We start from the raw sequence: 143,315 nt of genomic DNA on the forward strand, positions 1-143,315 counted from the left end.
CTCTGAGCTGTCAGCACAGAACCCGATGCGGGGCTTGAACTCATGAGCGGTTAGATCATGACCTGAGCTGAAATCGGACGTTTAACCCACTGAGCCACCCAGGTGCCCCCCAAAAGGACATTTAAATTAAGGAAGCCAAGCAAGCAGCTCCTGGCTGCCTGCCAGTGGTTGGGGCAGTGGGGAGCCAACAGAGGCAAGTAGCTGCCCGGGTGGTAAGACCCAGAGGCACTGGGGAGGCTCCCGTGGGTCCCCCTACCTATCCCTGGGGCCCTGAAATATCTCCTGCACTCAGAGGTCTCAGTGCCTAAAATTCCACCACTGGAGAATCATCTGCTGTGGATCTGGTGGATCTTCTCTTTCCAGAATTTCCTGTTAAAGCACACCACAGACGGCAGCCCAAGAATGAGATAGGCAGGTGGGGATACAGGTATGGTTATCAGGCTACAAGAAGGCAAAAAGGAAATTAAAGGGGGAGGTAGGAGGCCAGGCATGAAGGAGGACCTCAGCACTCTGCATGAGGGTGAGGTCACTACCAGCTCTTCCCCTCCCTGGGCCAGTTGCCTCTTGCCCTGTTCTCTCCTTATCTGTTTCCCTCCTTCCTACTCAGGCTTGGGAAAAGCAAGTCAGCACCTCCCGCACATTACTAAACCTGTAAAAACCACTGGCATTTATCTGTCCCTTCTCCTTTAAAAAAAAAATTTTTTTTTAACGTTTATTTATTTTTGAGACAGAGAGAGACAGAGCATGAATGGGGGAGGGTCAGAGAGAGGGAGACACAGAATCTGAAACAGGCTCCAGGCTCTGAGCTGTCAGCACAGAGCCCGACGCAGGGCTCAAACTCACGGACCGTGAGATCATGACCTGAGCCGAAGTCGGCCGCTCAACCGACTGAGCCACCCAGGCGCCCCTGTCCCTTCTCCTTTTAGATCTCAAGGTGTTCAAGGCCCATATTTGAAACTAGGCAGGAAAGGAAATTCGCACTCTGTCTCCTTTGATCCATCTTTCTCAACCTTGGTGTCTTTTTTGTTTTTCCCTAAAGACTATTTTTAACTAATCTCTACACCCAGTGTGGGGCTCAAACTCACAACCCGGAGATCAAGAGTCACATGTTCCACGTACTGAGCCAGCCAGGTGCCCCTGGATCTCAGTGTCTTTATGGAGAGACATGAAGTCTCAAGGACTTTCAGGACTGGAGAAATGTTCAAATCTAATTCACAATGGAGCTGGTTGCTATTTTTTAGGAGTCATTTTTTTATCAAAAAATTTAATTTTTTTAATGTTTATTTTTGAGAGAGACAGACAGAGTGTGAGCAGGGGAGAGGCAGAGAGAGATGGAGACCCAGAATCCCAAGCAGGCTCCAGGCTCTGAGTTATCAGCACGGGATTCGACGGGGCTCAAACTCATGAACGGCAAGATCATGACCTGAGCCAAAGTCAGATGTAGGTGATCCTATTGGCCAAAATATTTAAGAACCTCAAGAATTAATGCAGGGTGCCCAAGCTAGTTCTGCGTTAGGACCCAGGCGGCTGCATAAATGCATAATGAAAACCAGAGAACAAGGAAGGGTGTTAAACTACATATGTTAAGTTTAACCTTAACAACTGTCCATTACAATGATATGTTTTCACTTGTCACTGTTCGCTTCTTGGGGCACAACCACTTTCCTCAAGCCCAACAAACACTTCAGATAGGAAACTGCCTAGCAAAGCGTCCCAGCCCCATGGAGCGGAATTCAGGAGTTTATAAATGCTTTTGATGATAATTACAGGTCAGGAGACAAACTGTTACTTACCTTGAGATGTTTGGATTACCTGTGGATTTCCTTTATCATCCTTATTAGTACCATTTAGCAAAAGTTAACTCAAACACGGTGATGATGGCAGAACCTGGAATCCAGTGTCATTTGAGCAGAGTGCACCCCAGCTAGACCTGGCCAAAGCCAATGCAGGAAGAAACCAGGCTGGTGGAAAACCAGGTAGATTTGAGCTCTACCCCACCCCCTTTCTTTCTACCACCACTGCAGTGTAGCCTGAGAGGACTTAACTAGTAATTTCCTGAGGCTTGGGGGTGGCCACAGCCTTCCCCAGGGTTTTACACATTCCAGCAAGTGCCTCTCCACCTTGTAGGCTGGGTGCCGGACCTTTGGGACCCTGTGACTGAGTCTCACACTGGGCTGAGGATCAGAAATCATCTGTGGGGCCTTAACACTTACAGACTGCAACCACATATACGTAGAAGGTTGGAGGTGCTGCCTGGAATCTGGTTTTAACATACATTCTTTCCTGAGAAATTCTGATAAACCAGCAATTCAACCCATCAGTGTCCTAGGAAGCCTCCCAAAGAGCTACTTCAGAGCTAGTGACCTTGACACTGGCATAGGTGTGTCTCCTGCTTGGGGCCACTTCAGTGCTCCTCACTGCAAACGCAGCCTCCTTTCCTCCCCCCTCATTCTCAGGGTATCTGCCTTTCCTGGCGTCCTGTCTCTGGAGAAGAAGGAAGAAGGGGCCCCTCAGGCTCTGGAATGCTTACCGGGGCGGGGGGCCCAGCTGAGCTCCTGGCCTCCCTCCTCCCAGGGAGTGGGATCTTGCTCCAGCCCCGCCCCCTCCCTTTCTAACGGCAGGGATATCCCACCCTCCCCGCTTTTCTTCTCTCTGCTTTCAAGCGTGTCCAGGGCTCCCTTACCGTGAAAACCACATCACTTGACCCCATGCGCCACCCCCCCCCCTCCGCCCCCGCCACACGGTCTGGTCCCTCCCCCACCCTCCTTAGCTAAACTTGCAAGGATTATCCACACCTACTGAGCAAGTGCTCTGCCAGCTCCTCCAGCCTTGACCCTCACACCCGCTCTCCTATTTCCCAGCTCCCTTCACTCAGACCCCATCTCCCACCACCCTGACCTTTAACCCTTCTTCCCGTTCTCTATTTCTTGCTGTCAACACTTGATGGCCCTACTGACACATTTTGCAACACAAAATGTTGCAGTCAAATTCATGATCTTCCACCCACACTTCCATCTTTCTCCATTTCCCCTTTGACTCAACCATAGATTCATTTAGTTCTGGAAGAAATCTTAGGGATTAGTTAGTGAGATCCATGCTCTTTAGCAGTGAGGACACTGAGGCCCAGAGAGAGGAGATGAAGTGTCCAGGGTAAAAGAGCTCTTCAAGGAAGGAGGTGGGGGGACAGCCCAGGCCTCTACCCTTAGTCCTGATGGCCGTAAGCTGCTACGGCTTCAGCACCTAGGGGTATATGGCATGGGCATTGGTCCTTTGTTTTGTTTCTGTTCACTTGTACCCCGGCCCCACCACTAGAGCAAAGCTCCTGGAGGACAGTGCTCTGTCCCCCTTTCCTCAGTGGGTTCCTCAGTACAGAATACACAAGAGGACTTCAGTCAAAGCTGAGAAGGGGAAAACAGGAGGGACGTGGCACTGTTAAACTGTCACAAGGAAAAATATCATTGCCTGATAACAATTCCAATTAGTGCCTCATTTTTGGTCAAGCGTTGGAGCAGCTTATTTTTTAAATTGTTTTTAATGTTTATTTTTGAGAGAGAGAGAGACAGAATGTAAGTGGGGGAGGGACAGAAAGAGAGGGAGACACAGAATCTGAAGCAGACTCCAAGCTCTGAACTGTCAGCACAGAGCCTGACGCTGGGCTAGAACTCACAAACTATAAGATCATCACCTCAGCTGAAGTCGCACGCTTAACCAACTGAGCCACCCAGGCACCCCTGGAGCAGCTTATTAACAGGACCACATTCGTTAGCCCTTCTGGTTGTCCCTTTATTGGACCTTGACAGGTGGTACTGACTTGAAATTCTTGCCGTCCCAGTCAGTGGGGGTCCCTGGGTTTTGCCGATTTTTAGTGACACCTTCACCTCCTTCATTCTAGATATTTGTAAAGCAGGAATTCATTCAAGGGACAATTTAGGACTCTGTCTTCTCTTGGGTGAAAAAAATGGGGATTAAAATCCAAGAGTTCAAGAACCAAGAGCAACATTAGACTATCTAAATGGAAAATCAAGTCATGTCTATTTAACAGTAAAAAGACTATTATTAATATTTATTGAGCATATACCACACAAGGCATGATTCTTGGGGAGGGGTTGTTGTTTTTTCAAAAGTTTCTTTATTTACTTTTGAGAGAGAGACAGACCGACAGAGAGAGAGAATGCGGGAGAGGCAGAGACAAAGGAAGAGAGAGAGAATCCTGAGCAGGCTCCATGCTATCAGCACCGAGTGTGACCTGGGGCTCGAACTCACCAACTGTGAGATCATGACCTGAGCCGAAGTCGAAAGCTCAACCAACTGAACCACTCAGGTGCCCCAAAAGACACTTAAAAAAAAAAAAAAAAAAAGAATCCACCATTTTTTTTTAAGCCCTTGTTCCTAAAAAAACATCCAGATAACAAGCACAAAAGGAGCCCTGAGTAGCTTAGACAGCAGAGGTACAGCACCATGAACCAGCTGTCAGGATATAAGGTCACTAGCTTTGCCTCTATGATTGTTTGGGGCTGCAGACGCTCATCAGGCTGGTTCCTCAAGAAATTTTCGGTGCATCCCAAATAAATCCTTTGAAAGGGGCCAGAGAACAGACTGGGGCAGAATGAAGAACTTTCCAGCAACAGGGACCGCCAAGGAGCCAGAGCAGCAGTGCTACCTGAAGCCCTTCCTGCTGGGGCTGGGGCGGGTAAGGGGGCAATTGCCCTAAGAATGCACAGTCCAAGGGCCAGAGGTCAGCCCTAGCCGTACCCCCATGGGAAAGCCACAGAGAGCTTAGGAGATGGAGTCTGGCTCCTCTCTGACTCTTTCTGACGAGGTTTTGTTAGCCCATCTGGCTTGGAAGAGACCTCTAGGGGTGGTTGGTGGCCTGTGAGGGCATGGCCAGGAAGGGGGGGGCAGTGTCTCCAACAAATGGAGCAGGAATCAGCACACGTTTTCATAGGCCCAAATATTTGTTTTTTCTTTCTTTGTTTAAACCACAAATGCCAAGTCAGGATATGTTTTATTTGGGGGAGAAGGCGAGAGACCCCACCCAGCAATCACAGACAAAACATGGGTGAGATCTGTCCGCATTCCCATCAGCTTGCCTCCAGGGCTGGCTCTAGGCTCCCCAGCAGTTCAGTGACTCAAGCGATGGGGCGCTCACCACTTCCCTTGGGAATCTGGCCCAGGACTCTGCTGGCTCCTCATTCGAATGTTTTCCCAGTTACTGGGCCACAAGCCCCTTTCCTGGGGCCATCGCAGCTTTCCTCTGTGGGCCACAAGTTTTGACTCATCCTGGACAGAGACTACGGTAGGAGGAAAGGGACTACGTAGGTACCGGCATTCAGGTGGGAGTGCTGTCATCTGTCACCTGCTCTTCTCCTGGGTCATCAGCTGGGGACGAAGCAAAGGTGTCCCTTCTTGTGCTCATTCTACGCCCCAGATGAGAAGTTTGGCCCCTAACTCCACCCCACTCCTTTAGATTGAAACTTCCCTGGGCTGGGAACTGGTCTGAGTCATCTTTGTGTGTTAAGGGCTCAATAAACGCATGCATGAAGGGGACCTCCAAATCCCCCCAGGTTGCAGTCCAGAGTGATAGGAGCCTCCTGGACGAGACCTTCCCTTGACCTCCTGCAAAGACCCTACCCCCGGAACTGATGCTTTCTTCTGAGGAGGAGAGGAACTGAGCCTATTTATAATTTGACAAAGTGGATTCAAAGCTTTTATGGCTGCTTTAGACCAGCTCTGCTCCCAGTTCCATCTGTCCCCAAAGATAAAGCCTTGAACTAGCTCCCCTCAGTGAATGCAGGACCATCCCCCCCAATGGCAATTATAGGCTATTCATTTAAAGTTGCTGGACCTGGTCTCATAAACCCCATTCACTGTGAGGTGAGAAAAGTCGTAGAGAACCTCCGGCCCAAGGCAGCACAATTCCAAGGAAGCCTTTCCCTCTAATTAGTCAGGTATTTGCTAAAACAGCTCTTACTTTCCTTATTGTAAAAGCCAGAGGACAATAGGTCCTTATAGCCAGGCCAATGTGGTGGGTTCCTGGTCCCTCATTCCCTCACGTTCCCTGTGGCCCCTTCCCCCACTGAAAGGGGAGGCTGTCACCTTGTTTGGTTACTAATTAAGAAAAGGCAAAGCCTTCGATTATTACTATTGTTCTGTTTTGTTTCCTCACTGTACTGCATTCAAAGGCAATTTCTTTAGCAGGGTGACCTCCTACTCACTCAGGGAAGAGACTGGATCTCAGAATGTAAAAGAAAAGGCATTTGGAGGGCACGCCTCAAACCTTGCTGGCTGCTCTTTGTTGGTGCCCTGTTACTAGGGTCCAGCAGCCGGGGCTGGAACTCCCTCCTCCTGGGAAGCCTTCGCTAACTCCTTGGACAGCTCACCCAGAGGTGCTATGAGCTAATCTACCAACAGGACTTGGGGACCTCAATGAAAGTATTTAAACTTCCGTCTGAGCTCAGGCTAAAAACTGGGTTCTAGTGACTTTTCAGGCTACTAACTCCCTTCAGTGATTATGGACTGGTCGTGCCAATGTTCTGTGCCTCAGTTTCCTCATAAAAAGGCAGGCGAATATTTCAGCCCCAGAGCTGTCGCAGAAGCCATCGGAGAATGCATTTCCCATTTGGAAACATTTTACTTGGTGTACCCCCTCCTCCACCAGATTTCCTAGTCCCAGAGATTTCTGCTGGGTGCTGTAGGAGAAGGGGGGTGGGGGGCGGTCCAAGATCAAGAGGGGATAACTTGAGTTTGTAAAGCTGATATAACAGATCTTCTCTGGGGGTATTCAAAGGAGGACGAACGCGTGCGAGTGGCTGATGTAAATTCAGGAGCTATGGCCGGAACCTTCCCTGCTCTCAGCGCCTCCAGCTCCGCAGCGCCAGCCAGGAGCGCGGGGTGCCCCGAGGGGGCTGCTGGACAGGGTGAGTCCCTCAAGTCCTCGCAGAGGACCAGGTCGAGTTCCGGGAGGAGGCCGCGGTTGTGCTGGGCCGGGGGAAGGGGGAGGGCGGCGGGCCTCTGGGGCGGGCCCCCACCCCCCGGCACCCCCGCGTCCAAGCCCGGGGCCGCTCTGCCGAGGGGCGGAGGGACAAGGCGAGTGCGCCCGTGGGGCGGGAGGCAGGTGCGGAGTTCACGGTCCCCGCGCCTGGGAGGAGCCCTGGGGAGGGGTGTCGCGGGCTCCGCTGGTGGGAAGGAGCGAGCCAGGGGCCGGCGCGGCTGCCGGGGGGCGGGGAGGAGGCGCGGGAGGCGGGGCGGAGGCGGCGGAGCCCCCGGGATCCACTCGCCCAGCGCCGGCCTCTGCACTCCGAGCCGCGGCCGCCACCCGCCCCGCAGCCAACTCGGGGCCGAAACTTCTTCGGGTCCCGCGCTCCGGAGGAGAGCGCGCAGCCCTGCGACGACCGACGGCGGCGGCCCGAGCCAGGCGCCCCGGGCCCAGGGCCTCCCTCTGGCTCGGCCGCAGGCTCCGCTCCCCGACCGCCCCCGACCGCTGAGCTCGGGGGATCCCGGGCGCCGAGCAGGGAGCCCTCCCGGCGGCAGCCCGGTGCGCGGACTCCGAGACCCGGGACCGCCGGGGGAGGGGAGGTTCCGCGGCCCCCGCGGAGTTGGCTCCAGCGTCTGAGGGGCAGAGCAGACGCCCCGGCGGGCCCCCCGGAGCGGAGCGCGCGGGTCCACGCCGCCAGCCCCGTGCCGGGCGGCGGATGAAGAGTCCGGTGCGGGGGCCGGAGCGGCCCGCTCGCTGAGAGGAGCCGGTAGGATCTGCTCCGGGCGTCCCCGGCGGGGCAGAGCCCTCCAGACCGCAAGCCGGCGCGCCCGGCCGACCCAGCGCAGCCGGGCGCTGGAAGACCCGGGCCGAACGGAGCGGCCAGCCAGAGCCCGCGGGCCTGCCAGGCGGCGGGACATGCAGGTAAGCGCCCGGCTGCCAGCTGTGGGAAAGGGAGCCGGCGGGCCTCCGTCGCCGTCCCCGGACCCTGGCCCCCGGCTGTCGCCGCCCGAGAGGCGTCCTCGTCCTGGCTTCGGCGGCCGAAACTTCCCGGAGCGCCCCGACTTAGCGGCCCCCTGGGCGTCCGCCTGCGCTCGGCTCCCGGCAGCGGGAAGGGCCGAGGGGCGGCGCGGAGGCTCTGGGGAGCGGGGCCCTGCGCTCGGCGGGGAACCTCGCGGCGCTTGGCTCGAGCTGGCGGCCCCGGGTCAGGTGGGGGGCAGGGAGCGCCGGGGAAAGCGTAGTGCCCCGGCCGCGAACAAAGCTGGGGCGACGGACTCTCCGCGCGCGACTGCCTCCGGTGAGCGTGCGGGGCTGGGCACCGAGGGCGCGCTCCTGGCGGCGGGCAGGTAGGCTAGGGCTTGCTCGCCCACCCCCTGCAGCCCCGGCGCCCGCCGCAGTCCTTCCCCAGGGTAGGGCGACCGAGGAGGGGGCCGGGGCAGCTGTAGCCCCCGGGCGCGCCCAAGGACCGTCTCTGGTCCCTGCTGAGTGCGAGCCCCTTGGAGCTTCTTGGTCACTTTTCCGGGCTTGGTCGGCCCAGCTGGACTTCTGTGCTTGAGGTCTGCGCCCCGCATCAGCAGACTGGAGCGAGGACTACATCTGGATTTTTTTAACCCCCAGGAGCGGGGTTACTTTGGTGCCCGAATTCCTGCCTAAGCCTCAGAGCAGGTAAAGCGCTGAGTGGAATTGGGAGCTTTCTGTTTTCTTTCATTGCTCCTCCGCTCCTGTGCCTCATCCATCCCAGCCCTGGGAGAAGGCGGGGGGGGGGGGGGGGGCCCTAGTTCTCCATTTTCTCGTGGAGCCTCAGTGGATATTTGGCCATGCACTCTAGTCAGAGCCACATTTCCTAGATATTTCCATCCTGCGAATCACTGTGAGAGATGATTCAATTTGCTTGGAGCATGATTGCTTCTGTTTTGCAAGAGGGAAACTGAGGTGGCTCAGGCCGTGGGTTGGTTACCCAGCTGTGAATGGAGGCATTTGCTCTCCACCCTGTCCCTGCCCGCCTCCCCCCCCCCCCCCCTTCACTGCTTTGCCACCTGATCACATTGGCAATAGCTTTCAGTTACTACCACCCTGGGCAGAGTTTTAACCTGGTACCTGGAGAGAAAGGTTCAGGATCATGTTACCAGTCCCTTGAACTGCTACAGTAGCCCAGGAATGTGCCCACTTGACAGACAGCTGTCATGGGGCATCTGTGCCATGTCATCCATGTTGGTGCAGAAAACCTTGGGCCAGCAGGGCAGGGCCAAACACCAGCACTTAATGCGCACATGTGGGTGGAACCTTAGGGTGACTCCTTCTGTGGCTGGCCCCTAAGGCAACATAGGGCCCTGGGAGCAGCAGGCACACCCTCAGAAAGCGTGAGGACCCTTTCCTGGACCCAGCCACACCTCCTGCTGTCTGATTCAGCTGTGGGCTTTACTTATCAAAGGCAAGACTCCCAATCTCAGCCAGGGATGAGTGGATGCCAGGCCTCAAGCTTGTGCCCACACGCCTGTCCAAGGCTCACACACACAAGTCCTGGCAAACACACCGACCTATGAGTGGTGGTTTTTCTCCATTTCAAAATAGTGTCTGTTCTCTCTTTGACACAGAAGATTTGTGGTTATAAATAGCAAGAGGGAGGTGTGTCTCCTGGGAAGGAAAGGCAATGCCAAGAGACCTCTTTTGCACAGTTGTGAGCCAGGAGCAATGTAGCTGGGCCCTTCATTGTGATGCCAAGTCCATGAGCCCAAGAGAAGAAGCAGACTTAACAGGGGGTCTGTCTCCACACTCAAACATGCAGGTGGAACTCACACCAGGATAGGAGCTGAATGGAATACAAGGACCTAAAGAGACAGTGGTGGATAAATACCTAAGGGCAGCTGTGAGAGACAGCTCCTCTTTCTTTCCTGAAGAAAATCAGACAGAGGGTGTGTGGCACACTGAGGGCATTGGAAGCGGGGGCTTCTGACTGCCAGGGGTGCAGAAGCCAGCCTTGGAGAGTTTGCTGGCCCTCTTCCATCCGCGGATTTCCTACTTTCCCAGGCATTCGCTTCTTATGTATTTGAGTATGAATATATGAGTGAGGGTGAGTGAGGGTGTGTGTGTGTGTGTGTGTGTGTGTGTGTGTGTGTGTGTGTGTTAGGTGTTTGCTCAGGATGTCTGAAACCAGTCCCCTCTTAAGTTCCTTTGGTGGCTGTAATATCTCGAAGGGTATCTCACTGACTTGAAAAAAAAAAGTTTTCTAAGATTTTTTTAAAGCCCAAAAGCATAAGTGAAAGGGATACTGCCAAATTGCTGGGCGCCATATGCTGTGAAAAGCAAAAATCTGGGATTGTTATTCACCTGAATATCCACCCCCCCTTTTAACTCTAGTGGCAGCTGAAAGATTTTTTTGTTTGCTCTTCTTCAAGAAGGGCAGAGGACTAGGCTAGTCTGTTCTAATTTTTACTTCTAAGATAGTTCTGTTGGTTTCTGGATTGCCACATCTGGCATCTCCAGCAGGGGAGGAAATTTTTATATGAGGTGATAGTCCTTGCCTTCTCTGAAATAAAAAAACATGTCCACAAAAGCTTTCCTGTTCCCTCTTCTGGTTTGGTCCTCCCTAGCTCCTTTTCAAACTACCTGCCATTTATCTCTGTAGTCTTCTAAACAGGTCTTCCTTCAGACTCCACCTTTGTTCACCCCCACACCTGAACACAATCCTGAGTGTTTGTAACTCCTTCAGGTCTCTTTAAGACTCACAACAGCACTAAGCTATAAAGATCCTCTAAGGAGGAGAGAATATGGAAGCTCCCCAGCCTCATCTGGGCATCCCTGCCTGGTTTCTACTGAGCATCTTTAAACTGTATGTAGGAATCCAGAAAAATCCAGCAGAGGGGTTGGGAGTAGATACCATGATAGAGATGATAAGGTCTGGTTGTTTCCAAACTGAGCCACCTTTTAAAGTAATAATAACCTTCTATCCAACTCTGAGGGGCATGGTTTCTAGCTTGTTGGTGGAGCCAGGAGCCAACCTGGGAGCCCACCTGCTGTTGGGGGTAGTTCCTGTGCCCTTCCTTCAGCGACAGGTCCCCCAACTGCGCAGAGCAGGTGACTGCTCCGCTCCTACCGGGCCCTCTCCCCCCGGCAGAGGCTCTGTTTACCTGGCTAAATTTAAACCTCCGCCCCCTCCATCCCAGTTTTGACCCTCTGGCTGGCGGTCTGGCCACGGGGCTGGCTGATCCGGCAGCATTTCCTGACTTCTTTGCCCCTGCGGTTGCAGTTGGGTCTTTTTGTGCTGCATGAATCCTCTTCCAGACTTTCTAAAGTTGGTCTCTTTCCTCCCTGCTTCTCCACCCATGTGGCGTTCTTCCCAACTCCTTTCCTCCTGGGTGACTTGGAACCTGGTTTGGTACTCGAGGGAGACCCTCCAAGTGCCGCGCATGGAGGTTTTAGGACACGTAGACACATGTTGTCACCGAAGGTCCCCAGGGCTGCCGGCGCTGACTGACCACTACCCAGCCCCGCCCGCCTGGTCTGGGACCCCCTAAGAGCAAGTACAGTGCTGGCGGCAGTTGCAGTCCTTAAAGGCACAGGAGTGTTTTCTCAATTTCTTTTTGCACCCCTAAACCTCCACCCCCCCCCCGTCCCCCCTCAGATCCCAACCTGTCTGTATGTCCGGTTCTTGGCATCAGCGTCTTTTCCTGTGGTGTTGCAGGGAAGGTTATTTACCCTGGTGGGGATGGGGGGCAGGGGAGAGGGGCGGGAGCGAGGTGCATTGCAGCTTCTCCTTTTGAGGTGTCAGCTCTCTCTTCCATAAAATGAGGGCGCTGGAGGCCCTTTCCCGTGCTAGCGTTCTGTCGTCTTCAACAGCTTTAGCGGATTCCGCTTCGGAAATCCCTCTGCCTTGGCCGGCCCGGGGAGGGGAAGCCGCCAATCAGAGGAGGTGCGTTCCCACCGGAGGGGCGGGCCGGCCGGCTGCTTTCACAGAGTTACTGTTTCACAAACCGTGGTCGCGCAAGCAGGGTTTGTGGTCGCGCCGGAGGCTCTGGTTGTGCTCCTGGCTTTGGGCTCCGGCCTGGCAGGGGCCTCTGTGGTTAGTCGGCCTCCCGAGGAGAGGATTACCGCGAGGCTCCGTCTCCAGCTTCGGGTGACTTGAGGCTGGGTTTCCAGCCCTCTCTCCTCTACAGCCCCCTTGAGCCCCAGAAATGCGAACCCCTCAAAGGTTGCTCTTGTCTGACTAATTGATAAAGGGTCAGGAGAGGATTTCCCCAGGCCTGGGAAAGCTTAGTTAGAAAAGGCAGTGGGTTAGAAGTTTTTGGTTTGCAAACGTTAGTCCCCAAAGGTCACTGTGGAGTTATCTAGAATGTTCAGTGGGTAGATTTGCTGATTCCTGCTGGGAGAGCAAAAGATACGGTAACAGAGCTTTTCTGACACTAGCTGGGGGTGATCAGGTGTGCTGCTGAGGGTCCTTTGCTCTCCTTCCACAGAAGGGGAGCTCGGCTCCCTGCACTTGGGGCATCTCCTGGGTCTAAACCAGGACTCCTGCACCCTCCTGCGTTTCTCTTTCCAGCAAATATCCCATGTGATCCGTCTTCCATTGCTGCAGGGGGCTGCAGTTCAGAGGAGTCTCCTCATAGATCATCTCTAAGATTATGTACTTCACCTATACTCATTGAGAAAGTTCTCCTGGAAAAAACTGAGTAATGAATTACTAAATATTTCACCCAGATCTTGTTTGGGGTGCATGAGTTGCAATCCAGCTAATTAAGCCTCAGAGCGATTTTGTATATAAGGTTAAAACTGGAAACTTCCAGGTCGCACTCTGGAGCAGGAGCTGGTGAATGGGACTCAGGCTGGGAGGAGGGGAGAAGAGAATGGGGAGGAGTTCTAGACTGCACTATCAGATTATGCCCTGAGACCTGAAGCTATAGAAGGCGAAGACAATGAAGACCTGGGCTTTGGAGTCAGGCTGCCTGGGTGTGGAACCCCAGCACAGGTAGAACCTCCGGCCAGGTAGGTTACCTGACTTCTCTGTGCCTCAGTTTCCTCAGTTGTAAAGTAGAAACAGTAACATGATACTTATGTGTTTGCTGTGTGGAGGGGTGTAGTAAGAATTAGTGTATATAAAGCACTAAAACTGTGTCCAGGACTTTGTAGGACTGTAGCAGTGCAATGTTACCATGCTACTGATGAAGGCCTGTTGGCAGGACAGGGAGAACTACTTGGCCCCTGCCCCCTACTTGCTCTGCATTTAAAGATGGAGGCTGTTTTGTGTGGGACATTAGCAGCACACTCATTGCTTAAGTCAGCATGTGCCCTCCAGTTCTCCAGGGAGCCTCATGAAGAACACCGACCCTGTCCAATCAGGCATAGATGTTTTGATCGTCGCATCAGTGGGAATTGAGGGTCCCTGTTTGTGTAATGACCCATAACAGGAGAGCATAGATGTTCAGGGGTGGCTGTCGTGAAGGGAGGGAAAAGTGGGGCACTCTTAGGAGGAGAGTGGATTCTGATGTGGTCCTGTAGAGTTGAGGACTGAACAAGTCTCCAGCTGAGAGGGAAGGGGTCTTGCTGACCCCATCTCAAAAAGTCTGTTGTTTTTACTAAGCAGATGCTGAAACATTCCCTGTATTTGAAACCACTCAAATTCTTGACGTTTGTGTTTTCTTATTCTTAAAAAGGTAACCTCTGTGATACCAAATCTCAAATAAGCTTTAAATATAAAGGGGAAGATCAGATTTGAGACTTTTCCTTTTTCCCCTGGGCTGGATGTGTCTACCACCGTGAGAACAAATAGTACAGTTACTTAGAAAAGAGACACTTTCAGGGTCTCATTCTCCTGTGTCCCCAAAGGCCAAGCAGGTAGCCAGAATGCATGAGGGAGGAGCTGAGAGTTTGTAATACAATAGTGAGTGAAGGAGAGTTCCCTGTGGCAAATTGAGAGGTATTCCCACTTAAAGGCATTCCAGTTGAGACATTTAAAATTCATTTTGTTGGAGGGGGGAGGGCTGGGTGGCTCAGTTGGTTAGGCATCGACCCTTGTTGATCTCGGCTCAGGTCCTGATCTGGTTCATGGGATTGAGCCCAACGTTGGGCTCTGTGCTGATAGTGTGGAGCTTGCTTAGGATTCCTCTCCCTCTCTGCTCCGTCCTTGTGCATGCACCGCTCTCTCAAAATAAATAAACTAAAAAAAATGTTTTTTTTTAAAACTCATGGTCAACCCTCCCAACACCTCTCTCTGTGTTAGGGAGCCTCAGGCTGACAAGCAGGGACCCCCTTGCTTTCCCAGCTAAGATCCCTTCTCCAGAATGGACGTGAGGCTGCCTCTAGAGGGTTGCATTGGGTCCTTTAATTTGGCAAAACCCAGGGATTACCCATCCCTAGTCCTAATCTCCTAACCTAATCTCCCAGTTTCTCAAAGAGAATGGGGCCTCTTTCAGAGGTGTCAGAAACAGAGCCATTACAAATGGGGTTTCTTATAGACTTTGTGTATCATTCGTGATATTCACAGGGAGCTCTCACACCTCCCAGAGAATACCCTCCTTACCTTCACTGCAACTTGAAAGAAATACAACCCAGCCCTGCACAAAGGTCTCCCAAGCTCACCACAGCCTCCAGCAGTTCCCTCTCCACATCCACTTCCTGCCACATGTAGGTGTGCATGATGTTACAGAACCCCCCCCCCACCCCCCCACCTCATTCAGGGCCTTTGCACCTGCTGCTCCCTGATTGGACTGCTCATGATCCCCCCCCCCCCCCCCCATTTGGGTCTCAGCTTCTCAGAGAGATCCTGCCAAGCAGAACTGTCACCTGCCCCCAGGCACTCTGTTTCCTCTGGAGCACTTACCACCATCTGTAACTCTCCTATTTATTCTTTTTTTTTTTTTTTTTCTTAAACATTTATTTATTTTTGAGAGAGACAGAGCTCTCACAGGGGAGGTACAGTACAGAGACAGGGAGCCAGAGGATCCGAAGTGGGCTCTGTGCTAATAGCAGAGAGCCCGATGTGGGGCTCAAACTCATGAACCTCGAGATCATGACCTGAGCCAGTCAGACACTTAACCACCTGAGCCACCCAGGTGCCCCTATTAGTTCTTGTTAAAAGTCTGCCCCTGCCCCATGTTTGTCTTGTTCTGCACTGCATCCTCAGAGTGAAAACAGTGTCTGAACAGTGTCTGAGGTTAAAAGATAGTCAAGCTATATTTGTTACTGTTGATCTGAGGGCAATGAATTGTGTAGCATGTTCATTGCTAGAAATAAGCCCATTTTGCCTAATAAGTATGCCATCCCTTACTGATTTTCTGATGATGGTTGAATTATTCATATAACAAATATTGATGTAGGCATGTCCCAGGTGCTAGAGATATAAGACATAGTTCCTGAACTTCAGTAGCTTTTGTTCTAGAAACTTCTACTGCATGCAGATAGCAAGTGTGCAGTACTTCAGAAGCTCTCAACTCTTTTATTCTCCCACAGCCTATGCGTTAGACCCATCTTTGATCGTGCGCATCACAGGCAGTTTGGGGATGCAGTAGAGGGCGGAAATGCAGAAGGAACAGGAAGCCAGAGGAAGCCGTCGAGGCCCAATGGTAGATCCATGACTTGTAGCACTGACCTGACCTGTTGCTCACGCTGGGTCCTCACTTGCTCTCAAGGGGATCTGGAACATCCCTCCATGCTGCCATTACTGGTGGGATATTTTTCACCCATGTGTGTGACCAGATTGAGAGACAGTGAAGAAACTGATTTAGGAGTTCCCTGGGTATCTTGTATCCCAGGCACTCAGTCATTCCAGATTGGCACCATCTAGAAGTTACTAGATCTCATCTCTTTGGTCCTAGACTGCTGAGCACAAGCATCCAGGAAAGCCACATCGAGTATCTTTCGAAAAGAACTGATAGGAAAAGCTCTCTAGTTTGCCACAGGCAACTGTACCACTACCTCCTGTGATGTGTCATAGCCTAGTTTCCCTTCTCTGTCACTGGCAGCGGCTGTCCTGGTTTCCTTTATCTCCTCAGACCTCTTCTCTCCTCTGCATCCATTCTGATGGCTGTAAGTACTGTCCCCTTCCTTCCCATCTCACGTTTTAATCTCCTGCCTGCTGGTCTCCCCTGACCTTCAGACTGGTGTGCCCAACGGCGTAAGCAGTGTCTCGTCTAGGAAGTCGAAGAGGCATCCCAGCCTACCTTCTGACCTCTTCCCTTAAACCTGCTCTTCGCACAGGCTTCTTCTCCTCACCCTTCCAGTTGCTCCACCATAAACCCTGGAGTCGTTCTTGATTTCTCCCTCTCACTGCCCACATCCAACCCACCAGGGAATCTTGCCAAGTCTACTTTCAGAAGATACTCAGATCCCTGACTGCTTCTCACCTTCCCCACCCCTCTCCTGTCTCATTCCACCAGCAGCTCTCTGTGGGATCACAGTGATGGACGGACTCCTCCCTGGTCTCCCTGTTGAACCACATCAGATTGTGCCACTGAGTCCTCCGCTGGCCTTCCATCTGGTGCAGGAGAAATGCAGAGTCCTTACGACAGCTCACTCGCCTGGCCGATCTGACCCTTGCTTCCCTCCGTGACCTCTGTTCTCTCCCTTTGCTGCATCACGGTGACCTTCTTGCTGGTCTGTGAGCCCAGCAGGCACGCAACTGCCTCGGGGCTCCGCACTTTGCTTTCCCTCTACCTGCACTGCATCCCACTCTCCTGCTCCTTCCTCTGGCCTTCCGTCAAATGTCATGTGCTTGTGATCTTCCTTGACCACTGTATAAACCCCAAACCTCCTACCTATTCCCCACCCCCTTTTCTGCCTTACTTTTCTCCATAACACTTATAACCATTGGACGTGCATATTTATATATATTTTACATATTTGTTCTTTGTCTGATTCCTCTTTCTAGAATATACACATCACAAGGGCAGGGATTTTGTCTGTTTTGTTATGTAGAACAATGCCTGACTCGTAGTGGGTGAAGGAATTGAAAGAACGGTGAGGGTCTCTCACATCACATGGAAGGGCTACAAGTGAAAGAGGTGGTCCTTCCTTGGCTCTGTGGTTTCCCCATTCTTCTTCCCCCTCCCTCACTGGAGGGCAGATGCGGGGCAGCTGGTGAGACTGTGTGGCATACCTCTCTTTGTTCTAACTGACGAAATTAAGACAGGTTCATTGAAAAACAGAATTTTTTTTTCATTTTTTCAATCCATTCATATTTTCAGGGAAAAATATTGGAAAAATAAAAACGTTAATTCCAAGTTAGAGGTAATCATGGATAATATTTTGGAGCATTCCTTTTCAGTCTTCTCTGCACATATGTGTACAGGCACGTGTGTGTTCCTTACGTGCTTGCTCCTTTCCCAATGGTGACACCTTGAGGATGAGGATGGTGCCCGTGCCCCTCCCCTTCAGTACCTCACAGGGCCTGGCCGGAGCAGGTGCACATAGGGCCAAGGAACAAGTGTGTAGTCTGTCACCTGGTAGCAGTTGTAGTCTGTGTGGAGCCAGGCCCTGGGTTTCTTTGCCTTTTCGTCTCATGAGCCGCAGGACCAGCGTAGCATCTTTACCACTTGTGTTTCCTTACAGTTCTAAAACCGTATGTCTAAATCTCACCCCTATTGATTGTTTTTGACCTGATAATTCTTGGTTGAGGAGGGTTGTCCCGTGCATTGCAGAATGTTTAGCCGCATCCCTGCCCCCTGCCCGCTAGATGCCGGTAGTGCTAAGTAAGACTGTTGCTAGACATTGCCAGCTGTCCTGTAGGGGCAAAACCTCCCCCTGGTTAAGCACCACTGTCCTAAAGTGTCTCTGTTGTCTCCCTTGTTTCCACGTCCCCTAAATCCTTTGGAATTGTCACTCGTCTTGCATCCTGTTTCTGTGCCACTGCCTGAATGTGAGTTTTTATGCATCAGATGTGAATTATGGCCCCAGGCTTCTCACCTGCTGTCTGTCCCTGGTCTACCCACACAAGGGCACCCCTCACCCTGCTCGCTCTAGGTCCCTCTCCTGCTCACAATTCTTGGGTGACTCCTCCTTTGCCTACTGAACAGACATCTTTACTCTGCTGTTCAGTGCCCTTCAAAATCTTACCCTAACTTACCACCTTTCCAGAGTTCTCTCCTATTGCTTCCCCTACTTCTCAGGGTCTGCTCATGCCTCTTGCTCCTCTCAGACCCCTTCCCTTCCTTTTTGAAGAACCTACCGGTTCTTCAAGGTATGGCTCAGATGCTACCTCCCTGGCCACCTCTGTCAGAAATGATCTCTCTGTGGCTTGGAGTTGGCTTCCCGAAGAGCTGTTATATCAGGAGACATTCGTTATAATGGCCCTTTTCACACTTTGCCCTATATTGTAATTACTTGTGATGGGGTCTTATTTTCACCACTAGTTATGTGGTTGGCTAAGCTGCCTTCTCAGGTAGAAGAACTTAGGTGAGTTCCCACGTGCAGCTAGGACTATATGTACCCAAATCACCTCAGGTGATTTCCCTCAGCCATCCTACTGATTAAACGGATGCTCAGCCAGAAGAGGCTTTGTTATTTACTATGTACTTGTTTAAACAGAGTATCAGCTGGGGTGCCTGGGTGGCTCAGTTGGTTAAGTGTCTGACTTTGGCTCAGGTCATGATCTCATGGTTCGTGAGTTCGAGCCCCACGTGGGGCTCTGTGCTGACAGCTCAGAGCCTGGAGTCTGCTTCAGATTCTGTGTCTCCCTCTCTCTGCCCCTGTCCTGCTCATGTGTGTGCTTGCTCTCTCTCTCTCTCTCTCTCTCTCTCTCTCTCTCTCAAAAATAAACATTAAAAAAAAAAAACAGAAGAATTGAGTATTGTATAATTTGATTTGTTTCAACATTGAGGAGGCAAAGGAGACCTGAAAATTCACTTATGTGCCAGCAACTTTTTATCAAAGTACTGTTCAAAGCTCTGCAGCTCCTGGCTCTTTGGAATTTTCCATGAGGACCCAATCTGAGAGGTGGGTTCTGAATAGCAGAAATGATACCCTACATATCTTTGCTTCTCTCTTCCCAGTGACAGTCCCAGCATTCAGCACTGTTTTTACTTGCTTAATAATATTGATAAATTAGTGAGCTGGTAGCTTCAATTTTTTTAAAACAATCTTTAAGTTTATTTATTTATTTAAAGAGAGAAAGCACAAGTGGAAGAGGGGCAGAGAGAGAGGGAGAGCAAGAATCCCAAGCAGGCTCCACACTGTCAGTGCAGAGGCCAATGTGGGGCTCAAACCCATGAACCACGAGATCATGACCTGAGCCAAAGTCTGACACTTAAATGACTGAGCCATCCAGGTGCCCTGAGCTGGTGGCTTCTAAAGAGGTTATAATCCCCAGCTTAAGAAAGCTGGTCTTGAATTGTCTTTTTTTTTAAATTTATTTTATTTTATTTTATTTTTTGAATTGTCTTATATCATCAATACTAAGATACATTTTCATATATCTGAGATTACGATGCATCTTAAAAACATTTTTTAATGTTTATTTTTGAGAGAGAGAAAGACAGAGTGTGAGCAGGGGAGGGGCAGAGAGAGAGGGAAACACAGAATCTGAAGCAGGCTCCAGGCTCTGAGCTGTCAGCACAGAACCCAACCGGGGCTCCAACCTATGAACCTCAAGATCATGACCTGAGCCGAAGTTGGATGCTTAACTGACTGAGCCACCCAGGTGCCTGTAAGATGCAACTTTAAATCAGTATGTGTCATAGTTCATTTGGGAGAACTTTGCAATTTAGAATCCGTAGCATCTCATAAATAAGGTAATGTCATTGATCACTATTTACTAAGATGACCTGATGTCATTTCTTGGTACCCGCCTTAGTGCTCCCTTGGAAATGTGCTACTGTTATTTTGCCAAATAGGAGAGTTAGAGAGTCACCTTCATGTTGAGCATCTACCAACTAAGAGTTAAAACTGAGATAGGAAATATTAGGCAAAGACCAGATGTCCCGTGGATCCTGGACGCTGTTGTTCGAGGACTCTCAGTCTCCCAGGCAGTCACTTGGGAATCAGAAGTCTGTGGTTTCTGCCCCTGTTTACCAAGGATCTTGGGCAGAAGATACCTTGGACAAGTCTCCCTGTCCTCATCCGTAAATGGGTTTATAACGTAGCCCTGCCTTGTCTAACTCATAGAGTAGTTATTAGGATTGAGACAGTGTGTGTGAAAGTGGTTTCTAACCAATGTAAGGCACTGTGCCTACCTGTAGGAAGATGTGTGGAGTGGAAATGTGACCCAGACAGAGACTTTTTTAAGTCCACTGACAAAACGCAGCTCCAGGTGACTCAGCAGTGATTCATACCTGGCACTTGTCTTATTTCTTTATTTCTAGGAAAGAGTCTTTGAAACTTTGCAGAAGCTTGTCTGGTGAGGTAAAATAGTATCCCAAAGGATCAAAGAGAAGTAACATCCTACAACTAGAATATGCACTTTTTTGCTTTTTTTCCATTTCGTATTTTCCTGTTTCACTTCCTGGAAATTTAGTCAGATAAAGTATCATTAATATTAACACAAATATCTTTTTCATGAAAGAGTAAGTCTAATCTCTTATGTACAGTGCTTAAGAAATCAAATTCTGAGCCCAAAAGGTACTGGCCCAATCCTGGCCCCAAAACTGACCAGGAGTGGGAATATCGCACAGAGGTGACCTTGAACAAGTTACCCACAAACTTGACCTCAATTTTGTCATCTGCTGAAACCCTTAAAAGGCTGTTGTGAGGATTACACAGAATGCTTGGAAAGCACTTAGCAGGGCCTTGCACATAGAAATCACTCAGTAGATGTTTGCTCTAATTGTGCTCCTGAACAACCATCAGAAATGCTATTGTGCAGTCACAGTAACTAGTTCTGCTGACACTATCCAAAGCTTGGTTGTGTCTGGAAAGAAGGGATGGAGTTGGTGTTATTTTCATAGTTAAGCACGGGCTTTAATAAGCTACACAAGCATGTCAATTCAGCAATTATCTGACCTCAATAACATTGCATTTTCAGATACGGACAGTGTATTATACTGTAGCCAAATCGAGAATCCTGGTCAAAAGCTTACCAGGTAGCTTTTAAATATTTTTCTTTCATATGAGATTCTTGAAGCATCCTGTTAACCATCCATGTGCTGAGGAGTAGCCTTAAGTGGCATTTTTTATCCTTAAAAACTTGCGATGCCTGGCGGTGCCTGAGTGGTTCAGTCAAGGTAAGCATCAAACTTCAGCTCAGGTCATGATCTCACAGTTCACAAGTTCAAGCCCCACATTGAGCTCTGGGCTGACAGCTCAGAGTCTGGAGCCTGCTTCAGATTCTGTGACTCCTTCTCTCTGCTCCTCCCTTGCACTGTGTCTCTCTCTCTTTCAAAAATAAGTAAACATTAAAAAAAAAAAAAACAACTTGCGATGCACAAGAGAGGGACTTGTGGAGAGATGGTGTCCGGCTGAGATGTCTGGCTCAGTAGGGGACACACGCTTCTGAAAAAATACCATGAACTTACTTCCACAGTCTGTTTATAGCTGCAGGTTAGGGAAAGTCTTAGTGCCCCAATTCAGACTTCATACATTCTGCCCTGTTCCTTCACATGCCGCCCTCTGTTGCCACAGCTGAGCAGCAGCGATGCTTACTTTTCCTTTTCAGTCAACTTTATTGAGATATAATATGCATACAATAAAATTCACAGGTTGTGAGTGCACACACTTCAATAAATTTGGGCAGATAGATACAACCATGCAACCACACCCCAATCATATTTTGACTTCCTGAGAAAGTCCGCTAGCAACTTGCAGTCTCCACAGACTCCCCCCCACCCCCGACCTCAGGCAAACACTGATCTATGTGAGTAAGTCACTTTTACCTATTCTAGAATTTCACACAAGTAGAATTATACCAGAATTCTCAGTTTTTTCTTGGTGTCTGGCTTCTTTTGCTTAGCACAGTATCTGTGAAATGTGCCCGTGTTGTTGAGGTATTAGTAGTTCCTTCCTTTTTATTGCTGAGTAGTATTTTATTGAATGAATATGAGACAGTGTATCCCCTTTTGGTAGATATTTGGATCATTCTAGATATTTGGTTAATATAACAACCTTTTTTTTTTTAATGCTTATTTATTTTTGAGAGAGAGGGAGAGCAGGGCAGGGGCAGAGAGAGAGGAGGACAGAAGATCTGAAGCTGGCTTTGTGCTGACAGCAGGGAGGCCAATGTGGGGCTCGAACTCACAACTGTGAGATCATGTTCTGATCCAAAGTTGGATGTTTAACTGACTGAGTCACTGAGGCACCCCAATAATCTGGCTTTTAATTGAGATATTTAGTCTTTGCATTTAGTTCCATCTTTACAATTTTTATTTTGAAATCAATGTAGACTTACAAAAATGCTGCAAAAATAGTTCAGAGAATTCCTGTATATACTTCCCTTAATTTCCCTCATATTAACATTTTACACAACCGGTGTGCCTGGGTGGCTCAGTCAGTTGAGTGTCCAACTCTTGATTTTGGCTCAGGTCATGATCCCAGGGTCATGGGATGGAGCCTTCTGTTGGGCTCCATGCCGAGCGTGAAGCCTGCTTGGGGTATTTTCTCTCTCTCCCTCTGCCTCTCTCCCCCACTCTTGTGCTCTCTCTTAAAAACAAAACATTTACACAAGCACAGAACAATGGTCCACAATAAGAAATTAGTATCGTTTGAGTATTCGTAAGTAATTCACAGATCTTCTTCCAATTTCGCCTATTTTTTTTCCTATTGTCTTTTTCTGCCCCTGGATTCAACCCAGTATCTCACTTCCAGTCAGTGACACTTCCTCAATGTTTCTTTTGTTTTTCATGACCTTCACATTTTTGATGTGCACATTTAAAGAATGTTCCAGCTTGGGCTTGTCTGATGTTTTCTCAGGATTAGATTGTGGTTATGCATTTCTGGCAGGAATACTACAGACGTGATGCTGTGTCCTTCTCAATGCATCATATCACAAGGTACATAAAGTTAGTATTTCTTACTACAGGTGATGTTAACTTTTGATCATTCAATTTTTTTTTAAGTTTATTTGGACAGAGAGAGCAAGCGGGGGAGGGTCAGAGAGAGAGAGAGAGAGAGAGAGAGAGAACCCCAAGGAGGCTCTGTGCTGTCAGCATGGACCCCATGGATCCATGAGATCATGATCTGAGCTGAAATCAAGAGTCAGAGGCTTAGCTGGCTGAGTCACCCAAGCACCCCTAATCATTTAATTTTTGATATGCTTTGATTAAAGTCTACCATATTGCTATTTGTTTTCCACTGATCTCCTCCCATTTTTGTTGTTGTTATTGTTTGGTTTTGGTGGTCCTCTACGGCTGCAAACATCCTTTGCTTCTCAGGGTCTGTTTAGAATCAACATCACACCTCTTCACAGTCCACACTTTACAGAGTTGATATTTTACCTATAGATTTAATCTATAGGGTTACAAACCCCTATTTATAGTTATTGCTTTTGCTTTAAACAGTCAGTTGTCTTTTAGGTAAATTATGAGAAGAAGGAAAACAGTTTTTTCTACTTTACAGTCTTATTTATCATTTCGGTTGCTCTTCATTTTTTCCTGCAGATCCACGTTTCTAGCCTGACATATACTTTAGTATTTTTTTGTAGTGCAGGTCTACTGAAAGTGAATTCTCTCGGCTTTCATTTATCTGAAAATGCCTTTATTTCATTCATCCTTGTTTTTGAAGGCTAGTTTTGCAGGGTAAAATTTTTTTTTCTTTCTGTACCTCGAAGCTGTTGTTTCGTTGTGTTCTGACCTCTGCCGTTTTTGATGAGAAGTTGGCTAGCTTTTTAAACGTTTTTGTTCCTGGACACAATGTGTTTCCACAAGCCCCAGTCCCCACTGCTTTCAAGATTTTATCTTTATCTTGCAGAATTTTGACCATGATATGCCTAGGCGTGGCTCTTTTTACGTTTATCCTTCTTGGAATCTGCTGAACTTCTTAGATCCATCAGTTATAGCAGGATTCATCAACTTTGGGGAATTTTAGTCATTATTTCTTCTGATGGGTTTTTTCTTTTTTTTTTTTAATTTTTTTTTCAACGTTTTTTATTTATTTTTGGGACAGAGAGAGACAGAGCATGAATGGGGGAGGGGCAGAGAGAGAGGGAGACACAGAATCGGAAACAGGCTCCAGGCTCCGAGCCATCAGCCCAGAGCCTGATGCGGGGCTCGAACTCATGGACTGCGAGATCGTGACCTGGCTGAAGTCGGACGCTTAACCGACTGCGCCACCCAGGCCCCCCATGGGTTTTTTCTTTTTTTGGATGCCCCACTATCATCCTTTTATTGTTATCTTTTAATTGCATTTAGTTTCTGTTGCTGTGTCTTAATGCTCATTGACTCTTCTGCCATCTCCAATGTGATGTGAAGATTATCCAGTGAATTTTTCATTGTAGTTACTGTACTCGTTAGATCTTAAATTTTCATTTGGTTCTTTATATAGTTCCCATTTCTCTGCTGAGATTCCCTTATTTCCATATTAAGACCATATTTTTATTATGTTCTTTGAACATACTTTCCTTTGCTTACTTAAATGTAGTTATAATAGCAACATCAAAGTTTTTGTCAGCTAAGTTGAACACCTAGGCCTGTCAAATTTGATTTATTTTGACTCTTTTGTCTCAAATTTTTCCTATTTATTTATTTATTTGTTTATTTTTGTCTGGTGATTTTCTATTGAATATTAGATGGTAATAGGTTTTAAAGACTCTGGATTTTATTAGCATTCTCTGAAGTGTGTTGATTCCTGTTTTGGCAGACAGTTAAATTGCCGGCTAATCACTGTGCCAATGTAGGTTTGGTTTAACACTTTGTTAGTGAGGCTCTGTAGAAAGCACAAATTTTAATGTAGCAGGACTCAAACTGTAACTTCATCTTTCCTGCAGGTCTTGTTAGGGCTCAGCGTTTTTAATTTTTTTAATTTTTTAAAATTTTTAAATTTTTTTAATGTTTATTTTATTTTTGAGAGAAAGACAGAGCACAAGTGGGGGAGGGGCAGAGAGGGAGGGAGACAGAATCTGAAGCATCCTCCAGGCTTCACACTGTCAGCGCAGAGCCAGATGTTGGGGCTTGAACCCATGAACAGTGAGATCATGACCTGAGCTGAAGTCGGACACTTAACTGACTGAGCCACCCAAGTTCCCTAGGGCTCAGTTTTGGATTTTATTAGATTGAGTCTAGAAGAAGTCTTACTGTAGGGCATGGCCCTTACTCGTATGGCATGTGTCAGCTGGATTCCAGGGGTGTTAACTACCACTTACTATATATATATATATATATATATATATATATATGTGTGTGTGTGTGTGTATATATATATATACACACATATATATATGTATGTATATATATACACATATATACATATACATATACATATACATATACATATACATATACATAAAGTTTTTTTGAGATATGACTCATATTCCATACAATTATTTGAAGTGTACCATTCAGTGTTTTTTATTATATTCACAGAGTTGGGCAACCATCACTACAATCTATTTTAGAACATTTTCATCCTCCCCCCTTCAAAGAAACCCCACCCCTATTTGTAGTCACTCCATTTTCCCCAATCTCCCTACCAGTCCCAGGCCACTACCAATCTGCTTTCTGTCTTCAATATTTGTCTATTCTGGACATTTCAAAAAATGGAATCATGCAATATGTGGTGTTTTGTACTGGATTCTTTTGTTTAGCATAATGTTTTTAAAGGTTAATCAATGTTATAGCACCTCATTTCTTTTTCTGGCTGAATAATATTCCATTGTATGGATATATCACATTGTATTCTTTCATCAGTTGATGGACATTAGGGTTTTTACTTTTTGGCTATTATGAACAATGTTGTTACCAATATTTGTATGCAAGTTTTTGAGTCTCTTGGGCAGACACCTAGGAGTTGAATTGTTGGGCCATTTGGTAACTCTGTGTTTAACCTTTTGAGGAACTGGCAGGCTGCTTTTCAAAGTGTCTCTACCATTTTACAGTGCCACCAGCAATGTATGAGGCTTCCCATTTCTCCACATCCTTGTCAGCACTTGTTATTATCTGACTTTCTTATTATAGCCATCCTAGTAGGTATTGGTATGGACTGAATTATGTTCCCCTCAAATTCACATGTTGAAGCCATAACTCTCAATATGATGGGATTTGGATATGGGGCCTTTTGGAAGGTCATAAGGGTGGAGCTCTCATGATGGGATTAGTGTCCTTATAAGAAGAGATACCAGAATGCACATACTCTGTCTTTGCCTTGTTGAGGAGGTGACTGTCTACAAAATAGGAAGGAAGACTTCGCCAGAACTTAACCATGCTTGCACCTTGATCTTGGACTGCCAGCCTCCAGAACTGTGAGAAAATAAATTCTTGTTGTTTAAGCCATCCAGTCTATGGTATTTTGTTATGACAGCCTGAGCAGATTAAGACACATTTGGAATGATATTTCATTATGGGTTTGATTTGATTTGCATTATTGGCCATTTGTATATCTTCTTTGGGGAAATGTCTATTCTGATCCTTTGCCCATTTGAAAAACTGGATTGTCTTTTAATTATTGAGTTGTGAGTGTTCTCTCTCTCTCTCTCTCTCTCTCTCTCTGTCTCTTTTTATGTTTATTTTTGAGAGAGAGAGCACGTGGACCTGTGTTTGGGGAAGGAGCAGAGAGAGAAGAATCCCAAGCAGGCTCCACTCTGTCAGTGCAGGGCCCAACAGGGCTCAAACTCATGAACAGTGAGATCATGACCTGAAACAAAATCAAGAGTCAGATGCTTAACTAACTAAGCCACCCAGGCACCCCGAGTTGTGAGTGTTGTTAATATGTCGTGGCTTTTTAGATCTTATATTTGCACACATTTTCTCCTGTTTTGTGGGTTGCTTCCTCTTGGGAGCATTGTTTGCACCACTAAAGAGGAAAGTTCAAAACATATTGAGCAGCTAATACAGGTCTCTGAGGCATCCTGCATTGTTATCAATAGATGAAGTGACCTGAACGTGTTGAGAGAAGCTGGTTAAGCTGTGATGAATTGCCAAAATACAAATTGCTTATAGAGAGAGAGTATTTAATGTTGTTAATAAGTAGAAAATCCTGTAATTGTCACTAATATTGTTAAGGTTCCAGGAGCTCAGAAGCCTAGGGACTTTCCTTTGGAACAGATGACTTGTGCATCAAAGCCCCATCTGACAGTTGGCTTGTTGAGTAGGAGTGTTGGCTGAATGAGGCACCTCGTGGTTAGAGCTCAGGGATCTTAGGAATGTCCAAATTCCACAGTAACTTGAGCTTTATGTCCATAGTGTCTTTGCATAATTTTAGAAGCTTATAGGTGAATGAAAGTCCCCTGAAAATAAAAGTAAATTTTTTGTAATGGAAGCATGTATCATTATGCGTTGTGAGAATTCTTCCTCTGTTCCCACAAAATACTACATGGTGTGTGTCTGTTAAATGTGAATTGAAATTAATTTAGTTCTGTGTTTCATGACACCTCTCAAGATAATTGGAGCTAATTAGAGATAACACAGGATTCTAACTGAACATTATCATCTTGCTAAATATTTTGGAAAGTATTTCTAGGAGTCATATTTCAATGGCATGTCCATCATTGAGCATGAGTCAAGTCTCCCACGCCAGCCTGTTCTTTCCGTCAACTAGCAAAGCTTGTAGTTCATGGGAATCATTTTCCCAGAGCAGGTGATAATACGATAATGCTTTACATGTGTGTGTGACCTCAGGCAAATCATTTCACTCTGCCATTTGCCCATTTGTATGGTAGTAAGAAGGCTTTGAGGTGTTTGGATTAAAGATGAGATAGACAGGTCCTGACTTGGAGAGGTCTGGATTGGAGAGCTCACCATCTGCCCTCAGGCCGATACTTGCCTTTCCTGAGGAACAGCGTCTTGAGGAGCTCATGTGTGTGCCCCCACTTCCCTGGGGTGTTGTGAGGATCAGTGCAGGGATGTGTGAGGGGACTTTGAAAATGGCCCTCTTGTCCTCAGATGCGAAGGATCACGAGAGGTACTGTTAGGGCTTTTTGTCGGTGGCCACCTTGTTGCACAGATTGCCCACATCAGAATGGGCATTGAGAGAGGCCCGAGAGGCCCGGGACAAGGAATGTGGGAAATTCCCACTTTGGGGCTTTTGTGAGTTCTCCAAACCGATGGACAACGTGGGCCCAGATTGTTTCTGTACAGTCCTGTTTACTAGGCTGTCTCACGTGTCACTTCCCCCAGGTGGTTTCTGTGGTCTCGGGAGATCTGAGAATCCTGTGTTCTGAACTTGCTGTCATTTCAGAGCTGCAGAGGCTTGTCAGCATGGCGGCACGGCAGATCCATTTAATCCTTATGGAGTTCCTTCTTGGCTCTTTCCCTGGGGACACGTTTTCTGTCAGCCACCCCATATCAAACATGCATCCGTGCCTCAGCTTCAGGATTTAGAAGGGTACATGAGGTGAAGTGAAGTAAATGAATTCCTGTGGACAGCCGTTTTCCCTCCAACATACGCTGTGCTTTCTTCAGAGGGGATCTTTCTCTAGAGGGGAAGTAAAAACCCTTTTTAAGACAGATAACTGAGCCATGTGGCTCACACCCATGCATTAAGCTGAGTGTAGACAGTTGGGATTTTACTGTGTCCGGTTGTTCTAGCAGAAGGCAAATCGGGTGTCCTGAAATACGCTGGGGCCCCTCAGGGCACTGTCGTGGAAGACGTCCTACGGTGAAGGTGCACATATGCTTAGAATCATGATGGCAGCTCTGCGTTCCACAGACTGAAGTCAATTCACCAGATGCCCTGCCCTGCCACCGCGGAGGGTCCAGCATCAGACAATGGCTCTGATGCGGTGACAGGGAGCCACTGCCATCCCAGGACCTGCACAGTGATTCTGGCGTTCCACCCTTTGCCCTGTGGTGACAGCATGAAGCCTGGCGTGGGATCCTCTCTCTCCCCCTCTCCCCCTTGCATGAGTATGCTCTCTCTCTCTCAAAATAAATGGACATTAAAAATAATAAATAAATAAACAAATGAATGAATAACTCAGTCATTTCTTCAGTCACATTACTCACATGAAGTGACAACAATATGAAGAACTGTGACCAATTCTGCCATTCAGAGGTGATAACAGTTTTGTGTCACGATGGCATAATTTGCAACATTGAGATTTGTTTGGCAGTGTTGACATTTGCATGCAGATTTCAGAGTTGTTCAACTATGATAAAATGTGTGCTTGAGTGTCAACTTTCATTGACTGATGCTGGCTTCCTTGGATTGTATACTTTGTTAAGAAAGATTGTGAGGCCAGGTGTGGGTTTAGCAGGAAAGATTGCCGTGATCCATTCCTGATGTCTTCTGATTGGCATCTGGGTAAGGTTAGAGGGAGAGGGGCCTATATGTGACGATTTGCCCTCCCAGCGTTTGAGTCTGGAGAACATTTAGAAGACCACTATGATAGGGGTCAGGTGGCACAATGAGATTCCACCAAGTGTGGCACAGGGATAGATTTGATAAGACTGGTCACCTATGTAGTCATGGGCAGTGACTTGGTCTACTTGAAGTCTGCCTGATTGGAACATGGTTGTGGCACTCAAGTGAATGATGATGTTAGGGGCTGGACTGAGGGGAAGTGGGAGGTTTCACTTTTGGACATGTTGAATTGGAGGTGGCTAGTCCATCCAGGAAGTCATAAATATGGCCCTGGAACCCCTTTCAAGTTGAGCTATGGAGGTCAGGAACTGAGGGTAACATGAGGGGTCAGCAGAGGTAAGGATAACTTGGAGGTGGGTCAGAAAGGGGCATAAGATACTTGAGAGACCAGTGTGGGCAGTGGAGCAAGGTCCCAGAGGCCTGGGGAGGGGAAGGGCTGTAGATTACAGGTCACCAGCAGCCTTCAGCCCCAGATATTCAGTAGCTCTTTCACCCCAAAGTTATCTGATTCTTCCCCTCCTACCTGTGATCATGCTATGCTTTCTCACTGGGAGAAAGCATACCCTTACTGGGCTGCCGAGCTTCCCTCTCACAGGAAATTTTTATTTAAAATTTTATTCTCAAATTTTTACTTAAATTCTAGTTAGTTAACATAAAAGTATAATATTGGTTTCAGAAGTAGAATTTAATGATTCATTACTTACATGCAACACCCGGTGCTCATCATAACAAGTGCCCTCCTTGATGCCCATCACCCACTTAGTCCATCCCTCCCCCCCACCCCCCCACCTTCTCCTGATCCCTAGCTCAGCCTTTCTTGGTGCCCAAAGAACCTCTGTGGGATTTCTAAACTTTCCTTAACTTATTGGGTCCTTTTTTCCTTCTGATTGAAGTTTTCCTGGCTTCAGCGTTTAACCAGTTTGTCTTCCCCGTGGGACTTCTTCAGGCTTTCTGTATTATTTCTCTGCTCACTCTGGGCCTCCCGCATGACCCTTCATCGTTAGTATCACACCCTTTCTCAGAGTCACGCCTGCTTCTAGTTCCATTATCTTCTTAGAATAAATGTTAGTGTATAGAAAAACCCAATTGTATTTCGATTACTCTAGTTCCAGCCCGACTACTTATTCTCAATCCATTCAGCAGTGGGTTTTAATGGCTGAAAGGCAGGCTGGAAACCATCTCATCCAGCACTTTCCCACATGTGTTTCTCCCTAGAGGTTAATAGATATTTGGTCTGGGGGGAGAGGGGTGGTGGAGAATTGCATGATTACATAAGTTTGAGAAATGCTGGTTTCAACCAAATTAAACACTTTTGTTTCCCCCTACCACAGAACTTTAATGTGTTCATATGCAATGTGAATCCCTCAGGAGGGGGAGCGTTTCCCATGCTTACTTGACTATGAAACCCTCTTTTGTCTGAGCAAGTCCCTGCCCTCGTCCATCACCATATTTAGTAGATGAGCCAACTCGTAAGTTCTGAGAATCTGACATCACTGAGGTTATTTGCCTCCAGTAGACTCCAGTGACTCTATCATGCCCACTCCTTGATGTTTATGAACCTCTGACAATGCATGTGGCAATGGTTTTAACTCTGTTGTGATGTCTGGGGAAAACTGTTCTGAACTTTCCCAACTGAAAATAAGAATTAGCCACAGATTCTGAAGAGCTCACAGCCAGTTTAAGCCCTTTTATTAGGGACCCAGGAGCAACAGTGAGGCCCCACGAGGAGCTGGACCCTCACTCCTGAGTGTGGAGTTCCAAGCCCTTCCTGCCTGAGTTAGCCTGCCCATGGGCCTTTGTACATGCCCTCCCCACTGTTGGCAATGCCCCTTTGCACCTTGCAAACCCGTGAAATGATGACCTTTACCACTAGATTCACTCAGAGGGGTGCTCTTTTCATGCCTCCCTGACCTCCATGGGCAAGGTTGCTTTCTTCTCAAAGCTCCCAAAATCTAACAAAATTGTCCCCCCAAACTCTAACACACATCTAGCACATCCCTTTAACTATTTGTATTCATCTTGTAGCACATCTGTGGGTGTGCCCACAGAAGCACACCGTGCTTGACCCAGAATAGATCTTGGTGAATTTGGTTAAATGCATGATCCCTCTCTGGTGAGGCTAACCAGTCAGAGGAAGTGGCATAAAAGCCACCAGTGTGGGAAATCCATGGAAGCCTTTCAGAGACAAATGGCTTGTGAGGAAGCACTTGGAGGAAACCATCAGACTGACAAGCGAGAGGGGGAAAAACTCTTCCAGGTGCAGGGTAGAGTGGAAAAGGAAGTCAATGGAGGCATGACAGGGAAAAGGAACAAAGAAGGCAGAAGAAATTATTCTCCTGGACAGAGTGGGGAAGTGAGGTAGGGCAGAGGAGCAAAGGAGAGCTGTGATCTGGCAAAGGAGAAGGTAGAGGGCTTTGAAGGCCCAACGTGCTGTGCAGAGAGGTGAAGGGAGGTGGAGGGAGGTCTTGCCCACTGGGGAGGCTCTGGACCCATATGGCCTCCAGCTGCCGGGTGGTTCTCTGGCCAATCCCTTGCCCAGATGTTCGCTCCGTGCCCAGGGCAGGCTCTGGCTGGCTCTCAAACATTTAAATAATGGAAACCATCTCAGAGGAGGGTGTATTTTTAGCCAGGGGCTCTGGCTGTGGTAAGCAATGACTCTAATCATACTGATAGTTACTGGAGTGTCAGAGAGCCTTGGATGGCCGAGTTCGAATTGAATTCTAATTCTGACCTTCCTCCTGACAGACCGTGAGGTGCTGGGAAAGCCACCTGATCCTTTCTTCTAGATCAGTCTTTGCCATTTGTACATAGGAAGAATTGCAAATTCCCATACAAAGGGTTGAACTTAAAAAAATGAATATAGGACATTTTTCAGCTAAAAGATGCTACACCAAAGTGTTAATAATAGTTCTCTCTAGGGGCGCCTGGGTGGCTCAGTCGGTTAAGTATCTGATTTTGGCTTGGGTCATGGTCTCAGCGTTCATGACTTCAAGCCCCACATCAGGCTCTGCACTGACAGGTGCAGAGTCTGCATGGGATTCTCTCTCTTTCTCATCTCTCTCTCTCTGCTCCTCCCCAACTGTCAATTGTGCACCTGTGCTCTCTCTCTCAAAATAAACTTTAAAAAAAAGATCAAAATTTTTAAAAAGTTCTAAATGGTGGAGTTTTAAGTGTTATTTCTCCCTATTTCTTGTTTTCTAACATTTCTAAAAGTAAAGAGATAATAAAATAAAACCAAAAAGTTACTTTTAAGTATGCAAATGCTAAATAATTGTAATAAAACTTGAAAACATGTAGTATGTATTGGGATAACAGATTTGACCTGCTCTTTACTTGACTTTGACATTGACTTAATATTTGGCAGCCAGCTTCTCCATGCCTTTCCCGTGTATGAAAAGGAAATTTAGGAGAAGCCTGGGTGGCTCAGTCAGTTAAGCGGCCAACTCTTGTTTTTGGCTCAGGTCATGATCTCATGGTTTGTGGGATCGAGCCCCTTGTCAGGCTCTGCGCTGACAGCATGAAGCCTGCTTGGGATTCTCTCTCTCTCCTCTCTCTCTCTCTCTCTCTCTCTCTCCCCTTCCCCTCCCTAAATAAATAAATAAACATAAAAAAAGAAATTTAGAATGCCATCTATTAAGACAAATATTAACAGTTAATGCCAGTGGTAAAGTGCCACTGAAATTCAATGACAGTACCCCTGGTTGCAGTCTGAGTTTGGTTTCTTTCTGAGAGGGCTGTGGTCAAAATCTCACTTCTGTGGCAGTGGGAGAGAGGAGGCCACTTGAGAGAGTTCTTATTTCTCCCTGATGATGGGCAACAATTCCTGAACCCCTGGAACATTATATCAGGTCCATTGGATCCCTGATTGTGAGGTAAGAATGGATTACACATGAGGTCACAGTCAAGAAGGCCTCCATGTGTCTTTTGATCCTTGGGGTGCTGCCACCTATCAACTTGGGCAATAGAAGTGGGACATTCTCCTTTCAACCCAACTTTGTATCTGGTGGCATATGGACTTAGCTATTCACTGAGCTGAAGAAGATGTATGTTCTGATCAGAATCATGGAAAAAGACCTTTAATTTTTCAATTATCGTCTGACAGGGTCACAAACATTACTGTGTTGCTGTTGTTGTTTTAAACACAGTAACAACATTTTTAGTGTATACAACATAAAATTGACCACTGTTAAGTATTGCACTTCTGTGGGGGCGCCTGAGCGTCCGACTTTGGCTCAGGTCATGATCTCATGGTTCATGAGTTCGAGCCCTGAGTCAGGCTCTGTGCTAACAGTACAGAGCCTGCTTGGGATTCTCTCTCTCTTCCCCCCCACCTCTCTCTCTCTCTCTCTGCCCCTTGGTTGTTTTCTCTCTTTCTCAAAAATAAATAAATAAAGATTTAAAAAAAGTATACACTTATGTGGCTTTAAGTACATTCATGTTGCTTTGCAGACATCACACCATCTACCCCTAGAAATTTTTTGTCATCCGCAACTGAAATTCAACCCATTAAACACTAACTCTCCAATCTTCTCCCTTCCCTCTGGCTCCTGGAAAGCACCATTTTGCTTTCTGCCTCTATGAATTTGACGACCGTGGGTACTTAATGTTAGTGGAATTATACAATAATTGTCCTTTAGTGTCTGGCTTATTTCACTTAGCATAATGTCTTCAAAGTTCATTTATGTGTCATTGTATGCACGGACCACATTTTTTTTTAAATGTTTATTTTATTTTTGAGGGAAAGAGAATGAGTGGGGGAGAGGCAGAGTGTGTGTGGGGGGGCGGTCAGAGGATCCGAAGTGGGCTCTATGCTGACAGCAGTGAGCTCGATGTAAGGCTCAAACTCACAAACGGTGAGATCATGCCCTGAGCTGAAGTTGGATGCTCTACGACGGAGCCACCCAGGCACCCTGGACCACATTTTGTTTATCTGGTCATCCATGTTTGAACATTATTGTTTTTTAAAGTTTCTCTAGTTAAATGTTTAACACCTGATAATATGTTTCTCTTGCCCATTGGACTGTAAGTTCCTTGATGATTTTATTCATCTTTGTGCTCCTAGTGCAGTGCAGTGATCAATAATGTGTTGAATGAGTGGATAAATGGATGAACTGGCTGGTGCTTGGATGAACATTTGCCCCTGAATCAGAACCTGCTCTTCACTTGAACCTGATGTTCTGGGCAAATAGAGCTACAAATCTTTACTTTTCTGAGCCTTTGTATCTGTGACATTAGGACATCATACTTGCTATTAGATCATTTGCCTGATGGAATGCTCTTTGAGCTTTTCAGGTTAAAATTGGTATTGAAAACACTCAAGACATCAACACTAACACTCTTTTTCCCCAGAACCTCTACTTGAATTTAAGAAATTCAAACCTGCTCCATTTAAAACCATTCAAGACTTGTCATGGATTTATGTTAAAAAAAAAAGGGGGGGGACCTGATGTAATATGGAAAGAAAATGCCTTGAAATATGCCAAAATCCATGTCTTTTTTTCTGTTTCTGCCATAGCTAGGGCCTCCCCCATGACCAGCTTCTGAGCCACCAGATTCTCCTATTTCCTCTTTTTATCCATACTCTTTGGAGACCCTAACTTATGGTGAGTCTGCCTTTAGCTGTCTTTTCTTTCCCTAGATAATTTTTTCTCACTGCATCTAACCTATTTTCTCGATATGGGTGATTCCCAAAGCTTAATCTCTGCCTGGACTTCTCTCCTGAGCTTCACTTCTGTGTTCCAGCTGCCTCTAGATATTTCTATCTGGAGAAGTTCACATGTCTGACACGACACCTACATTTCTTCCCACCTGCCACCGTCCTTCCCAGGAATCCATCTTTTCTTTTCCTTGACCCCCAACATCTCATTAATTACCCAGCAAATATCTGTTGATACTGGATGATACCAAATGGTGAGTGCCAACATTCTCAGTACATAATTAGTGGGTTAATCCGACCTTTCCAGGAAATGAATTGTCAAGCCTCTAATCCACAGTCTCTCACAGCTCTTTTGCCTCTATTTCTGTTACATCATGTGTCGGTTTCCTAGGGCTGCAGTAACAAAATCCCACAAACTAGGTGGCTTAAAACAGCAGAAATGTATTAATCTCACAGTTCTGGAGGCCACAAGCCTGAAATCAAGGCATCAGCAGCATTGGTCCCTTCTGAGGCCTGTGAGGCAGAATGTACTATGCCTCTGTCCCAGCTGCTGGTGGGTTAGCGGCAATCTTTGGCATCCCTTGGCCTCTGCACACACACTCCAGTCCCCCTTCTTCACATGACAGTCTCCCTGTGTCTCTGCACATAGTCTTCTCTCCATGAATGTCTCTCTGTCTGAATTTCCCCTTTTTATAAACATACTGGTCATAATGGATTAGGGCCCACCCTAATGACCTCACTTTTAACTTGATTACCTTGTAAAGACCCTATTTCTGAATGAGGTCACATTATAAATGAATGAATGAATGAAGTTGGTCTTAATCCAACTTGGCAACCTCTGTCCCATCATTCCCATTCAAGCGCATTGTCCTCTGGCCCAATTTTGGCTTCTGTTCTCCATGCTATTATTCCCTTTCCCAGGTTCTGATTCTAGCCCTCAGCCAAGGCCCATCTCAAGTTCACTCCGTGCTGCCAGTGGCCCAGCCATTGTCTACCTTCTCCTCACCCTTGCTCATAATGCTGTGCTGGTGCCTCTTCTGTGGCTCTGTTAGCTTCAGCTTCGTGTGGCAGTGAGGTATCACAGAACTTTACTCCTGTTAAAAGGGATCTTACAAATGGACCAAAACCAAGATGTCTGCATTTGATCACTTGGGAACTTTTAAAAAATCATGATAGATCCCTGAGCCCCACATTCTGACCAGCAGGTGTGGGTGGGGGTCTGGAATCTATACTTCCAAAGCTCCTCCAGGAGATTCTGATACCCAGTCAAGTTTGAGAATGAGTCATCCAATCCAAGCTCCTTATTTTACTTACAGGGAAACTGAAATCCAAAAATTTTTTTTTTTTAAGATTTTTTAAAGTTTATTTATTTATTTTGAGAGAGAGAAAGAATGCATGAGTTGGGGAGGGACAGAGAGAGAGGAAGAGAGAGAGCCCCAAGCAGGCTCTACACTGCCAGCACAGAGCCCAACATGAGGCTCAAACTCATGGGATCATGACCTGAGCTGAAATCAGGAGTCAGATGCCTAACTGACTGAGCCACCCAGGCGCCCTGCTCCAAAATTGTTAAATGACTTGCCCAAGGTCACATAATTAGTAGCAGAGCCATCCGGTTATATGGTTCTCTTACCTTCTCAGTCAAGTGGAATAGTTGAGGAACAAAGCCTGGACCTCTCTTATTTCTGTAGCCTACATACTACCATCCACATACATCAGTCAAGACGAGCAATTCACAGTAAGTGCTACTATTAGGTGACTAGACTAGTGGCCATGCCGAAAGCTTTCAGAGGACAGGTGCCAAGGCTGTCTTTGCTACTTTGTATTTGCAGCGTCTGGCATAGTGCCTGGAAAATAGTAAGGTGCCCAGTTAATATTGGTTGAATGAACGAAGCATCTACCAGGCACTATAGTAGATGCTTTGCATATATCATCTCATTTCATTTATCTCAACTATGACCCTCTGAAGTAGGTTTTAATACTCCCATTTTACAGATAAGGAAACTGAGGGCCGGAGGTTAGGTAACTTGCTCAGAGTCATGCAGCCAATAATTGACATAACTGAATTTTAAACCCCAGTTCTGTATTCAGTGTTGCAGAATTTACACTCACTCAGGGCTCAGCTCTCTGCCGAAGCTGTATGTCACCCCAAACCAATATCTAGTGCAAGGGTGTTTAAAAGCCCCAGATGTTTAGAAACTTCAGTGTAGCTCTCAGCTGTAGCTCAGCCTTGCTGCCCCATGAGGTAATATGAAAGGTTGATACACTGAGAGTTTTACTGTGTCTGTTACAGAACAGACAGTACCCTGACCACTTGATTGCTTCTGTGTGTGTGACTCAGTACTATCAAAAGCTTTTACAAGTGTTTCATCCTCTTCCTTGCTTTTTTTTAAAAATGCTTTTAAGATTCCCCTCCCTTTGTAGGGCAGAAGTGCCAGGACCAGGGCAAGCAGAGTTCAGAGAGTGTCCCAGCATGAACTATTCTAATGCCAGGTTTCAAATACAAACTAATGGTTGGGAAACCCGAGTCGGGGGTGCAAGTTGGCTCCACACACCCCGTCCCCTGCCCAGATCACTTGCGTGGTGAGTGGGTTCCATCTGTACCAGAGGCATCACATGTCAAGGACTCAGTGCTAGAAATGGCAGCACTCTGATCCTAGCTGTCAGGCATGAGAGGGAAACCTAAGTAGCCACATCCCAGAGACAGTTTCAGCTCTGTCATCTGAAATGTTTCTGTTTTTTTCTTTCTTTCCAATTTGATGTTTTACTTGGATCTTGGCCTTGAGTCTATTCTCCATGTCAACAGTTTCCTCGTTCCTTGTGGCCTCCTCTTTGTTACTTCCGTGACCATCCTTTCTGAGGCTGCAACATCTTCCCTCCCCCACCCAACCTCAGAGGTGTGGGAATGAGTAAGCGGGAAGCCCATTTGCAGGTTCTTTCCCAGAGGAGCCAGCCTCCCACTCTGATACCCTACCTCCTCCTACTTCTAAGCCCACTTCCCCTCTGTCCCTGAATTTTTGAAATATGTACATACATTTCTTTCAAATTCCTACTTATTTTTCATTTAAATTTTTCACTTAATTTCATTCAAATTCCTACTTATTTTTCATTTAAAAAATTTTTTAATGTTTTTATTATTTATTTTTGAGACAGAGAGAGACAGAGCATGAATGGGGGAGGGTCGGAGAGAGAGGGAGACACAGAATCCGAAGCAGGCTCCAGGCTCTGAGCTGTCAGCACAGAGCCTGATGTGGGGCTCGAACTCACGGACCGTGAGATCATGACCTGAGCCGAAGTCAGATGCTTAACCGACTGAGCCATGCAGGCGCCCCTCCTCTTTTCATTTTAATGGACTTGAACATAATTACTTTAAGGACTCTGGTCTTATAAATAACCTAAGGCTCCTTACTGACGAAGCTGGGATCAAGAGCGCACTCCTGGAGGGGTCCCACTGAGGCCATGGGTGGGCCTTGGGAGTGCTGACGGTTCCTTTCCTCTCCTCTGTGCCAGGATAGCAAATTGCATATCATGTCTGACTACCTGGAGAAGCTGAATGAAGTCAGGGATCCCAGGGAGTGGTGTTTCAGTGTTGGGTTGTGGAATACATGGCCCTTTTATGGTGAGGGACTTGGAAGCCATCTGCTATCTGAGTTATCAGATCTACCACCACAAGGCCAATATTTACACTATAGGCAAAGTCTTTTTACAGTAAAATCCAAAACACTATCCCCATTTCTTTGTAGAACAGTACTAAGCTCTTGCTCATTAAATCTTACTGGAGTTTGTAGACCATGAGCTGGATTCTAATTTTTTTTTATTGTAGTGATATGTGTTAAATGGAATCTGACCTATATTACTTCCACCACAAGGGAATTCAGAATTAACCACTGAAGTTAATGTGGTACAGAGAACCCCAAGCTTCTCATTCTCAGGATATGAACAGGAGTGAGTAATGAAAGCATCAAGTCAGTAATTTTTGTGGCTCAGTATTGCCGCATGTAGATTTGTAGGCTCAGAATGGATTCTCCGAGACAGGATGCTATAGTAGAAAGAGCAAGAGATGAAGCACCCAGAAAGTGGATTGGTCCCTAGCTCTGCAATGCTGGGTAGTCTACCTGACTTCTCTGTGTTCCCATTTAGTCACCTATAATGTAGATGGACCGGGCTGCACAAGTGGTTTTTGAGAGTTCTTACTAAGGAACTCGTATGGAGATCCTTTCCCTCTCCAAGGTTCAACTGCATAAATGCTTTTCGTTCTTTCTTTTTTTAATGTTTATTTATTTTTGAGAGAGAGAGCATGAGCAGGGGAGAGGCAGAGAGAGAGGGGGACAAAGAATCCAAAGCCAGCTTTACACTGACAGCAGCGAGCTTAACGTGAGGCTCAAACCCATGAACTGTGAGCTCATGACCTGAGCTAAAGTTGGACATTTAAGTGTCCAACTGAGCCACCCAGGCACCCCTGCTTTTATTTCTTTTGCTTCAACATACAATTTTTGGTGGAAAAGCAGAGTTCTATTTCTTAGGGGAAAAAAGTTTAAAGCCACTAGAGTAGATAATCACCATCTCTCTCTTTGTGATGCACTATAAATAGATCTACCCATCAAATTGTCTACACCACTGGATAGTACTCTCATTTTTTTAAAATATTTTTTAATGTTTATTTATATTTGAGAGAGACAGAGGCAAGTGGGGGAAGGGCAGAGAGAGAGGGAGACAGAATCTGAAGCAGGATCCAGGCTCTGAGCTGTCAGCACAGAGCCCCATGCAGGGTTCAAACTCACAAGCCGTGAGATCGTGACCTGAGCCAAAGCTGGACGCTTAACCAACTGAGCCACCCAGGTGCCCCTCTCATGTTTTTTTTTTTTTTTAAGTTTATTTATGTATTTATTTTGAGAGAGAGAGAGAGAACAAGGAGGGGAGGGGCAGAGAGTGCGTGAGAGAATCCCAAGCAGGCTCTGTGCTGTCAGAGCCCGATGTAGGGCTCCACCTCAACAAAGAGTGAGATCATGACCTGAGCCAAAATCAAGAGTCAGACACTTAACCGACTGAGCCCCCCAGGTGTCCCTACTTTCATGTTTTGGGGAAGGGTCTCTATACCAAAAGCACAAGTCAGCCACGTTCACCATGTATTCAAACTCATACCTTGGGGTCCTTATACTAGAGTCCAAGCCAGGAAGTCCTTTTGGGCAGCAGGGAGAGGATTCTCGTCAGTGTCCTTATACTGGGCATAGACAGCAGTTTCTAGAACAATCATAAGAGACAATGTTCTCCAACACCTTGGCCATCCTGGCTCGACTAAAGCAGAACTTGGAAGAGAACTTGAGATTCCACCTCTCTGGACTTCCTAAGCTGTGTAGTATGTAAATCAGTCTCTTTGGCTCTGAGATGGGGACCAGGAGAATTTGGTCCCATCAAATTGACAAGGTAATTTGAGAAAAGGCAATGTGAGATGTGACAATGGGACCATTCTTTCTTGTTATCAGCCTGGCCTCCCCTTGGTGTATGCATATTCTGTCCCCAGTGATTCTTCCTTGATCCCTGCTTACAATGACCTGCCACCAGGAACCTTCTTCTGTACTGAGAACGTGCAGCCATCACTGCTCAGCTGCCTCGTTTGCCTCTACTCCACTTCCTTCCACCCCTTGTCCCCAGTCCTCTTAAATGTTTATTCTTTCATGAAGTATTCCCTGACTCATGGAAGTGAAATGATCCAATTTAGATTGTAAACCGGGAAATTATTCCTCTGGACCAGAGAGAGAGAAGAGAGAAAAACAAGAAACAACAAACCCAAACAGAATCCGTGAAAGGAAGACGTACGTATTCTGTAGTTTCCATTAAAACGAAAGCTCCATGGGGAAGACCATTGCAACTGTGAAATATATGGTGAATTTCTTTCACATATAGACACTCAGGAAACATTATTAATGAATGATAATGATTTGTCACATGACTGAAAGTGTTTTCAGGGAAGGAACAGGGATAGAAAAATGGAGACATTCTTATACTCCATGGGGAATTGCTAGGCAGACCATCCAGATGCTGTTGGGGGTGGGGGTGGGGGTTGTGAATTCCTTGTGTGTCAGCTGTCACTGTGTAATCTCAGTTTTCTCTCTCAGAAATATATGTCATCATTGTATGTATCATAATTTTATGTATATATGTGCATATATACATATACACATATACATATGTACATATATAAACATATACATATATATAATTAAAGTGTGCTTCTTTGAGGTCATTTTGGGCTGGGCAGTACAAAGTGTAGTCCTGAAACATTAAGAATAACCTAGAATAGGGGCGCCTGGGTGGCGCAGTCGGTTGAGCATCCGACTTCAGCCAGGTCACGATCTCGCGGTCCGTGAGTTCGAGCCCCGCCGTCAGGCTCTGGGCTGATGGCTCAGAGCCTGGAGCCTGTTTCCGATTCTGTGTCTCCCTCTCTCTCTGACCCTCCCCCGTTCATTCTCTGTCTCTCTCTGTCCCAAAAATAAATAAACGTTGAAAAAAAAAATTAAAAAAAAAAAAAAAAGAATAACCTAGAATAGGGGTGCTTGGGTGGCTCAGTTGGTTGAGCGTCCTATTCTTGGTTTTGGCTCAGGTCATGGTCTCGCAGTTTCATGGGCTCGAGTCCCGTGTCGGGTTCTGCACTGGTGGTGCAGAGCTTGCTTGGGATTCTCTGTCTCCCTCTCTTTCTGCCCCTCCCCACTAGCGCTGTCTCTCTCTCAAAATAAATAAATAAACTTTAAAAAAATTAAAAAAAAGAATAACCTAGAATTACCTTTTGTAATGTAATCATAATAATCTTAAAAGCATCTTCATGAGGATGAGGTGTAAAGAACTACAGAACAGAAAAGGATGCATCTTTATCTCTATACTTGCTAATATAATCAGTATTACCCTTATGTGCAAATGTATATGTATTTATGGAGCCTGTGTGTAAGTCAAAGAATGCGATAGCCTGAGCTCATCCCATCTCTTTGTCTTGCCTTAGCATGTCTCTCCGTTTTATTTTTCTTCTCTTTCTAAGTTGAGGAAACGTAGTGGTGGTTTGTGCAGATCGTCTGTGTGGTGAGGGAGCCACTGGTCAGGGAGTGGAAGACTAAGCGGGGGAAGGAAGGCAGCCAGGAGCAGGTGAGCTGCTAAGCTGGTTACTGCTGGGGGCCTTTGAGGTTAAATCCTCTGGAGAACGTAGCCAGAATGGAACACACGGCCCAGGGACTCCTGTTAGTGGCCGAGGGCCATCCCAGGGAGCCCTTAATTCCCCGTGCCTAATTCCTACCAGTATGGGCAAAGAGAGCTTTGCTAAGAAATGTGGTATCTGGGGGCGCCTGGGTGGCGCAGTCGGTTGAGCGTCCGACTTCAGCCAGGTCACGATCTCGCGGTCCGTGAGTTCGAGCCCCGCGTCGGGCTCTGGGCTGATGGCTTGGAGCCTGTTTCCGATTCTGTGTCTCCCTCTCTCTCTGCCCCTCCCCCGTTCATGCTCTGTCTCTCTCTGTCCCAAAAATAAATAAACGTTGAAAAAAAAATTAAAAAAAAAAAAAAAAAGAAATGTGGTATCTGGCAGTTAAAAGGTGGGCTTCTGTGTCCTGAAGTGTGGAGGGGAGGGGCCTGGGTGGGCACCAGCTGCGTGCTCTACACCTGCAATGTGTATTTGCTGAATTGTTCTGTATTTCACTCTTTGTGATTCCCTACAGTCTTTCCTGGATCTAATGGCAAAGATTATGTATTGTACTTTGTGTGGTTTTACAAGTGAAAAAAAATGAGGCAAGGGAAGGCCAGTCAAGCTAAGCCAAGGACTAAGTGAGCAAAGCAGAATAGAACCCAAGTTTCTTAACAATTTCACTTATTTTAGTCTGAGCATACACTAAATATTCAATAAATCTTTGACGATAGGATCATGGAGACCAAATGGTATTAATTCTCCTCTGTCTCTCTTGATGTTTACCCCTTCAGTGGTCTCCCGAGTGATTGTGGTAATGCTGGGGGGAGTCGTGGCGCCAGCCTTGTCACAGCTCAGCTCCTCTGCCCCTGTCTGCTGAATCGAGTGAGAGATCCCTGCAAGACAGTGGCACATTAAATATGACATTATTGTCAACAGTCCTCGTACCGTGTGGCATTTGTTACTAATGATCAGTCATTGCCATGACCGTTTGACTGGACAGTCCTTCAATCACAGTTTTTGAATCTTGTGTATATCTTAGATTTTAGATATACTTGTGTATGTCTCCCAAAGCATGTTTTGTATAGCCGTAGTCGTGAAACACTTGCTTTTTTTTTCTTGCCTTTTTTGAGAGAGCGAGTAAGCCAGAGCATGAGCAGGGGAGAGGGGCAGAGGGAGAGGAAGAGAGAAGATCTTAAGCAGGCCCCATATCCAGCAAAGAGCCCAGTGCGGGCCTAGCTCAAACCCACAACCCTGGGATCATGGCCTGAGCCGAAATCAAGAGTCAGATGCTTGGGGTGCCTGGGTGGCTCAGTCGGTTAAGCATCTGACTCTTGATTTCGGCTCAGGTCATGATCTCATGGTTCATGAGTTCAAGCCCCGCATAGGGCTCCTCACTGACAGAACAGAGCCTGCTTGGGCTTCTCTCTCTCCCTCTCTTTCTGCCCCTCCCCTGCTTATGCACTCCCTCTCTCCCTTTCTCTCTCTCTCTCTCAAAATAAATGAATAAACTTAAAAAAAAAAATCCTTGAAACATTCTAATCATCTTATGTTGTTGCTTTGACTTTGAAGTGGTTACCTTGGGATAGGGACACAGCAGTTATCAAAGAGTGACTTATTAATAAATCTGGGCTTTTAATAGATATCTCACTATTTAGGTTAGTGCAAGTTTGTAGTCATTACTAAAGGCTTCATCTGCCTCCTTCAAGTCAAAATCATTTGAACCTAGTGTGCAAAGTATGTGTCTTCTACTCCACTTGTTCCTCAGATATTTACCGAACACCTGCAACATAGCAGGCACTTCCCTGAGTATAGGGGCCACTAGGGTGAAGACAGTTCCTGCGCTTTGGTCCCATAGACCTCACCGCCCTGAGCCTGGTGGTTCTATGAAGTCTTAAGCTCCATGACTGGAAATGCTTTTACCAAGGGGGTTTCAGAGACCTCACCATCAAGGATGGGGAGGGATGATCCAAACTGTAGGGAACAAGAGAAATGACAGCCAAGTTTGCCTGGAGGAGTCAGGAAAGGCTTCATGGAGGTAGCAAAGAGGAAAGGAAGATTTACAGGCAGGTAGGCAGGGATGGAGCAGTGTAGGTGGTGGTATGACAATGCATGCAATGGTTTTGATGGAGGAAACATTTTTTTAATGTTTATTTATTCTTGGGAGAGAGAAAGAGCATGAGTGGGGGAGAGGCAGAGAGAGAGAGGGAGCCAGAGGATCCATAGTGCAGAGCCCGATTCAGGGCTCAAACCCATAAACCGCGAGATCATGACCTGAGCCAAAGTTGGATGCCTAACTGACTGAGCCACCCAGGCACCCCTGGAGGGAACATTATTTATAACAACTTTACTGAGATCTAATTAATGTACAACAAAGTGCACTCATTTAAAGTATACAATATGGTGAGTGTTGACAGGTGTATGCCCCATGAAATCACCACCACAATCAACATACAGAACTTTGCTTCATCCCAAAGTTTCCTCCTGCACCTTTGCAAACATTTTAATGCAAATAACGTGCCTTTTAAAACTCAGGGTGCCTGGGTGGCTCAGTAGGCTGTCTGACTCTTGTCTCAATGTGTAAGCAACAGAAAAGCAAAGCAAAGGTAAGTCCTGGCATTGTCTGCGAGGCATTCTCTGATTCCTAGGTCAGGTTAGGGCCTTTTGATTTGAGTCTCTCACCCCCAACCTATACAAGGTACTTCTCCTGTCAAAACATTCATCCTGGGACGCCTGGGTGGTTCCATCGGTTGAGTGTCCTGCTCTTGATTTTGGCTCAAGTCATGATCCCACAATTGTGAGATCGAGCCTCACATGAGGCTCGATGCTGAGAGTAGAGCCTACTTGAGATTCTCTTTCTCTCTCCCTCTGCCCCTCTCCCCTGCTTATGCTCTCTTTCTGTCTCTCTCTTTAAAATAAAAAATAAAATGTTTTTAAAAAAAACATTCACTCCCCATTTTGGTAATTACTTACTAATTGTTTCCTTTCTCCACAAGGCTATAGGCTTTTGACCCTGGTGCTAAGGTTGGTTCACTGCTATATCCTCAGCCCCTCTCACAGAGCACCTAGTAGAAACTCAACACATATTTGCATGCCTGTCAGCTGAATGTCTCCTGAACCACCATGACTAGGAGATCCTTCTAGGGAGAGGGAGTGATGCAGAGAGGACACTACCAGACAGGCCAGAAGCACTAAGACCAGAGCCTCATACAAGGTGTTGTAAAGATGCATAGCAGAAAGTAATGGAAGGTTCTACAAAGTTCATTTGAGCCAGGCCTTGAGGACTGAGGACAAGTTCTTCAAGCTGGGAGGGAAGAACATTCTAGGCCTGGGCTACAAAATACACAAGGCCACAAAAGCGTGAAAAGGTTGCATGTGACCAGCAGAAGAGGCTGGAATTTGGAAGGATGAAGACTTGCAGGCAATGCAGCTTGAGGAGTAACTGGGACCCCTGCAGGCTTATGGCAGCTGATAGCGAGGAGTTAGGACTTGACTCTTAATGTAACAGGAAGTTAGTGGAGGTTTCTAAGCAGGATAGCCATATGATCAGATTACAGTTTTAGGAAGAAATCTCTGGGATAGAGTAGAGAGGTTGTGAACCCCTCCCCCTGCAGAATGCATTTTGGGCAAGCACCAAGCACCCAGGTGGTTCTTCCACAAGTCAACACAAGACTACACCTGGAGAAGCAGTGGGATGAATGAGAAGGCGGGAGGGGAGAGGTGCCTTGGGAGGCAGGCAGGAATCTGCTGGGAGCTGAGGGCCAGCTAGTCATCCAGAGGAGCCTTTAGAACCCTCTTCTGAGGCATCTAAAACTCAGGGCCTCCTAGGGCCTAGAGCATCAGTGATGCTTATGTCACATGACACTTTGTGGTCCTGCCACGGGCATGCCTTAGTGGTCGGATGTGGGCAGAAAACCTTGGTGACACGGCCAGAAGGATCCTACCTTACTTCAGACGTAATCTGGTCACAGCTCCTGGTGTTCTGATGACTGTTTTAGTCTAATGTGAGCATGATTATTCCTGTCAGAAAAGTTTTGGTAGGAGTTCATTGGAAAAGGCAGGGGTCTTCTTTATAAGTCATGTTTGACGAGCTTAACAGTGTATTTCAAAGGTACTTTTTTGCCAGCAATGACCAACAAATTGCTCCTGAACTAGATGGGAAAGATCTAAGGACATCATCTAAGCACAACAGTATCAAAAGCATCTCCACTTGCCTTTATTTGCCCTTAAAAATCTGTACAAACAAACATGAACAGACTCTGGACTCTAAGAATAATATTTTCTGTGGACATATATGGACAGCTAAGCAAAACCCCAAGGGAGAAAAAACTTCTATTAAAATAAAAATAAAGATTCCCCACAGCTTTATCCTTTGCTCACTGGGGTCCCTTTATTCCACTTTGAGATAAAAGTACTTCAGTTTCTCAGGGGATGCTGATTAAGAGTTGAACAAAAAGAAAGTATTTTTATGTATTTATCTACCTACCTACCTACCTACCTACCTACCTTCCTGCCTACCTATCTCTGGCCCTGAATCTTCCAGCCATAAGCATAGAACTTCGTGCGTGGCTGGGATAATGGCACTTTGAGTAAATACTAACACTGCCACTCAGGAAAAAAGCCATCCTCCTCATTGGTCAGTGAGAATACTGTGCTCACTGCTTCTACCCCCATCCAAAAGCCCATATCTGTCCACAGAAATATTTAGTAAAAGGCGAAAGATTTATACGATCTGAAGAGTAACCAGAGTATCAAAAGCCCATATCTGAAGCTCGTGGAGGGCTCTGCGATCCGAATCACACCCCTCGCACCTCGCCACCCCCACTGCCTGGCACACTGTGATCCTTGCCCCTGGAGTTGCTTTTGGCTCCTGTCCACGCTGTGTCAGCATCTAGAGCTGACAGTCGTGGGAGCTTATGGAGGCACCTGGTGGTTGGTCGGGAGGAAAACAGTGAGTGGAGAGTGTGTGGTCAGTTTTCACATGTGCACTGGAGGAAGCGCACAGAGGGTTACCATCTCTGTGGGCCTGTCTTTGGGGAACTGTCTGTACTTGGGTCCTGGGGAATTATTACAAAGTGGTATGAACCTGGCTGGCTCAGTCGGTAGGTAGACCAAGCAAGCCTTGATCTTGGGGTTGTGAGTTCGAGCCCCAGGTTGGGTTAGATTACTTAAAAAAATTCTTTTAATAAAAAATAATAACAAATAAACAAGGTGGTTTGCAGGTTGGGCACAAACTCTGAACTTCCTCCCTTCACAGGGTCTTCAGTGGAGAAGGTCCCATCCTAAGAAGGCAACTCAGGGAAACTTCCCCTTGCTTGTGAAGCCTGCGGGCATGTGTGTTTGTGTCCACACTGAGATGCACATGACAAAGTGTACACAGTGCCTCAACACAGACCAACAGGTTTTTTCTGTTTACATTTAACTAGCTTTGAACAGCAAGAGGAAACCTTAAATGTCTCTTTTCTTCTCACAAACCCTTTCTCTAATAAAATTACTGGAGGGGGTGCCTGGGTGGCTTGGTCGGTTAAGCGTCCGACTTCGGCTCAGGTCATGATCTCACGGTCCGTGAGTTCGAGTCCCGCGTCTGGCTCTGTGCTGACAGCTCAGAGCCTGGACCCTGTTTCAGATTCTGTGTCTCCCTCTCTCTCTGCCCCTCCCCTGTCTCTGTCTCTCTCTGTCTCAAAAATAAATGAACGTTAAAAAAAAAAATTAAAAAAATAAAATAAAATAAAATTACTGGAGATAAAGCAGGGAATAATTAAAACAGTCATTTAAATCAAGGACCTGGTTTAGCTCAGCCTCCCTTGGAGACGTTTTAGCTTGTGCTGTGCTAATAAAGGCCAGGCAGGCTAAGCTGACCTGAGTGAAAGGCAGAGTGGCCGTTCCAGAGACTGGGGGGAGGGGGTCTTGTAGGCCACTGTGGCTCATTTAGCCCCTCAGTCAATATTTTTGTCCCATTGAAATCAAGTTGAAGCTGACATGGAGGGCAGCCTCCAGGAGGTGGAGGAGAGACCAGGAGGTCAGGAGAGATGAGGAAGAGAGTAGTTCCGGTGTGGAGTCGGACTAGGCTGTCACTCTCTGGGGAAGCTGGAAAGAATTTAGTGTTGTATGTCTACAAACCTCAGTTCTGCCTCCTTATCTGTCACTGGCTGGTTCCTCCTGCGCAGAGAACTCTGTAAAGCAGCAACCCCCAACTTTCTTTTTTTCCCCCTAAAACACACATGAGGCACACTCCCATGGGCATATCCAGATTACAGGCTGCGGCACAGATAAATCAGGCTGTGGGTTGGGAGCAGTTCCCAGTGAAACTCCACTTCTTTCTCTCCCACTCAGACCTCCATACAAGTAAGTGTAAGACGTTACTCTGTATCCCAAGCCCTGGGTGCAGGATTCTGGCCAATAGTGGCTGCCAAATAAATATTTACTAAGTGAAAGATAGCCTGAATCCACACTAATTTGTATTTTTGAACAGTCATTCATAAATTCTAGCATTTTAACTATTAGTTGGCAATTAATCCCAATAAGCCAACAGGATCTTGTGATTGCGAAGGGCCGTTATTGTAGGTTGGGCAGAAGGAATATTTGTTAGCATTTTTATGGGCTCTCAAAGTAGTTTTAGCTCTAAAACTGATAAAGCCAAGCACAAGCTTTATCAGTCCTGCCACTTGACTGTCAGCACTATGTAGATAAACTCATAATAGTTCCCAGAGAGGAACTTTTTAAGAGATTCTTAAGCAGGAAACCAAGGGAGAGAGATTCTTAATGTTGCCTCATTACCATAGACCCTTTGGGGGCTTAACGTATTCTGACAAAAGGTTAATTTCAAGATCTTATACAAATGAAGGATAAGATTCTGCATCGGATCCAAATTTGGGGCATTTTGTCACGTCACTGCTGTTGGCAACTCTGAAAGCTGGAGTTGGTCCAAAAGGACACAGACCACTCCATCTCTTAGGGCATCTTGGGGCAGGGAGATGGTATTAGATGGGGACTGAAGGGCAATTTTACCTTGTCATCCAGATTTTTCTATTCTGGATGATTTTTTAAGATAAGGATTTATGTATCACTTTTAAGAACAGCAGGCATATTTTAAGTAGGCATATTTTAGTAAAAATAATAAACTGTGGTGTCAAGATTGCCAATCAAATATAGTCATGGCAGTTGTCACTCATCTGGCCACCAACAATCTGGATGATTCTGGAAAGTTCCATAGCTGTTGGGAGGTGCTGGGGCAGAGCAGGGGAAGCAGGGAACCAGAGTCAGGTGCACAGCAATCCCAAGCAGGGTCTGTGGTTGCTGAAACCAGATTGTTAGGCATGGAAGCAGTGGTTTAGGGAGTTAGGTGGACCAGATGATAAGTGTGCCCATAATAATGGAAAATGAGTGCACAGGGAGAATTTCAGAAATAAGAAGCAATACAGCACAGGTGATTTGAGCAGGAGTTCGGTACAGACCTTGGTTATTAAGAGCATGAGAGAAGGATCTAGAGAAAAACACTGTAGAGAAACGAGGCTCCATTTCTCCCCGTTGGCTACCCTGCCTGGTGCAATCTGAAGAATACTTCATATTTTCTCCATGGATTCAAGGGCACTTCCCAACTATTTTAGGTATGCCAGCTAGACACAGTGAACTCTGGACCGATAACATTTCAGCCTCAAGATATAATTTCCTTCTCTCAGGAGGCCTTGAACAAAATTTTCTGTTAGTTAATTTGAAAGCCCACACTTTGTACTTCTTAGTTCTAATTGTGGTCATCTTCTTTTCTGAATGGTCTTAGGTTGGTTTTTACATACTTTTGTGATCTAATAAGAGTCTGAAAGATGTTTACATCCCAATATTCAACCGCCCTGAAAAATCGGAGATGCATTGTCATCACTGTTTTAACAAATTACTGTTTTCAAATTGCTATTTTACCCTTTCCCAGACTGATTTTGGTAGGAAGAGTGACTTCTGAAACAACCCATACTTTGTTCCATATAGTATGTTAAAAGGGTGGAGAAGCATAGGAATAGTAATGAGTATTAAGATAATACTGATAAGCCAGGAAAGAAGCAAACAGGCATTCTGAGTAATGAATCGGGAAGCATATCCGGGAGAGGAAGATTTTGAACAACTCTACCTGTAAGGCAGACTTACCTCACGATTTGCTCCTTCTTTAAGGAGCCAGGCCCACTTAGACTCTTCTTTAGAGATAGTCCACTATCCTCTCTGATGCCCTTGAATGTATCACTTCACCTTGCTGAACAAGTTCATCCTCATGTAAAGCAGGGTGAAGATTATTTGCTCCTGGAGAAAGCTGTCACAACATTTTGATAACCAGCAGAAGTGATTCAGCAAGCCTGTCTGTCATTATCTGGTGAGAGGACTCCAGAGGGTGGAGTTTCTTTAGGGAAACTATATGGCCCCCTCCTCCTGCAACACCCACCAAAAGAAGTATGAAGGCCAACATAATGTACTGGTATGGTGTTAGTATTAACTGTAATAAATTAAATATAATAATTGTGCTTTTATCCATCTGGTTCTCTATTGCTTAGGGTTTTAGGGAAAACTGAAAAATCAATAAGGCAAAATATATCAATAAGGCATTTATACTGATGAAAACAGACAGGAGTTGTTTTTTTTGGTTTTTTGGTTTTTGTTTATTGGTTTGGTTTGGGATTTTTTGGTTTTTGCTTTTGACTAGAGATATTTTAGGGACTTTGAAGAAAGGACCTGAAAATTATCACTCAGCCTGGTATTTATTTTGCAACATATGCTGACTTCTAACTTTCAGAGCTGACCAACCTAATCCTTGATCATCCCAGAATGAGTTTAGGAATTGTGATCATTTCCTTTTTACTGGGTATTTGCATACATCACTCACCAGCTAGGTTTAGAAGGATGAGCAGCAGTCTCTCTGTGCTGAAATAGAATGATGTGAATTTAGGAACAACCTGAAATGTTCATTTCTCAGTTAGCCCTTAATGAGCATTTATGTAGCATGAAAATATAGAGAGAAGAAAACTGTCTTCCATAGTGTCCTTTTTAAATAGGCTAATAAGAATGGTTGGGGTTTTATATTTTCATCTATGTTTTGCATTAGGACTTTCATGGATATTTGCTCTGTGTTGAGGGGAAGGGTCAATGTATATAAATAAGAAGAAGGATATCTGGCAAGATTGGAAACATGACCTCTTGCCCTCCAAAGCCTGGGAAGCCCTAGTGAATGCTCCCAATCTTAGCAGTGTATGGACACGGTGTGAACTCTCCCCTCTGCATACAGAGTGGGGGTTAGAGGTTAATGAATGAGTGCTCTCCTCACCCACGAGATCCTGTTCTATGGTGGTTTTATAAATAAGGGCTTAAATGGGGTCAGAATAGGACCTGCATATTGCTTCCAAACCCTCTAAATCTTTTTGAAGTGATGGCGTTCAGAGATGACACCCTTCCACCAGGGAAGGGAGGCGTGGGGCTCTTGGGCTTGGGGAACTGGACGGCTGTACTGGTTCAGTATGTCTAAGAGAAGGACCAAATGGAAAACAAAGTGGGGGGGGGGGTCCTTTGCTGCCCCCTATTCTTCTCTAGTAATCCCTTAAAAAATAATTGCAGACCCAAACCTCTGGCCTCTAGCACATTTTCCACTTGATTAGAGGCCTTTGTGAGGTCGGGAAAGGGACCCGCGGCCTTGTACATTGTGCTGAGGCCTGAAATGTCCAGCTGGGATTTTTTTCCATCAAAAGGGGATTTTAGTAAAACCATTATCAGGGGCTTAAAGGAGAAAAGCTGTTGAGCTGCAAGTGAGGGGGTAGATTAGCATTAGCAGGCTTGTTCTGGGCACTGGTGGAGGGGTGGGAAGGTGTCTGCAGCCCTGCGCACAAGTGCTTTGGTTTCTCTGCAATTCCCTGGCAGGTGTAGAGGCAGGAGTGGGCCACAGGAGTGGGAGCTGCCAGGCTCGGGAATGGTCCATGGGGCTTTACCTCCAAGGCATCAAGTGCGAGGCAACCCAAATGAAGGAGGATTGCAAGAAAATGCAGGGTACCTGCTGGGTGGTATATGGGAGGCCCCAGACGTGCTTCATTGTAGGTTATGTGCCTCTATGTCACCTGGAACCCTCCCCCCACAACACACACACATACACCACTCTCTGGGCCCCTCTTTACACTCTCTGTAGATGGGGCAACCAGAACTCAAGGAGCCTGGAAGGGGCTGTGCTGGATCACTTTAAATTTTTTTTTTAAATGTTTATTTATTTTTGAGACAGAGAGAGAGCATGAACGGGGGAGGGGCAGAGAGAGAGGGAGACACAGAATCGGAAGCAGCTCCAGGCTCTGAGCCGTCAGCCCAGAGCCCGATGCGGGGCTTGAACTCACAGAGGGCAAGATCATGACCTGAGCTGAAGTCGGACGCTTAACCGACTGAGCCCCTGGATCACTTTAAATTAAGGACGTGGATGTGTGTGTAGACACCTTTATTTCTGTGGGGCAGCAACAGAGGGGACAGAAGAAGGTTAGGAGAGCAGCGGCAGTGGCTGCCCTGTGTGCAAATAAGTAGTCTGGCTGCGTGGACTGGCAGCCCTCTTGGGTCAGGGCTTGCGGAGTTACCTGAAATTGTCTTCTTGGGTTACTAGAGTTGTCGCAATACCTTCTTTGCTGAAACCGAGCATGCAAAGCTGAGCCGTGTGGAGCTGGTAGGCAGCTGGTAGGCAGCGTTCAGGCCACTGGAGCCAACCGCTGCCTGCAGGGCCCGTGTGAGGGATGTCACTCGCCAGCGGCCCTGGAAACGCCTGTTTTCTGTTTCTCCCCGTGTACACTGTCGCCCTAGCTTGCTTTCCCTGTACAACCAGGATGCGGGATAGAACATACCGCTCTCCTGACCGCAGACGCTGACGGCTGTGGGGGGTGGGGTGGCCCCTGTGTCGGAGCAGGATGCTGGCAGGTGCACAGGGCCGTCACCTTCCATGCACGTCCTCAGCCTCGGGCTCACCTCAGGCGAGCCTGGTGGCCTGGTAGCTGGAATGTTTGTCTCAAGTTGGATTCACACAAAGCAAGAGAGCCTGTCTTCTTGAAGATGTGGCTAGCCCAGGAGAGCTGTTCCTTGGAGGCTGTGAATCAAAGAGCAACCCTGCTAGTTCCTTCCAACGACCGTCCTGAGAAACTGCGAGTCTTTAAATAGTCTGTGCTTTCCCTCACTTAATTTCATTGCAATCGCTCTTGGTTATTCTGGCTCCTCAGCCTGCCCTGTGTTGTCTTGTCCTCAGCCTCACATGGAGGGATGCAGGCTCCCCGGCCTTGCTACCACCTCTTTTCTTTATTTGGGTTGCTGTCCCTCAGGCTGTGCTTGGCATGGTCACTAACAATGGCATATTTCAGCTACAATGTCCGTAGAGCTGTCTGGGGAGATTTTCTGCTTTTGTAAAACATTCATGGATGATGCCGGGATTGCTAATTTGCTTCGTGGCTGGGCCCTGAGTTCCAGAAGTTTTTCCTTTTCTCTCATTCTCCAACCCAAACTATCCTCTGTATTAGCTAATAAAGCTGTGCCCTCCACAGTGAATGCAGCCAGGTAGAAGTAGCCACGGGGGATATCCACCTTCCACCTTCCACATTTTCATTCCATGTTTGCACCAACTGCTCTTCAGATCCACGCTTTGATTCCCTGAGGCCAGACTACGGAGCACCTGGACAGCAAGAGCCCTCAGGCCTCTCCAGCCCTCAGCCTGCCCCTTATTGTGTGGCTTATGGAATCTGGCCAACTTGGCTCAGAAGTTCTTTTCTTTTTGTTTTAATTTCTCCTACCTTTTCCTAATGTCTGTTTTCCATAGGAAGAATTTAGATATGTGAGCAACCTCACACCTTTATCAGGCTCTTAAACATTTTCAATGTCATAGACTCCTTTACATTTTATGAAAACGTCTTCATCTGTAATAAAGATGCTCATTTTGTAATAAAAATAGACACTCCTAAAATTTTAAAAATACTTTTGTTTTTCCTCAAAGTCTCTCTAGAATTTTTCATTACAGATGATATGCACTTTTTTTTTTTTGCCATAAAAAAAAAGCCAGAACTTCTACTCTTGCTGTTAAAACTCTCTCCACGGGGGCACCTCTCTCAGTCGGTTGGGCGTTCGACTTCAGCTCAGGTCATGATCTCACAGTCCGTGAGTTCGAGCCCTGCGTCGGGGTCTGTGCTGACAGCTCGGAGCCTGGAGCCTGCTTCGGAATCTGTGTCTCCCTCTCTCTCTGCCCCTCCCCTGCTCATGCTCTGTCTCTCTCTGTCTCAAAAATAAAAATAAAAACATTAAAAAAAAAAAAAAAAAAAACCTCTCTCCACGTATGACTAAAATTTCAGCCCATTTGTTCTCCCAAACTTCCCAAATATGACAATCTAACCAGATTTGTACAAGATGGTCTTTAAGAAAAATTAGAAATTGATGTTTGATTCCCACAGCCTCCAAAAGCAGAGCACTGTGAGCTAAATCAGGGAACCTTTCTGAGGTCACATCTGTTACCTTGCTCAGAGAACAAAGTGCTGTACACCTGGGCTCCTTTGAAGAGCTTCACTGATGTTTTAAAATTTAATTTCATCTTTTTGGTAATAATCCCTCCTTTGTCAGCTCTTAGACCCTGGGGAAATTCTTTGGGTTGGGGGGAAGATGGGGCGGGGGTGGTGACTGGAGGGCATTTGTCTGAGGGGAAGGTTTGGGCGCCCCACTGGAAATAACCTCCAATTCGCAGACAATGCTGCCGCCTGCTGACAAAACATAGGGCTTGCAGGCTTCGTGGATAAATACGTTTCCTCTTTCTACTTTCCATCTTCCACATTGGAAAACAAATTTCCATTCATTTGTAGTAACTATGCTCTATTTTTCTGCCTTATAGTGGATCTTAAAATCATCTTAGTAGACTAGCGGGAAAGAAAAATACAAGGTTGGACTCCCAGCTACCTCTGATACTGGTGTAAACCTGATTCATAGCTGCGTCACAGTGGGGAGGATCAGTCTTGGGTGAGTGGGAAAGGTTTCTTGTTTTTTGCGGGGAGGGGGAAGGTCAAGGAGCAATGTAGAAGAAGTCAACATTTATTTTCCACCCCTGCCTTTCAGTAAAATGTAGTGCTTGACTTCTGTCTCCTAACTCGCATATATGCATTTTTTTCAATTTTTTAAAAAGATTTTATTTTTAAGTAATCTCTATACTCAACGTGGGGCTTGAACTTAAAACCCCAAGATCAAGAGTTGCATGCTCTACCGACTCCATTTTTGTTTCTAAACTAAGCAGTAATGAGGCTGTTTGCTGCTAAATCCTATGTCGTACTTACTCAAGTGAATTTCTGCGGCTCCTCTTGTGAGTCCACTGAAATTTAGACCTTCATGTGTGGGAAGAAGATAGGGCAGCTGTCTTCCTTTGGGCCATGCTGCTCTAATTGTCGCCAGTTGACTCTGAGTAAGTACAATGGCAGGGCATCTGGCTAAAGTGCACAGACGTCAGCTAGGGTTGGAAGAGCCAGTCATCTATTCCAGATTCACAGAATGAGGAGACCTTGTCTGCTTCCTGCAGCAGCAAGCTGTGAGCCTGATAAAGCTTACATCAGAGAATCTGGTCAGACCATTTTTACAGAGTATTCCTGAAACTCTCGAAATTGTGTGCATTTGGAATGAACTAGAAGAGCTAGAAATTATCACTTTAATTTTTTCATTTCCATGTTGTTTCCTTTGGACACACCTACTGGTCTGGTCCTCTTTTTTGTTGTTGTTTTTTTGGTTCACAGTAGTGAGCTTTTGAGCTATGAAGCTAAGGTTTAAAACACTGAAGTATAATGGAAGGTGCAAATTAGTTGCCTTCCATCTAAGAACATTAAGAATTTGAGAGGCATAACTGTTGTTAATTCCTCCCTTATTTCATCCATCTGTCCACTTTTAGCCTCAGTGATTTTACTAAAGATTCTAGGAATATTATGACTAATTCTTTTGGTTCCTCCCTATTTAGAGACCATTTCTCAAAAAGCAAATGGTAGCACACAAATGTGTGCATTAAAATGCCAGTTTAGGGTAAGGATTTCCTAAGGAGAAATATTATTATGGACGTTTGCAAATATTTTCATATTCTTTTCAGATGAGGAAAACAGTACTTGCAAGCCATGCCAAGTTATCCCTTGCTATTTATAACAAGTTAATCTGGTCTCAAAGAATGATTTTCCCACAGACCAGTCCAGTGACTCGAATCCATGATATGAGTAGTAATTGCTGACAGACAGCTGTGTGCGAGGGCCCGTCCTTCTGGAGTGTGGATTACATAAACTGAGGAGCAATAAACATAACAGAGTGCCTGATATTAACAAATTAGACCCTTGTACTCTTTCTGGACAAGAGGGATTTGTAACTAAAACATCTGGTAAGTCAAGCCTTTTTACCTTTGAATGAAGAGGAAATAGCTGGTGATCCTGCAACTTGATTCTACTTTATAAGGATTGTGTGACAGGCATTGTAGTGTGCTGAACATGTGCGAACTCTTAACACCAGCACAGATTTACAGCATTCGTACTTCGCATCACTATTTGTGACAAAGCAGTGTTCTGGAAACTGGTTCAATTCCTCTGAGGACAACAGGGGACAGATTTAACACTACTAGCTACTTCAGTACCCTAGAACCCATTTACCAACTTGCACTAGTTTTCCAGCTTCTCAAATAACTCTATATATGATGCTGACAAGACATATCTAAGTTTGCACAACATAATAATACATATTAAATAGTAGTAACTTTCAGCAGTTGGTGGGGTTTGTTTTTGTTTTTTTCCCTACTCCCAATGAAAACAGGCCCTGGTTTAGCACCTTTCTGAAGCCAGGGGTTAGGGTGGCCCTTTACAATACCTCAGGGAAAGATCAAAGAGCTACCGGCATGCTTATCACCCTCTGAGGTGGTCAGTCAAGTCTGCAGCAGTGGGTTCTGATAAGTACTCCTCATATCACCGTGGCAAAACCTTACCTTTGTCAAGCCTCTCTCCCCATTTATAAAATTAAGTGTGCAGTATCAACCAGATTTGTGAAAACAAACATTTGAGACAGAAAGTGAACACTGTGTCTTGACTAAATTCTTCCAGCAGGTTGCATTCACATCCCTAACACTGTCCCCCCCCTTAAGTTTCTTTGCTGCTGCAGAAGACCTCATTCTTTTCTTTGCAACCGACACTATTTTCCACCATCACAAATAAAAGTGAACTTACAAGGATATGTGGCATTTGTGTTTTACACAATTATAGTCTAAGCACAATGAGATAATAAAAACAGAAGTCTTTTTTTAAGAAAAGAATGTGCAGTTTTCTGGGTTAACAAACAGCAAGCAGAGGAATTCCACTTCTGTTTTGTTTTATTTGTGGGGATGCTCAACATACCCCCACACTAGTGCTGCACAGTTAAGATCTCAAGCTTACTTTCTCTTCCACCTTAACAGGAAGACTTGACTTTACATAGTACCAAATGTTCTGGGTTGGTACAGGCAACTCCACCAGGCAAAATCAGAGCAATCCCTGGAAAAGAGGAAAAGACTGAAACTGATCATTTGTGGACATTTAAATTTATCATTGTCTAGAAATACTTGTTTTCTATGCAAGACCTGAAAGTACATGCACTTTCCAGCTGTGCACTCACCTTTGCTAAGTTCTAAACTAGTAGTTGCCAGTGACCCAAATATGAATGTCTTATCTGTTTGATACCACTTTTCAAAATATTTTAACTTGCTACATCATATTGGAACAAAAACAAGATATGTGACCCAAGCATAGGCCTGTGTTTGACCATAGCTTTCCAGTTTCTAATCCTGTGCTCCACATTATCTCAACAGAAAGCCTCACCCCTGCCTCCATAGGAGTTCAGAGGCATACAGAGTTTAGGCCTTGCCCTCTACTAAGTGGATAGAATGAACTTAAAAGGGACTGATGTGAGATGCAGGGAAGAGAAGGGCACCAGAGAGGGTGACTGATACATGACTTACTGTAGCCTCCCTTTCTCCAGCAGGGCAGCTGAGAGCAGAGGCCAGGGGCTCCCCCTTTCAGGGGACTGGCAAAAGACGGTTGTCAGAGGCTGCATGAGGTCTTGGTTTTGTTTTACAAATCCGATCTTTTAATCAAGAGGTTCTTATTCCTTGAAAACACAGTGGTCTCTGGGGGCCATACCTTTCCCCTTTGAAAACTTGAGTTCACATTTTCTAAGTCAAAAGTAAAAAAGGTTTTACTAATTCTGAGACCAGCGTCTATCTAGTAACTGCTGCAGGAAAGCACCAGGATTTAGGGAACAGGCCATACTTCAGTTTCCATATCAAGTGTCCTTTTTAAAGAGAAAAGTCCTTACCTTTAAAAGGAAACTCCAATAAAAGAAACATTTGCTTTTTCAGATCTTTGTTGATTTGAATCAGGAAAGAATATGATCAGTTTGAATTTTCTAAACTATTTAAAGACAGGCTGTAAGTTAGGCAAGCATCCCTGTCTCTGTTGCCAAATGTGGGGTAAATCAGGTGTGGGGCAGGGGGGGCTCCCCCACTTTAGGACTGAGGAATCCCACAGGAGGGAGTCCACAGCAGGGAGCATCATGCAACAATGCCCAGCACTTCTAGCTAGAGGCCTAGCATGGTCCTCATGGGGCTGCAGAAACTGTCTGGACCCCAGTGAGGTTGCACTGATAATCTTTTCCAGGCAGACTTCAAGGGCTATTGCCCAATGAGGCTCAGAAAAGAAAGGTATGTGGAGCCCTGTCCTCACCACTACCCAGTTTCTATGAGGTTTATTACTTCTAGATGATAAAGTTTACACTAAGGTCCTGTTTTGGTTTTTCACTTCTGAAGTTTCAGCAAATACCTGAACCAGGTTTTCCTGTTATTCTAAAAGTTGCCCTGAAGTGCTCTTTAACTTTTGTAGCGCCCACAAAACATCTTATTTTCTTTAGTGCTTCTAATTCCTGTAGGTATGGCGGAGATCAGATCCACCCATATTCCCTTTAAATAGTGCCCTGTGGCATGAGCTTGTCCACACTGTGATCAATCAGTTGCCACTCATTTCTGTGAGGTCACCTTACTGGAAACCAAGGTACGATTAGTAACTAAACCTTCTTAGGTACGGAAGGGAGCTGGATTTTGGAACTGGACTTGGTTTGAGTCCTGGTTCCCCTCAATTAGTGGCTGGGTGACTTAAGGCAAGTAGTATGCCTTATCTGGAAATAAGGATACCTGTTTCAACAGGTTGCTTTGAAGACTAAAAGGAGAAATATTCAGGTACCATGCAAAGCATACCATAGGTTCTCAACACATATTCATTTCTTTCTACCCATGAAGGTTGAGAGATAAACAGTTAACCTTGACTGATGAAAGTAAATGGTTTATTCATCGTTTCCAGAGACACTCCAGATATATTAAGCATACCCAGTTCAGCATGAGGACAGTAGGCCCATGATCTTAACTTTCAAACATTCATTCACCAACCTTTAATCAGGCTTATATTTATTTAGCCTTGCAAGTAAAAAACAAAACCAAACAGAAAAGTGGAAAACTTCCTGTTAGTTGGTAGGACTGTGTATTAAAATGAAGAATGTGAGCACAGAGTCTAAGACTTAGGAGGTGCTCAAATTTTGATGGACTGAATCTGTACAGTCATGCAGTCTGGGAGAAAGAAAGATCCTCTAAGAACTTAGAGCTTATGCAACCTTCATGCATTATAGTGCCAAATCAGAAAGCTGACCATAATTCCAAGTCCAGACTTCTTATTAGGGTTCACACATCACCCCCCCCCCCCCCCCCCCCCCCAGGCCATAAGCACTTGCAACCTAAGAGGGAAGAAAGAGATCCACACCTTCCCCAAAGAAAAGGAAGATGGATCTAGTGTCAGGCTCAATTAGACCCAATTGTGATAGCTCTCCAAAAAGGAACAATGCAGCTTTTGTGATAGGCTCCAGCAGAAAGCTTGGAAATTTTACAAAACAACCTTACCCCAAGAGAAACTTGGGTTCTAGCTCTCTTCCTGGAAAGAGGTGTCTTTGCAGGAAAGTTTTATACCACTCTTACTAGCTCTTGCTGGGATCAGTATTTTTGGTTTAAAAAAAATCTCAGAAACAACGAGAAAGACCTATGTGAAACCAGGAATATGCACTGCTCTACTGTTTGAGCGATTATACCCTTCCACTTCCACAGGGTGTCGATTATTTAGTTAATGTCTACCAAAGGGAACTCTTTGCTAGAATTGTTGGTATTCATTTATCTGCCCTGAAGAATTCTAAGAACCCTCACCACAGCGGATCGAGTGGCCAGCTTCAGAGCTGGAAGTGCTTAAAATGCAAATGTGCAAGAACTCCTGGCCAACCTCCCCATCCCCCAGGAAAGTGCTTAAATACAGCCAGGCCTGGAGGAGAATGTTAAAAAGAGGGGCTGAACTGCCTTCCTCCTCTCCACTAGGACCCTCACTCACACTGTGAGATTCAGCATGCATGAGTGAGCAAGAGAGAGAGCGAGCAAGGACAGCGCTCTTTTAACTTTCTGAACAATGGCTTCAGTTCCCTCCACCCTTCACCATTTCACATCCTCCCCACACCCACTCAGAGTGGAAAGAAACCCCTCTTTCTCCCCCACTTCCACATCCCATGAGCCATTTTTCAACAGGACCCCTCGATCTCATTTCCACCCTGGGGAAACCGTGACTCTTACAGATCACGTTTTTAAAAAGTTCCATTTTGTTCAGCTTTTTAAAATTTCCATGTTGTTGACAGTTTAAAACCAAGAATTATACCAATCTCCAGTCCAGTCACATTTCTAGAAACAAAACATTTAGGTGTCAGTGGTAAACCTTATACAGAATAAATGTTTAACCGTGAGCTTACTCACACCACATAGGATGCACCAAACCCTATACCTTATTTCCTCTTAGAGTACACAAACAGCACCTCCTACTTTGGCGTGGGCCCAAACACACACTGCCTTCAAAATAATTCACAGATACAAGGTTTTTTGTTTTTGTTTTTTTTTTTTCAAAAACATACTTCATATTTCCTCTTTTATTATATAAATATCAGTTTAACCTTTTACTGTAAGAATATAAACGTTTTAAGAGGATCTTTGTTATTATTTATACAAATTCACAAACAGTACAATTAATTGATAAAGGTCTCTGGGTTTCTTTAACTCCATGGTCTCGCAGGTTGCTGTGGAGGATTCTAAAAAAATAAACAAACAAACAAAAACTCCAACAGAAATATACATCCTACTCAAAAGCAATTTTTTTTTAAAGCCACGAGTCCCAACCCCCACCAAAATAAAGAAAGCCATCTATTCCTCCATTTAGAAACAGATTTTTGTAAAACCCACAAACTCCCATTTTATTAACAGAACAGAGATGAGACAGGAGTTTCAGTCTCCTCCCCTTCACGTTACAGCCCCAGGGGCTCTGTAGGCCAACTCTGCCCCTCTGCTTCCAACAGGAAGCCTCACTGTGTGACCTTTTTGTGGGGAAACTTGGAAGAGGGTGAGGGTAGGGCAGAATTTGCATATATAATAATCATTTTCAAGACACAATCTGTGTCTCAAGCAAACAAACAAAAGTTCAACTCTCATTTCTTCCACACATTTGTGCTATAAATTAAGTCAAGATTTATGGACACCATTGGGCCCTCAAATCCCAATGGACGGGGAGAAAAAATTCTAGCCAGAATGTGGAAGCGGACACACTGGATGGATGGGGTTTGGGAAGAAGCCAGAACAAAATGGACGTACAAACCCAATGGGCATCTTTCCAGTCTAGGCACAAAAATGTTTCAGTCTCAAAATATCTCTCTTGTAGAATTCCAGGGCTTCAGAGAAAAAAGTAAACTAAAACGAGGTAGCCAGACATATATATATGTATATATATATAATTTATATATATATAATATATAGACTATATTCAGCAGAAAAAAAAAGGACCGTGATTTCGAATTTCTCTAAAAAATGAAAATAAGAAAAAGAAAGACAATAAAAAGGAAATGAACGTGAATAGCAGAGCACTGTAGGAGAAGGGAGAAGAGCCTGGGATTAGTTACAAAGTGGAAGGAAGAAGGGTGAAAAGGCCGTGGTAGTTGGGTTTGCTCTTTATACATTTCAAAATAAAAACCAGATCACAGTATTCAAATGAAAGCTTAAGTGAAGGCAGACATTTTCCTCAACTCCCCAGGGTTTTAAGGACTAGTCAGTCACTCCCCACCCCCTCCTCCATTTCCAAATGCAAAGCAGTGGGGGATACAGTAGCTCAAACAGTCCTCCATTCCCCTGCCGAGAGGAGTGGGTGGGTAAGTAGCTGATTCAATCTCTCTATCCTCAGGGAAAAAGAGAGGGGAGTTAAGGTAGGGGTAGCAGAGGAGCCCCAGATGCAATGAGAATGGGTGCATAGTGGGCCGAGGTGCTGGAGGAGGGAGAAAATGAGCCTGAGGCTTCGTGTCACTGCCCCCATCTCATCCACTACAATGATCTATGTGTAAGTGTGCATGTCAAGTGTTGGGGGGGGGGGGGAGGGAGGTGTGGTGGTGACCGGAGGATGAACAGGGTGGGACAAGGGGAGCAGGTGCTGCTGCCCTCACCTGACCTTCTCACTGTCCGTCATCTGCCAGAGTCCTAGGTTGAGTACCTTGAGGCAGGGCAGCTGCGTGATGCGCTCCAGGCCACGCTTGGTGATTCGGGTGCAGCCATACAGGTCTATGCCAGTGAGCTGGCTCAGGTGCTCCGCGATCAGCTCCAGGCCCTTGTCTGTGATACGCACACACTGTCCGATGTTGAGCGTGCGCAGCCCATGCATCTGCCGCACCATGCGGTTGATGCCATCGTCGCTGATGTGGCAGGAGCAGAGGGACAGGGACTTGAGGCCGTCCAGGCCCTGAGCTATGTAAGCCAGACTCTGGTCCCCCACCTTGTCACAGAACGACACATCCAGCCCCGAGAGGCGAAGGCTGCCCATGGCCAGATGCATGATGCCAGTGTCACTGATGTTGTCGCAGGAGCGCAGGTTAAGGCTGCGTAGGCTGCCCATGTGCGACAGGTGCAGGAGGCCCGCGTCCGAGATGCCCCCGCAGAAACTGAGGTTGAGGAGCCTCAGGCCCGTCAGCCCCCGGGAGATGTGCTTTAGAGAAAGGTCAGTCAGCTTCTGGCAGTCCTGCAGCGTAAGCTGCTCCAGGCCCAGGCAGCCCTCGGCGGCGCTGCGCGTCATGCCGGCCAGGTGCCCTATGCCCACGTCCGAGAGGTGGCGGCAGCTGCGGAGATTAAGGCTCTTGAGGCGCTGCAGGCCCCAGGCGATGAGCAGGAGGCCGGTATTGGTGATGTTGCTGCAACCCCCCAGCTCCAGCACCTCCAGGCCCTTGAGGTACTGGGCTATGCGGCCCAGGCTGCTGTCGGTGATCTGCTTGCAGAGACTCAGGTTCAGGGCACGCAGGGAGCCGATCTCCTGCACAAACGCGTGGCCCAGCCCGTTGTCAGTGAGGTTGTAGCAGCCGCTTAGGTTGAGGCTCTCGATGTTGGCCATGCCCTGGATCACGTAGCTGAGGCTGCGGCGGAGGCTCAGGATCTGCACACGGCGGATACCCCGGGCCTGCAGGCTGGGGAACAGCGACGGGTTGGCCCGGCGCAGGTGCAGCTTGGCCTCCACCCCCCGCCACACCGACTTGTGGTAGGCGGCGTCCCGCCAGGCCGTGCACACCTGCGCCGCGCGCCCCTTATCCCGGACGTCCAGGTAGCCGAAGATCATGGCCAGCAGCTCGGGGAACAAGCACGAGATGTGGGTCTCCATCTTCCTCCTCCCCCCTCCGCGGCGCCGGGGGGAGGAGGCGCGGGCCCCGCCGCTCCTGCCCCGAGAGGCGACAAGAGCGGTTCGCCCCGGCCGCTGCCGCCGCCGCCTCGGGCCCAACGGACGGCTCCTCCCCGCCTTCCGGCTCCGGCCGCCGCCGCCGCTCCTCCTCCTGGTCCGTCCGTCCTTCCTTCCTTCCTGCCGGCTTCGCCTCCCTTCCCTTCCCTCCCCCCGCCCCGGGCTCCGCTCGGTCCTCACATCCCGGGCGGGGAAGGCGCCCTCTCACTCACTCCCGAGCCCGGCCGGGCCGCCGCCTCCGCCGCCTCCGCCGCCTCGGGTCTAACCACGCCGCGCTCGGGCCGCGCCGCTCCGCCCGCTCCGCCGCCGCTCCCACGCCCCCTGCCGCATCCTCTGCCTCCTGCCACTGCCGCCGCCGGCCGCCGCCGCTGCTGCTCCGGGCCGGGGGGCCCCGGGGGCTGCGAGCACGGGCTCCGGGCGCCGAGTAGGCTTCCTGCTGCCTTTGTCTCTCGCCCGCTTTTCAAACCTCCCAGCCCGGGCCGCCCGCACTCCGCCGCCCAGGCGGGGGGACCTGGGGGGCAATCCGGGCCCCCGGGGCGCCGTTCCTTCTCCCCCCCGCCGTCCGCGGCCAGTTGGGAGCTGCCGGCCCGGGCACGGAGGACGCCGCGGCCGGCGCGGCCGGAGCGCGGCTCGGCGCCGGGCCCGGAGCGAGCAGGCGGGCCGCGCGTTTGGTAGAGTCCGGGCCGGACCCCTCTGCCCGACTGCTCCTTCGCGCGTCCCCTCCCTCACTCCCGCCGCGCTCCCCCCGCGCGCTCTCGCTCAATGGTACGAGCCTGCGCTGCCGGAACTGTCGGAGCCGTTACCCTGGAAACCGAGTTCTTCCTAGTCTGGCCGCCCAGATTTTTAACCCTGTAGGCGCCATTTGAGAGCAGCTGTCAGCCAGGCTCTTCCCCACCCTTCTCCTTTTCACCCCGTAGCCCGCTATTGAGCCATTCCCTTTCTGGGCCACGCCCCAACCCCATTCCTTCTCTTTTTCTTTGCTGCTGACGTCTGCGCAGTCTTTTCCCATAGTTTACCCCTGCAATTCCTGACCCCTACTTTACACCCTTCTCCCTTTATTATCCTTGCAAGACCCTCTTCCAGTGGTAGTACTCAATAATCATCACTCCGACTCTCCTTCCTTCTTTTACTGTCCTAAATGCCCCTTAACATGTCTCTGCTATCACACCCCCAATTCTTCCAACGGGGCTGTTTCCTACGATTCCTTTCTCTCCAGTCTTGTGCCTCAAATTATGAAGAAACTCGACTTTATTCATCTCTGCCCTAGCTTATCACTGACCCTCTCCGGCTCTCATGCTAGAGGTATCCATTACTGCTTCCATCTAGCATCTTCTGGTTGTGTCCCATACGCCTCTGTGAGTACTTTATACATCAAAACTTCCCTCCACTTCCGCACTTGGCTGCTGAACTGTGAACTGAACTGTCGGGAGCGCCACAGATGTCCTCCCATCTCCTCAGCCTGCTTTACACTTAGAAGGGAGCAGCCGTCCCTAAGCCTTGTTTTGTGATCTTTTCCTTTCTCCCCAGCCTTTTAGACTACATACAGTTTTACGGACAGTTGTATGATAGTATATTTGTATGTACAAACACAAAGATACTATTTAAATAAAATACAATGACTATTGGGCTTGGTTTAAAATGCTCCAAGCAAATGTCTGTTGGTCTGTCAACTGTTTATTGAACCAGGGCAGTGCTCTCTTCTACAATGTGGCTCCGAGTCTTAAATGCCACACTGAATATAGGATTTCAGAGTTTCCTTTTAACTATCCCCAAACCATGAATCTTTGCATCAGAGAAAATGACCCTATTTTTAATGAACTTATGGGTCCGTACAACTTGATACAGGACAACCTGATCTGTTTATCGGAAAAGGAAAATGGTTTCATTGATTGTTTGAGGACCTGAACAAAATTTTGAATGGGCTCCATTTTCAGTATATGAGATTAGCTTTTGGCCACTTCTCTTTGCTCAAGAGACCAATACAAGTGCATACAGATTCACTAATAGGCATAATATATATTACACACACCCCATCCACCTCTCCTATTTCTTAAAATTTTTTAAAGTTTTCTTTATTTTGAGACAGAGCGACCTTGTGCACACAAGTGGGGGAGGGGCAGAGAGAGGGAGAGAGAATCCTAAGCAGGCTCAGCACCCTCAGTGCAGAGCCCTAACCCACAAACTGTGAGATCACGACCTGAGCCAAAGTCAGAGGCTCAACACTCAACTGACTAAGCCACCCAGGTGCCCCTACCTTTCCTGTCTGTAAATCAGGAAATGCAGAAGCAAAAACTCTTACACATTTGCCACCTCACCCACATTACACATGATGTGAGGCCCATAGATTTTTATAACCTCTCTGAAATAATGGACTGTACTGTTAGTCACCTAGATGATCCAGATGTGCTGAGGCAATAATTTCAGGCCATACCTGAGCCAACACTCTTCTCCTAGAGTGTATCTGGCCTTATGTTTGTCTCAGTCACTTATGACTAAATTTTTACCTTAAACTCTACATGAAAGTCACTTTTTTGTCATTCTGTAGATGTAGATGTATTTGTATTCATGTCAAAGTATCAGTCCAAAACAACTTAATCCTACTTAACACAAAACAAAGTGCTAGACCACACATGGGGTAGGGGGAGCGGATTTGTAAACTGGGAGCATGACCTGAAGAAAAGGAGCTTACTGGTTTTCCTCCTCTAGACAGGGTATTGTTCTCAATTCTGAAGAGTCATTCAGTGATGCCCAGAAACACTTTCTCTAGAAGTTGGCCACTCGATCCTAGTTCTACCAAAACTTTTTCCTGACTTTTATTAATACAGAGCCTTTTGTTGAAGACGTTCAAACATATTTCAAGGATTTGCAGTAATATGATTATTTTCATGTTCAACAAATAGGAAAATAAACATCAAGAAGCATCTCAGAAAATGAACATTAGTGGAGAAAAGGAAGTGTGGCATCAAATGAGCCCTATGCTGTCTGGAGATATGGTGACTTTTTATAGCATTGAGAAAATGTCTCCCCTTTCTGGGTGTCAGTTTCCTTATGTAACAGTAGGGTGATTTGACTGGATAATCTTCAGGGACCTTTCCAGTATTAACACCCTGGGAGACCATGAGCCTAGATTAGTCCTACTGGCTTCTCAACTCTGGAGCTTGCGCATTGTTTTTTTTTTTTTTTTTAATTTTTTTTTCAACGTTTATTTATTTTTGGGACAGAGAGAGACAGAGCATGAACGGGGGAGGGGCAGAGAGAGAGGGAGACACAGAATCGGAAACAGGCTCCAGGCTCTGAGCCATCAGCCCAGAGCCCGACGCGGGGCTCGAACTCACGGACCGCGAGATCGTGACCTGGCTGAAGTCGGATGCCCAACCACTGCGCCACCCAGGCGCCCCAAGCTTGCGCAATGTTCTTAAGACACGACAGAGTTTAAACTATTTTCACATGCAATGGCTCCTTGGGGATTTTGGTTTAGGCTCAGATTTGGGACACAAAAATGGACGGAGCATATTAGAGAGCAGAGACCTTGATTATCTGAGAAAGATGGATACCAATGTAGAAAATCCTGTGGATAGCTGTTCATTCCCCCCCCCCCCCCCGCCGCCACTTTGCTGAACTTTATTAAAGCAAAAGCAAAGGTAAATCTCTAGAACATAGTCAATTTTCTGGGATTGTTCCCTCAAAAATATGACAGTTGATTTCCAAACACATGCTAGAGTGTACATGGTTCCCAACTATACTTGTCAGTGAGAAGCTGAAATCCTAAGATGTACATCTTCCAACTGTCTGTGGTCTGTCTTTGGATCGACGGTAATTGCCTGAACAGCTACTATGGCTTCATTAATTTTTGCTGTAGGTCTCTGAGCTCTTCTATGTGCAGCAATTACAGATTTTGAGCACTTCATTAACAACTGCATCTCCAGTGTCAAAACCAAGAATATATTTATCTAAAGTAACAGGCAAACTCTCTTTTGTTTGATTTGCTTTAGCAACTGCATCCTGCTCAGGTGCTCCTGGACCAAAATGCGAGTTGCCTTAAGCATTACCAGGTAACCATTAAGATGCTGAATCTGAAGAAAGTTAGCCAAAGCCATTACACCAGCCTTAAGATCAGGATTATTTACATCCAAATTGATCAGTGCCTCTACACTGTCAGCATTTTTTGTATTATCAGGTAGCAAGCCCTTGTATTTTTCAGCATTGTCTCCATACTCAAGTCTAACGGCTAAACCAAGAAGCCAGTCAATTACTTCTTGTTGATCTTGAATCTTGAAAGGACAGTTAACATGTCTGAGATACTTTTCAAAGTACTTGGACCAGTCACTGCTGTGGATGTTTCTTAAACTACCTCTGCCTTCAATCTTGTGGTGTTTGATTTTCTGGTCTTCAAGTCAAACAATAACGTTTCTAAATTGTTTCAGTTTTTCAGTTGAAGCCAGCAGGGTTGTGGTAGTTGAGGGCCATCAGCTTGCCTTGGAACGTGGTCCCTGCTTCTTGCTTTGGTTCCCTGGGCGTGGGTTGGGAGAGGGGAGGCAAGGAGGGGCAGGCAGCACAGGCACTGTTCGTGTTCTAAGGACTTGTTCAGATTTTTGTATATGGTTCAATAAGTTGCAACCAGAAAGGAGTTTTTTTCTGAATGAGCTATTCTGTATAGAAACAAAAATGAGAGCCCTGTATAAGAAGTCTCTCCAAAACTTTATCAAGAATTTTAAAGGAACTAGATTTTCAGATGGGTGTGTTTTTCATCTGGGTGAGGCCTGGGAAAATTGAGAGGCCCAACCCGGATATCAAGCTTACTTAAGGGTGTGTGTACTTCCTCGTTCAGAGAAGGAAGATCTGGCAGGAAAGATCGGAAGAGATCTGCAGCTTTTTAAAGTCATTCAAAAAAATATAGATCCAAAACTAGTGACCCTGAGTCTAGCTGGTAAGTGTTGGATCAAAGGAGTTAAAATATGTTGTGTGCGTTTTGTATTAACTCTAAAGTATCCATGGCACTACTGTGTAGTAGACACTCTGTAAAGGTTTTTGAACTGAAATGAATGAGAACAGTAATAACATAATATCTTTATGAAAGACTTCATGCATATCAAAACGTCTCCAAGAATCTGGACAACCAATAGCAACGGACATCTGAGGTTTATAATATGGTACCTTTCCAACTACTTTCCAACTTCAAGATTTCTTGATGGAAACATTCTTTCTATTCCTTCCTAGTCCAGTAAAACCTTGGATTGCGAGTAACTTGTTCTGCAAGTGTTCCGCAAGATAAGCAAACATTTCTAATAAATTTTAACTTGATAAAAAGAGCTATGTCTTGCAATACAAGTAGTATGTGAGGTCGAATGTCACATGATCATAACTGAGCCAATGGTTCTTCAAATTTGCTTTGATATATAAGTGCTTTGGATCACAAGCATGTTTCTGGAACGAATTATGCTCGCAAACCAAGGTTTTACTGTATACTAAATGAGAGTTTCTTGGGGCATCTCTCAGACATTTCTCCAAAGAAGATATACAAATGGATAATGAGCATATGAAAAGATGCTAAACATCAGTGATTGTTAGGGAAATGTAAATCAAAAGCACAATAAGATACCACTCACATCTATTAGGATTGATACTATTAATAAAATAGAAGATAACAAGAGTTGGTGAAAATGTAGAGAGACTGGAACCCTGGCATACTGTTAGTGGGAATGTAGATGGTTCAGCCCCTGTGGAAACTAGTATCGTGGGTCCTCAAAAACTTAAAAATAGAATTACCATAGGGGTGCCTGGGTGGTTCAGTCGGTTGAGGGTCTGACTCTTAATCTCAGCTCATGTCTTGATCTCAAGATGGTGAGTTCGAGCTCATTGGGCTCCACACTGGGCATGAAACCTACTTAAAAAAAAAAAAATTAAACAGAACGAACATTTTGAAATAAAGATGTGAATAAAAGGAAAAAATCGGTGAAAATTGTTCTCATATCAACAAATTGCCAGGAATACCCTGAAATATTTGTTTACTCTTCCTAGGTTATTAATTTGCTATATCCTATAAACATGGGCTTTATCCACCACAATAAAAATAAGGACTTGGGGTCTGGGTAGCTAGAGCCCTCTCATTAGGATAGCTGTGCACTTTATTATTATTATTATTATTATTACTATTATTATTATTATTTGAGGGGGGCAGAGGGAGGTTTCCCAAGGAATTTATTTGGGCCAACTTGGGGACAGGGAAGCTTTGCATCTGGAAGAAAATGTTGGGCCTTTTGGTGGTGAAGTGTGGCTCTCCCTGGGGCCAAAGGACCAGATGGGACAGTGGGAACTTGATCTTGGAGTCCTGGAACTGCTTGGCTGCCAGTGGGCTGCCCTTGCTGGCTGCAGTCCTCACCTTCATGATCTGGATCAAGTGAGCGCTGTGCCAGTGCCTATGTCAGGACAGCACCGGGTGCCAGAGCCTGCACTGGTCGGTCCCCATACTTCGGGTACGTGCCGTGGGTGCCGTTGCTGGAGTCATAGCGCAGCCAGGCTCTGAAGCTCTTCCCCCACAAGGGGCATTTCTTGCACCCCTGTCTGCAGCAGACAGTTGCGCCTGAAGACTTTTTCGTCTTCCTCAGCTGAGACACAAAGTACCAGAAGGGGGGGCTTGGTCCCAATATGATTAGGTGCAAAAGATTCCCTGGCCGTAGAGGGGCTGAGTGCTGCATTGGAGGTGGGCAGGCCGACCCCCACCACCTTGGACCGTTGCAGGGTGCCCGAGGACTTCGTGGGGCACTCTCGGCCTGTCGCCACCACCATGAAAGGTGACTGTGCACTCTATTGTCTGAACTAGAAAAATTCATGAGAGTGAAAGGGATTGCCAATAATGATCACCCCCAGATGAATGGTCACTCTCTCCTTCTACCCTGGAAGTGGGGTTGCCAGTTGTAAGTTGTAATTTGCAACTTTTGAGTATTAACTTTAATGTATGTTTTCATATTTTCAGGCACCTAACCAAAGGATTAGAAGTACTCTGATAGTGGGGTGCCTCGGTTAAGCATCCCACTCTTTTTGGGGGCACCTGGGTGCTCAGTTAAGCGTCCGACCTCAGCTCAGGTCATGATCTCACGGTTCGTGAGTTCGAGCCCCATGTCGGGCTCTGTGCTGACAGCTCAGAGCCTGGAGCCTACTTTGGATTCCATCTCTCTCTCTCTCTCTCTCTCTCTCTCTCTGCCCCTCCCTTGCTCATGCTCTGTTTCTCTCTCTCAGAAATGAATAAGCTTAAAAAAATTTTTTTTTAAAAAGCACCCCACTCTTTTTTTTTAAATACGAAATTTATTGTCAAATTGGTTTCCATACAACACCCAGTGCTCATCCCAACAGGTACCCTCCTCAATGCCCATCACCCACTTTCCCCTACCTCCCATCCCCCATCAACCGTCAGTTTATTCTCAGTTTTTAGGAGCCTCTTATGGTCTGGCTTCCTCCCTCTCTAACTTTTTGTTTTTCCTTCCCCTCCCTCATGGTCTTCTGTTAAGTTTGTCAGGATCCATATATGAGTGAAAACATATGGTATCTGTCTTTCTCTGCCTGACTTATTTCACTTAGCATCACACTCCAGTTCCATCCATGTTGATACAAAAGGCCATATTTCATTCTTTCTCATTGCCAAGTAGTATTCCATTGTGTATATAAACCATAATTTCTTTATCCATTCATCAGTTGATGGACATTTAGGCTCTTTCCATAATTTGGCTATTGTTGAAAGTGCTGCTATAAACATTGGGGTACAAGTGCCCCTATGCATCAGCACTCCTGTATCCCTTGGGTAAATTCCTAGCAGTGCTATTGCTGGGTCATAGGGTAGATCTATTTTTAATTTTTTGAGGAACCTCCACACTGTTTTCCAGAGTGGCTGCACCAGTTTGCATTCCCACCAACAGTGCAAGAGGGTTCCCGTTTCTCCACATCCTCTCCAGCATCTATAGTCTCCGATTTGTTCATTTTAGCCACTCTGACTGGCTGGTATGAGGTGATATCTCAGTGTGGTTTTTATTTGTATTTCCCTGATAAGGAGTGACATTGAGCATCTTTTCATGAAGCATCCCACTCTTGATTTGCGCTCAGGTCATGATCTCACGGGTTCATGGGATCAAGCCCTGAGTTGGGTTCTGTGCTGACAGTGTGGGGCCCGCTGGGGATTCTCTCTCTCCCATTCTCTCTGCCTCTCCCCTGCTCGTGCACTCTGTCTCTCTCTCAGAATGAATAAATAAACTTAAAAAAAAAAAGAAATACTTTGATAGAATACCAGCTATTATTTGTTAATATTAACAAAAACCTTAGATACTTGTTACAAAGCAGATAGCATCTTCGAAAAAAAAAAAAAACAAAACAAACCTGTGTTGTAAATATAGCTATTTCCAGGGCAATGAACACCTAAAAAGATGGATTTTCACTCATTCAGTAGTTCAGGAAATGTTGAAACAATTTTTGTGCACTGCTCGGTGCTTTGAAGCAGACAAAGATGTTGAAGTGATGTTTCTGTCTTCAACGATTTAGACCAAGCAATGAGCTAGAAAACGCCTACTCATAGTGATGTGTCTGTTGGTGTTACAGTGCCGACAGAGTGATAGAAATAAAATGTTTCCATTGAGAGGGTAACCATAGGGAAGCCTAGAATTTATGAATCGTTTTGATGGAAGGAAGGTCATTACATCAAGTAGAAACTTGTTTAGACAACAGGCTGAAAGTTTTCCTTACTTGTTTGGAAAGAAATAAGAACACTGTAACAGCAGCCATACATTGTCATACTTTGTTATGGTTCTTCCCCTTTGAGACACCAGGTTAATTTTAAAAATCATCTTTTCAGGGGCGCCTGGGTGGCGCAGTCGGTTAAGCGTCCGACTTCAGCCAGGTCACGATCTCGCGGTCCGGGAGTTCGAGCCCCGCGTCAGGCTCTGGGCTGATGGCTCAGAGCCTGGAGCCTGCTTCCGATTCTGTGTCTCCCTCTCTCTCTGCCCCTCCCCCGTTCATGCTCTGTCTCTCTCTGTCCCAAAAATAAATAAACGTTGAAAAAAAAATTTAAAAAATCATCTTTTCAAAGAATTTTTGGCTTTTTTCCCCTTCAAGAATAAAGAAACTTTAATTCTTTTTTTTCTAATTTTTTTTATGTTTATTTATTTTTCAGAGAGAGAGAGACAGAGACAGAGACAGAGAGAGCACGAGCAGGGGAGGGGCAGAGAGAGAGGGAGACACAGAATCCGAAGCAAGCTCCAGGCTCCGGCTGTCAGCACAGAGGCCAACACAGGGCTCGAACTCATGAATGGTGAGATCATGACCTGAGCCGAAGTTGGATGCTCAACCGACTAAGCCACCCAGGAGCCCCAGGAAACTTTAATTCTTATTCATCTGGAATTAGAATTCAGTATCTGAAGTCAGAAAATTTTAGTTCATGGTTTGGATTTTCTGCTGTGTTTACAAACCCGATTGCCCTGAAAAAATTTTTCTTGATTGGCAGTCTTTCTCCTCATTTGCCCAATTCACTGCTCTCTGACAATAGAGCTTGATAGTACACATCCAGGCAGGGATGGAGAAGAGGAGCCATTCAGTGTTCTGCCTGGCCCCTTAAAAGGCCCCTTAAAAGGTGCAAAGGTGGTTCCCACGTGTGTCTCCCGTAAGTGCTTGCGACATGGCAGCCCCTGAGGTCACCTCTGTTCCCAAGATAGCATCATGAGCTAAATCTACACCAGATTTGGAGTCTGAAGTTGTGCATTAGAATCCTAGCTCTCCTGTTATAATAGACACATGGCCTCAGGCAAAGTGACTGAAATTCTTTGAGCTTCAATTTCCTCATTTATAAAGTGAAAGTAATTCCTTTCACAGAACTGTTGTCCAAATTCCCTGAGGAAAAAACAATCCACAGGAAAGGAAGGGCCTAGTGTAGGACCTGGCACATAGTAGAGATCAAATAAATGCTGTGTTTTGGGTTTTCTTTTATAAATGCACTGTGGGGGAAAAGAAAAACCCACACAGGTGTGCCCTCAATTTGTACAGATATACATTTGCTGACAGTTGAACATTTTTTTAAACGTTATTTCCTGTTTTTAAGAAATGTGCAGGTTAAAGGGGTGGAAACACAGCAAAAGTGCAAGAACATAATAAAATGATCTTTCAGTTAGAGCAAGCCATCTATCTCTCTCCATCTCATTTTCTCCTCCAAAAGTCAGGAAGAGCAGCAGATTCCATTCAGTCACCAAGAAATGGTCCCAGACCACTTCTGCTAGAACAGCATCCATCCTGTTGCCTTCCATGTATGATCTCACTACCAACTCTCACACTCTTGCTTGGAGCCACGATTCTCAAACTTGAGCAGAATGACTTTGAACACTTCTGAGTCAGAAGGTCTGGGGTGGGGCCGAGAATTGGCATTTCTAACATTATCCCATGTGATGCTGATGCTGTTGACTGGGATCACAGCACTGACAACCCTGGTGAACTTCCTACTACCCAGTTTTCTTTCTCCTGCTTTAAGACTTCTATTAAGGAGCGCCTGGGTGGTTAAGCATCCGACTTAATCTCGCAATTTGTGGGTTCGAGCCCTGCGTTGGGGTCTGGGCTGACAGCTCGGAGCCTGGAGCCTGCTTTGGTTTCTGTTGTCTCCCTCTCTTGGCCCCTCCCCCACTCACACTGTTTCTCTGTCTCTCAAAAATAAATAAACATTAAAAAAAATTAAAGACTTCCATTAAATGATACTTCCTAAAGTCTCTCCCTTTTTAGCAAAATAAAAATAATTCACAGAAGAAAAAAAACGATGTTTCCCACCACTCATCTTTCATCTTTTAGATCATAAGCTCATGATGACTGAATTTTTCCCCCCAGTGATAGAGTGAAAAGAATATAGGTTTTGTAGTCAGATTCTGGTTTAAAATCTTGATTCTATCACTTATTACTTCTGTGACATTGGACAAATTATTTTAATCAGTTGGAGCCTTGGTTTTGTTACTATGAAATGGGACTAGTGATTTTTGTATCTTGGGAGTTTTGTGAGAGTACAGTTCCTGACCATAACGAAAATAGCTAATATTTATTGAGCATTTATTGTGTATTAATCATTCTTTTAAGGTCTTTACATATATGGACTTATCTATTCTTCACAACAGCTAAATAGTACAGGCTAGCAACAGCTAATCAGTTAATAAGTGGAATCTGAACTAAGAAGAAAAGTCCATTTTACAGATGAGGAAACTATGGCACAGAGAAGTAACTTGCTCAAGACAAAACAGGTAGCGGAACTGGAATCTGAACTTTCATTATACTGAACATCATTATACCTTGCTAGGATGTGGTTTCTGTATGACATCAAAGAAGAAGGGGTCCAGGAAAAAATTTGTTAACAGTGAATGAGATAGTGACTGTACTGTAAGCAATATTGGGCCAGGGCAAGGTGTGGCTTTCACACAAAACGCTTGAAGACACTGTTTGATTTGCTAGCCAAGGTAGGTTGGTATTTGTGTGCCTGTATGTGTGTGTGTGTGTGTGTGTGTGTGTGTGTGTGTGTGAGAGAGAGAGAGAGCGGGAGAGAGGGAGAGAGAACATGTGCAAGCCTGTGTGATGTGCACACTGTGGGTAGATATGTTGATAATCCATTTTACATCTCCAGACCTACAGCTGGATGCCTGGCTGGCTCTGGCCTTGTAGTGTCCCCAAGGAATGCACTTGTGTGTAATTATGTCACCCTCTAGTGGTTACTTCTCCATTAGCCCTTCCTCCATGAAACCGCCACTCCGTGTCAGTGCTTCTTCCAAATGAGACTCAGTGAGCAGAACCTGAGGGAGACTGCACGGAGGGGCTGAGAGAAGGGGAGCATGGCCCAGGGCAAGAAGAGAGAGGAAGAGTGTGAAGGAAGGGAACGCACCACTGGAAATAACCAGTAGTTCACTTCTGGCAGGGGAAGAAGGGGAGGCAGGAAAGGCAGAACATTTTGGAGCAAGGGGGGGAAGGAAGGAAGATGGGCTCAAGTGAGAGTCCTGATATCACTTTTCACCCAGTACCATTTGTATTTATGGGATGGGACAGTTAGTGCATCTAGAGCTCTTTCCAGAGCTTCAGTACTGAGGGCTGAAGTGGGATTACACAAGGAATATTCTTAGCCAGTTTCAATTCTCTTTTCCAAGGGAAGTAAGCACAGACTGTGGGGCTAACAAAGGCTGGCTACTTTCCAGGTTTTCACCACCCTGGAATGGACAGCTAACTTTCCTCCTTCTCCGTAGCCTGAGGCTGTGTTCTCTCTGCCAGTGAAGGTCATCCTCATAGATCTGTCATATCTTGATAAATATTTCAAAAGGCAAGGATGGAATCACGATCAATCTTCCTCAGAACTGGTTTGTAACTCTACATTGGGTCTGGAACTTTGCTGTCTAAAACCTTACTGAGCCAGAGTTTGAAGGTTATTCCTATTTTGAAAAGGTACTGGGGCTGAGCCAGGTTTTTCTGGAAAGTTCTATGTGGATGAACCAAAGCATTTACATTTCTTACATAATGCCAGACCCAGGGGAGTCTGAGGCACCAGCTCTGTTGCAGAGCTCACAGCCAGCTTCCCTTTTCTGCCAAGAGGGTAGGGTTAAAGGTTTAGAAAATAGCCAGAATTAACTCTTCACACCCCAGAAAAAAGATAGTTACAAAAAATTTTTTAAAAAAAGAGAATTAAAAGAAAAAAAAAAGAGATAAAAAGCAAATCTTTACTGATACTGTTGTTTTCCTGGATACCAGTCATTCCCCAAACTGCCAATACACCAAGCACTGGCTTTCCCCTCTTCAAAGAGGGATGTGAAAACAGTACAAAAACTCTGTTCAAATTTTTTCTAAAGTTAAAACAACTTCTCTTAGTTTTGAGACCTAGAATCCAGTGAAGTTTATTTGTTGTTTACTTTTATTTTTATTATTTAAAAAATTTTTAAATGTTTTTATTTATTTTTATTTTTAAAAAAATTTTTAAATGTTTCATTTATTTTTAAGACAGAGAGAGACAGAGCATGAGTGGGGATGGGGCAGAGAGAGAGGGAGACACAGAATCTGAAACAGGCTCCAGGCTTCAAGCTGTCGGCACAGAGCCTGATGCAGGGCTCAAACTCACTAACTGTGAGATCATGACTCGAGCCAAAGTCGGACGCTCAGGACGCTCAACCGACTGAGCCCCCCGGGCGCCCCTGTTTTTATTTATTTTTGAAGGAGAGAGAGAGAGACAGAGCATGAGCGGGGGAGGAGCAGAGAGAGAGAGGGAGACACAGAATCCGAAGCAGGCTCCAGGTTCTAAGCTGTCAGGACAGAGCCTGATGCGGGGCTCGAACTCACCTGTGAGATCATGACCTGCCTGAGCCGAAGTCGGACGCTTAACCAACTGAGCCACCAGGCGCCCTTACTTTTTATTTTTAAACTTCACTTACCATTTAAGGCCAAAGTGTTCAAGTAACTTACTCAAAAGATCTGTTGTAACCATCAAGAATTCTTTGATTTAGCTGGGTGAGGGCATGACCCGAAATTGGAGTTGTCAACATTCTGACATAATAACAAAACTTAGTAATTAGGTGACACCTTCCCTTTAAAGCTTTGAGAGCACTGTGTAGACATTTGATGACAGCACTTATTTGTTTGTTTTGCAAATGGAGAAAATAAGGCATAGAATAAAGAAGGGATTTTCTCAGGGTCCTGGGAACCATTGAGGTTGAGTGCATCGTTCCTCTGACCTGCGAGCATCTTTGAATTCCTCACTCAGGTGCGCACTCAGGATCACCTCTGTACGCGATGTTTCAAGAAAACTCATATGCCGTGGGAAGCATAATCAGTTATTGGCAGAAGTACATAGAATTAAATTTGATCACTTATGCTACTAAGTGGTTAGGATTGCCAGTTGATTTAACTACAATAAAGGAGGACAAGTGAACATTTTATTTTAGAAAGAGTGATTATGCGTGTCGCCCAACCATGTTACTGACAAAGTGCTTTGGGAAAATAGAAAACAATCTTTGGAATCGTTTTTCAGCCTAGTCCTCCATTTTTCTGATTTTAACGCTATAAATTTTAAAAGTTTGGCATAGTTTGAAAAACAATATGAAGACTAAGAGATTTGCTCGCAAGTGAATTAGCTTGCATTGTGTTTTCATCAGCAACATGCCTTAGTCTGTAATGCTTCACTATACAGATGGCATATCAGCTGTCATATGCTACCCTTAATATCCTAATTATCATAATTTTCAATATAAACATAGCATTTATTAAAAACTTTCTGGGGGCTCCTGACTGGCTCAGTCGGAAGAGTGTGTGATGCTAGATCTTGGGGTCATGAGTTTGAGCCCTTGTGCAATGGGTATAGAGATTATTAAAATAAATAAATACACTTAAAAAAAATTCTGTAAGGTGGCCTAAACTGGTAGATAGTTGCAGCTACTACATGAATTAATATGTGAACTAAAGTTTTTCTGTGTTCTGTAGCATGAAGATAGTAAGTGCTTAAAATTTGAGTATTTCTTAATCCTTGACCAACGTAAAGAATCGCATGCTTAACATTAGATCATCTTAAATTCTCCATGGCTCTGGGAGCGAACTGGTTTTTCATTCTAATGCATAGATCATATTCCAAACTGAGGGGTTTGTTTGTTTTGTTTTGTTTTGTTTTTTAACAATATCAAGTTTAAATTCTACTCCTGAAACCATTACTCCAGTATTTGTTAACTAGCTTGGATTTAAATAAAATTAAAAAAATCAAGTTTTAAAATTCTGTTTATTTAAATTCTAAGACAAAGCTGGAAACAGGAGAATTGAAGACCTGAAAACAACATTGTCTGCCATTGCTGTTCTGCCATGGAAAAGAAATGGCGTGCAAAAAAAAAAAAAAAAAAAAAAAAAAAGGAGGTTGGCAGGAATTAAATTTGTGGTGTTATGCAAGAGAAGGCATCCAGATTACATATAAAAGTTAAACTGTTTCACACCCTGTTCCTAAACATAAGGGAATATGTGGCAGCAGTAGGTTGAAGCCTGAATGTTTTCTTAAACATTTCTTAAATGTTAAGGATCCTGAAAGATTCCCAAACAAATAGAAAATTCTACTTTGAATGAGTGTCTGTGGTCCTAGATCCTGCTGAGTGGACCTCCTTTTAATGTCCCTCCTGCTCACAAAAAAAGAGTAAACTATCTCTAACATCCAAATAAAATCCACAACAATAAAACAATTTTTGAAAGGCATGTTAGAGATCCAACTGGATTCTCTTCCTGCATTTTTCTGTAGCATATCAATTTGATTTGCTTCATGGTTAAATGGTTCTTGGTCTGAGTGATGGTTTCATGGGTGTATACAAATGTAAAAAATTCATCAGGCTGTATATTTAAAATTTGTGCATTTTTCTGTTTTGTCTCAATAGTAATAATAATTTAAAAAAGCTGTTTGTGTGTTTAAGTCAGAAGGGGGTTTAATGGGTCAAGGAAAGTTTACTTCTGTGCATACAAATTATCACAAGTTCTGTTTGTTCAACAGGCTAACCAAACAGGTAGAGATTCTGCAGCAGCTGCTGCCTAGAATTTAACTGTGATGGGAACTCGGCCCTACCCCTCAACCCCACAACCCTGTCTTGCTTGTAACTGTCACTCCCACCCTGGACCTTCCTGACCTGGCTGCTCTCACTCCAGAACTAGGGCGAGAGTTGTATCTCTTTTGTTATTCTTCACCTGCAAGCCTCATCCCCATCCCTCAGCCCCTGGTACAGTGTGTGCAGTCTGCACTCAACAAATATTGCCTCTAATTCTGATCATTTTCTTTGGTTAATATGTGTTGGGGGTGGGGACCAGAGTGGGAGGGGAAGAGGAAGCTGGGTTTTTTTTTTAATGTTTTAAGTATTTTAATTTTTAAAGTTTATTTATTTATCTTTGAAAGGGAGAGAGAGCACGAGCTGGGGAGGGGCAGAGAGAGAGGGAGACACAGAATCCGAAGGAGGCTCAGGCTCCGAGCTGTCAGCACAGAGTCCAATGCGCCCGCAAACTGTCTGTGAGATCATGACCTGAGCCGAAGTTGGAGGCTTAACCAACTGAGCCACCCAGGTGCCCCAAGCTGTTTTTTTAAAGAATAGATCAGTGAATGAATCTGTATTGTGGGAAGCAATCTGGGGTGGGGGCAGGAGCTGGAATAGAGAACACACAGACATTTCTGGTTTTGCCTCAGTCTTTGAGAATGTTTTCTTAATGTTGAAAAAATGCAATAGTTTTATCATTTGCTGCACACCATTCCATGCTGTTCCCTACGAACCAAATCAGGCCACATTATACTTGCTATGTTATCCCGTGCTGTTTTTCATTGACTTTTTGGTTGTTGATATTGGCTTTTAGGGTTTGGTGTGTGGTTTCTCTCAACACAAACATGAACACATTTACCACTGAAATTTTCCTAGGGGTCTGGTCATTTGAAGCTGGAAATTGTCTTCGGGATACGTTTTCACATTCCTGTTCTTGCTTTCATCTGTGTGCCACCCATGGCATTAGGCTTTCTGTGGTGTGGTGGATGTGCTACATGTAAGTAGAAAAATGCAGCTTCTCTGATGCAGCCAAGAAGACAAGGAAACCATGGTAATATTGTGTGCTATTAACGCACATTTGTTTGTGGTCTATCAGAGCTTCAGGTCCAGCTGTCTTTGCCTATTACCGCCATCCCAGACAGTGACATCCACAAGGACAAGGCCCTTTTGCAGAATATCAAGGACACGCCTCCCTTATTCGTGCTCCAGTGGCTGAGATCCGACAGCACTCCTGCTAATGTTTTCTTGATTTGAGCTCGGTGGCACTGGCTACTGGGCATTTTTTTGCAGAGGATCCTCATTAGAATTCCCCTCTGTGTCAGTGTTTTAAATCTGTTTTTTAAACAAAATCTCTAAATGCTTTTGAAACCCACAGTGTTGTTTTATTTTGCTGATAGAACCCAGATGGCAGGAGAGAGTTGTTTTTTTCCATCATTTGAATCGCTGCACATGTACTGTATCACCTGGACACAGAAGGGTGATGTCAGGACAGTGCTGTGGCCACAGAGCCTGGTTACGCTCAGGAAAGCAGCGGAGCCAAAAAATGCCTTCTGATTCAACACTTCCGTTCTCTGTGTGACTTCAGCACATATCTAGTTACAGGGTTTCTTTTGGCAAAAACAAATTTTTGTGTGAGAGTTAGCCGGGCAAAGCCAGTGTCTCCTTGGCCAGTTGAGTTTGAGGACCCATCTGCCTCATACATCATTAGCAGCATTGTTGGTTTAGGGCCTCTCCATAGAATCTTTATTCATGGAGAAGTAGAAAGAAGCTCTAACAGCCCAGCTGGATTTCCAGGTCCTGAGTGGAATTTGTAACCCCTTTGACTTCTCAACTGAGAAAATTGGATGCGGCTGTCACAGAAAGAGAATAAATATGGAACCCCACAATGCTATGCTTGCAGCTACTTTTATTCCATTGAATTGGACACATAATAAAAGGCAGGCATACTCTGGGAGGCATAGGGCTGAACCAATGCGAGGAGCCCTACAGTTCTGTCGGTTGAGCTGGTGACAGTCGTGGGCAAGACACTTTATGCCCCTTTAGTTGGCCACTGGCTGAAAGATGCCGGCAATAATATCCTCTTCTGTGATCCTACTGCCAGTGTTCTAGTCTTAAAACTAAATGACCTATGAAAGAGGAAATACAAATGTCTATAACCATCTAACAGTGTATATACCCTCACTAATAATCAAAGAAATACAGTTTAAAATCAGATAGGCATTTTCACCTGTTATGAGAAAAGATTTTTTTAAATGACACTATCTAAATATCTTAATTACCTTTTGTCATTTAAAACTATAACTTAGTCTAGTATTTTATTAGGCTTTATTTTCATTAAAGGTTGGAAATCTTAAAAATAGTTTATTTTGAAAGAGCAATAAATTGCCCAATGTACTTAATGAGCCAATTTAGCTGGATTGGTGGACTGGCCAATAGATGCCAGAGATGTTAGGGGCTGCAAAAGATGTTAGGAATCGTACAGTTCAACCTTTTATTCTGTAATTGAGAAATCGGGGACCTAGAGTAGCTGTGTGACTTCTCTAGGGTCGCACAGTTATGAAGAGCTGGAACTGCATTCGTAAAATATCATGGGCTGTTATTTAGACCTTCCTGTAGATAAAGAGCTTAATACAGGATTCAACTTTTTTTGTCTTTTTTAATACCTCAAGGATGTTGTGCTTTACTATCTTTCTAGGCAGACAAAATGTCATAGACCTCAAAGAACAGGAATTCAGGCATTGTTACCTTCACTCAATCTGTCCTTTATGTGACTGAGTGGCTGGATACCTCTATATATTTTTAATGAGGATAGCAATCTATCTGTAATTGAAGTCCCTTTGATAGTCTTAGTTAGAAACCACTTGAGCAATTATAAATAAAAATAGGGTGTTTACAGTCCAAAAGGGGGATATTTTAAAAGTATATAGATGATTCTAACATCAGGCAGAGTTTCTGTTAAGGTAAATGTTAGCTTCTGTAATGAACAAACACCCCAATGTAAGTTGGCTCTAAAACCATCAAAGTTTGTTTCTAGCCCAAGAAAAAGGCAAAATGCATGTTCCTTATTGGCAGGCAGTTCTCCAAGGGGTAATTTTGGGGCCTGTCTTGTGACTCTATCCTTAGCTCTCACTTTGAAAGCCACTATGCTTGGGGCGCCTGGGTGGCTCAGTCGGTTGAGTGTCTGACTTCGGCTCAGGTCATGATCTCACAGCTCGTGGGTTCAAGCCCCGCATCGGGCTCTGTGCTGACAGCTCGGAGCCTGGAGCCTGCTTTGGATTCTGTGTCTTCATCTCTCTCTGCCCCTAAGCCACTCGCATTCTGTTTCTGTCTCTCTCAAAAATAAACATTAAAAAAAAAAAAAAATAGAAAGCCACTATGCTTATCTGCATCAAGGTGAAAGAAGGAAAGCGAGCATGGATGACTATTTGTGGGTGGATTTTGTGGGCCAGGCATGGAAGTGGTAGACATCATTTCTTCTAACATTCCATTAGAAAGAACCCAATCACTTGATGGCATCTTAGTGCGTTGGAGGCTGGAGGATGTAGTCAAGCCGTGTGCGGTTTCAGTGACTGTTAAGTGAGCTCTGCCATGGATAAATTTGAGGGTCCAAAGTAGGAAGACAGCATATGGGGTAAAGTATCTTCTTAGGCAAATATACATATATGTGTATATACACACAAACCCAAGAGTGTAGAAGTTATTGATAATTATTTCTACTATTTTTTGTAAAGATTGTTTTTAAGGGGTGCCTGGGTGGCTCAGTCGGTTAAGTGTCTGACTCTTGGTTTTGGCTCAGGTCGGATCTCACAGTGTATGAGTTGGAGCCCCAAATCAGACTCTGCACTGACAGCATGGAGCCTGCTTGGGATTCTCTCTCTCCCTCTCTCTCTGCCCCTCCCCCGCTCTCTTGCGCTCTCTCTCTCTCTCTCAAAATAAATAAATGAACTTTAAAAAAATTATTTTTAAGGAATCTCTTAATCTAATGTGGGTCTCAAACTTACAACTCTGAGATAAAGAGTCACATGCTCCACCGACTGAGCCAGCCAGGCACCCCTATTTCTACTATTAACTATAATTTTTTGTTAATTTTGATATAGGTATTTCTGCGGACTCATTCGAGGTGTTATACATACCTCAAGCTGTTTATTTCTTTAGTAGTGGTGACTTTTTGATCAATGACATGTATTTGCAAGATGGCCAGATTTCATGGATATCAAAACTGTTCTGGGGCACCTGGGTGGCTCAGTCAGTTGGGCATCTGACTTCAACTCAGGTCATGATCTCACACTCTGTGAGTTTGAGCCCATGTTGGGCTCTGTGCTGACAGCTCAGAGCCTGGAGCCTGCCTCAGATTCTGTGTGTGTCTCTCTCTCTTTACCCCTCCTCCACTCACGCTCTATCTCTCTCTGTCTCTCAAAATAAATATTGAAAAACAATTTTTTTAAATAGTGGGATCTCCCCAAAGCCACATGCACATATACTATCATCAGTATTTTTTATTTCAATTCAATAGTGACCAAAGGCAAGTGGTCTGAGGGCCTGTACTGGTGGTTGATTCCACCACTAACATTCATTATTCTCATGGCTGCATAATGCACAGACCACACCTCCTCCCCTTCTTTCCACTCAGGCTGACAGTGTTCTCCTTCTGCCCCTTATCATGTTTCTGCTGGATTAGTCCTCCCAGCTGGGCTCTCAACCCTTAGACTCTCATCCTCTATACTCCATCAATCATTATTGCTGGCAAACTATAAGCAGTTTTCCTAAATACAGATCTGATGATGCCTCTCTTCTGTTTAAATGCCTTTGATGGTTCCTAGGATTACAGAATAAAGCCCAAACTCCCAGGTGGGACCTCAAAGTCTTCCATGGGCAAGTCCCAGTATGAAGGTCCTGCTTCACCAAGAATTAATGATTTGTTTTTCTTTGCATTTTGGCTTTGTTTTCCCTCTCTCTCTTTCTCTCTCTCCCACTCCTCTCCCTCCCTCTCTCTCTCCCTTTCTATGTGGACATGAAATTGTTGTGTGATGTTCTTCTCATTCTTAGAATGTGTTATGTGTTTTCAGGCCTCTGCACCTTTGCCCAATGGGAGGGTCTCCCTCTTCCATCTCCACTTGTGGGAATTCTGCCTGTCCTCTTAGGGACAAGTTCAAATACCACTTCTATCATGAAGAATGCCCTCCTTTGTAATTAATAAGTTGATTGTAGAACTAATACTTGGATACAAATATTAGCATAACAATTGGATAGCAGTTGGTATCTCCATTGTAACATGTTACTCGGCTAAATATTGTAACTCGTACATGTCTTGTCTCAAGTCTACAAGATTATAACAATTTCTCTTACTCTTTGAGTAAGATCTGGTAGGTGCTCAATAATATTTATTGATTTGGGGGCGCCTAGGTGGCTCGATTGGTTAAGCATCTGACTTCAGCTCAGGTCATGATCTCATGGGTTCGAGATCTTTGTGGGTTCGAGCCCCGTGTCAGGCTCTGTGCTGACAACATGGAGCCTGCTTCGGATTCTGTGTCTCTCTCTCTTTACCCCTCCCCTGTTCGCACTCTCTCTCTCAAATATAAATAAACATTAAAAAATATATATTATTGATTTGAATTGGAGTCACAGAAAGAATTCCATTTACATTACTTTCTGGCATTTTCACTGGGCCTGAACTTTTTCCTTTTTTCTTGAGTAGCAAATGTAAAATAGCTACTCATTTAGTTCTGATCATGAAAAATTGCTTCCTGCTTCATTACATTGTCTCCTTTTCCTAATGACAACTCTAAAGATGATGAGTGGAGGTTGTCATTGAAGTAGAAAATGTCTATATCCCTAGCTGGTAGGTGGGATGTTGGTCCTGGGCCATGGGTTCCAGAGTTAGTTGCCCTGACTCAAGTGCCCATAGTTTACATGTTCCCTCTATTACAGCCCTTGTTATGCCAACCTTAAATAGTAGACTTCAAATGGAGCTTTTGGTTTCATATGAGTAATAATTTGTTTATTTGCTTAGCTTCCACTCTAGACCAGCACCATCCATAAATTTTTTGTGATGATGGAAATGTCCTATTGAAAAGCCACATGTGGCCAGTGGCTACCATACTGGACAAGACAGTGATATCGAGCTCCTGGGAGAGTAACATCTTAATAATTTATTATAATCTCCTATATAGTGCTAGGTGCTCAGCAGGTGCACAATAAATATGTGTGAAATGATGAACATTTAACATTCATCGAATGGCTGCTGAATTCAGGGTGCTTGCCGGGGGCCATTTGTGCATTGCCTCCATTTTCTGCGGAGCCCCGAGCTGAGGTGGCCCAGACCCTGAGGCTTGGCGTCCATCACTGCAACCTTCACCAGGGAAGCAGGCAGCAATTGGGAGCCATTTAGCAAGAGGGTTGGAGCTCTGTGAAAGAGGCCTGGCAGAGCCATAAAAGAAATGAAAGAATCTCAGCGGTAAACCAAAAGCCTCTTTAACGTGCCCAGGCCTGAATTTGGTGATCATGCTTTTTCCTGAAGAAGCCTCAGAATTGGATTTTATTGAATTCCCCAAATCAGAACCTGTGAGGCCCACAAACCTGGCCTGAAGACGGCTGGCAGAGACTCCAGCGGTGGTGAAGGAGATGGGCATGTGTTCAGCATGAGCGGAGGTGAGAAAGGTGGCTGGCGTGGCTTCTCACCTGGTGAGGAAGGAAGTGAGGTTGCATCTGAGAGGGACTGAAGGATTTCTGTCTATGGTTTTCATTAGAAAGCTGCCTGGCACTTCTTCCCTTTGAGCCACAGCACCACCTAAGGGTCAGTTTGAAACGCAGGAATAACAGCTAGGGTGAGTAATAGGTAGACCCGCATAACTTAGTTATTGGTTTCCCCCCATTTAAAAACGAAGTGTAGGGGTGCCCGGTGGCTCAGTCGGTTGAGCGTCAGACTCGATTTCGCTGGGGTCATGATCGGGTCATGATCTCATGGTTCGTGAGTTTGAGCCCCGTGTCAGGCTCCTCACTGACAGTACAGAGCCTGCTTGGGATTCTCTCTCTCTCTTTCTCTCTCTCTCTCTCTCCCCCGTCTCTTCACTCTGTCTCTCTCTCAAAATAAATAAATAAACTTAAAAAAAAAGCGTCGAAGTGTCATTTCTGCATGAGCAGTAAGCTCTGGGGGGGGAATTAGCTTGAAGTCTGTCTGTTCCCACACTGCCATTGGAGCCCTGCCAGCCAGTCCTTCCTCCTTCCGGGCACACCTGACCCGGGACAGCTGGAAGACAGGCCCTGGCACTCACCACTCAAGGCCTCTGGATCTAGGGCGGCTGCTTCTGCTGTTCTTTCCACTGTAATAGTCACCTCCCACTTGTTTATAAAAAACGAAGTAACTATCCTATTTTCCATTTGGAAATTGCCAATTTTTGAAGCCTAAGGTTGGCAGCTTCAATAAGATTCCAAGAGAGCAAGAAGACTAGAATGAGGTGAGGCAATAAATTCTCATCCAAACTTAGTTCCTGGGATGAAATTACAGAACTGTTCAGAAGAAAAGAAGAACTAGAATAACTGTGTTCCTAAAACTCCATGTGTGCAAATCCAGATTTATAAATAGTTCAGAATGACTACTCAATTAGTAAAATGACTGTTGTATATGTAATATATATAATTATAATATATAATACACATATTACAGTTCCTTTAACTAACAGTGGCATACTTAAAAGCCTTTGGGCACCTGACAAGCAGGATGAGTTTGTGAAGCAGCCAGGAGAGACGCAATAGAAAACAGCAGGGATTTGGGGAGATGACGAGGGCTGTGTACCTCTCACCCACTCACCGAGGCAGTCATATTCCCCAAATTTAAAAATATTGTGTTGGCCAAAGAGATTTTGTTGTCTGCCAGTTGGCGATCCTGCTTTTTTAAACAGTAAGATTGCCCCAGGTCTTTTTATTTATTTATTTATTTATGTATTTATTTATTTTTTTAATTTTTTTTTCAACGTTTATTTATTTTTGGGACAGAGAGAGACAGAGCATGAACGGGGGAGGGGCAGAGAGAGAGGGAGACACAGAATCGGAAACAGGCTCCAGGCTCTGAGCCATCAGCCCAGAGCCTGACGCGGGGCTCGAACTCCCGGACCGCGAGATTGTGACCTGGCTGAAGTCGGAGGCTCAACCGACTGTGCCACCCAGGCGCCCCACCCCAGGTCTTTTTACAATACACTTCAGTTTGCAAAAACAGGAACACGTTTACTTAACAGCACAAGATACATTTTTATTCTCATTAGCCTGTGGCAAAGAGAGGTCATCACCCCGTCCAGGATGGGGATCCAGAATTCTATTTCTTTGCTTCTTTCACTATCCAAGCCAGGAATTTGCAATTTCCCAGGAAATTTTTTTTCCCCATAGGACCAGACCCAGTGAAAATAGGTTACTTTGAAGAAAGATGAGTGCATCCAGACAGCTTTCGCCTCAACTCCCTAAGTCTCTTGAAACAAAGTCCACACCCATGGCTGCCATGCTTCTTGAACAATTTCCTGTACCACACCGATCTGTGGCTATACCTTTTCTGCCTTCTTTGCTAGAGCATCTTTTGAAATTATTCAGGATTTAGGAGAAGGAAAAATTCCTTTCTTATCTTCTGTGCAGAATAAGACTTCTGATGAGGTTCTGCTTGGTCCCCAGGGAAATGACTGATTTCCTCTGCCCACCCCCACCCCCCCAACTGTAACAGATGAGGAAGAGTCAGCTGGGATGGGCCACATCTGGGAACCACGCAGGGCCTGAAGTCTCTGGGATTTGCTCTGCCTGGGGTGTGGGGTTATTCTCGCCCAGTAGGAGAGGCCACTTTCACACTTCTCCAGACACTAGGAACTGGAGACTCAGGAATCATTTTTCTCTGAAACATCGAGAACTAGATTTTAGTGTGGAGGCCTCAGGATCTATTTCTGTGTCCTTGTCATCCTGTGCTGTGATTGCATCCATTTTGCTCCATATTTCCCACATTGTGGGAAATTTCTCATCGGGAATGGCAAACACACTTTTGAGGACGGGCAGTTTTGCATTTTTCTTGAGGGCTAGAATTAAAATCTCATCGAGCTCCTGCCCCCTTCTAATCCCCTTCATCCCCTGTCCCCAGGGCATTATTTCTCCTGCAAATGAGAGAAACAAAACACACACACTATTTGGGAGATGAGCAATATGTTGGTAGCTGGGATACCTGCTCCAAAAAAATATATATTTTTAAATGCTTTATTTATTTTTGAGACAGAGAGAGACAGAGCATGAGCAGACAAGGTGCAGAGAGAGAGGGAGACACAGAATCCGAAGCAGGCTCCAAGCTCTGAGCTGTCAGCACAGGGCCCGACGCGGGACTGGAACTCACAAACTGTGAGATCATGACCTGAGCCGAAGTCTGACGCTTAACTGACTGAGCCACCCAGGCGCCCCCCAAAAAATATTTTTTTTAAAAAAAAAAATTTTTTTTTAACGTTTATTTATTTTTGAAACAGAGAGAGACAGAGCATGAATGGGGGAGGGTCAGAGAGAGAGAGGGAGACACAGAATCTGAAACAGGCTCCAGGCTCTGAGCTGTCAGCACAGAGCCCGACGCGGGGCTTGAACTCACGAACCGCGAGATCATGACCTGAGCCGAAGTCGGACGCTCAACCGACTGAGCCACCCAGGCGCCCCCCAAAAAATATTTTTTAATTTTCATCTCTACCAAGCCTCAGGAAAGTAGATCACACAAAAGAATGCTCTGACTTCGGGCTGAGAGGATTCATTGAGAAAAGCCTGGAAGGAAGAACTAGAGACACCTAGAGAGAGAGAGAGAGAGAGACCCTTGGGAGAAATAATTAAGGCTGGCGGGGAAAGGCTATGTTAATTGAGCTGAGAAGAAAGATGAGCACCTGGGGATTCTTTTGAGAGGTTGCAGGATTGTCTGATCAAGTCTTGGGTACATAATTGCATTCATCTTTCATCACTACTTTAAAAATATATTTTTGGGGGGCACCTGGTGGCTCAGTCAGTTAAGAATCTGACTTCGGCTCAGGTCACGATCTCGCAGTTTGTGAGTTTGAACGTGCGCGTCGGGCTCTGTGCTGACAGCGTACCTGCTTGAGACTCTCTTTCTCTCTCTCTGCCCCTCCCCCGATCACTTGTGCTCTCTCTGTCTCTCTCAAAATAAATTAAAAAAATCCATATAAGAGAAACAGCTAGCTATAGGACTAAATGGTAAATATTGGAAGAAAAAATAAAAGGGGAGGAGATAGTGCTGGTTTTGCCAGAAGGTGATTTTGCCAGATCTGCATTTCCTGGAGTGAGAAGAGAAGAAACAAAATGCTGAGCCAGCCCCTGGCATGGTCATGGCAGCTGCTGTTACATGTATAGTTAATCCAGGCCTTGTACTCCGTGTACAGTACCCATGTGGTTTGCACTGAACCTGCCCTCAAATAGTTATCCCAGGTGCTTGTCTCTGTGCCTAAATTGTTGAACATGCATTTAAGGCAGGGGTTTCTCTTTGAGTATGAGGACCCTCTTTTAAGCTCCCCACCAAAAGGTCATGTGCCCCATGAGACTATAGTTGTACTTTCCACTAAGAAAATACATAAAGATCCCCTCATTATGTATTGAGATTTTTTTCTCATTTTATTTTATTTTTTTAAAAACTACCCTTTAGGTCCAACATGGGGCTTGAACTCCTGACCTCCAGATCAAGGGTCACATGCTCTGCCAACTGAGCCAGCAAGGCACCCGATTTTTTGTTATCTTAAAATATTTTTTGTTGTATAACATAACCTATACAGAACAGTGCATGGAGCGTATACCCACAACTTAATAAGTTGTTATAAAGGGAACTGCCATGTATCCATTACCCAGGTTGAGAAATAGAACATTGCTGGTGCTCCAGAAATTAATTCTTTTATGTCCTCTTCTCCTCACAATTCCCTTTCCACCCTTAAGGAAACCATTCTCTTGATGACAGTTACCATAATTGTTTCCCTGCTTTTCTCTCTGGCTTAGCCACCCATGTATGGGTCCCTAAACAATATAGTTTCACTGTAAATGGAATCATAGTTTATATATCCTTTTGTTATATATCCTTTTGCTTCTTCTCAACATGATGTTTGTAAGATTCATGCATGCTGTTGCATGGAACTGTAGTTCATTCATTTTCATCACTGCCTAATATTTCATCGTGTTAATATATCACAATTAATTGTTCCATCCATTGTTGATGGATATGTGTGTTGCTTCCAGTATGAAACTGCTAATAGCACAGCTATTCTTGACATGTGTCCTGGTGTGCACGTGGGCAGATGTCTCCAGGAAAATGGAATTGCTGCCTCATCAGGAACACTTTTTTTGGTTTGTTTTTTTTAGAAGGTTTATTTATTTTCGAGAGAGAGAGAGAAAAAGAGTGTGAGTGGGGAAGGGGCAGAGAGAGAGGGAGACACAGAATCCGAACCAGGCTCCAGGCTCTCTGAACTGTCAGCACAGAGCCTGACACGGGGATTGAACCCATGAACCATGAGATCATAACCTGAGCTGAAGTTGGACACTTAACTAACTGAGCCACCTAGGAGCCCCAGGAACACTTTTTTTAAATGGTAACTGAGGAGCCTGGGTGGCTCAGTTGGTTAAGTGTCCAACTCTTGATTTCGGCTCAGGTCATGATCTCACAGTTTGTGAGTTCGAGCCCCACATTGGGCTGTCTCCTGTCAGTATGGAGCCACTTTGGATCCTCTGTCCCCCTCTCTCTCTGCCCCTCCTTCCCTTTTTCTCTCTCTCCCAAAAATAAATGGATGTTTTTTAAAAAATGTAACAGTTGGGGCGCCTGGGTGGCGCAGTCGGTTAAGCCTCCGACTTCAGCCAGGTCATGATCTCGCAGTCCGTGAGTTCGAGCCCCGCGTCAGGCTCTGGGCTGATGGCTCAGAGCCTGGAACCTGCTTCCGATTCTGTGTCTCCCTCTCTCTCTGCCCCTCCCCCATTCATGCTCTGTCTCTCTCTGTCCCAAAAATAAATAAACGTTGAAAAAAAAAATGTAACAGTTTTATTGACCATACAGCTCACTTGTATAAAGTATACAATTGAGTGTTTTAAAATATATTCCTGGAGTTGTGCAACCATTACCACAATCATCAGTAACACTTAAAAATTTTTTTTGTTTATTTATTTATTTTGAGAGAGCACGAGCAGGGGAGGGGCAAAGAGGGAGGGAGGGAGGGAGAGAGACGCTCTATGTGGCCAGTGCAGAGCCTGACATGGGGCTGGAACTCATGAAACTGTGAGATCATGACCTTAGAAAAAAATCAAGAGTCGGATGGATGCTCAACAGACTGAGCCACCCAGGATCCTCCATTGGTAACACTTTTAAATGAATTAGTATTTGATTAATTACAAGGGTCTACATACATGTAGACCATTGCAGTAAAAGTAGGTGGACATATTTATTCATTCCAGAGGTAATGCTTGGTTTGCGTATGTTCTGTGGTTCTGTGGCCCCCCAGGTAAGGAACCACTGCTTTAAGGAACTGACAGGTAGAAATTTGTCATTAAAATAGATACATGTTCCTTGAAAGATTTGCTGCGTTAATTCCATAGTACTACACACTGCTTTAGGGCAGTGGTTCTCAAATTTTATTGTCCATCAGAATCACCTGGAGGTGCCTGGATGGCTCAGTTAAGACTCTTGATCTGGGGTGCCTGGGTGGCGCAGTCGGTTGAGCATCCGACTTCAGCCGGGTCACGATCTTGCGGTCCGTGAGTTCGAGCCCCGCGTCAGGCTCTGGGCTGATGGCTCAGAGCCTGGAGCCTGTTTCCGATTCTCTGTCTCCCTCTCTCTCTGACCCTCCCCCGTTCATGCTCTGTCTCTCCCTGTCCCAAAAATAAATAAACGTTGAAAAAAAAAATTAAAAAAAAAAAAAAAAAAAGACTCTTGATCTCAGCTCAGGTCTTGATCTCAGGATGGAGAGTTTTCAAGCCCTGCACTGGACTCCACGCTGAGTGTGAAGCCTACTTAAAAAAATTGCTTGGAGGGCCTGTTTAAACAGATTGCTAGGCACCACCCTCAGAGTTTCAGATTCAATAGGTCTGGGTGGGGCTTGAGAATTTGTGTATCTAATCAGTTTCCAACTGATTAGTCTGGGGACCGCACTTCTGGTAGCTGGCTATTACCTTGGAAATTAGAGGACTGGGGGCAGAAGGAATTCATTCCATTATTAAATAGATAAGAATTAGGAAAAAGACACTTACAAATTGTTGAAGGGAAAGGAGGCAATTCACAGGTCCTTGTAGTAGCTCAGAGTCTGACAGCAGGAAAGACTGTGCTGTAAATACTATGGAGACACAGTCAAGAGAACTTGACAATTGGTTTGGCCTGGAGGGTAAAGGACAGGGAGGAGTCAAAACGGGCAGCAAGATTCTAGGCCTGGATCCAGGGAGAGAATTGGTAGAGAACTAGCAAGATGGAGCGAGATCATGAAAGAAGAGAAGAGGGTGGTCTATCAGTATCTCAACTTCTGCGCTTCTTGACTCTCTGGGAGGATTTCCCCAACCATCAATTCACTGTCAAAAGGTGACTGATTATTGCCTTCAGGTCCCATTCTTGCAGGGTGAAACCAGAAGCCAGAGATCAGGAGAGTTTTCCTGGGCCATTGATAATGAATGCCTAGTGGGAATTCAGTAACAGTGTTCAGAGGGACTACATAAATTTAATGAATAAGAATGATTCTGAGAACACTGGAAATCATTGAAGCCCTTCTTTCTTTTTTTAGAAAATGGTTTTGTTTTTTTTTTTATTGTGAGAGAGAGAGCACCAGCAGGGGAGGGCAGAGAGAAAGAGAGAATCCCAAGCAGGCTCCGTGCTGTCAGCAAAGAGCCCGACACAGAGCTCAAACCCATGAACCATGAGGTCGTGACCTGAGCCTAGATCAAAGTCAGATGCTTAACCAGCTGAGCCACACGGGAGCCTCTGAAGTCCTTATTTATTGCAGTACCTCTCCTACCTTTCTCAAAGCACCTTGAAATTTTCTGTCCCCAATTAAGGGGATAGATACATCAGTAGAAACGGCTTTTTTGTGGGCTGGGCCATATGGAAGCCAAAAGGGCTCCTTTGTCTCCATGAGAGGCTGGCCTTGATGGCCTGCCTTCTATTTTCGTGGGAGCCAAAGAGGGCTTTTCTTGTTTAGTTGGCAAAGACTTACTGAGCACCTTCCAGTTACCCTTGGGGTACGCTCCTAACCACCGGGGAGAAAATGGTGAACAAGACCGTTGGAAAGAAACAAAATACAAATAAACGGGTAGCATGCCAAATTATGCAGCCTTATAGTAAATGCTGTGACAAAAACATGGAAGAAGCTAGGGAGAGGATGATGGAGGTGGAGCCATTCTCTGGATAGGACGGGCAGGGAAAGTTTCTTTGAAGGTGTGACCTCAGGACAAAGGAGCCTGATCTGCACAGAGAGAAGGGAACAATTCCCAGAAGTCAGCAAGGCACAGAGGGGAGAAACAGCATGAGGGGTGGGTAAGGAAGTATACATAGCAGTTTGCAGTTTCTGGAGCACAAAGTGAAAACCAAAATAGGATGGAAAGGTTGACAAGGGTCAGATTTTTGCAAAGCCTTGCATAATGTGGTGAGGAGTTTTGATTTCATCCTTTAGGAGGTGGGGAACCTTTGAAGGGTTGTAGGCAGGGGAGTCACATGGTCAAATATGAGTTTTGAAAGGAGCTTCTAGGTAGCTATAGTCATTGAAAGGTAATGCAATTTTATGCTCTCAAATAGACATAGTCCCTTAGCTTTTCTGCTATGAGGCATCTAAAACTTCTTTCCATGCTTTCTCCGAACTTTACATTTCTTCACATAACCACTCTGCTCCTCACCTCTGCCAGGGTTTCCCATGAGCACCTCACATCATGCTGTCTTTCCTGACGTTTATCTCTTGGTTTGTCTTTTCCCACCCAACATATACATAAACTCCAGCTCTCTAAAAACTATTTTTCTGTTTTATTTTATTTAAAAAATTTTCTTTTAACATTTATTCATTTTTGAGAGAGACAGAGTGTGAGTGGGGGAGGGGCAGAGAGAAACAGAGAGAGAGAGAGAGAGAGAGAGAAAGAGAGACACAGAATCTGAAGCAGGCTCCAGGCTTTGCGCTGTCAGCGCAGAGCCCAACGCCGGGACTCAAGAACCATGAGATCATGAAGCTGAAGTCAGATGCTTAGCTGACTGAGCCACCCAGGCTCCTCTATTTTTCTATTTTAGTATCTCCAACTTTAAACAGCCAGACCTATTCACAATCCAGATATCATTTTGGATGAAGAGAAGTCTGGATTCCCCCCAAACACACTTTGTGTGTGTGTATGTGTGTGTGTGTGTGTGTGTGTGTGTGTGCGCGCGCACTTATACTAGTAACTTTGCAATCAGCCTTTTTTTGATAAACATTGCTTTTTGTGCTACTTCCTATATATCAGGATGTTGTGATCTGACAGTCATACTGTTCACAGCCCCAGTAGCAGGACAATGGTGGAAAGAACAAAAACAAAGCGGAGAGGTGTTATGTTCCAGTGACAGGGGAACTACCAAGCATGGGATATATTTGCCTGTGTTTGGGGAGAAGTAGAAAGATCTGGATTCCAAGCCAGGGTCTAGCCTTCACTTGCTGTATGAGCAAGTTTCTTAACCTCTTTATACCTTAGTTTCCCTATACTCAAAGTGAGGATAATAATGGCATATACCACATAGAATTTTAGTGAAGAATAAATGGGAGAATTGGATGTAAAATGTTTGGCTCAGTGCATGTAGGAAGTGTCATTAAGTGTTCGCTCATATTTAGTATTGTCACCAGCTATCAACCAAGAGCCTTTTTTTTATTGTCTAGTAAAACTATACCAGCCACAATGGGGGCATACAGGAAAGTAGGGGAGGTGAGTTCTGACCTTCAGGGAGCTTTGGATCTACTGGAAGAAATATGCACAGTACCAAGACAGCCTGTGTGGGATGGGGTGCTGCAGACTAGTTCCCTGTCTTCACAGGTGCCGACGAAGTCCCAAATCAATGGAAAGATTTTCATGGCGTGGGATTAATCAAAGACAGCTTTATGGAGGAAGTGAATCTTGAGCACGGATTTGGAAGTATTGCTGTAGATGAGAAAGCATCCTGGGAAGAGGATCAGTAGGAGGGCTTGAGAGAAAAGAGGGCTTATTCTAGGAGCAGAGGGAGACTGGAAAAGATATCCCATAGCAGGAATTTCAGGAGAAGGATGAAATATAAAATGATGCCAGGCTGGGAAGTTTAGAATGATTGAAGACCTGGGAACCACTGTAGGTCCTCAAATGGGAATACTAAGATGCACAATTAGTATTTTAGGATTAGTATTTTAACATGGGTTATGTGGGAGCCATGGGTTAGACCACAGAGAACTGGTCTGTGTAAGGAGGGTGAGCACTTACCTGAAAACAGGGAAAGGAAATATGTGAACCAAGTGCCTTTTAGGAGGTGCTTGTCAAGTGTTTTGAGATCCATAAAGAATCTTTCTCTACAAGGGCACCTGGGTGGCTCAGTTGGTTAATGGTCTGACTCTTGATTTCAGCTCAGGTCATAATCTCACAGTTTGTGGGATAGAGCCCTGCATCAGGCTCTGCGCTTGACAGAGTCTGCTTGTGATCCTCTCTCTTCCTCTCTGTCAAAATAAATAAATAAACATTAAAAAAAAAAAAAAAAAAGAATCTCTCTCTACAGTGGTAAAAGCAGCCACGGGGAGAGGAGAAGGGTCTATCACTCCTGTCCCTTCCCTCCCCCACCCCTGCACCGCCATGGAGATCATCTAATAATTGGCAGATACCTGGACATGAGCGCAGCTAAAAGGTCACAAAAGGAGGCACTCCCTTCCCAAAGACTGTTAAGAGGGTCTCTCTTGTTATGTCAGGAATGTTAACAACATTGGAAATATATTTTTCAATGTTTATTATTAATTTTTTTAGAGAGAGACAGAGAGTGATAGGTAGTGATAAAGAGAGAGATAGAGACAGAGTGCAAGTGGGGGAGGGGCAGAGAGAGAGGGGGACACAGAATCCAAAGCAGGCTCCAGGCTCCGAGCTGTCAGCACAGAGCCCCATGCGAGGCTCAAGCTCACGAACCGAACTGTGAGATCATGACCTGAGCTGACGTCAGATGCTTAACTGACTGAGCCACCCAGGGGCCCTATAAATGTATTTTTTATGTAGAGTCCACACTCTAGCTTGGACTCACAGCCCCAACAATAAGAGTCCCAGGTTCTACCTAGTGACCCCAGCCAGGCACCCTGCAAATGTATTTTGTAATTACACATTCCATAGCTCCTCCTTGGGTCACACAGAAAGAATTAGCCAGTGGCAACCAGGAAAAGGCTCCCATGGAGGCTGTTGGTTATTTCTGGGTACGTTTCTAGGTGTGAGGTGCCTGTCTGGGGCAAGAGGGCAGGTGTGGGATGTGACACCATTTCATGTGCGACTCCTGTATGTCACTTGAGTCCTCAGGCTCTGGGGCAGGTCAGTCCTGAACACCCGGTGGTGGTGGCTTTTGTGAACAGTTCATGACCATGTCAAGCCCTTGCCAACTGGGTGGGGTTCTCATGGTTTCAGCCCTTGCTGACTGCTCTGAGGTGTGTGTGTGGAAGCACGGAGGTATCCCTTTGAGGACAGCCTGGCTGGGGTCAGCCCCACTTGCCCACGTCTCTCTCCTTGGTCTCCTATCTCTGGACTAACTGCATGTGGCCACTTAAAGGAATGCAAATTGGTGACTGAGTCCACCCAGCAAAAGGAAGAGGACCTGGAGCCCTGTATTCAAATATGCACCCCTCTGGTTGGGTAAAGGTGGGCATCACATCTCAGTAAGGGACCTCACACATGGCACAGCAGGGTCTGGGATGTGCAGCGGCGTCTCTCCCACCCCCACCCCCTCGCCACCTGCCTTGTCCCCACAGCAGTTTGAAGAGAGGTGGGCTGGGCAGACATTGCAGAGTAGGGCTTTCCTTAGATTCCATAAAGGACCCTAAATAATGTAAGCCATCACCCCTTACTATTCTTGATCCTTGTCCCCTAACACATCGGGTGTTCACTTGTTCCCTGCCATATCCCTGGCACTTAGAGCTGTAGCTGGCACATACTAGGCCCCCTGTGTGCATCTGATTAATGACTTTAATGAATGAATGAATAACTAACTGAAGAAGTAGGGCAGAGCAGATGTCTGACCAGCTCCTTCTGGCCCTCTGGAAGCATCTCTCCCATCCCCGAACCTCTACTACTGAAGGACAGAGACCCTGGATTCTCTCGTGCTTAACTTTGTTGTTTGACGTGACATTCACCTCTCCTAGGAAGGGGAGCTGCTTTGGTTCTCTGAGGAGATCTGTAGTTATGACAAAAGGCAGCACAAGGAATTCCCTTCCCTGTCTTTTCAGTATTTACTAGCTCTTTCTTCCTATGCAGAGGACAGCATCCCTTGGTTGAGTCCTGCTGTAAAACTCACCAATGACCTACAAACCGAGCTTTCAATGTGTCTCACTCATTAAGACCAAACCATGAGTCCCTGCTCAGCTTCCTTCCACCCCAGTGGGATTGAGGCAGAAGTTTCTATGCTGCCCATGCTGATGAAACCAATCCCCGATCTTCTCTCTTCTCCTCCTAGCTCCGCACAAGGAAAGCAAAGAATGTAAGTAAGGGCAGAGTGGCCCTGGAGTTTTGTGACCATGCAGAGGGCAGCTCACGTCTGCCTGCATCCTGAGTGAGAGCATCCTGGGGGGAGGGCGTTGGGGTTCAGTTTCAGGTGTCATGTATCTGGAAGACAGAGAAAGAAGTCCCCACATGTGCTACCATCTTTTTTCTTTTCTTTTTCAAGTTTTTAACATATATATTTTTTTAATGAGCTGAGAGTTTGATGGAGAGCGCAGGGTGGTAGGAACAGCTGTCAGCAGTGAGTCCTATCTCAGTCCCTGTCTGAGTCCGGTCTCAGCTCTTGTTTGCGAGGGGTGGGATTAGAAGCTATTGGGAAGTTTGGCCTTAGCTGGCCTGTCACTGGGGAGTCAAAGCCACAGTGACCATTAGCAGGCACTGACTCCTGTCCTTGGCTCAGAAACAGTACCCCCCCCCCCACCATGGCCTCAGTTGAACCTAGGATTTGCAGAACCAGAAAGATTTCACAGGAGCTTGAAGAAAAGGTGTGACAGAAGTGAGAGACGCTGGTATGAGGGGGGCATCCCTGGGGATAAGAAGTGTCACCCGTGGGGAGACACAACTGAGCACTCTGGCAGTGGAAATGTATGAGGATGTATGTGGGGCAGGCGGGAGCAGGGGCTTTGCAAGAGGCAGGGCGGTGGGAGGGTGGGGGTGGGGGAGGGAGGAGGACCACAGGGAATGGGGGCAGCTCTGACTCCTCAGTCCCCAAGAAGGACTGGTAGGTGGAGTTGAGGATGTTTGCACAAGGAAACTCTTTGAAGCTCTTCTCTGGTCCTCCCCACTCTGGACCTGGTTCCCTCCCCTCCATAAAGCCATTAGCTTCTGGTGCCAGCCCTATCTCTGCTCCATCTCTCTTGGTTCCAGTCGGTGCATTCACAGACCTCCTGCCCTGAGGGAGGGGGAGGATTTATGGGGGGTAGAGGGGAGAGGGGGAGGGGGCATCCTTTAGAGGAGGAGAGGTCTGTTAGGAAAGTAGGGTGTGGGGAGCGGTTAGTCAGCCGGGCTAGAGGCCGGATCATTTCCGAGCTGGCTCTGCATGACAAAGGGGAAAGGAGCAAGTTTCTTCTTTGATCTGCCCCCTGCCGGCCCCACACACCTGCCTGTTGGTGCTCCCGCCCCAGCTGAGATCTCAAGAAGGAAAACCAAAAGGGGGTGGGGACCAGGCTGTGGCCCAGCTTCCCTGGATCCTGCTCAGGCCACCTTCCTCTCTTGGTGGCCCCAGGACAAAAATATCTCCTAGGCTGATGACCCGAAGCACCTGCCGCCCCCTCCCGGAGAGCCTGGAGACCCAGGGCTGCGGGAGCAGTGCGGTGAGATGAGGCGGGGGCGGCGTGGGGCGTGCGCGCCGATGTGTGTTTGCGCGTGTAGAGTCGGAGGTGTTAAGGGGTCCTGGGAAGAAGACTCATTGGGGATGTGGGGTCACGCCCTGGATGGAAGCTAAGGGAGAAACGAGATGGGGGTGGGGGGTGAATGGGAGGGGGTGTGTTTTTATAGACTTACTCCAAGATCCAGAAGCAACGATTTTTCGCATGTTTCCAAGGGCTGGAGGAAAGGTGTTCTTTCGCGGATACAGGCACAGGCGTCAGTTACAAAAAATATGGCAAAGATGTGGGAAGCTCTTGAGCTACTAGGGAAGGGGTCATTGCTTCTGGAAGATGCGTCCTGGGCACAGACATTTGAGGCAAAAGTTGCAGACCAAAGCCGGCTGTGCCCCACTGTTGCTGTCTGTGCTCCTGGCTGCCCTTCCAGGGCCACAGCGCACAGGAGGGGAAAGAGGCCACCCAGGAAGACACCGCCTCATCCGCAGGGGCTTTAGGGGCACACGGCTGGCTGTGGCTTTCACATTTCTCAGAGAAGTTGTCTTGAGAAGGTGCAAAGTCCTCGCCCTTCTGTCTGCTATATTCCTGGTAATGGGAATGTAGGAATGCTGGAATGTGGAAACTTTCTTGGAGTGAGAAGAGTACAGATTGGGAGGGAAGACACCTATTTGGCTATAGGTAAATCCAACTCACCAATTGTTCTTAGCCCGTGAAGGAGAGCCTCTGACTGCAGTGAGACATAGAAAGAGGAGGCGATGGATACCCTGGTTTCTTTGGATGTTGGGGAACGGCAGGTGTCTGCTGCAGCAACCAAAGCATCCTCCTTCATGGTGCACGGAGCCACCATTCTTGGAATGACTTGTTTTCATTTCTTTTTTCTAGCTTCTCAGCTCATTGTTTCCTTTGGAATTAGGTCCTGAGTAGGGTTCCCACAGTTTGGGGTAAGAGACTTGGAGGCTCCTATGGTGAGCAGAGTAGCAGTAAGAAATGGAGGTTGGAAAGAGGCTGAATTTCTTTGGGGGAGGTGGGGGGGGGGGAGAGCAGAACTTGACATTAGACCCACCCAGAGCTCATCCTTTGTGCTTCCCTCCTCCTCTCCCCTGGTCCTGCCTCATCTGCTCCATTTCCACATTGATTCTCTCTCTGTTCTGCTTTCTCCAGGGAGCCCCATTTCAGAAGCCGACTGCCCCCGGGGTCTTCCCAGGGCACTGGGGAGGGCCGAGGCCGAGGCCGACCATGCCCAGTCTGCTGCTGCTCGCCGCTGCACTGCTGTCCAGCTGGGCTCAGCTTCCGGCCGAAGCCAGCTCCTGGTGGTGAGTGAGAGGGGCTGAAGTCCTTCTCTACAACCTACGCCTCCTTTGGTAATTAAATGTGGAGAAGGGTCACCGTGTGTTGTGATCATTCCTTTATTCGTAGGAATCCTGAGGACTGCTTTTATCCCAGGAAAACTAGGACAGCTTTTTCTCTCACAGGCCCCCAGAGGTAAAGGTTCACCAAGAATAAAGGATGAGTTCATCTGGTGTTTTCCTCTGATCCTGTCTGCATTCCCCTTTTCCTGGACCTTCCTCCGTCCTCATGGGTTGTTAGAAATAGCTCTTGTGTTGCTCTTGGATCAATAAGGATATTGATTTTTTTTTTTCTGGTGGGGGCAAGGAGAATAGAATTCCTATTTTAGAAGTCTGATGACCAGATGAGAAATTGAGAGATATGCAGGACTGTGCGTGGCTTTCTTTTGTGTTTTGAAGACTAATGTCATTGCCAAGTCAACATGGAAATGGCAGGCACACCCCACCTATTTTGCGCGTGGTCCACACCCCCCCCCCCGCCCCGCTCACATTTTTATTCTGATGGCAAATTTAACTGAACACTTTACTATATCTGGTAGAGGATGGAGCCAAAGGGAGAGCCCGTGAACTGATAGAGTGGGTTAGGGGATTTGTGGGTGGGATATGGAAGTGAAAACATTTAGACTATGTTGTGATGTATGAAAATTGGCTTCTGTTTTCGAGGCATAAGGGGAGTTCTATTTCAAGGAGTTTTTCACTTTCCATCACATATCCTGCACTTGGGCTAAAGTGAACAAGTCGCCCCTACCCCTTGAACAAGTCACGTGCTCTCCTGTTGAGGTTTGGCCGTTTCTGTCCTCTGCTTGGAATCAATGTCCTCTGCCCTCTCTGTCACCTTCTCTGCCTGTCCCCCGCCCTCCCCCTTTTAAGACCCGGTTCACACCATCGCCTTGTAAAAGCTTCTCTCCAGCTGTAAGAGCTCTTTCTCTATCTGATCACTGTGGATGCAGAAGTTCAAGTCTGCCTTTGGCATTTGGCATCTCACACGTCATCTGTGGCCGTACCTCAGTTTTCCTCCGTTGCCCTTTGAAGGCAGGTGCTCTGTTTTACCAATTTTTCTTCCCAAGCCCTTAGTACAGGGCCTTGTACACAGAAAGAAAGTGTGTGATAAATGCGTTGAATGAATGACTTAATGCTGCACATGGCATATGCTCACTCCTTGGCCTTTTTTCCGCTTTCTGGATCTCTGCTGTAGGTCATTAGCTGTGAACCCGGTGCAGAGACCCGAGGTGTTTATCATCGGTGCCCAGCCCGTGTGCAGCCAGCTTCCCGGGCTGTCCCCTGGCCAGAGAAAGCTGTGCCAACTGTACCAGGAGCACATGGCCTACATAGGGGAGGGAGCCAAGACAGGCATCAAGGAATGCCAGTACCAGTTCCGGCAGAGGCGTTGGAACTGCAGCATCGTGGACAACACGTCTGTCTTTGGGAGAGTCATGCAGATAGGTAAGAGGCCTCCCAGACACTGCCTGGCTAAAGGAACTGGGCTCACCTGGCCTGGGAGCAAGTACCTCGGGACTGGTGCAGAGAGCCCTCACAAGCGTCCAGTTCTCTCGAGGCTGGGAAGCAGTGTGCAAGTTGACGGGGAAGCACTCAGGAAGCAGAGTCTCGGATGATGTGTGGGTGGCACAGCTCAGTGCTCAGCTGGTGCTCCGCTGCTGGCCTCATCCTGTTTGGGACAACCAAACTTCCTCACTCGAGGAAGGTGGCAGAATAGCCGAGCTGAGTTAGAGTGGATTAGCAAGACTGCCTGCCGCCACTGCCCTTCGCCCCAGCACAGGGCAGCTCCCGTGCTCCTGCTCCTGCTCCGGTGGCAGCATTGGGTAGAAAACCAAAAAAACCTGTATGACTTTTGCCTCTTCCACTTGGACCCTGAGAGAGATAGAAACTTTGAGCCAAATTGCTGATAGCTATCATTAACCTGACCCAGATCCAGTCCTGGCTTTTTCATTCCAAAGGGGATGTGTGTGAAAGTGGGGGAAGGGGACAGACCCAGAAGAAAGAGGAGAGGCCACCTCTTCCTGGATTCCTGTCCCTGCCCCTCTCCCACTTGGACCCTCTGGCTGCCCTATTGCTTGGATGGAGGTGTGATCTGGGGTCTAATTGTTTTAGGTCCTTTTGAAATGCAATCCTCCTCTCCCTGGCAAGAAATTGAGAAATCCGGCCCTATTCTACTGGGTCTGATCCCCAGGGCCATAAAAGGAAGGTGTTAGAGCACTGTATTCTTCTGTCTGCCATTCTCCCAAAAAAGTTTCTCCTCCAAGGATGGCATTCCGGAATTACCTGAGGCTGAGTTTTCCCCAAGGAATGCTTTTAGCAGCAAGCAGGGTGTTTGGAAGACCTCTCCTTCCTGACCCTTTTCCCTACCTCCCCTGCCCTATATTGACAAGCGAGGACCAGGGGAAAGTATGCTCTGAACCTTGCTGCTCTCTTCCTTCCTTCAGCATTCACTCAAGGGCCATACAAGGAATTCTCATGTGTTCCTGCAACAGTCTTATCAGGCAGTTTTCCTAAAAAAGAATGGACTTGGGTTAAGTGAGAATTGTTTGCAGTTTATTGATTCTTCTAAATACACTCGGTATACGGTGAAGTCTTAGCAACACTGCCTGCTCTGGGTTCTGGGGGAGGAAAGTAGGAGACCCAGGTATAGAGAGAGGCATCCACTAATCACTGTAAGGGAACTCCTGTTTCTTTGGGACCTCATGTGTGCCTGACATTGGCTAGATCCTTTTCATGTGTAATTTTGTTTGAGTGAAGGCCAAGAATTGAGCTTTACTTCAGGAAAGAATCCAGATTTGATTGGGGGAATGACCTATGAAAGCAGATCCTACCATTGTCTCTGTATGCTATTCTGTTACAAATGGAACCCTCCGCTTGCCTTCTTTCCACAGTTTCTTTTTGTAGCTTCCCTGCAGACAGACTTATACTACCCAGGAAGTTATCCTCCAGTCATCCCCTTGGGCCCAGGGTGGCTCCTAGTGAGTCTTCTGTCTGCTATCTTGTGTTACAACTTCCCAGAAAGTCCTGCCTTTTTTGAAGCCACTGCAAGACTCCACCAGCAGAGGGCAGCAGAGTAGCTTGGAGGGAGCTACTGACACTGCCCCCAGCCTTGGTCAGGGGAACATGGGGGCACCTTCCTGGCAGTGGGTGTGGAGCAGAGACAGAGAGCATGGAACTGTCCTGCTGTCTCCTTCTAGGGGATAGATGGCAGGTATCTCCAGCAGTTCCATGGCTGCTGGTTTCTTAGACTTTTTACTTGAGATGGTTTGAGTTTCCACTCTGAGTTGTTCCACATATAGAGAAACTCCCCACCTTGCTCGTCCATTCTGAAGCCTTGCATCATGTCTTGCTTTCTGGGAATGGCACTATGGTCTGTACTAACCAGGCCTGTCGGAGGACCCAAATGCTCCCCCTGAATGCAGAGCTACCCACACTCAGTACCTAATGATGCCCCCAACCAAAAGAGGCAGAGTAATTGCAAGGACAGCTAATCCACCTGAGGACAGACTGGGATCTGAAACCATCAGGACAGACCAGGACCATCAGAGCACATAGTGGCTGCAGTATTACGCTCAGTTGCAGGTACGTTATTTTGAAAGGCAGTTCTGGGAGGAGTGATTTGGCTCTGAAAAGCATGTTTCCTAAAAAACTGAGGAAGAAATCAGACGTGTAGCCTGGAAAAGAGAAAACATAAAAGGCGTATCAGTTGTTTTCAAAAGCTGAAAGGCTGTCAAACGGAAAGGGATTAGACAGTGTAGCTCCAGTGGGTGGAAGTAATAGGGAGGCATTTTTCAACTTACTGTAAGAAAGAATATTCTGGTGAGTAGAGTCATTAATAGATGATGGGATGGGGTGGGTTGCCTTGAAAATCCAGCCTGCTCCCCTGAAAAATGCATGAAAGGAAGACTCACGGTGGGTGGGTTGTCATTGGGCTGCAGATCAGAGGCTCCTTCCTGTCCCAGAAGGCCCAGTCAGGGGCTTGAGGCTCCATTTTAGCAAGACTTCTTAGACATGGCTCCCTCAAAGAGGGGCCTAGGCCCTCCTCCCTAAAGGCCTTTTGGTCATCCTAGCATCCTGGTTGCTCATTCTCATAGTCTGACTACCCTAGATTAGATAAAGCTCCAGTGGTTTCAGCACTGACTACATGTCGAGCTTGATGGCTGAATCATGAGAGTGACTTCCTGCATCACCTGGGTTTTTCTTGCGTGGCTCCTAGTCCACATCTGACCAGAAGCTGACCCCTGGTTACTTGAGAAACACTGACTTGCCCAGTCTGGTCTGGTTGCAAGCTTCACCGTGTCCTGCCCAGACAATTGAGAAGTAGGGCAAAGTTGAGAGATCACTCTAGACCTATTGATGAATGCAGGCCACTTCCCTGTCCACCTGCCAAGACAGGATTATGGGATGTCTGCTTCTGACCACAAGACTCAAGAGAGGAGGAAATATGGAGAACAGAAGATTCTGCCTAGTTTAATCCCTGAGATCAAGATTGGATCTCAGATTCCTGCTAAGAACCTAGCCCTTTTCTTCCATACCTGAGTTTTTATGAGTGGTATTTATTATGACAGCCTTACTGAAACAGAATTCACATGCTGTACAATCACCATTTTAAAGAGTACATACAGGTTGGTGTATATTCAGAGGATTGTGCAACCATCGCCACTGTCCAATTCCAGAACATTTTCGTAACCCTATGAAAAAACCTGCATAGGGGCGCCTGGGTGGCGCAGTCGGTTAGGCGTCCGACTTCAGCCAGGTCACGATCTCGCGGTCCGTGAGTTCGAGCCCCGCGTCGGGCTCTGGGCTGATGGCTCAGAGCCTGGAGCCTGTTTCCGATTCTGTGTCTCCCTCTCTCTGCCCCTCGCCCATTCATGCTCTGTCTCTCTCTGTCCCAAAAATAAATAAATGTTGAAAAAAAAAATTAAAAAAAAAACAAAACAAAACAAACAAACAAAAAAAACCTGCATACCCGTTAGTAATCACTCTCCCTCCCTCCCCTTCTGCTGAAACCCTAGGCCATCACAAATCTTCTGCCTCTATGAATTTTCTTATTATGGACATTTCATATAAATGAGATCATACACTATGTGGTCTTTTGTATCTGGTTCAGTACAGATGCCAAATGCTAGGGGCACCTGGCTGGCTCAGTTGGTGGAGCATGTGACTTTTGATCTCGGGGTTGTGGGTTCCAGCCCTCTGTTGGGTGTAGAGATTACTGAAAAATAGAGTCTTTTAAAAAATGTTAAGTGATTCACTCAGTATAATGAGTCAAGGTTCATCCACATTGTAGCTTGTACCAGCACTCGATTACTTTGTATGGCTAAATAATATTCCACCGCTTGGATAATGCCACCTTGAGTTTACCCATTCATCCACTGATGGACAATATGAGCTCTTTCCATTTTTTTGGCTATGATGAATAATGCTTCAGTGAACATGCATGTATAAGTTTTTGTGTGAGTGTATTTTTATTTATCCTGGATATATCTTAAGAGTGGAATTGCTAGGTGATATGGTGATTCTGTGTTTAACCTTGTGAGGAGCTGCCAGACTGTTTTCCAAAGCTTAAGGTTCCCACTAGGACTACATGAGCATTCCAGCTTCCTCATATCCTCACCAACTTGTTACTAGTGCCTTTTTTTTTAAAGCTTTTATTTTTTTTAAGTCATCTCTACACCCACTGTGGGGCTTGAACTTACAATTCTGAGATCAGGAGTCACATGCTGTACTCACTGAGGCAGCCAGGCACCTTACTATTGCTTTTTTGATTATAGCCATCCTCGTGAGTGCACAGTGGTATCTCACTGTGATTTTGATTTGCATTTCCCTAGTGGCTGAATATTATTTTTTCATAACATTTTTTATTGAAGTGGAACATAACAGGAGTTTTTTGTGTTTTTGTTTTGTTTTGTTAATCTCAGTAAGATCTCTTTTTAAGTTTATTTATTTATTTTGGGGGTGGGGAGTGTGCATGCAAGTGAGGGAGGGGCAGAGAGAGAATGAGAGAGGGAGAATCCCAAGCAGGCTCCATGCTCAGTGCACAGCCCATGCTGAGCCTGATGTGGGGCTCGGTCCCACAACCCTGGGATCATGACCTGAGCCAAAATCAAGTTGGACGCTCAACCGACTGAGCCACCCAGGCGCTCCTACATCATATGAGTTTTTAAGTGGTTAGAGGAATACAGTTCAGATTTTCTACTGGGAGTGATTTGGATATTTGGAGAGACCATGCTGAGGGTCCTATAGATGTGGTTTCCCAGTGCTCATGAGTTGGGAGGCAGTGTGGACCCCATAGAAGACAGAGGGAAACAGCTTGGATGATCCTGGACATTGTAATTCGGGTTCACTTCTACTCCTGGTCTTTGCCACTATCTAGCTAGATAATGGCAGCAATAAAAAAGGCAGATGCATGGCCCATAGAGTGGTGAGAACTTGGCATCTGTGAGGGAGAGGTTTGTGTTAGGATACAGTCTTACTATTGGTCCCATGATTGCTACTCTGTCTCATCTTCCTCCCACAGGTTCTATAAACTCCTTAATGCCCACTGTCCCCTCCACTTAGGTCTGCCTCCTAGGAATCTGCTGGCTATGTACCCTTCCCTGGAATGGATGTTAGTGTGGGCCAAGGCTGGAGGGGTTCATTCTACTGTCTGTGTTCACAGGGCCGAGAAGGCAAATTTATGCTCATTATCAGGAGAAGTTTCTGACCATTAGAGCCATGGGAAGTGAAAGGTGCTTCTCCTGACATCATTTCCCCTGGAGTATTAAGGCCCAGGCGATGGTGTTGGGTCCAGGAGAGACAGAAGGAAGGAAGGGGCCTTCCCAGAGAGCTGGCATCCTTCACCACCTCTCTTGCCTTCTCTTGCAGGGAGCCGGGAGACGGCCTTCACCTACGCAGTGAGCGCGGCAGGCGTGGTGAACGCCATCAGCCGAGCTTGCCGCGAGGGTGAGCTCTCCACGTGTGGCTGCAGCCGGACAGCGCGGCCCAAGGACCTTCCCCGGGACTGGCTGTGGGGCGGCTGCGGGGACAATGTGGAATATGGCTACCGCTTTGCTAAGGAGTTCGTGGATGCCCGCGAGCGGGAGAAGAACTTTGCCAAGGGGTCGGAGGAGCAGGGCCGAGTACTCATGAACCTGCAGAACAATGAGGCAGGTCGGAGGGTAAGCTGGAGCTCTCCCACCTCCACACATACCGTGGGGTCCCTGGCTTGTTCCTGGACTGAGCCAGGAACAGTGGCCTGGCTGTGAAAAAGGGGGTAGGTCTGACCATGGTGATTCTTACCTACCGTGGCTGACCTGGATTCCTGCATTAATGCCCCATTCCATTTCACAAGGCTCTGTTTCCCAACGGACACATGCAGGTGTAATTTTTATAAACCTCATTTATTTTTCACAGGACATCTGTCCCTATGGGACTTAGGAGGCTTCTTGCCATCAGGATTCCAGGCATACAGAGTAGAGTTCTTGTCTGCCCTTCCTTTGTAACGTGAGCAGATAGGATGGTGGGAAGTTTAGGCCATTTGACCTAGCCAAGGGTTTATGATTTGTTGGAGGCTCAGGTAAAAGCAGAGCTGACTTTTAAGAGCTGCCACCATGCGTATCCAGAAGCCCAATCCAAAAGCACACGCAAGTGCTAACATCAAACACAGTTCTGTGCATGAGTGGAAGCAGGATGGGTAACCACCTTCTCAAGGCTATGTCACCAATGTGATGTGAGACGTGACTGTTGGGTGAGCCTCCGTTTCAGTGGAAACTATAATGTGGGGTTTGAGGTGAGCGTGGTTTATTGCACATGCAGAGCGTACCTGGGCGATGGCTCTAGCTTTCCTTTGTGGTGTGCTGAGGAGCACGGGCCTCCTCTGCCTGCCCCTCGCTCATGAAGGCCTCACCGCTGAGCACGTGCTCTGCCTCCCCTTCCCTTTGCTGCTCCCGACATGATCTGTCTCTGCTGCAGGAAACCAGAGGGCTCGCTGGGGCAGAAGCTCTCCTTCTGCTGGTTTGGTACATCCCGTGTGCAGGGGAGTGTGGATGTGCGTCCAGGTCTCCTCCTAGAGAGGTCTGAGGTCTGAGCACGGGGTGGTGGGAGTCCCTCCTGGCACAGGGCCAGGGGACTGCAGACCTCTTAGGAAACCACACAGACTTCTTTCTGGGAGCTCTGTCTGCACTCAGGTCTGCATCAAGCCAGTTTTCAAGGTACTGTAGGGACACCAGAGATGAACCCATTAAACAGTGGGGCCAGCAGCTTCTTGAGAAGAAATAAATTGAGAAATTTAATGTTGGTTCATTGGTGATTCAGCAATAGGATATGGATGTATTTCTTAAAAAGTTTATCAACTTAAAAAAATCAACTCATGTTTCATAGGAACACATATTCAATAAACGGAACTGAAATGCCTTTTATAGGAACTGGGATCTGTGATGTTGGCTTGGTAGAACATGGTGCACTTGTGTAAACTTACTATCATCAATAATGTGACGTCAAGTTGAAATTAGAATTGGTTACTTGGCCAGTATTTTTCTTACAAAGCCCATACCCGGAGGCTGAATCTGGGGTTGGGGGGGTGGTTATGGATCTGGGTGTGGGGGGTGGTATTAATCTGTGGTGATGTTAGGAATTCTGGGTGTTGCTCCAGTACAAACCAGAGCAGAGAGAGCAGCCCTGTCTTAGATGACCTTCCATTCTCAGGGCATCTCCGGGGCCACCTCCTTCCGCCGTCCCCCAGGACTTTGTCTCTGTTTGGCAGTCTGCTCGCCAGTCTTTGCGTATCTACCATGAGACATTTGGCAAAAAAGGCTAGGATCTTCACTTTATCTCCTGAATGCCCAAATTCTATCCATTTTTCAAGATCCCACTTCAAACAGCACCTACTCCTTAAAATCTTCCCCACCCCCCATAATTAGTAGTCTCTCTGCCTCTGAACCACAGTAGAGCAGTTGCTATGTTTCTTGAGGTATTCCTTACTCTACCTCATCCCACTGGCTGTGACTTCCTGAGGACAGGGATTCCATCTATAGCTCTTTGAAACAACGCTCACTGTGCTTTACATGAGTGGGCGCATGCAAATGTGCAGAGCAAAGCCCCCGTATTGCCTCCTAGGAAGAGGTCAAATTCATGGAAGGCTGTTTCCCGTCTCTGCTCTGTGCTATCCTTGGGGCGTTGTGGCAGATGCTGAGGTGACTAGGCATTCATCCTAATCTGGACTCCATTTCAGTCACAGTCTTGACCCCACTTCTGCTGGCTCCTCATTTTATTGCCCTTAATTGTTTGTTTGTTTGTTCTGGCCCTTATCTTGGCAAACCTTCCTTCCATCTGCCTTGTTTCTCACTTACACACCTCTCCTGTCTTCCTCTGTCTGTCTCCCTGCCTTTGGGCCCCCTTCCTCCAGTCTCCACACCTCTTCCACAGCCTTTATCTCTCCCTTTGCTCCTGTCTGCTCCAGGTTGGGAATTCCTGTCCCTCTCTATTTTTTCTCCCCTCTCTGAGGAGCAGGCCTCTGCCATCAATCACCATCTGAGGCCAAAGGTATTCACCTCCCACCTTCTCACACCTACACAAACAGTTCCTTAAGAAAGACTAAAATGGCAGCAGGGATCGAAAATTTCCTGCACTCGTATTCTACGACCAATTAAAGATTTTACTTTTAAGTAATCTCTACACTTAACGTGAGGCTCAAACTCACAACAGCCCCAAGATCAAGAGTTGCACACTCCGCTGACTGAGCCAGCCAGGAGCCCCAAACCATTTTTTTAACAGACTATCTAGGATCTGACATGTTGGCCACAGAATAAATCTTGGGCATACTTTGCAAGCAATTTCTCTTGGCCTTTGAGAGTCTCTAGTAACCCCATTCTAGACATCGATGGCCAGAGCAGTGGGTTGATACTGCCTTGTCACTCAAGGGCGTAAGCATTTTCCAGATAAAAGCTGCCTAATCCTTGTGACATTCCTGTCAGTTACCAAGCTCAGTCACACCATTAGTGCAGAAGAGGGACTTAGGGCTTTGCCAAGGAGCAAGATGTAGAACCAAGAAAATATTTTAAAACTTTGTTGCTTTTTCAGTTAGCAGAAAAGGCCAAACATTGAGATTTTCCCCCCTTTTCCTGTAAGAGGAGCTTATATATATTATCAATAGTAAACTATTTGAATATACAAATATTACAGTGTCTCCATAGATGAAGGGTGGAATGAATGTCTGCATAGTGAAGATCCGTGACACTCTTCCTCTTGGATTTGTTTTACGAGAGCTCCGTTCTTACTCTGCGGAGTCGTCTCCGGCTTTCCTTCCCCAAATCTCCCTAAGTGTTTGCTTCCAGTAGAGATGCTTATCCTGTTCCCTTGGTCACTTAGTGGTGGGGTATACGGTTTTAGGCTCTTAATGTTTCCTCTTTCCAGCAGCACCAGATGCCTGACCTCCCTCTCTAAACCGAGGACCATTTCCAGAGGAATGTCAGGCCCCGGCTCAGACTGGGGGATTTGTGCCAGAAGAGGGTAATTGCAGACCCTGTCTTTGAAGTGCCTGTTGGAATGGGGTGTTGGTTCCTTTATGCCCTGGGCCTGGAGCTGCCAGCCAAGTGCTGGTCCTTTAACGCTGGGGAGGAGGCTCCTTCCTTCTCCACCCTAAGCTGTTTTTAAGCCCCAAGATTGGAGTGCAAAAGTGCTAGTCATCCTGACTCCCTTCTGGGTGGCCCTGGCCAGATTACTGAGCCTCTCTAGAGCTTCAGTTCCTCCACCACAAAATAGTGGGGATAATTCCACACCAGAAAAAAAATCAGGAAGAGTTTTGACAATAGTAAGATGAGCTGATGATGGTTAAGCTATTTCTTGCACCTGCAGTGGTCTCTGCGCAGTGCTGAATAAAGACACAATCTGGGGACTCTTGAAAAGAAATCCTAGAGAAACCTTGAAAAAATGAGTCCCGACTCCATCCATGACAATAGCTGTGGCATAAGAAAATGTTTTGCAGCGGGCTTGCATTTTTATCTTGCCATCTGTACACCCGGGCCTGCCTCCAGGGCTATTGGACACAATGCATCAATATGCTTTCATTGAAAAGCACTTTGTAAGCAGCTTTTTGGTCTGTGCCTGCTTTTAAAATTTTGATTTGGGATAACCCAAGTTCAAATCCACTCCACATTGTTTTGGTTCAGTGGCTTCAGGGATTTGTTTTCAAATACATCACCTCTGTTAGTGGGCCCACTGACCTACTCTTGCAGTGCACAGGGCCTTACCTCTCTGCCTCCACACTCAGTCCCTCTGGGGGGGGGGGTGGTCTGCGGGTGCTGTGGTGCAAGAAAACGGTCTTGTTCACAAACACCGTGTGGTGTGTGGCGAGGCCCCTGTGACTGTGGAGTTGAGGACCAAATGTTAACAGAAAAAGGGACTGTTTAGTTCTTAGGGGATTTGGCAGAGTCAGAGAGAGCTTTTTGCTAACCAGGGCCATGCCAGCAGTTTCTGTGACAGGCTAGCAGTACGACTGGATTTTTTTTTTCCCCAATTGTATTCCATATGATGCAAAAGCTGGACACTGTTTGCTGTTTTGTGTTTGTTTGTCTGAGACTTTGGTCAAGATAGAAATATCCCTGTTTTCCTGATGGTAAAGATGACACATTGATCATAACAAGTTTCAAGTAATAAACAATGGGAAAAAGGGAGCACCTGGGTGGCTCGGTTGGTTAAGCATCTGACTTTGGCTCAGGCATGATCTCACGGTTTGTGAACTCGAGCCCCACTTCTGTCTCTCTCCACCCCTCGCCCGCCCCTCACTCATTTATGCCCCCTTTCTCTCTCAAAAAAAAAAAAAAGCACAAAAAATAAATGGACAAAGTAGAAAGGGCAAGTGCACCAGATGCCATCCTTATAGCTGATCAGACACAGACACTGCCTCCCCTGTGTTTTTCTATGCGGTGCTCCCTTTATCCACTTCCGATTTGGGTGACTGATGATCCCGGAAAGATCTTTCTATCCTTTGGAAAAACCAACCCTCACCTCCCCAACCATTAGCCGTCTTCCGTATTTGGCCTGTGGCACCCCCAGCCACCCTCTTGACATCTTCCAGCAGCATGCTCCCTCTCATTGCCTTCTTTCTCCTCCCCTCAGGCTGTGTATAAGATGGCAGACGTGGCCTGCAAATGCCACGGCGTCTCAGGGTCCTGCAGCCTCAAGACGTGCTGGCTGCAGCTGGCCGAGTTCCGCAAGGTGGGGGACCAGCTGAAGGAGAAGTACGACAGCGCGGCCGCCATGCGCATCACCCGCAAAGGCAAGCTGGAGCTGGTCAACAGCCGCTTCAACCAGCCCACCCCGGAGGACCTGGTCTACGTGGACCCCAGCCCTGACTACTGCCTGCGCAATGAGACCACAGGCTCCCTGGGCACTCAGGGCCGCCTCTGCAACAAGACCTCGGAGGGCATGGACGGCTGCGAGCTCATGTGCTGTGGCCGTGGCTACGACCAGTTCAAGAGTGTCCAGGTGGAGCGCTGTCACTGCAAGTTCCACTGGTGCTGCTTCGTCAAGTGCAGGAAATGCACTGAGATCGTCGACCAGTACGTGTGCAAATAGCCAGCGAGGGCCCACTCCTCTGGCCTTGCCTCTGCTCTGCCTCACAAAGTTTATATTATAGAAATCTATATAAATCTATTTTATATTTGTATAAATAAATGGATGGATGATAAATAATTAAAAGAAGAAAATGGAAAGGAAAAGCTTATTTAAGAGACGCTGGAGACCTTTGAGGATTGAACTGTGCTGGTTCTCTACTCTGGGTGGGTGGGGAAAGGGGATTCTCCCCCTCCCTCTGGTGGGTCGTCGCAGTGGGTAGGGACTCGGGGATATTCACTGTCAGGCCACCACGGCCTCGAGGAGACTCATGGTGGTTACATGGAGAAGATGCTTTTGTCTGAAGTCTGGAGTCTTTGCTGGGTGGACAGCCTCCCTGTGACCCCCGTCGTTAGCCAGGAGGCCCTGTGCAAGGTGGCAGAACTCAGCTCAAACCATCGCATCCTCAGGGTCTTGTCCAGAAAACCGATCATTTCTGCAAGAGGCCCAGGGCTTGCTTACCCTTGGGTTTATGTGCACCCTTGCAGAATCCACAGTTACAGGAACGAGGACAGGTCCCATGTCATCTCTGACCGGTGGCCACGAAGTAGACCTGCATCTCCCCAGACTCCTGGGCCTGACTTTCCAGCGAGAATTATTCTCCCTCCACAGTTCACTAGCTCCTGCCACCCATTCCCTGCGCCGAGGGGAAAGCGAGTCCCTTGGCCTGACTTGTTAGGAGGAGAGATGTGAACGGAGTATTTGTGCCACAGCTGCAGAGAGCCAGGAGCGTAACTGGACCAAGCAAACATCGCACTGTGCTCCCGCAGGGAGGGGCAGCTGGGGTGTTGCTGTCACTTCCTCCATCACGGGGGCCCCACCAATGACAGGACGCGTGGCCAAGTCAGGCTCCGCTGGCCCGGCACGGTCCTTTCATCTCTGCCCCAGATGTACAGTTTCTCTCTGATATTAAATACCCTTCACTGGAATTTCTCTCCCTTTCCTTTTTGGACACGCGATTATGTTTCATGAGTCTCCTTTTATGTTTGATCTGATCCTTAGAACCCTGCTCCACGGTGCACGTATGGGAGAAGGTAAGGGCATGGAAATGCTTTAGAACTCTAGCCTGGTGGTTGGAGACAGAATAGTATGAAAATTAAGCTTATGCATTTAAGCACTCTCCCCAAGGGTTAGCCCAAAGTTAAATACTCATAAATGATAGCTATTAGTATTACTATTATGAAAAAAATATCACAATTATAAGCAAAAGAATTCAGAGATTTCAGTTTAAACCTCATGTCTACCTTCCCTTCTTCCATTTTACAGCCCACCCAGTTATCCCTGGTCTGGTCACTGGGTCCTTGGTAAAGCACAGGTGATGGGGACACTCTCTGCAGCCTTCTCTATGTTGCGATCTCCTGTCTTGGACTCCAGGATGTGGAGACGGGAGAGAGAGGGAGACAGAGTTCAGGGGTGATCCACAAAGGGAGATGTTATATTCTAGAACGGGAGGAAGTAGTTATGGGAGACACATTGATCCAGGTGCAACGGAGTGGCTAGCCTGCAGGTGACCCAGTAAGTAACCACATAAAAACACCAGTTTTATTCTAGAAAAGTTTACTTCTGGGGAAATAATGGAATTAAAGGAGTTTTGGGTTGTAATGAACAAATTATATTGCAAAACAATGTAAAAGAGGTTCTGTCTGAGGGTATTCATGGCCATGTATACTACTTGTATCTTCAGTGCCTAAAGAAGAACCTTCTGAGTCGACATCAAAGAACACCAGACCTAGGGTTATTTCACTAGTAACTGCTCCTCACACTATTACTCAGATTCCTTTGGTTGACATTTTCAAGATGAGTAGTCCATGAAAAAGAGATTGAACTCATCTGGCATACACAAGATCAACGCTGTGTCCTCATCTTCATTAGTTGGCATTTAGCCAAACTAACGTGGTCACACAGACCAGCCATGACAATAAGGGTTTTGAAACACTGGCTGGCATTATTTCCTACATCACTGTTGTAACTCCTGGAGAGTTACCTTATGTCAGGTGCTCAAAGTGTCTAAGAGCTGAAATCCAATTCATCTTTAGAAACTTCAGGAAATTAGGTGAGAGTGACTGGTCCACAAAAAGTGACTTTCACATTCGTGAAAAGGAGACAGATCATCCCTGTTGTGTTGAGGTTTTCCTGCAGAGTCATGGCAAGGGGATTGAGTAAATATTAAATGTTTTCTTGAGAAAGCAAGTCATATGTTCCAATACCAATGTGACTGTTGCAGCCGTTCGTTGACCACCAAGGTTAGGAAAGATTTAACCTTCAAAATAGATTGGGATGGAGTAATAGTTACATGCTTGTTAAATCCTGATGAATTGGCGGTTGTCTGTGTTGTGACCAGTAATGCTGTAGGAATGTGGCTGGAAAATACCAACCTAAGAAAATGAGATTCTGCTCAGAACCACACAGTGTTCGAGCAGGAACAGAAGGTGGCAGTCAGATCTCCTGCTCCTGGGTTTCCAGATAAGGGCCTCCAAATCTTGAGTAGGTCCCAAAGTCTAGTGTGTGTAAAAATGCAGAGGCCTGGGCCTCGAGCATCAGAGATTTTTATTCAGTTGGTCTGGAGTGGAGCCAGAACAACTGTCTGAACCTTTAACAAGACCCTGAGGGGATCCTCTGCTGGTGTTCCAGACACTACACTGGACCTATGGTCAGTAAAAGCGAGCCCAACATCCACAGGGAGACAGGCATCTGAGTCGTCTCAGCAACGCTGTGCAGGATTATTTCCTGGTACCTGAAATTTATTATGGTTAACCTAGAGTCTAACTGAAAGAGTACTGCATTGGATGTAATGCCTGGACCAAGCAGTCCTAACCATCTCAGGGATCCTTTTTATTGAGAGGGGAAAGAGCATTCTGGCATAGAGCAGAACCGACTTGCCTTGGGATGTTCTACCTCCCTCTTCTGCCTAGGACTGGTTGGGGGAAACCTACAGATCTATTACAAATATAGTACGGTCATATTTGCTTAACTGTCTGCATGTATTCACCTTGTCTTCAAGATAAAATTCGGAGAAAGGTATGTCTGACTGCCTCCACTTAAAAGTAGATAAGCGGGGGGCGACGCCTGGGTGGCTCAGTCGGTTGAGTGTCCAACTTCAGCTCAGGTCATGATCTCGCAGTTGGTGAGTTTGAGCCCTGCGTCGGGCTCTGTGCTGACAGCTCAGAGCCTGGAGTTTGCTTATGATTCTGTGTCTTCTTCTGTCTCTGCCCCTTCCCCACTCATACTCTGTCTCTCTCTGTCTCTCAAAAATGAATAAACATTAAAAAACATTTTTAAAAAAAGTAGATAAGAGGGTAGGAATGCAGTCACAACCAGGGTTAAGATGAGGGTGGGCCTACATTCATAAAAGCGTTCTGATGCAAGTCTCTCAAGAACTTGGATTCGAAACCCTAATTTGGAGAACTCAGTGGTCATCCGCTGCCTATCCTCTGAGGTCAGAGACAAAACCTGCTATTTGTATTAAAACCCCAAATTAGTTATTGCTTCTGAAATTCTGCTCTGCTCACTGTCTTACTTAAGCTTTGTCATTTGCTGGAGTTCTAGGAGCTAGCAAGACATCTGTGGTTGAGATTGCTCCACAAGATACAGATCTCACAACTGCAGTAGCTTATCAAAAAAGAAATCTATTTCTTGGGCAGAGAGCCACACGATCCAGAGAAGGTGGAAGAAAATAGTCATTTCCATCTTAAAACAGGCTCTGACGCATAGCCAGACCCCACTGACACTGGTCACATGTATTTTGGGAGAACTTCAGTGTGTGTATGTGTGTCTGTGGGTGGGTGTGTGGGCATGTGCATGCGTGCTCATGCACACCCATGCACACAGGAATGAATGTTTTTCATTAATTTGGGAGGAGAGATGGGGAGGCACTTGAGGCAAGGAAGCTGTAAAAAAAAAAAAAGTAAAAATAACCATCATTTTTTCTGGCTGAGATGTTGCAGGACATGGATTGTCCATCTTTATTGGAAATCTTTGTGCCTTGGTTGGCTAGTGATGACAAACTTCCTATCTCTAGAAGGGATGTTGGGAAGCTGAGAAGGGCCACCAGAGACATGCTTGCTAAATATTTATCTTACTCCTTTATAGCGAAGGAATCCCTGTGCTGTATTTATACCAAAACAATAAGTAAAGGCTGCTTTCATTCCTGGTTTTACATGAGAACTATGGGTAATTTGCCCATAAGTAGGGAGATATGAGGGTCAGACAGGCAACAGGGAAGACTGAGCTCTCCCACGGTTAATTTTCTAGATTGTTTGAGAGTTTGGGCATTCATCCTGTAGATTATCCACATTCTTTGCTTTCTCCCTCCTGCTGCCTGCCTTTTGCTCTTCAATCTGTTCATTTGCAACTCTACCAGAGGCAGCAACAGAAGATAGAACCAAATCAGTTCATTTGGGCCTCCTAAGTAGTTTTGATAAATAACTGAGTGGGAAAAGGAGCGGCTAAAATTAGATTTTAAAATTATCTGTGAATTTAATGTGTCACTTATGTGTATTATCTGCTGCTCCCCATGATAACTGAAAATAGACTGAAGCTGTCCACAGCCAAAGCAGGTAGGAAATCACACACAGTATCTATCAAGAGACTTTGTCTAGGTGTGGGGCCTATCAGCAAAGCATCGGAAAGGGCCTAAGATGTAAAAGAAAAGACACTATAGAAAGGGTGAAGCTTTTTCTTTTTTTTTTTTTTTACCATTTTATTTAATTTATTTTTTAAATTTACATCCAAGTTAGCATATAGTGCAACAATGATTTCAGGAGTAGATTCCTTAGTGCCTCTTACCCATTTAGCCCATCCCCCTCCCACACCTCCTCCAGTAACCCTCTGTTTGTTCTCTATATTTAAGAGTGTCTTATGTTTTGTCCCCCTCCCTGTTTTTATATTATTTTTGCTTCCCTTCCTTTACGTTCATCTGTTTTGTATCTTAAAGTCCTCATATGAGTGAAGTCATATGATATTTGTCTTTCTCTAATTTCGCTTAGCATAATACCCTCCAGTTCCATCCACGTAGTTGCAAATGGCAAGGGTGAACCTTTTTTAATCCAATCATATTGTAAAGCTAAAAGGAATGAATATTGTTTTAAGTGTCCCTGGCCCTCCAGTACATTTTCTAAGATGCCCGGCGTGTGCCCTATCTGTTGGGTCAATCAGTCCTTTGGCTAGTACATGATTTGAAGTTTATATCTTCTCTCATATACTTATACCATTTCCAGAGACTGTTTAAGTGGAAGAGAAGTTTCATGAAGAAAGGATTTTGAAAAATCTCCCGTGCTTCCAGCTATGTCTCCCAGAACTTTAAAAAGTGCTTAGCGCAGAGGAATATTCAGTAAATATTTTCTGAATGAATGAATGAATGATGATTCTTACTGAACAGATGAGATTAACTGCCCAGGCCATTGTGTAGTTTGTGCTCTCACAGTTGTAAGCAGCAAAAATCAACTTGAATCAGTTTAAAGGGAGTCAGGTAGTATAAGAGTTAGGAGAGTCTCATTGACTCCAGGGTCTTTGTGGGGCTGAAGGCAGATACCTTGGCTCTCTCTCCCTCCTCCTCACTCTTCTCTGTGGTCTGCTCTCCTCTGTGCATCTGCAGACCAGCTTCCCTGCCCCTCATGGGGAAACGTGGCAGCCAACAGAATCTGAGTTAACAAGCTCCAGCTCCAGCCATGAGAAGTGACTCTGAATCTCTCCTAAACCTTGTGCCAAATTCCTGGGCCAGGGCTCTCTCCACCATCCTGTGACCTTACAGTGGTTCAGGGTCAATGTAGTAGAGGAGTTTATGAATTCATCCAAGGGGCACCTGGGTGGCTCAGTCAGTTAAGCATCGGACTCTTGATTTCAGCTAGGGTCATGATCTCACAGTTCATGGGTTCGAGCCCCTGAATCAGGCTCTGTGCTGGCAGTGTGGAGCCTCCTTGGGATTCTCTCTCTCCTTCTCTCTGCACCTCCCCTGCTCTCTCTCTCTCTCTCACTCTCAAAATAAATATTTTTTAAAAGTAAAAAAAAAAAAAAAAAAAAAAAAAGGAATTCATCCAAGCAGGAGAAGCCACTCCTTCCTCCATCAATTTCCCTGATGACAGATCAGACAGCATGTATAATCTAGCTTGTTGTTGTGCATGGAAATACCTAGGTGTTTGTTTGTTTGTTTTTCTGAAATAACCTAGGCAATTCGCCCTTTTATCTGTGGAAATGCATAATTATGGGACAAGTCCTGAGACTCTTCTCAAAGAGGTAAAAACCTGAGCCCAACAGTGTGAAGAGGAAGGCTCCTGTTCCCTAAATCACTGCAGGGATGAGATGGATGCCCATTGATGTGTCTGACAGACACAGAGGAGATGAGGATGCTAAGAAGCAGATGACTAGATGAGACTCAGTGACAACGCCTGGCTGACATTCCATCCCGCAGACGTAGCAATTTTTTTTTACACTGAACTCTATTTGAAGAGTCAGCCATTCCTGTTAATGATTTAAAGATATCTTCCTTTTGGTGGTGTAACTACAATGTCAAATGCTTCCTTCATACTTTCCCTAGTTCTTCGAAGTCTAAGTACACGCCAAAAAGAACATGTAAGAGATAAAAACAAACAAAAAGAATACGTATGAGAGATAAGGATTACAAGATTTTTCTGTAAATCTTCCATACCTCCCAAGGAGTGACACAGCAAACATCTCAAACTTTACCCATGCCCTGTGGCCAGCCTTCTTTTGTCCTTTTTGCTTTGAGAGCACAAGCCATCCAGCCTTCAGATCTTGAGCTGTGGACAGGGAAGACCCATTTGTAAGGTAGAAAGTAATTCCTCTCACACTTGCAAGGTGCTATGTTTCCTTCCTCATTTGACGTTCTGACAGATCTAACGGCTCATCCGCCGGCGCCAAGACTGTGGGCTCATGAGGCTCCCTCTGGGCGCTGGGCTGTGCTTCTGTCTGACCACACGGGGTCGCTGTTTTACCAGTTCTAGCCAGACGTCTGCGTGGCTCACACCTTAGTTCAACAGTTGGGCAATGGGGTCCTGGTGAATTAATGGCAGAAACGAAATCTGAATACCAAACGAAATCTGACTTTTAGATTTTTATTTGTTTGTTTGAACCAATTTGGAAAGAGGTGTTATTTTACTTATTTTTAGAGATGAGTGTGGAAAGTAATAGAGTTAAGGAAACCATGAGATTAAAAAATCAAGCAACCGGGCTGTCTGGGTGGCTCAGTTGGTTGAATGTCCACCTCTTGGTTTGGGCTCAGGTCATGATCACAGGCTTGTGGGATCAAGCCCCATGTTGGGCTCTGTGCTGAGCATGTAGCTGCTTGGGATTCTCTTTCTCTCTCTCCCTCTGCCCCTCTTCCCCACTGGTAAAAAAAAAAAATTAAATCAAGCAACCATTGGGGGAGGGAGAAGGAAACCATGAGGACAATGCCTAGTCCTGCTTGGCTGGGCCACTGAACTTGAGTGATGACAATGGAGTGTGGGTCAGGGAAGTGGCTGCATACTGGGCATGCCTTTAGCCAAAGTTTATTCCTTGCTCTTAAGTAGTTTCTATGCTGCGAAATACTTTGCATGCTTTGCTTGAAGGTTATCATTATAGACATGGGGTATAATTATAGCTACCAATTATCTAGTGCTTACTGTATACTGGCTGCTTTATATATATTACACATAATTCTCTCAGTACCTCTGTAAGCTAGGCATTATTATCCACATGTGACAGATGGCAAAACTAAGACTCAGAGAGGCTATGTAATATCATTTGACTCACACAGCTAATAATTGATGCTGACACCGGAGCTCTTTCTGGTTCCTTAGTGGGTTTCTGGGTAATTATAGCATCTAGTCACCTGAAATAAGAGGTGCCTATTTCCTTTTAAGTCTCAAGGTGTGTACAGTAATCTTCCTCATCTAGCCAGCATGAATTTTGGATGAGAAGAGCGACTGAGGAAATTTCTTTTGATGGGGCACACGGTGGAAGGAACTTGGTGATCTCAAATCTAAAGTCAAAGGACGGGGGTGCCTGGCCAGCTCAGTTGGTAGAGCATGTGACTCTTGATCTCTTTTGATCTCAGGGTTGTGAGTTTGAGTCCCATGTCGGGTGCAGGGAGTATTGAAAAATAAAATCTTTTAAAAAAATTGAAAAGGTAAAGTAAAAGGACAAAGCATACAGAGCCAATTACAGGAAATCAGGCACAAAATGACCAGAGTATATTTATGTACGTGTTGAAGCAAAGAGAGAGCTGTGTATTGCTGAACTTGGGGAGTTACATGTCTAGGACAGTGCAACCAACTAGGCAACTCACAGTATGAATTACAGAGCTGCCTTTGTGGTGGGGGTCATTGTACACAAGAGAAGTGGCTTTTTTTTTTTTTTTTTTTTAAATAAGCTCCATGCCTGACATGGGGCTTCAACTCACAACCCTGAGATCAGGTCATGTGTTGTACCGACTGAGCCAGCCAGGCACCCCAGTTTTTTTTTTTTTTTTTTCTTTGCGAATCTTAATTTGTTCTGGCAATGTAAGTAACACAGCATTAGGACTTGAGCCCTCAGGCTAGGTGAGACATTGTGGCCCTTGGAAAAAGCACCAAGCTGGCAGGAGGTGGTGAGATGGACTCTTCATGGAAAGGGGATGAGCCGTACAGATGAACAATGGGTAGGTTTCATGTGTCAAATCCCAAGTGCTAAGAGGGAGAGGAAGAACTGTACCAGCCTTAATGTGGAGCTTTAGAAGAAAAAAATACCCTTCCTTTCAATTATTAAGGACAGGTCTGAGGGGAAGGGGACAAGTCAAGTTGCTTATTGCTTCCCTTCTATGGACCTACAGGGTCTATGAACAGAGGAAAGAATGGGGATTGGCTGGTGGGAGAGCAGGGGTGGGAAGGGGAGTCACACAGTTCCCGGGTTTATGAGTCAGTCCCTGTGCTGGCCTTCATCCCCCAAGGCCAGAGCAGCATCTCTTCCTTCTGAGGAGATGGCCTGAGCTCTCAGGACTGGATGCATCAGCTTTCTGGCCTTCCCCATGATCCTTGGTTACTGGGATTCCCTTGTATCTCAAAAGCCTTGGAACAGTAAAGTCTCTCTCCAGGAATTTCCTTTCCAGTCAAAAAGCAGCCAAGTCTGCTGGCAGAAATGTTCTTTCCCTACCAGCAGGGTGGAAATCTGGCCAGTCCTCAGGAAGGGGCCTCGGAGGCCATTCTCTTCTCTGCTGCTTCCCCCGTATTTACCCAAAGGAAAACTCTCTTTCCATTGCCTTTCCCAGGTATTAGGAGTCTGAGGTTTTGAATAATAGTGGTCTTTACAATTCACAAGGGCTCTAAAAATGTCTGATGGCAAACAGACAAAACCATGAGCTGAGCTTCTGAACTTCCGTTCCCCAAGTGCTCTTCCAGCTGTCCAGTCTCTATGCCAGGACTTAATTCTTCTTCACAAAGAAGTAATTTCTATCACAAGGAAAGGAGACAATCTGAAGTACTTTTGAATTACGTGACCCATTCAGCCATTTGAAAGGCCCCATCTCCAAACCCAGTATAGCCTTGGCCCTTGACCAGACCAGTCAAAGCGTGGAGGCTGTGTGCTCCACAATGGGGTCAGAGGCACTGTGGGGACAGTGACACTGAGGGCAGGACACTGAGGGCAGGACACAGAGGGTGTTTTGATGCCAAGTGAGAACATGGAGCTCTTCTCATCACACTTGCCAGGTGTGCCCAAGGGAGTGGCTCACCCGGGCATCTGGGCTCAGAGCAAGACTAGGGGAGTGCTGTGGAGTGAGCAGCTCTTAGGGTTCCCCATCCTCCAGCTGCTCAGAGAGAAAGGAGCCCTGGTCAAAGCAAGATGGGGTTTAGTGTCACAGGAGAGGAAGCTTGAAACGGACATCGAGCAGAGCTTGGATTGCAGCTGGTTATTTTGAGTTCAGTCTGAAGCAATGCTCTCTCTATCTAGTGTGTGGAAACAGTGAAATAAGCAGTTATGTTCCCCTTTTGGTGGTGCTGGTAAGGAGGGAGTTCATTGCTTGCTAGGCACTGGTTCCTCATTGCTTGCCCTCGATCTGGCTGAATTGAAAACTTGGGACTCTCAGGATCTAGACCTAGAGATACCGCTGAGTGAATCTGGGGTGGGGCCTCAGAACCTGTGTTTTAAAAAAACCCCTTGGGTGATTGTGCTCACCAGCAAGGTTTGGGAATTGCTGATAGGTTACCATGTCTGACTACACCCAAATGTTCCATGCAGTAAGATTGGCTATTGGCAGGAACAGTTGGGCTTAGAAGTGTGACCCAAGTCCCAGGGTGTTAGAGGTCCGAGGATGGGAATTCAGAGTCAATCATCAATGTCTACACACTCAAGAGTCAACTGGGAGGGGTGCCTGAGTGGCTCAGTCAGTTAAGCATCGGACTCTTCATTTTGGCTCAGGTCATGATCTTGTGGTTCCTGAGTTCGAGTCCCGCATTGGGTTCCATGCTTTCAGTGCCACATCTTCTTGGGATTCTCTGTCTCTCCCCCTCTCTCTCCATCCCTCCTACACATATGTGCTCTCTCTCACTCTCTCTCAAAAATAAATAAACTTAAAAAAAAAGAATTCTCCCCTACATTTGACAAAGGCCTAAAAAGAGAAAGAAAAAGGGTGAACTGGGAGGGAGACTGGTAAACTGTCCCAGATTAGAATCTCCCAAGAGACTAAGAGCAGTACAGTCTGTCCCCAGATCCTCCTACATGAGAAGATGTGTAAGTGTAACCTCCTAGACCCGTTTCTAATCTCTACTGTGGTCAGTTGATTCCCCTAGTTTTGGAGAGTTGCACCAGACACAGCATGCACAAGCAGCACTGCTCTCAGATTGTACAAGACTACGCGCCTTGTGTGCAGATCTGGGCAGACCTGAGAGATAAGAGCTCAAGAGAAGCCTCTGAACGTTGTGGGTTCCCATGCCGGCCAGAGCAGGGCAAAGCTCTGCTGAACTGAACAGTTGCACACACTGGCTGGCTCTGCCCCAGGACCGACTGGCAGAAGCCAACTGGGGCTTTGTGTTCTCTAAGCAAAGTCCCCAGGGAGCATCTCTGTTTCTGTTTCAGCAGTCTTGAATTTGGGTTTGGCACCAAATTAAGAACTCACCCTGATAAAAACTTGGTTAACCTGTAGAGTCAATATGAACTTTTGATGGGCATGGAGACCCAGGGCCAGAGACCAGAATTCTCATCAGCTCTGTTGACCATTTGTCTAAGAACCTTAGACAAAAACATCAGGCTTCCAGGCGTTAGCTTGCTTATCAGCTCCTGGCCAGGTCTACCTACCACTCAGGGGTTGTGTAAGGCTTAGCTGCCACAGAAGATGAGGAAGTAATGTTGAAAATGCACACAATCCATTCTGGTGTTACTTATTTCAGTTATGCTGTGGAGTGTTGTGAACTGACCCAATCCCTGTTTCTAAGCCTTCTATTGCGTTTTCCCAACAAAGTAGTAAAAAACACTTCTTCTGCCAAACTTTTTTTTTTTTTTTTTTGGTAACAAAAAAAACCCCAAGGTGGATATAGAATAGCCAGACAGAGGCTATTTGTCACCAGGACAGGTAACTGAGAATTATAGATCTCATTCCCTAAGAAAGTTAAGAAAATAAGATACATTTAGATGTTTGGGAGAATTTAGTACAATCTGGGGACAGGGAGAAAACCAGACACACTCTGGAGACTCAGCTCAGCTACTCAACTCTGTGAGTCCTGCCTCCCTTAGGGAATTAACCAACCTCTAAAAAAACATTAGCAAGGGCACAGATCTGGTGCAGATACTTGGCTTCCCAAGCAACTAGCTAAATGATCTCATGCAGTTTCCCTGGCAATAAAACAGGGATAATAATATCTTTACCTCAAATAAGATAATGGATGTGAAAACCTTTTGTGAAATATAATCCTTTGAGAGATTGAGATATTGGTATAGATACATTGAGACTGTATCGAGGCAAAAGCAAAGAAAGCATGATTTTTAAAAAGTACAGAATTATGACATGTAAGATCTTGGGAATCATCTCTTGATTGAAGCCAACTACATCTGTAAGGAATCTCACCTGGATTTCTTTAGTCTTTTGTATACCCGGAAATCCACCGTTCTTTCCTGTGTCAACTTTGGTCTTTCCTGAGAGGGTCATCAACTGAAAAATAAGTGAATGTTTATAAATTAGAATTTCAAAAACGTGAAAATTCAAAATTAAGTAGAAAACCTGCTCTTCTTCAAAAGGGAGCCATTTTTTAAATCTCCAGTCTGCTTACCATTGTTTCTGGGGTACAAAGACCTTAGGAAACCTCAAAAGGACCAAGAAACCTGGACTAGAAGCAGAAGGAAAGTAGGGTTATCCTTGGGGCTCTCAGAAGATGTGGACGGGGAGCCAGATGCCCAGAGGAATTCTGGGATTTACTCTGCCTTCTTCAGGTTCTGGCCATGCTGCTCATAACTCTTTCTTTTCTGTGGCCTCCATCCCACGCTGTGGCAGTCACACAGAGGGCTGAGAATCAGGGAAGTGCCCCCGCCCTCCAGAAAAGTTCTCTGATGGGGGAAGAAGATTCTCAGGATCTCAGGTTGGACGTTGGAAGGCATTTTCTGAGGGATAACTCCCCCGGGGCGGTGGGGGGGGGGGGGGGTTGTGTTACCCTTGTACAAATGATGATTTCAAGGACACAGGAAGTTCTCTTGGGCTGTTCTGAATAATTAAGATTACACATTCCCTTGTTTATCTAGGGGAAATGCCTCCCAATTCTAAACATTTGACTTACAAATTCCCTTTCCAAGAACAATGCCCATTCATGAGTTGGGGACATTCTGTACAAACAATGGCTGGTCAGCTGTCACAATTCTCAGGACAGGGAGGTGGTTAGCGTGTCACCCCTACAGAGTGGGGTGTGTTTAGAAACTCAACTCCTAGTGTTTGTTAGGGATGCATAAACATAAAAGATAGGTCCAGACCTGTCCAGAGGAACATGCCCTGTGCATGTAACAGTCACACGTCCTAACATGTCACCTAACCTTTGCTCTGAGCTGAAGAATATTGGGTAACTGTGACCTCCACTGAGGTCATAGTAACACACCTTCAGATACTATCCAGGCTAACAATGTTTAGAAAAAATTAACTCCCAAGTAGCACACTTATCATTTTTCCTGCTTATCTTTTTTTTTTTAAGATTTTATTTTTAAGTAATCTCTACACCCAGCATGGGGCTCAAACTCACAACCCCAAGAATGAGAGTAGCATGTTCTACCGACTAAGCCAACCAGGCACCCCTCTCCTGTCTTTTGACAATACAGGAGTAGAGAAACTGTTTGGAAATCAAAACACTGAGGTTATCTTTTTTTTTGCATTTCATGTAGAGAGTTTCTTTCTTTCTTTTTTGCATTTCTTTCTTTTTCTTTTCTTTCTTTCTTTTTTGCATTTCATGTAGAGAGTTTTATTTATTTCTATTTCAGCTTTTTAAGAAAACATCATTGGCATAAGTACTGTACAAGTTTTAGGTATACAGCATAATGACCTGACTTACCTATGTTGTATAATTGCCACAGTAAGTTTAGTTAACGCCCATCATCTCAGATAGATACCAAAAAAAAAAAAAAAAAAGAAAGAAAGAAAGAAAAAGGAAAGAAAAAGACAAAATGCTTTTTTTCCTCATAATGAGAACTTTTAGGATCTACCCTCTTAGCAACTTTTAGATGAACCGCATAGAGCAGTGTTAACCACAGCCATCACGCTGTCATTACGTCCCCAGGACTCATTTATAGAACCCGGGCTTTTTCCAAATCCCTATTTGTAGAGTTCTAGGCAGACATAGATTAAGATTTTGTGGGAGTTAAAGGCTATACAATGGAGGTGGGGGAGACAATAAAAAAAATAATGAATACCAAATTATGAATAGCAAGAGAGACACCCTGAAGCTTAAACTTCACTCTGGTTCTAGGGAAAGCATCCAGAAGATTCCATGAAAATCTTATAGAGGCTTAAGTTGTTTTTTGTAAAACATTCTCACTCCTTCTTGCCTTAAGTGAATTCTGGAATTTCCTTGACAATGTCCTCAGTTGAAAACTTGCTAGGGTGCCTGGGTGGCTCAGGCATGAAGCATCTGACTTTAGCTTAGGTTTTGACCTCACAGTTCGTGAGTTCAAGTCCCCATCAGGTGAACTCCAGCTCTGTTTTGGGGGTGCCCCACTTCTCTCTCTCTCTCTCTCTCTCTCTCTCTTTGCCTCTCCTGGGATTCTCCTTCTCTCTCTCTTTGCCCTTTGCTCAGTTGAGCCCTCTATCAAAAAAAAAAAAAAAAAAGAAAGAAAGAAAAGCTTTCTAGGGTAAAGGCTCTTCTTTCTCTCATGCCCCTTTGCTAAGGGGCTTGAGGAGGGGGAGGTGCTGCGTGCATACCCCACAATTTCAGAACTAGCCAGCAAAGCCTCCAGTCAGACCTTCCCCTCTCCGCACCTGGGGGTTCCTCTGCAAAGGCAGTGGGATTGAGGCACATGGCTACCTCTTCCTCCCAGCCAGTCTCCTGACAGTAAGCTGGGCCATGTTGGCAACTCACAAGCTGGCCACACCTGTGGAACTTGTCCCCTGATTTTTGTATTATCTGGCAGTTTCAAAGCCTAGATCCTCTTTGGATCCCTGAGCCCCGGCTCCCCTGCCTCGCCCTCATGGCTTCCAAACGTGCCCCGTGCTCTCATTACTACACTTCCTGGCTGTCTGCCCTGGCCTGCCCTCATTTTCTGCTCTCAGGACCGGGCCCTCATGGCCAGTCATAAGCACCCCACCCCACCGGCACCCTCAGATTCCACCTTCCACTGGCCATCTTGTTGAGAAGCAGCACTCAGCAGCGTGTGACTTACAGGGGTGAGCCGGTGGCATCCAGCCACTGAGGAAATACACTTCACTTTCTCTCCCACTGGGGCAAAGAGCCTTCTCAGATCCGATTCCTGACCCCTGCAGGGTAGAAAGGGTCTTTTGCACCTGTATAAAAACAGCTTTCAAATGCTCAAAGTGCTTTCCCGGGGCATGACCTTGAATGGTTACCTCCTTACCTTGGCCACCCACTGTCTGATTTCTCTCTGTTCCTTTCTCCTGCTGTGGTTTGCTGAAGAAAAACCACAGACCTAGGCATTCGCCCTCAGACAGACTCCTGCGGCTGGACCTCTCTTCTCCTCAGATGTGCCCCTCTCCCCTCTTCGGTTTCTCACCCCTGCCCCCCCACTGCCCCCCCACTGGTGTCCTCATCCTCTCTGCTGATGCTGCTCTGCCCTGGCCCTGAGACTGGGGGCGACACGAATTCCTGCCATTTCGCAACCCCTTCTCCCTCCAGAATTGTCCATTAACTTCACTCTTCCTCCCCGACAGCCTTCACTGTGGAGAAGAGAGAATTCAAGGAAGGTTCCAATGGGATTTTGTCCACACCTCCACTAGATCCCCCTCATCATGTGCAGTGGAGGTGTCTGTATATCTTGAGGCTACAGTTGGGACCTGCTAATAACCCCTGTTCCAGTGAGGGATTGGCTACTGGAAGGAAGTTTAGTGATTTGTTATGGTGTTTTCTTTTTACTTTTTTTTCAACACTTTATTTATTTTTGATAGAGAGAGACAGAGCACAAGTGGGGGAGGGGCAGAGAGAGACAGAGACACAGAATCCCAAGCGGGCTCCAAGCTGTCAGCACAGAGCCCGACGCGGGGCTCGAACTCACAAACCGCGAGATCATGACCTGAGACGAAGTCGGTCGCTTAACCGACTGAGCCACCCAGGCGCCCCAGCGATTCATTATGTTATGTCTGCTAGATTGTACAGGTGCTGAAGTCAGTGCTTGGATCTGTTGGATACAGCACCAGTTCACGGCACATGTGACTGACACATGTTAAAAGCTCAGTAAACATTTGTGGAAGGGAGGCAGGAAAGAAAGAAAGGAGGAGGGAAGTTGCTTAGGGGTAAATATTTCTAGGGAGGGTGCAGCCATGCTAAGGGCTAGTAGAAGGTTCAGATTGGAACCTTCTTTTTTTTTTTTTTTAATTTTTTTTAACGTTTTTTTAATTTATTTTTGAGACAGTGAGAGACAGAGCATGAACAGGGGAGGGTCAGAGAGAGGGAGACACAGAATCCGAAACAGGCTCTAGGCTCTGAGCTGTCAGCACAGAGCCCGACGCGGGGCTCGAACTCACAGACTGCGAGATCATGACCTGAGCCGAAGTCGGCCGCTTAACCGACTGAGCCACCCAGGCGCCTCCAGATTGGAACCTTCTACTGAGAAGCGCCATTGAAGGCAAGAACGATGAGGGAATACACCACTCAGTCCAGAACAACTAATGATCTTTTTTTTTCAGTCTTATTTTTTAATACTCAATGCTTAAATAATGATGTTTTGTGCAGCCCTTTGTATTTGTGATAGAAGAGATATGGAAAGAGCAAAGGAAATAGCTGACCAGGGCAGTTTGTCTTTACAAACTAGGGAAGAAGGATTTGACGAAAAAAATGAAAAGGATGTGTGTGGGTGAAACCTTCAAAGAATACACTAAAGCAAATTCCTAGTTGCACACTCACCTGTACACCTGTATTTACCTTTATGGCTTTCTCTAGGAATTAGAAATTGCGCGTTTGCATTGATAGCCATATTCCAATTCCAGTCAACACCATAAAGTTCATTTTCATTTTCTCTGACAGTGAGAAACTGGCTCTAATGAAAAGAATAAAAAAGAAGCAATGGGTCACCACGATCCTAGCTCCCGTGTCAGCCTCCTTGTAATGCCTGCAAGGGCGTAGCTCAGACTAGGGCAGAAGCAGTCTAAGCAGACCAGCGTGGCTGTGGGTGCACCTCCAGATTGTAAAAAGTCCCAGATGTGTCAGTGCTTCAGATTGATTTGGACACCCTTTATTTATTTACTTAAAAAAATTTTTTTAACATTTATTTATTTTTGAGACAGAGAGAGAGCATGAACAGGGGAGGGTCAGAGAGAGAGGGAGACACAGAATCTGAAACAGGCTCCAGGCTCTGAGCTGTCAGCACAGAGCCCGACACGGGGCCCGAACCCACGGACCGCGAGATCATGACCTGAGCCGAAGTCGGACGCTGAACCGACTGAGCCACCCAGGCGCCCCGATTTAGGACACACTTTAAATGCACACCAGGGCAAAGCTGAGCCAAAGCCAACTGGTGCCTCTGTGATTATGTCAAACCTCCAGGGTTCACATGGCTTAACTCGGGGTGACTTCCTCCTGTTGATCTAACCCTAGACCCAGGAATATGAGGTGAGCTTTTGGTTAGACTGGTATCAGATTAATTTTGGTATTTGGAGAAAATGAGAAGGTAGGAGAGACAGAGAAGGAAGAGAAAGCAATAAATGTATCATCACTTTAAAGCTGTCATAAAGATTGTTAAGTTCATTGCATACAAATTAAAATTTCCATGTGGCAAAAATAATGAAGGCACATCAAAACACACACAATAAACTGAGAAAATATTTGTAGTGTATATCATGACAAACCCAAAAGAAAAATGGGCAAAGGACCTTCAAAAAATCATAAAAGAAGAAATACAGATGGCTTTCAAACCATAAATAATTGATCAACCTCATTTTTAAAAATGTTTATTTATTATTTATTTTTAAGAGAGAGAGACACCAAGAGCACGAGGTGGAGAGAGGCAGAGAGAGAGGGAGACAGAGACTCCCAAGCAGGCTCCATGCCAGCAGCACCAGTGTAGAGCCTGAAGTGGGGGCTTGAACCCTCAGGAACTGTGAGAGCATGACCTGAGCTGAAGTCAAGAGTTGGACACTTGACTGAGCCACCCAGGTGCCTCTGGTCAACCTCATTTTTAACGAAAGAAATGTAAATTCAAATTATAAGAGGGGCGCCTGGGTGGCGCAGTCGGTTAAGCGTCCGACTTCAGCCAGGTCACGATCTCGCGGTCCGTGAGTTCAAGCCCTGCGTCAGGCTCTGGGCTGATGGCTCGGAGCCTGGAGCCTGTTTCCGATTCTGTGTCTCCCTCTCTCTCTGCCCCTCCCCCGTTCATGCTCTGTCTCTCTCTGTCCCAAAAATAAATAAAAAACGTTGAAAAAAAATTATAAGAGATGTCATTTTTCACCTAATAGATGAGTAGAGATGAACAATTTTTGGATAAATCACTGTGTGAGAGAGGATGTGGAGAAACAGGTACTCCATGCATTGTTAGTTGGAGTAAAAATTGGTACCACAACTTTGGAATAATCTATCAAAATAAAAATACACGCATCTTTTGATCCAGTGAACCCACCTCTATAGAATTATCCTAAACATATGTGTATACAAAGATGTTTGCACAAAAAACCTTCTTACATCATTATTTGGGGAGGAAAAGTCTGAAAGAACCTAAATGCCTATCAATAGAGGGAATGAATATTAAACATGGCTATTATATAAATTGAAAAATACACAAAATGGTTCATGGGCATATCTATGAATGCATGTGAAAATATACAAGCTTACTGAAAGGATATAACAAATTCATGATAGCACTGGATGGGAGGAGGAGGGCAGGATTGACTGTGAAGATCATAGAAATTTTTTTTTTTTTTTTGGTCTTAGACTATTTCAACTTTCTCTGTAACATTTTACCTCATTTATGTAAGAAAAAAAAACCGTTATGACTAAGCATTCTCATCAGCTCTGAAACTTTGTGTATTGCCTCCTACTTTTCTGTATTTTTCCAGAAGGCATGATATAGATCAGTGGGTATAAGGTGATATCTTTTGTGTAAAAAAAAAAGGCACCTGTGTGCTTGGTTACATGGAACCATCTCTGAAAAGATAGACAAGGTGACAATGGTTGATCGCTGGCAAGGGGAACAAGGAAGTGGGTGAGGGGTGGGAAGGAGATTAATTTTTCACTGCACATTCTGACTCTGTATATATTTAACCATGTGAGTGTATTACTTAATCATCATAAAGAGCAAACAAAAAGCATGTGTTAAGAGCCAGCTCTGCTTAGAGAGCAAGATAAGCATTGCCTGCCCTCTAGATCTGGAGTTGCCTCGACTTTACCAAGAGAAGAAAGGGCATCTTTTGGTTCTCTGAAGTCTTTGCCTGAGGAAAGAGAGAAGGGGAAAGATGGGGTGCACACCCTCAACCCCTGCCGAGAGCCGGGAGCAGCTATTACCACACCAGTTATGTAGTGCACAGGCAGGATAAACACTGAAAAATGTCCAGTATGGCAAAGACAAGTATATTTTAGGGAGTGAGAAGGAAGCCCATGGCCAGGCAAACTTTCAGATAGTTATTCTGTTTTCAAGTCAGAGTCCTCAGCAAGAAAACAAAACAGTCCAATCAATGGAAAATAAACTATGAAAACCTTATGACAAACATGGATGAACCCTGAAGACGTTATGCTAAGTGAAACAGACCAGTCACAAAAGGACAGATACCATGTGGTTCCACTTCTATGAGGGACCTACAGTAGTCAGAAGAGACAGAGAGTAGACTGCAGGTTGCCAGGGATGAGGTGGGAGTAGGGGATGGGGAATTCGTGTTTAATGGGAACAGAGATTCAGTTGGAAATGAAAAAGTTCTGGAAATGCATGGTGGTGATGGAGTCATGGCAATGTGAATGTACTTACTGCACTGAACTGTATGCTTAGAAATGATTAAAATGATAAATCTTATGTGATGTACATTTTACCACAATTAAAAAAAAGAAGTTGCCTACCGAGCTGACAGTCCTGACGAGCATAACACCATTAACTAGTCATTAAAGGTGCTATGGGGAGCACCCGGGTGGCTCCATCGGTTAAGACTCAGACTTCAGCTCAGCTCATATCTCACCATTCCTGAGTTCGAGACCCCCATAGGATTCTGTTCTGACAGCTCAGAGCCTGGAGCCTGCTTCAGATTCTGTCTGTCTGTCTGTCTGTCTCTCTGCCCCTCCCCTACTTGTGTGCTCCTCTCTCTCTCTCTCAAATAGTAAATGAATAAACTTAAAAAAAAAAAGGTGCAATGCTTAACCGGTCTTATTATTGCCTCATGAACCTTAACCAAACCCTCCTTTATTTTTTTCTCTATAAATTTTTTGATGAGAGTGTGAGTTACAACTCTGACATTCAGACATAAACAGGAGTGCATGCGTGAGCTATTAACATAACTATATATATATATATATATATAAAACTAACAACAACAAAACTAAACTAAACAAACAGCTCTTAAGTGATGAAGACAGTGAGCCTTACTCAGATTTCCTTCACACAGGTGGAAACATCCAATGAACCATTGGATGAACCAAATGAAACCATTTCTGTTTTCTGTAATGGCCAAGAGGGGAGAAACATTGCAACTGTGGGAGGACCTCCCCCCGGCCCCTCACTCCTTCCACACAGCAACTATCCGTTGGTAATGTTCAGGTGAATGACATTTCACTGCTTTTTGACCTTTCCACCAGTGTCCTAACTGAATTTCCTTTCAAAGACAGTGTCATAATATGTGTGAGCGAGCATATCTCAAGCTCTAGACTTTAGGGAGAGTCCTGGTTTCTGGACTTTGAACAGAACTAGGGCAGAGGGAGTCTGGTATCTGAAAGTGATATTGCTGTCTACTTCTGCCAGCCAAATGCTGGTTTTGTAACTTTGTGTAGCCATGACCCAATCCCTGCTTGCCCCAACACTGATTAGCCCACTTTATTGTGCTCTTGTTATTCAAAATAACAGTCTGAGTGAGAGCCAAGGTGTCCTGTGGCATGTCACCCTATACCGCCTCTACCAATGACAGGGCCCATTTGGTGTGCCCAGCCCAGGCCTGTGCTCTGGTCCCCGAGCCTCCCACTCAGCACCACAGGATCCGTACATGGCCTAATGGCATGGAAACATCACTGCCATTGGACTCTGACTAGAGAGAAATTGAAATACCCATCTTTGATTGGGAAACCTAGCTAGAATATTTCTAATCTGCCTTGACCCTTGTCTAAAAAGAACTTTTATTTCAGTTGGCGTTTATTTGTCTTACAAATGGGAGCTCTGGCTCAGGGAGGAGGATTGGGGAGAAACAGACTATTACAGCAATTGGGTACAATTTGAATCCTTGACACATTAGGTTTTTTGTTTTTTGTGTTTTTGTTCTTTTTGTTTTGTTTTGTTTTTGTTGTTGTTGTTTTGGTATTACCTTCAAATAATCTCTAATTATCAGAAACATCACAAGCTTTTGCTTTCATAGACCAAAGAACCCCTCAACACATCTTATTTCTTCTGGTGTTAGAAAAAACAGGGCTCATTCTATACTCTTACTACCTCCAAACATTCAGGCTACAGGGGATACTTGGCTTCTTCCACACTCCAATCCGACTCTCTTTCTGAAGAACATGGAGAGGCAAGTACTAATATCACATCTCCTTCTGTGGGCTGAAGATTTGAGGGTGGAGGAGAATCAGCTCCTTAAGGAGGGAGAATGAACCAAACCAGAAAGGGGATTCATGGACCTGTTTGGGCCCTTTAAAGCTTTCCTTGAAGACCTTGCCTGGAGGCAAAAGCCTCTTTATCTTGGAGCAACCACAGTTGTCACCTCCTCTTCACTCACTTCCAAAGCTAATAGTGCCTGACTTTGTTTCCACTGCAAGCAATTCTTTATAACGTCCCTCAGACAGGCACTCTCTCCCCCTATTCTCTATTTTTATCCCTACATTTTTCTCGTTACTGGTACAGGTCTTCCACAAAACCGGTTAACGGAGGGAATCCTGATGATTTGTTCATTCATTCACCTTATATTTGCTGAGCACATAATTTACAAACCACTGGAGGTTTAGACTTCATTCCATTAATTTAAGAAATGATATAGTTTACAACTCATTTGGAAAGACTTTGATTGTTAAGTTTCTCACTTCAACTAAATTATAGTTGGTTTCTTTTGTTTTGTTTTGTTTTGCAGTATGAAGTTGTTGGTGTGTTATTAGTGTTCAGGACAGTGTTGTGAGTCACAAGTCTACTCCTGACATCTGGTAAAAGGTCTGCCACGTTGGCCCCAGTGTATTTACACCTGTAAGTGCAGTGTTCATTTTACCCTGTGGTTCTCACTGGCACCAATGTCTGAATCTTGAAGCTGGCACAGTATAGCTTTTCCCTAAGATTCAGATGTACTTTTTCACCTTTAAAAACCCCAGCATTTTAACTTTACCAATACAGCTAAACACACATTGTTTTTCCTCCCAGTTGCTCCTAAAGCTGGATGTTCCTGGAGTTCTATGTCTCTACCAGGCCTATCTCAGGTCCACAGTAGGGATAAAAAGTACACAGAAGCTTCAGCCTAAGTCCCATTGCTGTAACTCTGGTGCTCAAGGGTCTGCTGTTCCTTCCTAGTTTTTTCACATTGATACCATAGGGCTGGGTTTTTACTTGGTTTCCCTGTCTAGGCTTCTAGTTTCCTACTGAGATTAAAGACTGCAGTGTCTGTCTTTCTGTATTGGTTCCTTTAAGGACCCCTCTAAAGTTTTATGTGATCCTGGTGAGGCTATGAAGACCTCCTCCTAATCCCTGGATAATAAAGTGCGATAGGTGTGTGGCCTAGGCTGGCCAATCAGAGGGCCCTATCTTCCTTAGTGGTGGCGGTCAGTTCAGGAATAGGTAAAACCCATGCCAGCCCAATCAGAACTCTTCTTAGACTTTTTTTTTTTTTTTTTTTAACTAAAGTTACCTGGAAAGATGTTCTCTATCCATTAGGACTGCTGAGCTTGGGGAAAGTGAGACAGGAACAGTTAACAGCCATCTTGACTTTGGCAACAGAGCCTACATGCTAGGGAAGCCAAGCAGAGGCAAGGAAAGTTCAGAGATAGAGTGAGTGGTGGATTGGATTATAGCTTCCAAATCTTCATGCTTAATTTGAAATTATATATATATAGAGATAGATTTATCTATTTACCTATCATCTATCTCTATCCATCTCTCTCTCTCTAATCTTTTGCCATTTGACTTTGCATTGCCTCCCACTAGAGTAAATGGAATTACATCCGTGCCCATTGACTTTGGACTTGGCCATATGACTTATTTTGACCAGTAGAGCAGGGATGAAAATGACCAGTGCAGGGGCTCCTGGGTGGCTCAGTCTGTTAAGCATCTTCGGCTCAGGTCATGATTTCATGGTTTATGAGTTCAAGCCCCACATCAGGCTCTGTGCTGACAGCATGGAGCCTGGAGCCTGCTTTGAGTTCTGTGTCTCCCTCTCTCTCTGCCCCTCCCCTGCTCACACTCTGTCTCTCTGTCTCTCTCTCAAAAATAAACAAACATAAAAAAAAAAAAAAAAAAGAAAGAAATGACCAGTGCGCCCATTCTAAGCTGAGGCCTTATGAGTTTCCACCAACAATTTTGGATCTTCTGCTCTCTCCCATGGAAAGAACAGATAGCTGTTCATCCCTCTGCTTTGGTCCCAGGATGAACACATGGAGCAGATCTGTAGCTAACCTGAAGACTGTAGTCCAGCTAAGCCCATCCATGACCAGCCAATATTAGCTTAAACATAGCCAATCTACAGACTTGTCAGCAAGAAATAAATTTTCATTGTTGTAGGCCACTGAGATTTTGAGTTACTTGTTACATAGCATTGAGGTGAGGGGGCTAACTTGCTACAAAACATGTTTACAGCAAAAGTGACTAACATAGATGGCCAGTGAAAAAGAGTTGTGAGTGTATCATTTAAACCTTTGATCACATTGCATCGGAAGTTAATGCCACCCAATTATGTGAGTTCTATTATTAGGAACTAAACAGGTCCCAACCAATGCAAAAATCCTTCGTAAGCTCGCAGGATATAGTCTTATAATCTTCACTCGTCCTTATCAAATCACTCCCTCAGAATATTGGTTCTGTATATCTGCTAGCATCCTGACATAAGTGGTCAGATCACAAGCAATAACACTATTGCCACAGCCTGACCTTTAATCTGACCCAACACCCAACAGTTTTAACAGAGCTGGTGTATTCCAACTGCCAAATAATCATCTGTCCTTTGTCCTAAGGGCTGATATCTGTCCTAACTACAGCTGAACTTGCCCTAACCCTTGGATGCTGCCCTTTTTAGATCCAGCCTCTGTCACTGGATCTGTTTCTTCAGTTCCTTTGGTCTACTTAACACTTGGCTGTACTCTTGCCCACAAACCTACATATCTGAAACAGAATACACTTTTACTATGACAATGTAAATATAGCAAATATAAAAAATAAGTGCAAGATAAACATTTCACCTTAATTCGTGATGTTATCTTTGCACTGCAAATAGAATGTTTTTTTTCTAACTTACCCTGAATTCTATTCTGGAGTTAAATTTGTGAGGAGAGGAAATCTGAAAATGTGGATCAACTTGGTCAGAATCTAGAAATAGGAGGATGGAGAGCAAAATTGGTGTATGTCCTCCCATGGAGCAGGTGCATAGCTCCAAGAAAATCCACATGCTAGCAAGGATTATTTATAGAACATAGATGACATTAGGCCAAAACTTCAGATTGCTCTTTAGACTCCCTAATTCTTCTTTTTAAAACACGTATATAATTTTCAGACATTTATAATATATTTTTAAAATTCAAGCACAGATAATAATATAGAAAACACAAATAATATAACAAACACCTCTACTCTCACAATCCAAGATTTCTGTTAAATTTTTGTCTTATGTGCTTTATCTTTTTTCCTGCAGAGAAATAAAACATTATGAATGTAGCTAAAGTCCCTTTAACCACGACTCTTAGTTCTTTTCCCTCTCCCTTTCCATCCCATGAGCAGATAAGTTCTTTTTAATTCAAATCAATGCCATTTTACTGTTCAGGTTGTTTTGCCACTTGGTTTTAGTTCGTGTGTGTGTGAGTGTGAGTGTGTGTGTGTGTGTGTGTGTGTGTGTGTGTGTTTGAGAGAGAGAGAGAGAGAGAGCATGCATGAGCAGGGTAGAGGCAGAGAGAGGGGGACAGAGGATCAGACACTGTGCTGACAGCTGCGCTGACCCGTGCTGACAGCAGAGAGCCTGTTGCGGGGCTGCAACTCAAAAACTGTGAGATCATGACCTGAGCTGAAGTTGGACACTTTTAACTATGAGCCAACCAGGCGTGCCCACGTGTGTGTTCTTTTGACAGTATATGTTTATTTTCTTTTTAATTTTATTTAAATCCAAGTTAGTTAACATACAGTGTAATAATGGTTTCAGGAGTAGAATTTTGTGATTCATCACTTACATAGAACACCCAGTGCTCATCCCAACAAGTGTCCTCCTTAATGCCCATCACCCACTTAGCTCACCCCCCACTCAACACCCCTCCAGCAACCCTCTGTTTCCTGTGTTTAAGAGTCTCTTATGGTTTGCCTAGTCTATGTGTTTTTGAGATCTATTTTTTTTCAACTTTTGTGTGAGATCATATTGAATGTATTCTACTGTAACTTGCTTACCTCAAAACACATTATGTTTTGCAATTTATAGCAGGGGCACCTGGGTGGCTCAGTCGGTTAAGCATATGATTTTGATTCAGTTCATGGGTTCAAGCCCCCTGTTGGGCTCTGTGCTGACAGCTCAGAGCCTGGAGCCTGCTTCAGATTCTGTGTCTCCCTCTCTCTCTGCCCCTCCTCCACTCACTCTCTGTCTCTCAAAAAAAAAAAAATGTTAAAAAAATTTTTAATTGAAGTATAGTTTTTAGATGTACAACATATTAGTTTTCAGGTATACAACATGATTTGACATTTGTATATATTGCAAAATGATCACCACAATGTCTGGTTACCACTTCAAAAAATCCTTTGCAGTAATTGACCTATCCAGATTTTCTATTTCTTTATGAATCAGTATTGAAAGACTATATGTTTCTAACAATGTTTCTGTTTTTTCCCAGGTTGTCAAATGTGTTGGCATATAATTGTTCATAGTAGTGTCTTATGATTCCCTGTATTTCTTTGCTATCAAATGCAAAATGTGACATCATAAATATAAAAAGTTATGGAGAGGGACTAAAAATGTAGAGTTTTAGAATGCATTCAAACTTGTTATCAACTTAAAATAGATTGCTTTTTGATATCACAATTTACATCTTTTTATTTTGTACATCCCTTAACTAATTATTGTGGTTATAGTTATTTTTGCTACTTTTGCCTTTTAACCTTCATGCTAGCTTTGTAAGTGATCAACCCACTTACTATATACTTATATTGGAATTTCACTCTCGTATGTTTTCTTCTTACTAATTTGTGCCCCTTCCCTTTTTTTTTTAGCTTAAAGAAATTCCTTTAACATTTCGTGTAGGACCAGTTTAGTGGTGATGAAATAATCCTTTAGCTTTTGTTTGTCTGGAAAGCTCTTTATCTCTCCTTTACTCCTTTTTTTTTTTTTTTTTTAAAGTAGGTTCCATTCCTAACATGGGGCTTGAATTTACCCCCCTGAGACTGAGAGTCACAGGTTCTACTGACTGGGCCAGTCAGGTGCCCCTCTTTATCTCTCCTTTAATTCTGAATGATAACCTTGCCAAATTGAGTGCTCCTGGTTGGAAGATTTTCCCCTTCAGCACTTTTGAATATATCAGGACACTCCATTCTGGCCACAGCATTTCTTTTTCACATTGTGCTTTGTTTTTTCTCTTGCTGTTTTTAAGATTTTCTCTTCATCTTTAACTCTTGACATTAAAAAAAAATTTTTTTTTTAACGTTTATTTATTTTTGAGACAGAGACAGACAGAGCATGAACGGGGGAGGGCCAGAGAGAGAGGGAGACACAGAATCTGAAACAGGCTCCAGGCTCTGAGCTGTCAGCACAGAGCCTGACGCAGGGCTCTGTCTCACAGGCTGAGAGATCATGACCTGAGCTGAAGTCAGACGCTTAACTGATCGAGCCACCCAGGCGCCCCATTAACTCTTGACATTTTAATTATAATGTGTCTCAGTGTGGCTCTCTTTGGGTTTATCTTTTTTGGAAGTCTTTTGGCTTTCCTGGACCTGGACGTTTGTTTTCTTCCCCAAGTTAGGGAATATTTCAGCTATTATTTTTTTCAAAGAAATTTTCTGCTCCTTTCTCCTCTCTCTTCTCCTTTTGGGACCCCTCTAATGCAGATGTTATTCTGCGTGATGTTGTCTCACTTTTTAAAATTAATTTTTCTCAACGTTTATTTATTTTTGGGACAGAGAGAGACAGAGCATGAACGGGGAAGGGGCAGAGAGAGAGGGAGACACAGAATCGGAAACAGGCTCCAGGCTCTGAGCCATCAGCCCAGAGCCTGACGCGGGGCTCGAACTCACGGACCGCGAGATCGTGACCTGGCCGAAGTCGGACGCCCAACCGACTGCGCCACCCAGGCGCCCCTTAAAATTAATTTTTCTTCTTGCTACTCTGATTGGGTGAGTTCTACTTCCCTCTTTTACAGCTCACTGATTCTTTCTTCTGCTTCATCGGGTCTGCTGTTATACCCCTCTAACATATTTTTTCAGTGCCGTTATTGTACTCTTTAGCTCTGTAACTTCTGTTCGGTACTTTATTATATTTTCTGTCTGTTTGTTGAAGTTCTCACTGTGTTCATCCATTCTTCTCCTGAGTTCAGTGAGCATCTTTATGATCATTATCCTAAACTCTTTATCAGGTAAATTACTTATCTTTGTTTCATTAAAATTTTTCACCTCTGGGGTTTTATCCTGTTCTTTTTTAGGGAATATACCCCAGTCTCCTTATTTTGCTTAACTCTCTCTTTCTATACATTAGGTGAAACAGCTATCTTTTCCAGTCTTAAAGGAGTGGCCCTTTGTAGGAAAGAAAACCTATCGTTTAACTTTGCCTTAGTTCTTGGTTGTTTCTCCAACTTTAGTGATTGTCTAAGCAACCTGATTTATTCCTTTAAAAAAATTTTTTTTTAATGTTTATTTTTGAAAGAGAGAGAGATAGAGTGCAAGCAGGGTAAGGGCAGAGAGAGAGGGAGACACAGAATCTGAAGAAGGTTCCAGGCTCTGAGCTGCTAGCAGAGTCCAATATGGGGCTCGAACCCACAGATCATGAGATCATGACCTGAGCCAAAGTCGGTCACTCAACTGCCTGAGCCACCCAGGCACCCCAACCTGATTTATTCCTGATAGGTCCCAGTTATTGAGAGGCTTCCAGTTCCAGAGGGACAGTCTCAGCCCCTAACTTCAGGCTAATTGGAAAGTAGACCCTCAGGCAGCAGCTTTAAATGTATGCAAATATATACAGTCCTGTGGTGCCATAAAGGTTAACCTTGCTGGCCTCCAGATCAGGAAATCTGAAAGTGTCTCCTTGGAGACAGTTGCAAAAATCAGGACTCCAGATGAGTCCTTTCTGGGAGGTACCAGAAAACTGTAGCAAGGCCAAGGGACAGTGCAAAGATGGCATCCCCAGGCTACATTCCCTGAGAGCATTTCTGTAGCCTCTGGGTGTGTGGCTACCCAAAATTTGCTGCTCTATTCATGTCTTCTGCCCATTAAAAAAAATTTTTTTTTAACGTTTATTTATTATTGAGAGACAGAGAGAGACAGAGCATGAGCATGGGAAGGGCAGAGAGAGAGCAGGATACACAGAATCCGAAGCAGGCTCCAGGCTCCGAGTTGTCAGCACAGAGCCCCACACGGGGCTCAAACTCACAAACCTCAAGGTCATGACCTGAGCTGAAGTAGGTTGCTTAACTGACTGAGCCACCCAGGTGCCCCTCTGCCCATTTTTTAACTGAATTATTTGTTTTTTGGGTATTGGGTGTTACAAGCTCTTTATATATTTTCGATACTAACCCTTTATCAGATATGTCATTTGCAACCATCTTCTCCCATTCCAAAGGTTGCCTTTTAGTTTTGTTGATTATTTCCTTCACTGAGCTTTTTCTTTTCTTTTCTTTCTTTCTTTCTTTCTTTCTTTCTTTCTTTCTTTCTTTCTTTCTTTTTTTTCTGTAGTCCCAATAGTTTATTATTATTTCCCTTGCCTCTGGGGACCCTATCTAGAAAAGAGTTGCTAAGGCTAGTGTCAGAGAAACTACAGACCGTGCTCTCTTTGAGGATTTTTATGGTTTCAGGTCTTTTTTTTTAATGTTTATTTATTTTTGAGAGAGAGAGAGAGAGAGAGAGAGAGCATGAGTGGGGCAGAGACAGGGAGACAGAGGATCCAAAGCAGGCTCTGAGATGTCAGCACAGAACCCGATTCAGGCCTCAAAATCATTAGCTGTGAGATTATGATCTGAGTCAAAGTCAGAGGCTTAACCAACTGAGCCACCCAGGCGCTCCTGGTTTCATGTCTTGCATTGAGGTCTGTAATCCGTTTTGAATAGATTTTTGTGTATGGTGTAAGACAGTAGTTCAGTTTCATTCTTTTGCATGTTGCTGTCCAGTTTTCCTAACACTATCTGTTGAGGAGACTTTTTCTCATTGGATATTCTTTCCTGCTTTGTCAAAGGTTAATTGACCACATAATCAGGGATTTATTTCTGGGCTTTCTATTCTATTCTGTTCTATTGATCTATATGTCTGTTTTTGTGACCTATATGTCCGTTTTGATTACTTCAACTTTGTAATACATAACTTAAATTTTGGAGTTGTGATGCCTCCAGCTTTGCGTTGCTTTTTCAAAATTTCTTTGGCCATTCAGGATCTTTTGTGTTTCCCTACAAAGTTTAGGATTATTTGTTCTAGTTTTGTAAAAAGTGTTGTTGATATTTTGATAGGGATTGCATTAAATGTGTAGATTGCTTTGGGTTATATAGACAATTGTTCTTCCCATCCATGAGCATGGGTTATTTTTCCATTTCTTTGTGCCTTTTTCAATTTCTTTCATCAGTGCTTTATAGTTTTCAGAGCACAGGCCTTTCACCTCTTTGCTTAAGTTTATTTCTAGGTATCTTATTGTAACTGTAAATGGGGATTGTCTTCTTAATTTCTCTTTCTGCTGCTTCAATATTGGTGTACAATCATGCAACAGATTTCTGTAGAATGATTTAGTACCATGTG

General features: G+C 45.5%; 2 protein-coding genes, 1 long non-coding RNA gene, 1 other non-coding gene and 1 pseudogene across 5 annotated transcripts in view; 1 reads left to right on the forward strand and 4 right to left on the reverse strand.

Moving 5' to 3' along the window:
• Window positions 1-7,799: 7,799 nt before the first annotated feature.
• WNT5B (Wnt family member 5B) lies at window positions 7,800-114,401 on the forward strand. The gene is made up of 5 exons (XM_040463050.1): window positions 7,800-7,897; window positions 100,672-100,823; window positions 102,052-102,299; window positions 107,721-108,013; window positions 112,950-114,401. The coding sequence occupies exons 1-5, from the start codon at window positions 7,892-7,894 to the stop codon at window positions 113,406-113,408; spliced, it is 1,158 nt and encodes a 385-aa protein (XP_040318984.1). The 5' UTR covers window positions 7,800-7,891; the 3' UTR covers window positions 113,409-114,401.
• LOC121022144 (U5 spliceosomal RNA) lies at window positions 46,790-46,905 on the reverse strand. The gene has a single exon (XR_005786834.1). It is a non-coding gene; the product is annotated as a U5 spliceosomal RNA (small nuclear RNA).
• FBXL14 (F-box and leucine rich repeat protein 14) lies at window positions 59,472-64,192 on the reverse strand. Its single transcript, XM_040463045.1, has one exon. It carries the CDS (start codon window positions 63,909-63,911, stop codon window positions 62,709-62,711), a length of 1,203 nt encoding a protein of 400 aa, XP_040318979.1. The 5' UTR covers window positions 63,912-64,192; the 3' UTR covers window positions 59,472-62,708.
• LOC121021925 (RNA transcription, translation and transport factor protein-like) lies at window positions 64,195-70,772 on the reverse strand (annotated as a pseudogene).
• Window positions 114,402-120,348: 5,947 nt separating the features above from the next.
• The window catches only part of LOC121022124 (uncharacterized), a 50,143-nt gene continuing 27,176 nt past the window's right edge, over window positions 120,349-143,315 (reverse strand). The window contains exons 1-3 of one of the 2 annotated variants that reach the window (XR_005786822.1): window positions 136,057-136,157; window positions 125,476-125,559; window positions 120,349-120,454 (exon numbers count right to left, since the gene is read on the reverse strand). This is a non-coding gene — a long non-coding RNA (uncharacterized LOC121022124). Of the gene's footprint in view, window positions 120,455-125,475; window positions 125,560-136,056; window positions 136,158-143,315 lie in introns of those variants that run through there. The other variant, XR_005786821.1, reaches the window with a different exon arrangement.

This window comes from Herpailurus yagouaroundi, unplaced genomic scaffold, assembly GCF_014898765.1.
Source record: "Herpailurus yagouaroundi ecotype Mexico unplaced genomic scaffold, PumYag 355, whole genome shotgun sequence".
Classification (NCBI taxonomy): Eukaryota; Metazoa; Chordata; class Mammalia; order Carnivora; family Felidae; genus Herpailurus; species Herpailurus yagouaroundi.

Coding starts and splice junctions, on each gene's coding strand:
- WNT5B (XM_040463050.1), top strand. Junction 100,824..102,051: donor GCCGAAGCCAGCTCCTGGTG/GTGAGTGAGAGG, acceptor TCTCTGCTGTAG/GTCATTAGCTGTGAACCCGG. Junction 108,014..112,949: donor ACAATGAGGCAGGTCGGAGG/GTAAGCTGGAGC, acceptor TCCTCCCCTCAG/GCTGTGTATAAGATGGCAGA.
- FBXL14 (XM_040463045.1), bottom strand. CDS start 63,911: ATGGAGACCCACATCTCGTGCTTGTTCCCCGAGCTGCTGGCCATGATC.